At 44.0% G+C, this 129,670-nt stretch overlaps 1 protein-coding gene across 3 annotated transcripts; it reads left to right on the top strand.

Annotated features, from left to right (window-relative positions):
- The first annotated feature begins 12,773 nt into the window (after positions 1–12,773).
- On the top strand, positions 12,774–125,053 carry MAOB (monoamine oxidase B). 3 transcript variants are annotated; one of them, XM_047765022.1, is made up of 15 exons: positions 12,774–12,794; positions 55,403–55,497; positions 57,436–57,573; positions 94,459–94,563; positions 95,592–95,683; positions 101,928–102,069; positions 104,117–104,266; positions 106,630–106,789; positions 112,595–112,691; positions 113,915–113,968; positions 114,935–114,992; positions 117,609–117,706; positions 121,782–121,893; positions 122,555–122,617; positions 124,051–125,053. In XM_047765022.1, exons 2-15 carry the CDS (start codon positions 55,405–55,407, stop codon positions 124,201–124,203), a joined length of 1,515 nt encoding a protein of 504 aa, XP_047620978.1. In that variant the 5' UTR covers positions 12,774–12,794; positions 55,403–55,404; the 3' UTR covers positions 124,204–125,053. The 3 variants fall into 3 exon arrangements, with proteins under 3 accessions (XP_047620978.1, XP_047620976.1, XP_047620977.1); XM_047765020.1 differs by lacking the exon at positions 12,774–12,794 and adding an exon at positions 12,925–13,093; XM_047765021.1 differs by lacking the exon at positions 12,774–12,794 and adding an exon at positions 50,625–50,647.
- The last annotated feature ends 4,617 nt before the right edge of the window (positions 125,054–129,670 follow it).

The following is a 129,670-nucleotide window of genomic DNA, read 5'->3' as shown; positions in this document are numbered from 1 at the left end:
TCCCTGTGCTATCAGTAGGTCCTTGTTGGTGATATATTTTATATATAGTAGTGTGTATGCATTAATCCCAAAACTCCTCATTGGACCCTCAGCCTCCAACTGTCTCCTTTGGAACCATAAGTATGTTTTTGAATTTGTGAGTCTGTTTCTGTTCATAGTAAGTTCATTTGTATCTTTTTAGAATCAGATTCCACATATAAATGATATCATATGATAATTGTCTTTCTCTGTCTGACTTACCTCAGTAGGAACGCTCCTGCAATGGCATTATTTCCTTCTTCTTATGGCCAAGTGTATACTCCATTGCATATATGTGCCACATCTTCTTTTACCTTTCTTGTCATGGACACATAAGGGATCCAATTTGGAAAAGAAGTATAAGTGTTACTGTTTGCAGAAGACAGGATATATACACAGAAAAACCCTAAAGATGCTACCAGAAAACCACCAGAGCGTCATCAATGATTTGGTACAGGTGCAGGATACGAAATTATACACAGAAATCTCTCACATTTTGTACAGTTTACAATGAAAGATAGAAAGAAAATTAAGGAAAGAATTGCATTTACAGAAAAAGAATAACTAGAAATGAAACTGACTAAGGAGGAAACTAAGGTGAATAAGATTGAATGTAAAATAGGTGGATGGAAGGGAGAGGTGGAACATGGGGGCAGCTCGTAACGAAGGCTTAGAAGGAGTCCTGACTGTGATTTTATTCTTCTTTTCTTTCTTTCTTTCCTTCTTTTCTTCTTTTCTTTCTTTTCTTTCTTTCTTCTTTCTTTTTTCTTTTTTCTTTTTTCTTTCTTTTTTTCTTTTTTCTTTCTTTCTTCCTTCTTCCTTCTTCTTTTCTTCCTTCCTTTCTCTTTTCTTTCTTCTTTCTTTCTTTTTTCTTTTTCTTTCTTTTCTCTTTTTTTTCCTTTCTTTCTTTCTTTCTTCTTTTTCTTTCTTTCTTTCTTTTTTCTTCTTTTCTTTCTTTTTCTTCTTCCTTTCTTCTTCTTTTCTTCTTCCTTTCTTTCTTTGTTCTTCTTTCTTTTTTTCTTTTTCTTTCTTTCTCTTCCTTTCTTTTCTTTACTTTTTTTTTGTGTTTTTGTCTTTTTAGGGCCACAACCATGGCATATGAAAGTTCCTAGGCTAGGGGTCTAATTGGAGCTAGATTAGCCCTACACCACAGCCACAGCAACGCCAGTTCCGAGCCATGTCTGCGACCTACACTGCAGCTCAATACCAGATCCTTAACCCACTGAGCGTAGCCAGGGATTGAACCCATGTCCTCATGGATACTAATCGGGTTCATTACCCCTGAGCCACAACAGGAACTCCTAATGCGTTTTCTAAGTTACACAGTGATGCTCAGAAACAATGACAGTTTGAGTTAGGACCATGACAGATGGCATATTCTTGAGTCTCAGAGCCTTATCATGTCTTATTTGAATTAAGAGAGATTCTAAGAAATCGTCCAGCTTGCCTGGCTCTCACTTCAAGGCTGGGAAATTGTCTCAGCCTCTCTCAGATTGCTATCTTGTTCCTTTCTCAATGTTCCCCAGTAGAAAATCCCTACCCTTTCCACTACACACCTCCTCCAGTGTTTTCTTCTCTTGAAAGAAAATAATTTCTTTCTAATGAAGATCTAAATATACTGCAGTTTTAATTTAAAACGATTACTGTATTTTTGTCTTCTAAGAGGTAAAGAAAAATGACCCAATTCATCCCCATGAAAATCCTACTATATATTTAAGGAGTAATTATGTCTTTGGTGCTCCTTGACTTCCTCTGCTTTTCTCAATTAGTTTTTTTTTTTTTTGTCTTTTCTAGGGCGGCGCCTGCGGCATAGGGAGGTTCCCAGGCTAGGAGTCAAATCGGAGCTGTAGCCGTCGGCCTACGCCAGAGTCATAGCAATGTGGGATGCGAGCTGCGTCTGCGACCCACACCACAGCTCACGGCAACGCCAGATCCTTAACCCACTGAGCAAGGCCAGGGACAGAACCCACAACCTCATGGTTCCTAGTCGCATTCGTTAACCACTGCGCCACGACGGGAACTCCCCCTCAAGTAGTTTTTGGCATCCTTCAGAAATCTTCCTCCTGATCATAATCATATATCTCTTTATCTTTAGAGACTCCTAATTTGCGAGGACCAAATTGACAGCCATAATTTCACCTCTTAAGAGATGAGTCTTGGAGTTCCCGTCGTGGCTCAGCAGAAACGAATCTTTTTTGTCTTTTTAGGGCCACACTGGTGGCATATGGAGGTTCCAAGGCAAGGGGTCTAATCAGGACTACAGCTGCCGGCCTATACCACAGCCACAGCAATGCCAGATCCGAGCTGCATCTGTGACCTACACCACAGCTCACGGCAATGCTGGATCCTTAACCCACTGAGCGAGGCCAGGGATGGAACCCACAACCTCATGGTTCCTAGTCAGATTCATTTCCGCTGCGTCATGATGGGAACTCCAGTATGGTAATGTTTTAACAAAACTTTATTTACAAAAACGGGCAGTGGGTGGGATTTGGCCTTAGGGCCATAGTTTGCTAAACCCTTATCTAGAATATTAGTAAATTGGTAAATCGAGAGAGTTCCTACCTATTACAATTTGATCCGCCAAATGTTTATTGAATGCCAACTGTGTGCCCAGACTTTCAAGTCTGGGATAAACAAGATAAGAATGTGGCTTATTTTTCCAAACTGTAATCTGATCCATGCCTCTGTACTCATATGTGGGCTAGATGACTTGTCTTGCCTTTCTTCAGCTGGCAACTTTCTGCCTATCTTTCAAACGACATCTCAAAAATCACTTCCTTAGGGGAGCCTGCCAACTAGGGACTATGCTTATAGCCCAGGCCTGCCAAAATTATTCAAACTATCCCATCCTAAGCCTGATAAAGTTGCTGAACAACTAGATTCAGCAAATGGACTTAGCAAGCGGCTGAAAACTAGGTTGAAAGCTCTCTAAGCATGGGGTCTAGGTCTCTCCATCATTACCGTCTTTAGCACTTAACAGAGCAGCTACCCTGTGAGGGGTACTCCATCCACACATGAATAAGTGAACTACTTTGTCCTCATGGCATTCAAGTGACATGTGCAATGGTTACTATACACCTGCCAGCTTGGCTATATCGGGAGGTATGAGGATGTGATGACCTGTTTCCTGCCCTCAAGCTAGACATGTACATCAACAACTAGAGTTTAAATGGAGTGATAGCATTGGTGTTTTCAGGATTCAGGGGAGGTAGAGGTGAAGCGAGCCCCCAGGGAGGTGAATGGGAGCAGAGAGACTGATCTAGACACTGCAGGAGAGGCAAGGGGCTTGGGGAAGCAGAGGGAAGACAGGGGAGTCTGGCGATGGGGTGGCAAAGACAGAGAATGGGGGGAAAGCTGAGGCTGGAATGAGCTTGGGTGATGGTGAGGAGGCTTGCTCGAAAGGATTTGCATGTGGAATTGTGGGAGGGCTGCTAAAGGCAGGGGGCCTAAGGTTAGCTCCAGGGAGGCCACGAAACCAGGTGAAGGGTCCTAGACATCACGTGACCACCACCAGGGCAAGATCCATCGCAATTTCTCATCTTTTCTCTTATATTTCTGCATTCAAGTCACTGTTGGGAACGTTTCCCCTACTCCTAGTTTACAAAGGATTGCTTTCAGGGCTTGTAGCGTTTAAATCTTTTACTTGTACATTCCTGACCTTTTTGAATATATCTTGGTATTTCCGGTGAGACATGGATTCAATTTTATCTTCTGCTTTGGGGCTATCTAATTGTTTCAGTACCATTTATTAATAACTCCATCTGAGGGGGGATGGGTCAGAGAGATAAAGAAGTCAACTTAGAGGGGTACCCACTGGCCAAGTCACAGACAATTTTAGCATGGGAAAAAAATAAGGATAGTAATGGATTATAACCCATTGAATAAAATAAAGATCCAGGAGTTCATCTTGCTATAAATAATAAGTGAATACATTGAAGGTTTGATGAGGAAGGAGATATTTACATAGTCAGAGTACCTCTCCACAAAACAGTTATTAAGCACAAAAGAAAAGAAATAACTTTGTAGAAGATGCCTGGAAGGTACCACCTTCACCAAGATAGCAACCTTCCCATCGCTAGTGTTACTAGCGATTTTAACAGGACCAGTTAAAATTGTCCCGGATAGGATGCAATTACGAGAACAGAGATAGACTTCTGTGGTATTTCTGCCAATGATGCATAAAATGAATCTAATCACAAGGAAACATCAGACAAACCCCAACTGAGGGACCTTCTGCGACCTTCCTTGACGAGGGTCTTCTAAAGTGTCAAGATCATGAAGTCAAGGAGAGCTTGAAAATGGTTCCAGATCCAAAGAGTCTGAAGAGCCAGCACAACGAAATGCTGCATATGATTCAGGACTGAATCTTTTTGCCAGAAAGGACATCACTGGGACAACTGGCAAAGCTTGAATGGGGTCTGAGGATTAGATCGTAATTATTGACAGTATTACTCTTCTCATGTTAAGGGCTGTATTTCGGTTTTGTAGGAGAGGTACTTTGTTCCTGGCAGATACACACTAAACTATTTGGGGATGGGGGTCATGCGACATCATGGCAACAACTTATTTTCAAATGCTTCAAGGAATAAAATCTTTTATACGGTACTTGCCATTTTTCTGTAAGTTTGAGATTGTGTAAAACAACATGGTTACAGACAGAAACCAACTTCCATCTTTTCCTGACTTGAGATTCGCCTTTTATCACATGGTAAATTTCCACGGGTAATTGAATGAACATATGCCCTTGGGCTGTCTGCTCATGAATTAATGCCTTCTTAAGGCTGTCTACTCCTGAATTAATGCTGCTCTGTTTTAGTCACAAAAGCTGTTATGACTATTAAAAAACTTAATTCAATGAGTAAATTTAAAGATCTAATTGGCTTTATTCAATGATTCATGAATCAGGCGGGGTTCCATCCCAGCGAGCTGAAAGGAGCTCTGAGGAACTCTACAAAATAGAAGGAGGCAGGGGGTGAGGCAAGTGAGTCATAAACAACAACAAAAAAAATGAATTATTTCGGGCAAGGCAGGGTCTATTAGGCAGACTTCCTCACTGGTGCTGACCAGGAAATCAGGCCATTCAGTTGAGGTTACATTCCTGGAGAAGGTAGAAATTGCAGTTAGAACATTGTAAATCCACTATAATGGAGAAAATAAAAATCATTATTAAAAAAAAGAAATTTCAGTTAGGTTAGGTATTAAGTCTTGATTTGGTGATGTTGGCTAACACAAGTGACTCCATTTTGGGAGTGTTGTTTCTTTTCTTTTCTTTTTTTAAAACAGTACCTAGTAAGTTCAGCTCTCTGCTTCCCCTTATTTTCTTCTTTTTCAGGACTCTCCTAGCTATTCTGAGGTAACTCTCTCTATTTGCACATCCTTTGTGTAAAACTCAAATCAATAGAAAATTCTGCAAGTGACAAGAGATTTTAATAAAATAATAGGTTATTAAATATACAAACATGAAAGTCCTCCATTAAAAAAACAGTATTATATTCAAAGATGTAATGAAACAAAAGGCCTCATTCACAACAGGAAAAAAAAACACACAAAGCATAAAATTAACAAAGTATATCCAAAACATATATGAGGAAAAATTATAAAACAGTTTGGAAATACACAGGAGTATCTTTGATCAAGTGGGAAAATATTTCACGTTCTTGGATAAAAAGGCAATACCATAAAATATATTGGTTTTTTCCAAGTTGATTTTATAAATTTAACAGATTCCAGTAAAATCTGTCAGCCCCCTTCAGGGCTTGCCTCAGCTGTTTGTTTGTTTGTTTGTTTGTTCGTTTGTTTGTTTGTTTGTTTTTAGGGCCACACCTGCAGCATATGGAAATCAGAGCTGCAGCTGAGGCCTAAGACACAGCCACAGCTATGCCAGATCGGAACCTGATCTGCAACCTACACCAAAGCTTGGGACAACGCCAGATTCTTAACCCACTGAGTGAGGCCAGGGATGGAACCCACATCCTCATGGATGCCAGTCAGGTTCTTCACCCACTGAGCCCCAGTGGGAACTCCAGATTGCCTCAGCTTTAGAAAGTCAGGTCACTGTCCTCAGGTAGCCCACAGCCAATGAGGGGTTGAGGCAAGGGTCCAAAGGCCTGGTTCCTGTTGCAAGGAGGAATAAGTCTGCAGGGCCATTCCGGTCTCAGAACTCCCTGCACAGTTGGTTGCGCTTCCCATTAGGACTGAATTACAGGTCAACTTCTTCAACTTCCCACTTCCTTCCTTTCCCTTCCGGATCCTGTGAGCCCTCACTAATAAATCTCCTGTTCACCAATCACCCTTAAAGTCATTAAACACTCTGAGGCCTCGCTAGCCTACGTGAGCAAACCGAAACCTCGCCCAGTCCGTGCACTTGTACCTGAGAAATAGAAATTTAAGAACAACCAATCACAAACAGCCAGCTAAGCTTCCCCAGGTTAAGTTCTAGCCAATCAAATAATTCCCTTGCTTTGCTTCCCTCTCCTCTCTGTCAAAGCCTTGCCCCTAGCTCCTGTCATCAGAGAGCCTCCAACCACTCTGCAGCTGCTTCATTCAAATGGATGTTTGCTCAATTACATTCCTGAAAATGTTCATGAACCTCAGTTTATCAGACTCTGTTTCAGAGTCTGTTTGGTGAGTACTCTAGACCTGGGCTCTTGGATTTGGCTTGATCCGCGAGCACAGAATCCTCGATCCTATGGGATTAGAGGCAGTACTCTCAGCTCCGGGCTTTAGGCATAAGGCTGCTCTCTACCCCTGAAGAAAATGACCTCAATGTCATTATGATACCGCTACTGTCCTTGAGGAATGGTAATTCCCACAGGGTCTCTAGTTTGGGCTCTCTTGTGGAATATTTCTCTTCCCTGACTTAAAAACTGCTATAAATCATCTGAAGAGGCCCCTTGCCATACTCGGCTGCTGGTCACAATCCTGGCTTTACCACCTCAGGCAAATGCGTCTCAGTGGGAGCTGCCAAAACCTGTAATTATATCATATGTTGCACATACTGAATATATTATTATATATTTTGCATGTTAAAATTATGTAATTGATATGGCATGTGTTAACATATGCATGTGTAATGTAGTTCTATCATATTCATGTCTTATATTTCAGAGGTATGCTTAGGATTTCTATTGTTTGTAATACATTTCAGGTTTTTGCAGTCTATTGCTCAAGTCCTACTTCACTTATTTTTACCGTTGTTCATAATTTAAAGCCCTAAGAGTCACACCATCTACAGTGAAGAGTAATTTTTTTCCTCCAACACCTTCATTTCCATCACCTGGTAGAAAGTCAATTTCTATTACTTAGAAGAGTTCAAGTCAGCTCGAACCTCAGCGATCAGCATCGGTTTGTAATGTGTAAGCCTTCCCACCAGGAATATGTCTGGCCGTGGTAGCCGTCTATACACAAAGCTCCGCATCTTATAACTATGGTCGCCAGACACAACTGCAACTGCCATCTGGCGTCTACATGACACAAATGTCTACTTATAAAGAAAACACGGAGGAGTTCCTCTTGTGGCGCAGTGAAAATGAATCCGATTAGTATCCATGAGGATTCAGGTTCGATCCCCTGGCCCCGCTCCGTGGGTCTGGGATCCGGCATGGCCATGAGCTGTGGGGTAGGTCGCAGACACGGCTCGGATCCCGCATTGCTGTGGCTGTGGCGTAGGCTGGCAGCTGCAGCTCTAATTTGATGCCGAGACGCCTAGCCTGGGAACTTCCATATGCTGCGGGTGTGGTCTTTAAAAAAAAAAAGAGAGAGAGAGAGAGAGACCATGGAGAGCTTAGCTCAAGACTACATAAAGTAACCCAAGGACTGATTCTGCATCCGTGACTTCACACCATGAAACAAGAATCATATAAATAAGAATAATTAGTTGAAAAGAACATTATTCCACAACCAATAATTAGTATACAGTGGAGCTCTAATATTAATTTCTAATTTCTTCTTCCCCAAAGAACTGGTAAAAACCCTTAACACAGTGCTCTGGGGAAATGGTCTGAGCTTTTCTTTTTTCTAAGCTGAATATTTTGCAGTTTGCCTTTCCTCTGTGTGTCCCATTGAGTCCTTGTCATGTCACCTGATACATCAGCCTTTGTTTAGGAAAACTTATTATGATTTGTAGAAATGTTCTTAGTTTCATAGGGAACAGACTTGGGGTTGCCAAGGAGGAGGGGGAGGGAGTAGGATGGAGTTTGAAGTTAGTAGATGCAAACTATTACATTTAGAATGGATAAGTGGAGTTCCCATCGTGGCGCAGTGGTTAACGAATCTGACTAGGAACTATGAGGTTACGGGTTTGATCCCTGGCCTCGCTCAGTGGGTTCAGGATCCGGCGTGGCTGTGAGCTGTGGTATAGATTGTAGACACAGCTCCTATCCCGCGTCGCTGTGGCTGTGGTGTAGGCTGGCGGCTACAGCTCCCTAGCCTGGGAACCTCCATGTGCCACAGGTGCAGCCCTAAAAGGACAAAAAAAAAAAAAAAGACTAAATAAATAAATAAAAATAGAATGGATAAGCAATGAGGTCCTGCTGTATAGCACAGGGAATTATACCCAACCTCCTGTGATTAGACCGTGATATAAAAGAATATAAAAAAAGAATGCATATGTATGACGGAGTCACTCTGCTGTACAGCAGAAACTGGCACAACATTCTAAATCAATTATACTTTAATTAAAAGATTAAAGAAAATAAAACCTTATTCTTAATGGTGTTTAAAAAATATTCTTCATCTCAACATGAGTCATTGTAAAAAAAAAATTACTTTGGGTCCAGTTGGTTTAGCACTTATGTTGCAAAAAAGATTTGTTTTGTTTCACCATGTTCTGGAACGTGCCTAGGTATGACCTCTCTCCTTTTTTTTGATTTTGCTTGTTAGGACTGCACCTAAAAAGTTCCAGGCCAGGGACCAAGTCGGAATTACAGCCACTGGCCTACACCACAGCCACAGCAAGGTGGGATCTGAGCCGAGATTGCGACCTACACTACAGCTCACGGCAACGCCAGATCCTTAACCCACTGAGCAAGGCCAGGGATTGACCCTACATCCTTGTCGATACTAGTTAGGCTCATTTCTGCTGGGAAATCTGACTTTTTTTTGGCTGTGCCTGTGTCATTCAGAAGTTCTCAGGCCAGGGATTGAACCCGTGTCACTGAAGTAATCAGAGCTACAGCAGTGATACCTGCTGAGCCACCAGGGAACTCCTAACCTCTATCTCCTGACCTCTGTCTTTCTGAAGTGTTGTGGCTTGGTGTTTTTGCTTGGAGTCACATGTTCTGGGGCCCTCCCTTCTGTGTTGTGTCCCTTGGTCCCCTTCCTGTCCTAGTTGTGGCAATTAGGTTGTAAAGAGCCATCGTCTAGTTCTTTGGGAAGGAAGGATCACTTCTCTTCCATCTCCACCTTGTATCTATAAGCCAGCTCAGCACATCCACCTAGTTCTTGGCCTGTTAAGGCAAGTCACCAAGGAAGTCTGCCTTGTCCCTATCAGCTCTTCCTTAATTCAGTTCCTGACCAGGCCCCTGGCCTTGGGGCGGGTCTTTCCTTTAGCATCCTAAAGCAGTCTATGGACTTCTGAGTCAGATCTCACGCTTCTAGCCCAATGTCCCATGAAGGGCTTTGACCTGGATTGAAGCTGGGTGCCCCCAACTCTTGAGGGCTGCTTGAGGATGTTATTTCCCTCTAAGCAAGTCCTTGAGGTGAAAAGTGTGGACTTGGCCCTTTGAAAGGTCCCCTACTGGGATTCAAGCTGATGATGGATACTTCACCAGCCAGAACCCAAGGCTCTATAACATTGAGCACTTGTTAAGTTGTTAAAATTCCGATTTCACATTGTTAATGAGCTGTGATGGCTGAGATCCTTTCATTCTTTGATTCTTCAATGTATGTTTCAAAAAAAAAAAAAAGATTCGCAGAGGAGGTAGGCAAAAAGAAACTGGTAAATTAAGAATCTCATTTTAAAACCAATTTTCTATCCCCTGTCTTCCAGCGTTCAAAAGAGAAAAAGCAAAAGCAAATGTACAACTTAGATAATATCTGGTGAACTCTGTTCTGCACAGCCTGCCTCTTTATTGAAACCTAAGAGACTCACCGAGATATCTGTTAATGAAAAGCTGGATGGCAAGAAAGAAGTAATAAGGCTATTTTATCTCTTTGGCAGTCTTCTAATAAAAAAAAAATGAAAGGAAAGTAAGTTCATTTTAATTGATGAAAGAAACAGGGATTTCATCATGTCTGAAAGGCAAACAAACACTGCTTGGGGCAAACAGCCTTCTTCTGTGCTTCTCAGTTGGAGATGTCGTCTATTGGAACATGAATTAGGTTCATGGGAATTGTTTTCGTATTTGGCTTTCCTAGGATGCGCATCATCTGTTACTGATAAGGGCATATTCCCAGCGATGAGCGCCCTGTCTGACACAGAACGAGTGCGCAATAAATCACTCCGGAGTGGATGAATAAACGCTAATGCATGGTCTCATCCTGCAAGAATGTATTATCTACTTGGGGAGAGAAGCCCCCCCCCCACACACACACACGATGTTCCCTATCATGTTATTCATTGTTACTATTTCACAATTATTATCTTATTATTCACGATTAGTCCTAAAGGTGGTCAAAATACGTTCTTTGTACCCTGGACCATGTCTGGTTTTTCCGATGTTCCAGCCTCAAGCCTGCCTCCCACCTTTCTGCCTGGCCTGGGCTCATCCACCTCAACAGTTGATTAAGTTCTATCCTTCAAGGCTCAGCCTAGCTGATGGTCCCTGAACACCTGCATAACGAGCAAACATCATTCGGCTCACCTTGAGCCAGGTAAGGGGCTCTGGACCGTGGAGCCGGTTCTGAAACTGATGGGGAACAGAGGCCTGGCGTAGAGGGGACTGTGTCCAAGGTGTGCGGGCCATAGATGGCTGCAGTGGCATCACCCGGAGCTTGTTGGAAATGCAGCTTCTCAGGCCCCACCCCAGACCTGGGTGGTTGGTACACACAGGCAAGTTTGCGAAGCACCGCTTTTAAGAGGCTTCATCTGGCTTCATGAGGCCAAGGGAGGGGAAGACAGACTTTGGGACTTAGCCCATCTCAGAGACGGAGGACCCCAAAACAGGCCTGGAACACGGCCTGGATGTGTCTCTAAAGACTCCTGTTTCCCCTACAAACTAAGGCTCGAGTTCGAATTCAGCCCATTTTTGACCTCATAGAGCACAAGATAACGGCTTCCTTTTGTCTGGGGGGAAAAAATAAACACTGTGTGCCAGTGAGATTTCTCCGTAAACATCACGGAACTGTGGTTCTTCTCCTGCCTTTGTTGCCAGCTGGACATCAAGAAGGGACAGTCAGCCCGTGTTGGACTCAAAGCTTTACATGCCCAGGCCTCTGGATGATTTTGCATGGCTGGAACCAAGCAAAGGGCCTCCTGAGCAGATCTTACAAGTATCGGCTTCGCCCATCCCAGCCCACCCTCCTGGACATGTGATTCACTTGCAGGCTAGCTGAGGAGACAGAGTGTCACAGCTAAGGAGCCCGCAGCTTCAGGGACCTGTGGAGGTGAATGACTAGGACTTGAGGAGGCCAGCGGAGGCAGCCTGCTGGCTGAGGCAGTGGGGACGTGGGCTCGACATTCAAGTACCGGGGCTGTTTTATGCCAAAGCAGGAGAGATGCAAGCTCCTAGAACTCACCTGAGAATTGGACCCAGACCTTCCCCTGTGACTTTTCAGTCATAGACACACCCAAACCCGCTTCTAATCTGAGGGCAGCAGAGGCTCAGAATTCTCTGGCAGCATGGGCTGGGGGGATGAGACGCAGGTTTACTTCAGGCTGTCATCAAGTCACCACACCCGGAGCCAGCCCCCGACCAGGCCCACTGCTTCCCTGGTCTGAACAGAAGCCCTTCACCCTATTACTTCTTGAAAAGCCATTGCTTCTTCCACTTGATTCTCAGAGCTGGCTTTCCTAGTGGTCTGAGGAAATACACCTCTGTTTTACTTGGAGCTGCCTCAGCTTAAACACCTGTTACGGTCTTGAATCACCCCTACGTTTGGCAAAGCCAAGGCCCTCTTCCCAGGGCCATAACTAGCTCCCCTTCCTGCTTGGGGGAGGCTCTGAATTCTGCCCTGCCCCTCCAAGGCCTCGGCCTGACAACACCCGTTCCCTGGATTCCTGCTTTGGCGGCTCGCAAGGCAGACCCACTGACTGAGCTGTTTTGACTCCTTGCAAACAGGAGGCTTTGTAAAATACTCTTTAGGTGTTGCGTGGGCAATACCAGGCAGGAGCCTTCTTGAGCTCCCTGTGGGCATAGGGCAGGGAGCATGGGGAAAGAAGTGGGTAATCGGAAGGCAGATGAGAGGGGGTAGGAAATGCCACTCAAGTATATGCCAAGATATTGGCAATACTGGGGAGGGTAGATCAAGGTGGGTCCTGGACTCTTACTGGGTTTTTTTCTTTTGGCAATTATTATTTCTGGCTTTTTATCTTGCCTTTGTCCCTTTACCTCACTTTCCTCATCTGTAGAGTGGGTTGCCATAAGGTTGAATTGGAATCACGCATGTCAAATGCCCGGTACCGTGTGCCCGCTACCAGAAAAGCCCTCATTTACCACTTGCTATTCTACTGCACCTTTCCAGGGAGGCACTGGGGTGCTGGAGGAAGACACCCCAATCTGCCACCCTCCCAGCCCCCAAGCTGAACAGCGCCTTAGGAAGCTGATGGGAAAATACCCTGCAGCGCAGAAGGCCAGAGGGTGGTGGCCCCGGGGACGGCGACTTGGAGGCCCCAGGTGATCTCTCTGTCCCTCGCGTCGCCTTCCCCAGGTTTTTGAGCTGCTGCGCTTCGGGCGGGGGCGGGGGCCATGCGCTCCATCCGGCCAGCGCGTAGGCGGGCAGGCGGGGCTCCGCGACCTGACGCCCTGGGCGGGCAATATAGCCGCTTGGCGGAGGCGCGAGCGCGCGGGGGCAGCGCAGCGGGCAGGGGCCGAGATCCAGACACCCGAGCAGCTGGCCACCGGGGCGGCCCGGAGAAGGGCGAGCACCATGAGCAGCAAGTGCGACGTGGTCGTGGTGGGGGGCGGCATCTCAGGTCAGTGGCGGCCGCGCGCCCTCCCTCCTCCTCCCGGGCTCCGACAAGTGGCCGCCCCCGCGAGGTGCGCGGGGCGGCCGTGGGGGAGGGGAGCCCCTGGACTCTCGGTGCGCGGGCCGGGATCGAGCGGGTCTCCAGCGCCGCACACGGAATCCTCCCTCCGGGCAAGGATTTGGTGCGCACCCCGGTAGAAGCCGGCGGTTGCAAGTCTGCGGAAGGTCTGGGGCTAGACTTTGAACTTCTCCCCAGCACTGCGGCCAAGCCTGCCCTTGTTGGAATTTCTGAAGCGAGGAGGGGAGAAAGTGGGCAGGCGAGGGACTTTTGCCAGGGGGTGGCAGAAAGGGCAGTCATTTTGCCCCAACCTGACCTGAACACTACCGCCTCAGCTGGAACAGGTGTGCCTCGGTCCGTGTTGTTATTCTGGAGCCAGGAAAATGACCTTGAACAGCTCCCGGTTGAGAAAGAAGGAATTGGACCCGGGGGCAGTTGGTTACCGATGACCCTCCTGACCCCAGTTCTGACCCCAGTTCTTTGTGGTTCCCTGATTGCCCTGGGTCCCCTTGGGGCTGCAGGGCCATCTTGTCAAATGCCCCTTCTCCTCTCATTCCCCTCCCCCCCCCTCCACTCAGTGGAGGGTGACCCAGAAGCCCAGTAGGAATGGGGACAGAAACTGCCCTCTTAGACACGGGGAAGGTGGGGGAGGGGGGCTGGGCACATAGCAGGGCCCCCGAAACAGGAGCCAGAAGACAGATGGGGTCTGTGGGGGAACCCACCCGTTGGGGGAGGGGCCAGCGGAAATAAGCATTGCTTCCAGAACAGCCTGTTGAACAGACCCGTGGGGATGCCTTACTTAGCCCAACACCCCCCCCCCGACCGCCCCCCCCCCGACCTCCTGGTGCTTGAGCCGTGATTAGGACACTTCCAAAACCCATGAAGGTGTTGGCTAAAGATGTGCCCTAACCACATCTCAGGAGCAGGGCTGCACCTTGCTGCCTGTGAGGTGGGCAGGGCAGAGGTGCTCTGACTGGCTTGAGCCAGGTGAAGAAACCAAGATATTGAATGTTGGATGCTGCCCTGGTTCTGGGATGCTCCCTCAATCTGGCCTTCCTCACCTTTGAGTCAGGCTGCCACTTCTGCCTACCCGGTCCTCCTGAGCTCACCAGTGCCAGGCTGTGTGCCCGGAGCTGTGGGCATGCGGATGCATAAGCACGACATTGCACGGTGGCGGGCCAAGGCCATAGAGCTTCCATTTTTCTTTCAGTATTTTTGGCATCTTCATTCCTCGAGGAACTTGGATTTAAAAGCACATCTACCTCGCTGTTTTAGAAAATATTACGATGCTTCTCCATGCCCCCTTGCACCGCACGCCTTCTTATTGGAAGCTGAATTTTCTCTTTCCAGGCCTCAAATGTCCTTTTCTTGCCCAAAATATGTCTAATGGCTTCAGATTCTTCTATTTCCCCCTTCATTTTGGTCTTTCTGATTCGTACTCCAAACCTTCAAGCTCACTCAAATTATTCATGTTAGACTCGTCTGGGAGGAAGGATAAGGGTTTAGCTATTTTCACAACAGTTGTGAATCTTGACTTTGCCCCCCCAAACTCTCCAAACAAGGAACTGATAAGTAGATCTGCCTTTTCTCCAGACTGTGATAGACATTGTTCTCAAAACCAAGAAAGCAGGGGTTCCAAGGCCTTACTCAGTTGCTTTATCTGGTACATGGGGATAGCACCAATTAGTCCCAGCTAGATGCAAGGTCCTTGCGGAAGGTAAGTGAAGCAATGTGTGTGAAAATGGCCTTGCAGAGTCTAACATAACATAAGTATGACACAAGATCTTGACCAGAGTTTTGCTCATTTATTCAAACCATAGGCATGAGGGCAGGCTGCGGTAGAGGATGCAAAAATAGACCCCATTGTCCTTGTCATGGAAGATTTGTCCATCTGGGAAGGGAGATTGGGTATCCAAAGATAGTACTGGGTAGAAAGTGGTAGGTACCATAAGAGAGGTCTAGTCCTTAATTCATTATCCACTCATTCAATGAACCTGCGCTTCCGGTCCCACATCTTAGCCCAAAGGGAAGGAAAGATGAATTACACAGAGCCATAGCCCCAAGCCGATGTGGGAGGCAGTTAGGAGCAATGAACAGTCCTGTTTGGGCAGGACGTGCAGAAAGTTCGAGGAAAGGTGAATGTCGAACTCTGCCTGAGAAAATCCGGGCAGGCTTCCCAGAGGAGGTGACATCTGAAGTAGGTCTTAAGGAATGGATATGAATTCACCAGGAGACTGGATGAAGAAAGTATCTGAAGCTGAGGAACAGCTTATATAGAATCACAACGAGTGTGTAGAAACGTGGTAGCATGCTTAGGAAACATAAAAGAACTTCGGGGAGTTCCCGTCGTGGCTCAGTGGTTAAGGAATCCGACTAGGAACCATGAGGTTGCGGGTTCGGTCCCTGCCCTTGCTCAGTGGGTTAAGGATCCACTGTTGCCGTGAGCTGGAGTGTAGGTTGCAGACGCAGCTCAGATCCTGCGTTGCTGTGGCTCTGGCGTAGGCCGGTGGCTACAGCTCCGATTCGACCCCTAGCCTGGGAACCTCCATATGCCGAGGGAGTGGCCCTATAAACAGCAAAAAGACAAAAAAAAAAAAAAAAGAAGAAGAACTTAGGTGTGGGGAGTTGGCTGGGGGGCTTGTCAGAAACCAAGCTACAAAGGTAGGTTGGGTTGAATTGCGGGGAGCCTTGTATGTCATCCCCCAAAGATCTAGTTGCTTCTGTGGTCCAGGCACAGCCCCTGAGGGTTTTTCATTCACAGAGTAACGTGGGTCAAACGATGAGAATATGGGGATGCAAAGGAGGGGGCACGCAGCAGAAGAAGAGTAGGTTTGGGGGGACGATGGAAGATGCCGAGAGGATGCCCAGGGAGAGGAGACTAGCAGCTGTTGATGCGAGGAAGAGGTTGGGCTTCCAGATTTGTGTGACAGAGACGTTTTCGTGGAAGTCACTGAAGTCCATGCAATGACCCAAACCAAGAAGAGAGGGTGCCGAGGACTGAACTGAATGGGGAAGGGGGCGTGCTTACTTCCTCCACAGGGAGGAAGCTATTTCAGTCATTCTTTATGGTTTGATGAGAGCGATGAGGACACCGAGAAACTGAAAAACACGTCGTTAACCTCAGACCTTCGCTCAGATATCCTTCCCGGGGACAGCCCTCCTCGGTCCCTCCAGACGGGCTTAGACGCCTTTGTTTAATTCTCTTCTATCGTCTTGTCCTCTTCCATGAGTTTGTAATTGTTCACCTATTAGTGTCATTTCTCATTCAATTATCTTTCTCCTCCACTAGGCTGTAAACCTCTGGAGCCCGGGGAGGTGTCTCTTTTTCTCCCTGAGAATCCCCACCACCACCACCCCCGGCTCCAAAGTTCTGCCTGGCCCAGTTAGCACTCAATAAATGAGTTGCATTAATGAACTTAAACTTTACCCCAGCAAAGTAGCGATTGATTGCATCGGCAATGCACATCCCTTCACCACCAGTCTTCTTGCATTTCCTGCCAAAACCATATGGAGAATGGGAAAAGCGGTAAAATCAGAATTTTAACATTAGGAGGTGACTGGTGCAGTGGCTTAAAAAAGGTCTGAATTAGACTCTGGATTTTGTTTTTTTAACTTTGTTAATTATTAAACTGGGGGCATTCTAGTAATTCTCTGATAGTTTTTGAGGCTGTCAGCAAATTTTAATCGCTCCCTTCAGCATAAACAGAGATGTACTAGGGTATCAGCTGGTTAATATATAACTTTCTTTTTTAATATTTGAAAAATTCCAAGGCAGCCGTAGAACAGCTTTTTTGGGGAAACGTGTGTGGTATATAAACGCACACCTATGGAAACCTCTTCACCCAAGGGGCAGGTCATCCCTGGCGACTTGGCAGCGTCATGGCATTTCCCACACGGAGCTTCTGTCCTGAGTCTCAGTTTTAATGTTTGGTTTGGTCGAACCATGGAGACTATCTTTTGCAATTCTGGAATGGCTCTTGCCCAAGCCTCAGAATAAAAGCTAAAAAAGGGAGACTTGAAGCAGAAAGGAGAATATTTTTTTCCAAGCTTAACAGAGGGGATCTGGCCATCTCAGAGTGGCAGGCGCTTGGCTAAGAGCCTGGAAGAGTGGGAACCGAACAGTCGCTGACACCTGGGAGGTGATCTGGGCAGCCAGGAGGCAAGCCTGCTGCAGGCTGGATCCGGAGTTAAGGGCCGCCGTAGGCAGATGTGGCCTCTCCCTCCTCGCCTTTGATGAAGAAAGATGGAGAACCTCCCTGGGCTCCTGTAACCCACCTGCAGGTGCTAAAAAGGAGTGATTGTCTGGAAACCCTTGGAAGTTTGTGTATCCCAGTCAGGGACAGGCTCTAGAGAGGCACTGTGATGGTGTGAAAACAGCACACATCCCACATCAAACACACATGTTACGAATCCCACTTCCCACACTTAACCTATTGTGTCACCTTAAAATTTCCCTCCCCTTCCTGTCCTTCAGCTGCTTTATCTTTATTTCTTTTTCTTTTTCTTTTTCTTTTTTTGTCTTTTCAGGGCCGCACTCCCAGCATAGGGAGGTTCCCAGGCTAGGGGTCTAATCGGAGCTACAGGTGCCGGCCTACACCACAGCCACCAGCCTATGCCACAGCCACAGCAACGCGGGATCCTAGCTGCATCTGTGACCTACATCCCGGCTCACGGCCACGCCGGATCCTGAACCCACTGAGCAAGGCCAGGGATTGAACGTGCAACCTCAGGGTTCCTAGGCAGATTCGTTTCTGCTGCACCACGATAGGAACTCCCAGCTGCTTTATCTTTAAATTGAGACTCTTGGAGTTCCCTGGTGGCCTAGCCGTTAAGGATCCGGTGACTGCCCCACCTGTGACACGGGTTCGATCCCTGGCCCCCCCGGAACTTGTGCATGCTGTGGGCATGGCCAAAACTAATGAGACTCCCAATGCCTCTGTGGGCAGAGAGATCGTTGCGAGCATTAGAAAGAATGCACAGGAAAGGCTGTACACGGTGGTCATGGTGTCTTCAGCGTGTACCCTTTGGGACATAACAGCCATTTTTAGCTTGTAGGGTTTTTCCATCTGGGGGAGCAGAGGCAGGCAGCTCTATGTAATCACTTCTATCTCTGTCCTAACCAGTGATTTTTCTCGCTGTGCAGCATTTAGAAGGCAGCAGCAGGAGGCAAGGTATATGTGCGGGCATGGTTCTGGCCTCATCGTGCCCCATGCCATCCCTTTATTTACCCCCCGACCCCCACCCCCCCAGGGAGGAGTCAGGGGAGCACAGGCTCTGTATTTCCTTATGACCCCAGCCTGGCTGCCATTCTCATTCTGACCTGGTCCTCGTTTTAGCCACCTGCCTCCTGTCTTAATTATAAGAAATAATACATGGGACTATTATTGATTTCATTAATAATACTATTTCCTACTACTAATAAAAGAGCTAGCATTTTGAGTGTGGTGTCCATGCTAAATTGAGTGACAGCGAGGCGAGGCGACCCTGATATTAACATCTGCCAGGCACCAAATGCATTAGAAACCTTCACATAGAAATGGGTTCTGGGTTTCGAATTTCTGATATGTTTCTCCCTTAAACATACACTCCCAAGAACTGGAGTTTAAGTCTTTCAGTTTAGCTGCTGACCTTCTTACATCATCTGTGTTAGTGAATCATATACAAGCTGAGAAAGTAGGGCTGTGAAGCAGCGTCTGTGTTATGAGATAATATTCCATGAGTGTGTGTGTGTGTGTGTGTGTGTGTGTACAGCCATTAGACACCTCCTCGATCCAAAGTTGGACCGTGGAGTCGGCCGGCACACTGATACTTCAGATCCGTTTGTGGTTTGTGGCCATTTTGTCAACCTACTTAACAATAATGGTGAAAGTCCACTGTGTGCCTGCCAGATGCCAAACCCCATTTCAAGCCCTTTACATGCATCTTCTCTTTTAATCCTCTAACCCACTTTTGGAATTAGATACCTTTATGATCCCTGTTTTCCAGATGAGAAAATTAAGGCTTGGAAAGATTACCAATTTAACTTAAGGTGGTACAGCTAGTGGTGGAGCCAAGGTTAAACGCCATGCTCTTAATCTCCATGCTCTACCACCACTGGTTTCTTCTGTTCCCGGTGAAAATGGCACTGCAGGAGCAGTTGGTTCCAGTCTCTTGGCTTTTGCCCGTTATCAGAGCAGCCATTTCCTCTGTAACAAGGACTTCGAATTGCTTTTGCTGTCATTTGCTCACACTGGAACAATGGGAAAAACATACACGTTGAGTAATGGCCACTGATGTGTATGTCATCGAAGTTTGAAAATAAGCTGTTTTGTACCTCATTCAGCTTACTATCAAAAAAACACAAACAACCCAATCAAAAAAAGGAGAGAAGACCTAAGTAGACATTCCTCCAAAGAATACATACAGGTGGCCAACAGGCACATGAAAAGATGCTCAAGATCGCTAATTATTAGAGACATACAAATCAAAACTACAAGGAAGTATCGCTTCACCCCAGTCAGAAGGTCATCATTAAAAAATCTACAAGTAATAAATGCTGGAGAGGATGTGGAGAAAAGGGAAGCCTCTTACACTGTTGATGGGAATGTAAATTTGTGCAGCCGCTGTGGAACACACTATGGAGGTGGCTTAAAAAGCTAAAACTAGGAGTTCCCTTCGTGGCGCAGTGGTTGACGAATCCGACTAGGAACCATGAGGTTGCGGGTTCGGTCCCTGCCCTTGCTCAGTGGGTTAACGATCCGGCGTTGCCGTGAGCCGTGGTGTAGGTTGCAGACGAGGCTCGGATCCCGTGTTGCTGTGGCTCTGGCGTAGGCCGGTGGCTACAGCTCCGATTCAACCCCTAGCCTGGGAACCTCCATATGCCGTGGGATCGGCCCAAGAAATAGCAACAACAACAACAACAACAAAAAAGCTAAAACTAGAGTTATCATAGGATCCTGCAGTCCCACTCCTGGGCCTATATCCAGAAAAAAAAAAAAATCTAATTCAAAAAGATACACCTCAGTGTTCACAGGGGTGCTATTTACAATAGCCAAGACATGGAAACAACCTAAATGTCCATCGACAGAGGAATGGATCGAGACGATGTGGTACATATACACACTGGAATACTACTCAGCCATAAAAAAGATGAAATAATGCCCATTTTGCAGCTACATGGATGGACCCAGATATTGTCATACTAAGTGAAGTAAGTCAGAAAAAAACAAACACCATATGATATCACTTATGTGTGAAGTCTGAAAAAATGATACAAATGAACTTATTTACGGAAGAGAAATGGATTCACAAACAAAACCCCCCTGAAATTATGGTTACCAGAGGGGATAGTTATTGCGGGGGTGGGGGGGAGATAAACTAGGAGTTTGGGATTAACACATACACACTACTATATACAAAATAGAAAAAAAACGAAAAACAAAACCCAAAAAATAGATAACAAACAGGGACCTACTGTATAGCACAGGGAACTATATTCAATATCTTATAATGGAAAATAATCTTAAGAAGAAAATATTTATACATATATACATACATATGTATACATATAAAACTGAATCACTTTGCTCTACACATGAAACTAACACGACATTGTAAATTAACTATATTTCAATTACGAAAATGGTTATGAGAAAAAAAGAAAGAAGAAAGAATACACACAGATACACAGATTATCCCTGGGGAAAAAAAAATCTGCTTTTAAATGAAACAGGGCAAGAAAAAAAAAATCAGCTGTTTTAATGATTCCTGCATTAAATAAATACAACAAATACACAGGTGGCCTCTGGCTCAAATTTATCTTAAGAACTTTAAGAGATAATTTAGTTTCTAACTTATTTCTCTAATATTTTGAGTCTCAGGAGCATTTTTATGTTCTATGGACATGGTCAAATCCATGTAATATTCCAGTGTCAAGTATTTCTCCAGAGAGCAGTAATCACAACTAGTATTGCTATCACCAAATTCTAATGTTCCTACATATCTTAATTCCCGTCAAGATTCAAACTCCATATGCATATGCACTTGACTGAAGTGCATTGAATTACAATGTCTGCCATTTAACTACCATTTAAAATTAGTGAGTAGAAGTTCCTGCTATGGTGCAATGGGTTAAGAATCTGACTGCATAGCTCGGGCCACTGTGGAGGTGCTGGTTTGATCCCCTGCGTGGTGCAGTGGCTTAAGGATCTGGCATTGCCGGAACTGCGGTGTAGGTCGAAGCTGCAGCTCAGATGCACTCCCTGGCTTGGGAACTTCCATATGCCATGGGTGCAGCCATAAAAAAATAAATTATTACAGGCGACAAGGTCATAATAGAATGGCAAACGTCAAGTCAGTACCTGAGACAAATGAAACCTGACTTTGTATCAGAACTACCACTCACTTTAGTTTCATCTTTGGATTTTATGGCCATTACACTTAGAGTCTTGGTAATGTTCCCTGTGTGTGTGTGTCTCTCTCTCTATCCCTAGACCTTATTTACCATATTTAATTTAAATTGCCTGTTTAAGCATCTGCGAGGCCTCACTTGATCATAGGCTCTCAAAATCAGGGACTTCGTATAATATATCTCCCTTGCTCTGCAAAAAACCCAACTCACCCCAGCCCCCGGAAACTGAATTAAATTGATAGAATCCCTTGATCAAGATCATGGGTCCTCTCAGGCTTTGGACTGAGAGAAGATAAGCCTTAACAACCAGAAATCTATTCAAACAGTGGGACTAACCTTTCACTTCCTGGAGGAAGCAGAATAACACAGAAGTTAATTAAACACAAGGACTCTGAGAGCCTAAGACTTGGGTTCAAATCGTACCTGTGTCCCTAGCTGTATAGCTTGGGCTAGTTCTTCAGATCTTCACTTATAAAGTGGAGTGGTGGTCCTGGGGCTAACTTCTGGAATGCTCGGTAAATGTTAACTCTGCTATTTTTACAAGTCAGCAGGCAATACTTAACTGAGGGATCCTGCAAATGTACAAAAATGAATACACTTCTAAGTCCAAAAAAATGGGCCAAACTGAGGGGCTATGTTCAGAATGCGTGTTTTTGTCCGCCTAACAGAGTACTTTGGAAGTTTGCTCAGGTTAAAAGTGCAGCGTTAAGGAGTTCCTGCTGTGGTGCAACAGGATCTGTGGCATCTCTGGAAAGCTGGGATGCTGGTTTGATCCCCAGCCTAACACTGTTGCCTCAGCTGTGGCGTAAGTCACAACTGCGGCTTGGATCTGATCACCGCCCCCCCCCGCCCCTCCCCGCCCCCCCCCCCCCGCCCCCACGCTGCCCGGGAACTCCATATGCGTCAAGGTGGCCCAACAAGTAGGAAAAAAACGTGCAGCATTACCATTTTGCAGGGGCCCCGAGTTTGTTAGGCTTAGCTTTTCAGGAATGTCTCTGAATAAAAGGCATTATTTCCCTTGATAATGGTATAACATTCTTTCCTGACTTTGAACCTCCAAATCCCATACATTTCTTCTGAGCTAAAAAAAAAAAAAAAAAAAGTATGCTCTAATATTGGTGACTGAAGATAGAAACATTTTTTTTTTTTTTGAAGATAGAAACCTTTAGTTTTACCTGCTAGCAAGAATACCAGGTTTTCCAGCCAAGGAAAGCAGACCAAGAGAGGCCAAAGGGCTGGCTCTAGGCCTATAGCCACTTCTTTTGAATAAAATCACTGACCTGGAGGATGAGCCATCAGCTTTAGGAAGAAGGGCAATTGGAAGAAGAACATGACCAAAGGATACTGAGTGGGAGATAAGCACTAATGTTTCAGATGCACTGTTTCTGCTTTCAGGTTCACAAAGTGGATCCATCTTCAACCTCTTCCATTAACGCAGTAAAGTAACTACAGGAAACCAAGTCCCAGTAAGCAATGATCTCAAGTCAGCAAGTGTTGGTTTTCCATTTTATTTTATGTTCCTTTTTTCTTTTATTCCTTATGGAAGCTGCCAAGCTAGGGGTCCAATCAGAACTGCAGCTACAGCCTACGGCACAGCCACGGCAACACTGGATCCTTAACCCACCAAGTGAGGCCAGGGATCAAACCCATATCCTCAAGGAGACACTCTCGGGTCCTTAACTTGCTGAGCCACAGCAGGAACTCCTTTTCTTTGTTTAAATTGTATGCTATTAAGGTATAGTTGACTTACAGCATGTTTTTGCAATCAGAGACACAAGACCAGCACATACAAGCCATAAGAAATGACTAGAAATAATGAATAATTGAGTTCTGTACCATGGGACCCAAGGACTCAGGCGGAAGAAATCACTCAAGACCCTAGGAGTTGGAGAAATTCTCATTAAGGGAGTGGAATTCAAACAGGTCCTGAAGAACAGTCACAAAAAATAATATTTTCCCATTGAAGCTTTATATTTGAATTGAAGGACTTGAGTGTCTTTAAAATTTTCCTTAAAAAATAAAAGATCAAAGCGATGTTCTTTCTAAGGGTTGTGACCCAGCTTATGAAATGACAAACACACGCCTTAGGCAATCTCACTCACTAGTGGTTCATCCTATTTTGTAACATCGAAGTTGTCATTGAAACGTGTCGCTTTGGCAGAGGGCAGACTCAGAGGGCAGCTCAGGTAGATTCAGCCTTCCTGAGGTGAGTCATGTCGCCATAGTCTCCAGGTAATGGCATCTTAAATGTCGTATTCTAGTTAATTTCCACTTCAGGTCGGAAGGTTAAGCTCTTGACCTTATGTTAGTCACCCCTTATCTGGGCCGTTGTTCACGCTGGACCCGTTGTCATCCTCGTCATCACTTAGCAGAATTGCACAATGTCGAAGGGGCCCTTCTAGATCCTTAGTTTTGTTTGCACTCGTTCCTGTCTAAATAATACCCCCTTTCTGTTTACCTTGCACACATCTCCCATGATTCTTTTAGAGTGAATTTTGAGTCCTGACTTCCTTCATCTTTCGGAGCTGGAGCTACTTTTTAGTCCTGTGATCCCAGTTGTGTTTCTGTCTTAAATTGTGTCTTTATAATCATGTTTCATTCTATCTCATGTCTTTGGGTTGGTTTCCAGTTTTTCACATGATAGCAACAAGCTCTTTGGAAGAGTTTTGTTATCCAGCCGGGCCTCTTTTTCAGATAACTTAGGGTACAGTGAGGAATTCATAAGCAAATTAATGAACAACCAAAGTGTCCTGGAAATTTTTAAGGAAAAAGGCCACTGCTGTAAATGAAAGATGAAATCACATTCTTTCTTGGTTATTTACAGGTTTTTTTTCTGGAGAGGTGGGAACTTTTTTTTAAAATGCGAATTGCAGAAATAATACATATTTATTGTGAAAAAATCTGTAAATTATTAAAAAAAGCAGAAAGAAAATTAAAATCATCTATAATGATCCCCACAAAAAACCAGTCGCTATTCCTATATTACTATTGTCACACATGCATATATATATGTATATATATATATTTTTTTTTTTTTTTTGCAAACCATCTACTGTATTTATCATACTCACTGGTAGTCTAACAGATTATGCATGTTTAACCGTGTCTTAAATGCTCTTCTTCTATATGGTCTTGATAACTTTATATTATTTCATACAATTTATTTACCAATCCTGAAGATTTCTGTTGTTTCCAAATTTCTGCTATTTTAAACAAAACTATTATAAATATCCTTATACCTAAATCTTTGCACATAGTTCTGATTTTTTCTTTAGGAAATTCCTAGAATTAAGTGTTGGGAACCCTTTGAAGGCATTTAGTAATGATTGGAAAATTGTCACTCCAAGAAAGTTTTATTAATTTAAGGTGGAATTTTCGTAATGGGCTTCTTCGGTACTTCAATAGGAAACCAGTATTTTTGCATCTCTGACACAATACAGAGAAAATCATGATTCTTCACTAGTTTGGAGCTGTAATTCAATGAAGTTGTAGGTACTAGTGGGTTTTTTTGTTTTTTGTTTTTTGGGGGTTTTTTTTGGTCTTTTTGTCTTTTTAGGGCTGCACCTGAGGCATATGGAGGTTCCCAGGGGTCTAATTGAGCTACAACCACCAGCCTACACCATAGCCTACGCCACAGCCACGCCAGATCAGAGCTGAGTCTGCAACCTACACCACAGCTCACTGGAACGCCGGATCCTTAACCCACTGAACATGGCCAGGGATTGAACCTGCAACCTCATGGTTCCCAGTCGGATACGTTTCCGCTACGCCACGATGGGAACTCCAGTAGGTACTCATTTTTATAGACTGTCTTTAATTGTGTAAAATTTCGGTGGTGCTAAGTCATTTTTGCTCTCTACAATATGTAGGCGAACCCCTTTTGCAATTAATACTTTATGCCTACCATCATTTACTAGGAACATATTTTTTAGCGTGCTTTAAAATTTTTTGAACACCATTTATCCTGTGCTTCCAGAAATTTGACTCAGTGCAAAAGAGAAAAAAAGAATAGTCGTGTAGCAAACCATGCTTGAATTATTTTTACCCATCGAGATAAGACATGAATGTAGCCTTTGTCCGCCATCTATTGCAAAAGCTGATCGAACAGCTGTTTCATGTTTTACATTTTAATTTCCTCTCTAGTTTGCATTCAAGTCCTATGACAGATTTGAGTTTCTTTAGGAGTCCTAGAAGATACAGTTGACTGTTTCAGAATAGCCCTTTTATGCTATGCCAGGTGAAGCAAAACAGCCCTTATTAAGTGCTGATAATAAGCACACATCAAGGCATATATTCAAATGGGTTGGCCTCACTTCATCAAATGTGTGCTCTTATTTTTTTGTTTCTGCAGGGGAAAAAAAGCAGTCAAGTTTGCTCATGCGTGGGTGCATTCATTCATTCCATAGACCGTTATCGTTATCGAGTGCCTTGTTTACCAAGCATTGGGCTAGGTGTGGGAATAAACAGATGGCTGCTATGTGTTTCCATCTTTGAAGAGTACACCAAACAGAGGGAGGCACGTACAGCTATATACAGCTGAATGCTCTGAGGGGTGGTGGGTGTTGAGACAGAGATGGTTATTGGGTTCAGATGACCCAGAAGAGAGGAAGATGGCAGCTTCGCCTCAGGGCCTCAGAGGACCTGAAGGAAGACTTGGTGATAGGATTTCTTGGAGAGATAATTAGCCAATGCAAATGTTCTTCCTTAAAATATAGCCTTATGTGGTTGAAACTTCAATCTGTTCTCTAATATACATGGGGCATTGAAATGTCAGTTTTGTTCCTCTTACTGTTGACTCTGAAATGGAAATTACCCTTGACTGGAAGGAGCTGACTTCTCTGTAACAGATAATGAGGGTGTAGAGGCCTTGCCCCCCTGCTTCAATTCAGGTCAACTCTGAAGGGCCATCTCTGCTCTGGAGTGCCCTGTAGGATGTACTGGAGCCTCTGTTGTGACTGCATCTCAGTTCAGCTTCACCCTCTGCCCAATCCTTTTCTCCCTGCTTTTTTTTTAGTTCTGTTGAAGCTCCTAAAGCTTCTGTATGGAAATCAGTCTCAGAAACTTCTTGCCATGCATGGACCCTAAGCCAGACAGACCATGATTGAACAGCATCTTTGTTCTGCACATCACAGGATGTTCTAACCACAAAGCTTCGGTCAGTTGGAGGTGGAAACCATTCAAGGACTTGGCCTTTGCCAGGATATAAGAAGCCAACAGGGCTGGGGAGGGTCCCGAGCCTCCTCAGTTCTGAATACCCTCTCTTAGGTGCCATGAGAGTCCTTGGAACAGGGGCGGAGGGTGGAGGCTGACCACGACACTGGCCCAAACACGCTCTGGGGAATTCAGTTTTTCTCTGACCACTCTGTGGGCCGATTTAGAGCTGGAACTCATAGCCTCTGATCTGGAATTGCTACAAAGACGGATTTCCTCCTTTAGTGGAGAAATGGGTGGCAGTGCAGCCAAGGGATACATTATGAAACAGACACCCCTCATCTGTGAAGACTGGATACAGGTCAGAAGCATCCCTCTAGTGTAGGCTACCATTTTGGATCCAGCTCAGATTCTGGGTTCGTGGCAACAGGGTGCTATTGGTGTCTGCTGCTGTTCCTCCCGTAATCCTACAACCATTCCATGCAGCTTCCTGTGGGGTTTCTCACAGAGAATTGAAGATAACTGAAGGCGATTATAAAAATGGTTGATGGAACGCCAGATGGACCAAGGAGAAAGTGAGGCCGTGAGGAGAACTGTGGGTGGTATTTGAGTGGAGAGGTTAAGAGATTGAGGGTCCTTAGTTAAAGGACATTCATATCAGGTGGGTTTGAGCAAGTGACCTAGAAGAATAAAAGATCAGGATTGCAAGGGAGGCTGCTGTAGAGTTTTGACAGGTAACATTTTTTTTTATTTTAAAAAGTTTGTATGAAGTATAGTTGATTTACAATGTTGTGTTAATTTCTCTGTACAGCAAAGTGTCTCGGTTATACACACATATACATTCTTTTTCATATTCTTTTCCATTATGGTTCATCCCAGGATACAGAATATAATTCCCTGTGCTGTACAGTAGGACCTTATTGTTTATCCATTCTGTATATAATAACTTGCATGTGCTAAACCTAACCTCCCAATCCTTCCCTCCCCCACCGATCTCCCCCTTAGTCACCACAAGTCTCTTCTCTAAGTTTTGTATATAAGTTCATTTGCATCCTTTTTTAAGATTCCACATATAAATGATATCATATGGTATTTGGTTTTCTTTGACTTACTTTGCTTAGTATGGTAATCTCTAGTTGCTGCAAATGGCATGTTTTCATTCCTTTTTATGGCTGAGTAATATTCCATTGCGTGCATACCAGGAAAGCTTTTGATTGTACTTCTTGGAAATGATCATTAATGGCATTTAAATGAGTTGCACCATTTTGAATCAGCATGTCCAGAAATATGATTCTCTATGTGATTTGACAAATGATTTTTTAAAAATTTTTTGGCTTTTTAGGGCCACACCTGTGGCATATGGACATTCCCAGGCTTGGGGTCAAATTGAAGCTACAGCTGCAGCCTACACCAGAGCCACAGCAATGAGGGCTCCTTTAACCCACTGAGCAAGGCCAGGGATCAAACCCACATCCTCATGGATACTAGTTGGGTTCATTACCACTGAGCCACGATGGGAACTCCAACAAATGATTTAAAAGCCAGAAAAATTAATGTCTTTTTTTTTTTAAATAGTAATCTGCTGTTGGTTTTATAGTTGGGTAGAGGAGACAACCATTTAGTCTACGTTTAGGGATGACCAGAAGGCCCCTCTGCTGGAGGGAGAAAGATAGGAATCCTGTGCTTTGAATCCTGAGGGTTCTAAGTAGAGGTCTCTGTTCACATTGCACGCACATCTCTGGAGGGATAACCCCTCAACTGCTGACTCATGTGTGACTGATGTACACAGAATGGGAAGGGGACCCAGAGCAAGGGACTCAGGGTTCATCACTGAAGAGCAGCCAGGAAACACAGAACGACTTTCCCTAGCAGCTCTTTTTTTTTTTTTTTTTTTTAAGATGATTGGAAAAGGGCAGAAAAAGGCAAGGTTAGTATTATATAAAGTCCAGTAGGGACAGCACGTTGTCCCATTCCATAGCAAAATAGAGAAAGGAGAGAGCCTGGCCTTCCCAAACCAAACGTGACAGACGTAGACTATTAATATGGTGATGGCTTTGAGGATTCTGTTCTCAGACTGAAAAAGATGAAGCATTATTACTTATGGAAATGTCTGTAAAAGGAATTGTGGGCTATTTTTTAGTGTGTCTTTTTAGGGCTGCACCCAAGGCTTATGGAGATTCCCAGGCTAGGGGTTGAATCGGAGCTGCAGCTGCTGGCCTACACCACAGCCACAGCCACGCCAGATCTGAGCCTCATCTGTGACCTACACCACAGCTCACGGCAACCCCAGACCCTTAACCCACTGAGCAAGGCCAGGGATCAAACCCGCATCCTCATGAATGCTAGTCGGATTCGTTTCCACTGCACCACGATGGGAACTCCATGGGCTAGTTTTCAGTCCTGTAATCCAGCCTCTTATATTTACTATCTCCCAAAGCATCTTGGCTGGCAGCATGCCAGTCTGTCTCCGTCCATCTGCTGTTAGCCTCTGATTTGGAAAACATGAAGCGAGCGGCTTCTACGTGCCGGGTGCAAGGAATGAACAGTTGAAATCAGGATACGGGTCCAGCTTAACATGGGCACACTCACGCACCAGGAACAATGTTAAATTACATTTCTTGTGCCTATTTATTGTTGACGCAGGCACCAAAAAGTGTCCTTTTGGGGAGATAATTTAAATACTTTAATATTATCACATGTATGATTTTATTTCCCAAATCCAGTATTTTTTTTTTACTTTAATAAAAATACATTTATTTCTTTGGAAACTATATGCCTTGATCTTCATAATGAACTTACTAATCAGAACTGTTCAAATTAGACCAAGCTTAAGAAGGAAAAACACTACATTTTCATATAGCTTTTATCACAACATTTTTCCAATATATTTTTTCTAATTCCTTCAAATACCCATCAGATTTATCAAGTCACTTTCAGACCCTAGTACTCGGTTGCCTCCGTTTTTTGTTTTTTTTTTTTAATTTTTTTATTTTCCCACTGTACAGCAAGGGGGTCAGGTTATCCTTACATGTATACATTACAATTACATTTTTCCAAATCCAGTATTAATCCCATCAATTTCATTCCTTCTGTTGACTGTGTTTCACATCAGAATGTGGGAAAATTATATTCCACACCTGACCTGTGTCCTTTTTCCTCTTTTTCTCCTTATTTATCATTTTTAATTTCTTTTTTTAAGAGTTATTTTATTGGAGTTCAAGTCCTCTGCTAGCTTTTTAAAAGGCTTACTCATAGATGGCGTGACATATCTAGCCTTAGGAGTGGGTAAGGAGGACATCATAAATGCCTTTTCTGTCATCAGAAATTGGGTTGCATGCAGGAACGGTCACAATCTAAACAGAAATCACACAGTTCGCCCTCATTGATAAAGGCAGAACATCCAAAATACGCTGCCTGCAATCTGCTTTTGTCTCCTTGTTCCTTTCTCTCTGATTTCATGAAGCGTATGTCCAGAGGGAAATGAGTTTTCTGTAGATCAATCTGCCTGCCAGTCCACAGTATGGAGCTTCCAGTGGACCGGTCTGAGAAATGGGGAAAAGTACAAAGAGGTTGAGCTGGCTGCGAGGTAGCAGAGGCAAAAACCCTGTGTGTGCAAAAGAAAAATCGTTTGGAGCTTGTGCTTGGTTTATTTCTGGGTTTTAGTTTGTGATCAGAATACTATGAGAAGCCGATGGGAATGAGAGTGCCTTTTTTGTTCTCCTACGGTGTCCTTTTAAAGGTATGTTTCAGTACACAGATAAATCTTTTAAATCTGGCTTCCTTTCCCATAGATGAATTCCTTTGGAAGGAGTTTGTAGATGTAAAGATTGCCTGAGAATACGTTGGAAACCAATTTTTAAAATTCAAAGCATTAGTGAACTTTAAATTTCCGATGAATGTGTTAATATGTACGTGTAAGCTCTTTGAATACTGTTTCTCTGAAAATAGGGACTGAAAAAGTACTAGCATTTAGAATTTAAAGCAGCCTTCAAAGCATGCATTCTATATATAAATTCTTGGCATTTTTTTTGCACTATTTTTGAAAATACAATGGATGAAAACCTCCATGACAGTGAAAAATGACGTCTGCAGTTTTCAAATTACAAGTAATTTGTAAAGTGAGAACTCATTCAATCTTGCTGTTGAAACCCTTGCAGCTATATGTGTGACGAACAAACCAAACGCATGTGCAAGAGATAGTAACAAAAACATCTGCCTGATATTTCTAAAGGACCTTGGTTACATATAATTCTGTATACACAAGAAAGGCAGTATTCGGTTTTTTTTCCTCCGCAAATACATTCTTCCTGTAAGGTGGTGCGCGTAGTGCATTGATTTGTATAGTTTTGCATGAAGTGGAAAGTCGGAGAGAGATACGGAGTGTGGAAACACATTGGAAGCTTTTATTTCTCTCACGCAGTTACTTGTCTAGTTGCATATTGTTTTCTACATTTTCGGCATCTGAGCCTCGTAGTACAGCCCAGCCTGAGGGGGGTTGGGTCCTATAAACTGTTATTTAACTTATGCTGTTTTCCATATTTCCCACTGAGAAAAGGTTTTTCAGCTTGACACAAATGAACCTATCTACAAAACAAGGAGAACAGATTCCTGGTTGCCAAGGGGGAGAGAGTTGGGGGGGATGGAGTGGGAGGTTGGGGTTGGCAGATGTCAGCTATACGTGGAGGGTATGAACAAGGTACTACTGCATAGTACAGAGAACTGTATTCAATATCCTATGATAAACCATAGTGGAAGAGTTCCCTGGTGGCCAAGCAGTTAAGGATCCAGCATTGCAGTGGCTTGGGTCACTGCTGGGGCGCAGGTTCAGTCCCTGGCCTGGGGACTTCTGCATCCCGTGGGGGTGGCCAAAAAAAAAAAAAAGGGAGTTCCTGTCGTGGCTTAGCAGAAACGAATCTGGCTAGCATCCGTGAGGACACAGGTTTGATCCCTGGCCCCACTTGGTGGGTTAAGGATCCAGTGTTGCCTTGAGCTGTGGTATAGCTCACAGACAAGGCTCAGATCCTGTGTTGCTGTGGCTCTGGTGCAGGCCAGCAGCTACAGCTCCGATTCGACCCCTAGCCTGGAACTTCCATATGCTGCAGGTGCAGCCCTGAAAAAAAAAATAATGGAAAGGAATATTTTTAAAAAGAGTGTATGTATATGTATGTATATATATATATATATATATATATATATATAACCGAATCACTTTGTTTTACAGCAAAAATGAACACAACATAGTAAATCAACTATACTTCAATTAAAAAAATTTTTTTTAGCTTCTAGTGCCATGTATTAACCAGGCATTGTGAAGCATCACTTCTTATCAGTTCCACGATCCCACTGTTTCCTGCTTCCTTCCTATTTCTCTAGCTGGTCCTTCAGTCTCCTGTGCCCCCTCTACCTCCAGTGTCCCCTGTTTGGGGAATCAGAATCACTTTCAGACAAATTTTCAAGCCAAGACCCTTGACATTGGGAGCAGTCGTCGGAGGGGTGCCAGCATCTCCCCTCGGCACCATTCCCACGTTCAGGGACCTGTGGCTTCTGGCTGTTGCACGTTTTTGCCTGAGAGCTTTCCTTGGTCGCTGGAACCCATACGGGCTTCCACTCAGGACAGGCCAGCAGTGGGGTGGGGTTGATGCCCCCAGGAGCAGCCGTCTTCCTAAGACTGACAAGATCAATCCGCTCTCATTTGGAATCCCAAGGCGTGTTCCCAGTCTTCCAGAGGTCCCGAGTGGGATCAGTCCTCAGTAGCCCACAGTGACAGCCTGCTGGATCCTGCACCTTCACTACCTACCCTTTCCTGTCGCACCTCCCCAGAGCCCTACCAGGGCTTCTGGAGGTCATCGCCCCTATAAACTAGTGGCATCTGACTCCTCGTTTCAGGGTCTGCTTTGGGATAGTAGCTTCTTTCTCCTTTTCTTTCTTTTTTTTTTTTTTTCATTTTCTGTGTTTTTTACTCTTTATTTTTTCATTTTTTAAAGTTTTATTCAAGTATAGTTGATTTACACCGTAGGGATCATTTCTGCTGTACAACCAAGTGATCCACTTATGCGTGTACACACATCCATCATTCTCTTTCGAGGCGCGGCTCGGATCCTACGTGGCTGTGGCTGTGGTGTAGGCTGGCAGCTACAGCTCTGATTCAGCCCCTAGCCTGGGAGCTTTCATAGGCTACAGGTGCAGCCCTAAAAAAAGAAAAGAAAAAAAAAAAAGCCATTCTCTTTCAGATTCTCCTCCCATATGGGTTATCGCAGAATATTGGCTAGAGGTCCCCGTGCTATACAGCTATTCATTCCACCCACTGTCTCTGCGCCCCTCTTGACCTGGGGTTCTGCTCGTAGACCGCTAGTTCTCAGCATCTGCTCATTTATGTCCCGACGTTTGGTCCAGCCCTTCTCCGGTCCATTCTTTTGTCTTTATTACTGTGATAAAATATATCTAATGTAAAGGTCACCATTTTAACCATTTTAAGTGTCCCATTCAGTAGCATTAGGTACATCGACACTGTTGTGCCACCACCCATTGCCAGAGTGTCGTCATCATCCTAAACTGAAAGTCTGTCCCCATTCAACACTAACCCCCTGTTCCTCTCTCCCGTCAGCCCCTGGTAACCGCCATTCTCCTTCCCGCCTCTACGGATTTGACATTTCTGGAAACATTCTGGAAACCTCAGGGGGTGTGGAAGCCTAGAGGAGGTCTGGGAGTCAAGAAAGGGGGCCTTTTCCAGCCTGTTGCCACGCTGGGTGATGGGACCTCAATCCCACCGGGCACCCCGGGGGAGACAGTGTGGGATGCTCCTCAGTCATCCCCCCTGCCTTGCGAGGCAGCTGGGGTACTTGATGGGCTTTGGTGGCACCTGCAGCCAGAAACAAGCCCTCGGGCAGAGTCAGTCAAGGGCTCAAGTAGATGTGAATGAGGATAGAGTTCCCGTCATGGCACATTGGTTAATGAGCCCGACTAGGATCCATGAGGACATGGGTTCTATCCCTGGCCTTGCTCAGCAGGTTGGGGATCTGGCGTTGCCATGAGCTGTGGTGTAGGTCCCAGAGGCGGCTGGGATCCCGCGTTGCTGTGGCTGTGGTGTAGGCTGGCAGCTACAGCTCCGATTCGACTCCTAGCCTGGGAACCTCCATATGCCAAGGGTGCGGCCCTAAAAAGACAAAAAAAAAAAAAAAAGCGAATGAGGAGGCAATGTGGGTGGAGCATGGATAACGCCTGCTACATCAACTTTCATCAAAACCTCAAAATTGGAATTCCCATTGTGGCTCAACGGGTTTAAGAACCTGACATAGTCTCCATGAGGATGCAGGTTCGATCCCTGGCCTCGATCAGTGGGTTTAGGATCCAGCATTGCCTTTAGCTTCGGTGTAGGTCACAGACTTGGCTTGGATCCAGCATTGCTGTGGCTGTGGCGTAGGCTGGCAGCTACAGCTCGGATTCAACTCCTAGCCTGGGAACTTCCATATGCTGCAGGTGTGGCCATGAAAGGACTAGAAAACACCTCAAGATAACTTTTAAAAGTAATAATAATAATAAACCTTATTGAGTTCTAAAAATTCATCTTCTTAAGGTTTTTAACTAAGAGCTTCATTGATATATCTAATTCACATGCCATACAAGTCACTCTCCTCAAGTGTACAATTTAATGGTTTTTAACACATTCACAGGGTTGTGTAATCGTGACCCCAGTGTAACTTTATTTTTTTGTCTTTTTAGGGCTGCACCTGGCCCTGGGGCATACCGAGGTTCCCAGGCTAGGGGTCCAGTCGGAGCTGCAGCTGCCGGCTTACACTACAGCCACAGCAATGCCAGATCCGAGCCGTGTCTGCGACCTACACCACAGCTCACGGCAACACCATATCCCTAACCCACTGAGTGAGGCCAGGGATCGAACCTGCATCCTCATGGATGCTAGTCAGATTCATTTCCGCTGAGCCACAGCAGGAACTCCACCCAGTTCCTGTTGAATGTTCCCCCCCACCCCCCCCCCCCCCGCAAAGAAATCCCTGCACCCATTTGCAGCCATTCTCCTTTCCCACCACCCTCACCCCACTACTACCCACCTCACCCCAGCCCCTGGCAACCACTCATCTGCTTTCTGTCTCTAGATATTTGCTTGTTCTGGATATTTCATGGAAATGGAATCGTACCATGTATGACCTTTTGTGTTTTTTTTCTTCTTTCACTCAGTCACTCAGTTTTCATGTTCATCCACATTGTATCAGGTATGAGTCCTCCACTCTTTTTTCATGGCTAAATAATGTTCCATTGTATGGATACACCATATCGGTTTATCTCTTCATCAGTTGATGGACATTTGGATTGTTTCCACTTTTTAGCTATTGTAGATAGTGGTAGTGCTGCTGTGAACATTCATGTACAATTTTTGTGGGGACGTATATTTTCAGTCTCTTGGGTAGATACCTAGGGGTAAAATGGCTAGGTCATATGCATCAATAGAACTCTACGCTTTACCTTTTGAGAATGATCTTCCTAAGACTTTAAAATGTCACCTTCAGGGAGTCCCCTGGTGGTCTAGTGGTTAGGATTCCATGGTATCATGACTGCAGCCCTGGTTCAATCCCTTGTCTGGAAGCTGAGATCCCATATCAAACTGATGCCTTCCACTCCCCCCAAAGTCATCTTAAGTGGTTTTCTGCATACCGCATAGTGTGGATGCACCTAGGAAGTTGGTATTTTGTGGTGCCTTCTGGGAAGAGAAGTTGACTGTGTTCATCAAGGCGACTGGAAGGAGATGGGGGGGCCTCTAGTTGTAATAAAGGCACGTGGGTAGAGGGTCCTGACCAGCCGGCCTGCCTGCTTCTCTCATATGCTTTTCCCAGATGGTTGGGGCTGGAAGAGATCCTTGGGGCAAAATGCCCCAACATTCACATGAAAACCTGACCAAAGAAAATACTTACCGGGAGTTCCCATCGTGGCTCAGCAGAAACGAATCTGATGAGGAACCATGAGGTTGAAGGTTCGATCCCTGGCCTTGCTCCGTGGGTTCATGATCTGGCGTTGCCGTGAGCTGTGGTGTAGGTCCCAGACGAGGCTCGGAACTGGTGTTGCTGTGGCAGTGGTGTAGGCCAGCTGCTATAGATCCAATTTGACCCCTAGCCTGGGAACCTCCATATGCCATGTGTGGGGCCCTAAAAAGAAAAAAAAAAGAAAATACTTATCTGTGTAAGTATAAGCTTATATCTAAAATGTGTATATTTACATGAATATATTTATGTGTATGTTTAGGTATTATATTTAACACATAAAAAGTATTTTCCTTAGTTATAGTTTTCCTATAAACATTGGAGCATTTTAGTTGGCCCATGAGCCTGAAATATAGATCGTGGTGCCAAATTCAATCCCTTGATGGGTGAATGATAATTACATTGTATTCTTCAGTTTAGGAGGCACAATATAAACAGTGTTATTAAGTTCCAAACTTTACAGGGTAATCTAATAAAGATGTATTGGTGGTGTTCAAAGAAAAAGCAATTAAGGGAAACAGCTCCTGAGCCTCGAAAAAAACCATGTACATCCTTCACTCCTTTCCCCAGTCTGATCATTAGGTTGTAATTGAAGTAAATTTCATAAAATATCAAGACGTTGAGCTTATATTTATTAGGTTTTATATACAGTTGACCTTTGGGAAAGCAGTTCTATCAATTTACTTGTGGAGATTTTTTTTTTTCTGAAACAGGGAGGGTTTAGTGGCAATATAAAGGCAGATAGACTGTGATTTATAGAGAAGTTTTGCAGTTATGTGACTCTAAGTTCTTAATTTTAGGTGTTTAAAAAGTATAAATTTAAAACAAAAAGTCAGTCGTGTATAATGAATCCTGGAAACAGTCCAATAAATGAAACTACTCATGTGGTATCATGACTAATACTTTTTTTTTTTTTACTAATTTTGGATGACTTATTTTCATAAGTTCATTTTTAAGTCTTATCTGAAGACAGTGGCTTTTGGCATTTAGGTATATTTTCTTTCGGCCTCGTTTCATGCACTTATTTGTTTTCTCTTCGTGTGTGTCAGGGGCACATTTATATTTATAGTTATAGTACAGACACAATTTTATATCTTTTCACCTTATATTAAAACATAAGCATTTTCTACATTACTACAGTCTTTCTGAACCCAGTTTATTTATTTTTATTTATTTATTTTTTAATTTTTTGTCTTTTTGCCATTTCTAGGGCCGCTCCCTCGGCATATGGAGGTTCCCAGGCTGGGGGTCGAATCGGATCTGTACCTGCCGGCCTAAACCACAGCCACAGCAACACCAGATCCGAGCCACGTCTGCGACCTACACCACAGCTCACGGCAACGCTGGATCTTTAACCCACTGAGCAAGGGCAGGGACCGAACCCGCAACCTCATGGTTCCTAGTTAGATTCGTTAACCACTGAGCCACGATGGGAACTCCATGAACACAGTTTAATATCAAATAAGCTTGCCATAGCTCTCTTAACTACTATGGCCATTATATATTATGTTTGTGTTGTTTAAATGACATTGCATTAAAGATCTTTATGAATAATATTTTCCCACATTTGATATTATTTCTTGGAATAGAATCATAAAGTAATAGTTTCCCATTTAAAGATATGGACACTTTAAAGGTTTTGACAGATACTGCCAAATTGCTCTTCGCAAATGTTTCACCAAGGATTATTCCAGCCAGCTTTGTTTCATCACATTGTTGGTAGCACTTAATATCGTCCTTTTTCCCCCACTCTTTCTCAAATTGAGAGGGAAAACGGTGTTTCTCGGTTTCTCACATTGAGAGGTGAAAATGCTTGTTTTTGATTTTTAATTACTAGCGACGTCGAACGTTTTTCTTGTGTCTATTATTCAATTACATTTCCTGGGAGTGCTATTTTATTTCATGTTTTTCTTAACATGTGGTTAGACTATGGGGTGGGAGCTATTCTTTTTGGATAAACCAATATTTATATATAGTTTTTATGTATACTTATGTATCTAGACTGATAAGTATTTTAAACCAATATTTATATATAATATTCATGTAACTTATGTATATAGACTGAAATATTTTAGCCAAGATGTTTCAAGGCTCCTTGAGGTGTTCCCTGGTGGCTCAGTGGGTTAAGGAGCTGGAGTTGTCAGTGGTGTGGCTGTGGTTACAGCTACGGCGTGGGTTGGATCCCTGGCCTGGGAACTTCTTCATGCGGTGTGTGGGGCCCCAAAAAATCAACCTGAAAAAACATGCTCTTTGGGAACCCTTCTAATGCATGTAGCCTTCTCTGAGCCTCTCAGCCACTTCCAGTGTGCAGCTTTCACACTGGGGGTCTGGCCAGTAGCCACAGGATGATCCCGACACTGCAACTACAATGATTTAATCCAATGCCTAGACTTCCTTTGCAGGTTTTCCTGGTGGTACTCTTCTATGCCAAGTTTGCATTGTGATTCAACTTGCTTCCACATACTCTGAGGGAAAACATAGTGGTTTCAGACTTACCTATGCTAAGAGGTCTCTCCAGATTGCTCTGTGTTTTACTCCAAGTCAGCAAGTAGGAAAGTAAATAAATAACTATTGGCTTTGTAGTTGGGTTAGTTATGAGAGACAGAAGGAATTGCACTAAGGGATATGGATGGACATAGTAAGACAGAGCCAAGAATGTACATGGAGACCCCCATGAAGATATGTTTACAGAGAGTAAAGGAACCCCAGAAAGAGACTCATTGGATCAAACAGAAATCCAGAGGGACGAAGGGGCACAGGAACATAAATCACAGCGTGACTTTTGAGACTTGGAATTTGGTTACTAAAGGCTGTTAAATGCATTTTTGCAGCCGTGGGTGTAAGCGTTGACATCGGTGTTTTCTGCTCCATGTGCTCCTTTGTCCGGAGGAATTGGTCAAAGACGGCAGGACCCCCAGGTCTGGGTTATACCTCCTTTCAACAAGAGGCAACTGGCCTCTCCCTTTAGAGGTGGCTTCACCTTTTGACTTGGAATGCAGATGGATAGGACAATTGGGGCTATGCCCAACGCTTGGGAGTCCAGAGAGTTTGTTTAAGGTACTTACACACACACACACACACACACACACACACACACACACACGTGCATGCACAGTTTCAGCTAGAGCATAATATTAAAAGCACGTTGAATGTATAAGGAATTTCTACAAGTAGCTAGTGCAACACAGACCAGGTACCTTTCTCTTCCACAGTCTATCAGTGTGGGTTTAGGATTTAAATGCCCCGGAGGAGTGAAGAACTAAGAAACCTTTAAAATACCTCTTAAAAATAGCAGATGCTCAAGTAACCTTTGCTTCGGCTGAGGAAATAGTTTTCTGATCAATGCCCAGATTGTGGGGTTTTTTTTTTTTTGGCCACACCCACAGCATTTGGAAGTTCTCTGGGTCAGGGTCTGAATCTGAACTGCAGCTGCGACCTATACCACAGCTGTGGCAACACCAGGTCCTTAACCCACTGTACCATAGTAGGAACTCCCAGATTGTGTTATTGATGAAAGGAATCTCTGTAGGCAGGTATTCATTTGGTTGATTTACTGGTTATTTATCATGTGACCTTCTTCACTAGATGACAAGCTCTGTGAGGGCAGGGATCTTATTTGTTTTGTTTCCTGCTCTATCCCCAGGACCTGAGAGGATATCTGACATGTAGACATCCTCAATAAATATTTGCTGCTGGCATGAAACAACTCAGACAAGTCAATTAGTTCAGCTGCAAAGGATGAAGAGGGGCTTATTTTGTAAAGAAATTACTCTGGTGGGTTTATCGGAATGCATTTCTGTTCAGAATCTGATGTATCACAAAACTTTTTTATTTTTTTCTGTGCCCATGGCTTGCAGAAGTTCCTAGACTAGGGAACTTCTGTTGGCACCACAACAGCGGCCCAAGCCACAGCAGTGACAATGCCAGATCCTCAACCTGCTGAACCACCAGAAAACGCCTCACAAAACTTATTTTAATTTCAATGTGACCATTTGATCACAAGTGCCCTTAAAAATACCAACCTCAAATTTTCGGTTCCAAATATCTGATTAATTACAAACTTAATACAAAAAACTTGCAAGGGGAAAAGTACCAGTATAGAAATGGAATGTTCCACTTGGACAAGGATTCAAACAGGTCCCCAGAGATGAACAGTACAATGTCAGCTCCACAACCTGTCTGCCTCACATCTAAAGTCTATAGAGTTTCGTCAATAACACAATCTGGGAGTTCCTACTATGGTACAGTGGGTTAAGGACCTGGTGTTGCCACAGCTGTGGTATAGGTCGCAGCTGCAGTTCAGATTCAGACCCTGACCCAGAGAACTTCCAAATGCTGTGGGTGTGGCCAAAAAAAAAAAAAAAAACCCACAATCTGGGCATTGATCAGAAAACTATTTCCTCAGCCGAAGCAAAGGTTACTTGAGCATCTGCTATTTTTAAGAGGTATTTTAAAGGTTTCTTAGTTCTTCACTCCTCTGGGGCATTTAAATCCTAAACCCACACTGATAGACTGTGGAAGAGAAAGGTACCTGGTCTGTGTTGCACTAGCTACTTGTAGAAATTCCTTATACATTCAACATGCTTTTAATATTATGCTCTAGCTGAAACTGTGCATGCACGTGTGTGTGTGTGTGTGTGTGTGTGTGTGTAAGTACCTTAAACAAACTCTCTGGACTCCCAAGCGTTGGGCATAGCCCCAATTGTCCTATCCATCTGCATTCCAAGTCAAAAGGTGAAGCCACCTCTAAAGGGAGAGGCCAGTTGCCTCTTGTTGAAAGGAGGTATAACCCAGACCTAGGGGTCCTGCCGTCTTTGACCAATTCCTCCGGACAAAGGAGCACATGGAGCAGAAAACACCGATGTCAACGCTTACACCCACGGCTGCAAAAATGCATTTAACAGCCTTTAGTGACCAGGAATTGTCCTTGATTCTTCTTTCCTCTGGCCACTCCAGCCTCTAATCAATGCATCAGTAAGTCACCTCTGCCTGACTACAGCCATTTCTTAGCACTGATACTGCTACTACCTAAGATCTCCTTTGGGCTCTTGCAGTTGTCTTGCGGCTGCTTCCATTCTTGCTTCTCTGAGTTTTCAATATGCACAGGAAAGAATATCTTTTAAAGCAAAATCAAATTCACAACAGTACCCTGTTTCAAATCTTCCCATGACTTACCTGCAAAGAGGAGCTGCTACCTCATTACTTAACTTCCAGGGCCCCATATGAACTCACTCTTGCCTACATATCTTGCCTTACTATCCACGTCATCCCACTCCAGCCGTATTGATTTTCTTTCTGTTTCACGAACACATCAAAGTTGTGTCATGGGCAGCCATAAAAAAAAAAAAAAATAGAGACGCAGAAGGAAGGAGTTGTGGCTGAAAGGAGATACTGAGCCACAGTTAAGTCTTTTGAAGATGGGAGATAACACTGCAGGTTTGTGAGCTGATGACGGTGATCCAGGAGAGAGGGAGAAATTGATGCTGCAGGAGAGAAAGAATGGGATTAAAGGATCAAAGCCCTGGAAGGTGGGGCGGTGGACAGGATCCAAAGAGAACGAGGAGGGTTGGCTTCCTTAAAGAAGCCACTTCATTAAAGTCATAGGCGGTAAAGCAGAACATACAGGCGCAGGCAAAGGGACATAGCTGGATGTATTATGGAAAGATGAGCGAGTTCCTTCATTTTCTCAATAAAAAAATGAAGCAGAGTCATCAGATAAAGAGGGCTGGGGGGCAGGAAGTTTAAGAAGCAAGGGTATGAAACAGCCATTTTGGACAGTGGGCAATTACACACTAACATTCAAAAATGTTATTTATGTAACTGCAGGAAGGTATCAGTCAAATACGGTGGTCTTAATTTTAGAAAAGAAGTAGGAAAAGGTTCTTTCTGAGGATCATTAATGCAAAGATATTGCTTAAAGCAATGAAGTCCTGCGGTACAGCACAGGGAACTATATCCGATCTCTTGGGATAGAACAGGATGGAAGATGATATGAGGAAAAGAATGTATGCATATCATATGACTGGGTCACCATGCTGTACAGCCGATTGACACAACATTCTAAGTCAACTATACCTTAATAAAAAAAAATGAAAACACACACACAAGACATTGCTTAGATGTCTCCACATCTGTGATGAAAATGTTATCAGCAGAGAAAGCATAACTTTAACCACTTGTCCGCTATGGTCGGTGGGCATTCATCCAATCTGTGATCTAACACATCCATGTGTACTCTTATAGGTTAAAAAGAAGGTAGTTTAAGGAGTTCCTGTCGTGGTGCAGTGGAAACGAATCTGACTGGTATCCATGAGGACGTGGGTTCGATCCCTGGCCTCACTCAGTGGGTTAAGCATCTGGCGTTGCCATGAGCTGTGGTATAGGTCGCAGGTGTGGCTGGGATCCCGAGTTTTTGATTTGGGATGACTGAGTAGATGTCCTAGAGTGAATGGGGAAACCAGATCCCACCTACAGACCTCCTTGAAATAATTTGCCCAGACAGCAATAGATGTTTTGTTTCTCTGTAAATTTTATTTTATTTTATCTTATTTTAGAGTGTAGTTGATGTATAGTGTTGTGTCAATTTCTTTCTTTTCTTTCTTTATTTTTTTTTTTGTCTCTTTGCCTTTTTCTAGGGCCGCCTCCTGAGGCATGTGGAGGTTCCCAGGCTAGGGGTCTATTCGGAGCTGTAGCTGCCGGCCTACACCACAGCCACAGCCACAGCCACTTGGGATCCGAGCTGCGTCTACAGCCTACACCACAGCTCACAGCAACGCCAGATCCTTAACCCACTGAGCAAGGCCAGGGGTCGAACCCACAACCTCGTGGTTCCTAGTCAGATTTGTTAACCACTGAGCCACGACAGGAACTCCGTTGTTGTGTCAGTTTTCTGCTGTACAGCATAGTGACCCAGTCGTACATAGATATACATGCTTTTTCTCATGCTATCTTCCACCATGCTTTAATCCCAAGGGACTGGATATAGTTCTCTTTTCTGTACAGCAGGACCTCATTGCTGATCCATCCTAGACGTGTTTCTCTGTAAATTTTTGCCTTAGTGTTCATTTTTTGTGTGGTGGATCCTCTTCTGATGCTAACCTGACGACTGAGTCCAGGGCCTCTCACTGAGATCTAGAGTTACCCTTTTTTATTTTTATTTTTGAGAGTATAATTTTCCCTAAAAGCATTAAACCTAATGAAGAATAGAAGTAATTTGAGGCCTTGTCTTCCCAAACATTGCTGGCTTGTTTTGGCTTTCCGGAAGCCTTTTATCAAACCACAAGCTGGGTTTTGGCCAGACGGTGGAGAGCTTTCAGCCTATCTCCAAACTGTTGGTATGAAATAACAGGAAAAAGCCTCTTTCCAAAAATAATTTGAGTGAGAAGATTAAAATGATAGGGCTCCCAAAATATTCTTGTGGATTTAGATGCGAAGTCTGCCTCTGTCTACCTTCTTCTGGCCCATCGTGGTCGCCTCATTCCTATTGGAGGGGGTCTAATATGAGGTAAGGTATTCATTGCTCTGAAAACCCTGACTCAGAGCTCCTCACACACCCTGGTGGAGGGTTATTAGGGCAAATCGTTTAGAGCCTGAGCTATATTTGAAGGGATGAGATGGGAATTAAGTAAAATCTTCCCAGCAGAACAAAGGCCTGGAAGCACTAAATGGTGTGAATACTGAAAGAACCACAGGCCTATTTGACATTGATGGGGTATAAGGTGCAGGGTGGGGAGCAGAAGGATAAGGCTGTAAAAGGTGGCGGGGCTGAAGTCATGCTGGTTCTTGTAGGGCATTAAGGCCGAGATGGGACAAGGGAGCAGGACAACTCCCTGAATGAATTCCAGGTTTTAGACATGAGCTCCTGGGCAAATGACTGGGTCCACGTTATGAGTCAGAAAGAAACCCTGAGAAAACAGATAGGATTTGATCTGAGAACTAGGGATTTCCTTACTGATTTGGCAAAGAGCCCTGCTTTGAAACAGGAAGAGCTCCCATCTTGGAAGCCATACAAGGAACTGACCTATCACTGAGGATGCAGGAAAATGGTACCCTCTGCTGAAGCCACATCCCTATTAATGAGATGAAACCCAGATATCAGCTTCTAAACTGGTAGCTCGTGAGACTTCCTGCTGTACTATGTGTCTTAAGGGAAGAAGGAAGGAAAACTTCTGGTTTCTTTCTTGGCAGGACACTGTCTTTTTCCTTCTCGTTTCACCATTGTCCACTTTCTCTAACTTGGCTGAACTAAGTACACTTTCAGCCTCCCCAGGATGCTCCCTTTCCAAATACATTATGGTCACCCTCTTCCTACCCCTATGATGCCCCTCCTGTTAGGCTTTGCTCTCTTCTAGAAGCAAGTCAGACTTGAACATCAACTCCTTGATAATGGAGCCTAAGGGCAATGGTGTGGTTGAGAATGTTTGATTTGTGGGGGGAAGAGACGAGGGTTTTTTGTTGAGAGGTGGGGGGGGGGAGGTTAGTGATCAGTCCACCTCCAGTCGTAGCCCCATTGACCAAATGGACCGCTTACTTTAAGGAGTGTTTCTCAAAATATGTAAGGAGACATTTCTGCCCTTGAGGAAATCACCTCCATCCCCTTGTCCCCCAATATAGAAACTAACACATTATGTCAGTAGTATAAATAATATCTTCTGATGGAGGTATACAATGCATTAATTAAAGGCTCTGAAAGTCCAGCTGAATAGAAACCAGTTTAACTTTTTATGTGTGTTTATTTTATCTTAGAGCAGCTTGGTAGCATATTACCAACCACCGTTGTCAATACAGAAAAGGTCAGCAAACATTTGAACATTTATATTTAAACAGTGCTTCATTCATCTTTAAGTTGGGTAAATCTTGAGTACTTTGCAAGTAAAATGTATATATAATCTAAGTAAATCCAACTATTTCAATTCCCAAATGATCATCTTCATAATTTTGATTCTGTAGCAAATTTTTTTAAAAAATTGAGATATAATTGACATATAACATTAGTTCCAGGTATACAACATAAAGATTCAATATTCGTGTATACTGTGACCTGATCACCACAGTATGTCTAGTTAACATCCATCACCACACATGCTCATAAAAATTTTTTTCTTTTGATGAGAACTCTTAAGGCCTAGCAATTTTCCAACATATAATACAGTATTTTTTTTCAACTTGATCTAAATCATACTTATAAAACACTCCACAAGGGACTTCACAATGTACATGGGTTTAAAAGCGCACATGAAACATATGACTGATCATAAAACAAGCCTCAATGAAATTAAAAGAAAAAAAACATATATAATGCAGTATTATTATTATTTTTATTATTATTATTTTATTTTTTTTGCCTTTTCTAGGGCCGCTCCCATGGCATATAGAGGTTCCCAGGCTAGGGGTCTAATCAGAGCTGTAGCCGCAGGCCTACACCACAGCCACAGCAACGCCGGATCCTTAACCCATGGAGCAAGGCCAGGGGTCGAACCTGCAACCTCATGGTTCCTGGTCAGATTCGTTAACCATTGTGCCATGACGGGAACTCCCCAAATGCGGAATTATTAACTGTAGTCACCAGGCTGTACATTACGTCCCCAGGACTTATTTATAACTGGAGGTTTGTACCTTTTGACCACCCGATTTAACTTTTTTCCCAGAATTTTCTTATCAGAATTTTCAAAGAGTTATTCAGTCAACACTCATATACCTACCAACCAGATTCGACAGCTAACATTTTTGCTAGATTTGCTTTATTCCATATTACCCCATGTATCCAGCCCTCTCTTTATCTATCAGTCCCTCTTATTTGGGGGCATGCATTTCAAGGGAAGTCATAGACATTAGGACCTTTTGTCTCTAATTCTCTTAGCACAGCTGTCCTTTTTTTTTCTTGCTTTTGTGTTTTAGGGCCGCACCCTTGGCATATGGAAGTTCCCAGGCTAGGGGTCGAATCAGAACTACAGCTGCTAGCTTACACCACAGCCACAAAAACACCAGATCTGAGCTGCATCTGTGACCTACACCACAGCTCACGGCAATGCCAGATCCTTAATCCACTGAGGGAGGCCAGGAATTGAACCCGAGTCCTCATGGATACTCTTCAGATGCATTTCCACTGAGCCACGACGGGAACTACCAGCACAGCTATCCTTAATCAGCTTTCTCTGCGTCCGCATTTCCTTGTCCTACATGAGCACAAAAATCCCATGTCTTCTATTAAGATCTATAGATGTCACTCAAATTTCATGCTCCACAGGGTGGATTTGGGGCCACTGCTTTGGGGTCCTGAAGACACCACCTATGTGATGACAGCTCAGATTATTTAAAATTGTTGTCCTGTCTCATATAGATTAATCACAGAATGGAAGAGGGTTAATTTAATCTCCTCATCTTATAGATGGGAAAAGTGAGGCCCCAAAGGGTGAGGACTCATGTCCAAGGTCAGACAGCCTATGAGCCCCAGGAAGCACAGAGCTTTCCTACAGAATGACAGTGCTCTGCCTTGACCTTGAATGATGCCGTGTTTTCCTTTCACTCTGGTCCTTGCACACCACCAACTGTCTTGGTCTATGGCTGACAAGGGTATTTCAGGAGCAAAGGAAAGCTCCTGGGCTGGGCTCTAAACGAGGCTCCCAAATGATAGCTTTGTGACTTCAGTTCTTCCAGTTACTTGTTGCCTCACATCCAGATTTCTTTTCCTTGGCAGGGCCCACATTTATTTCTGTTCTTCTAGGGGTCCAAATTCATCACCTCATTTTTGGCGAAAGGGGATGTTTAAATGCACATGTCTTCAAAGCGTTCCACAGCAGGCCTCGGACCCTCTTCCAGATCTTTCAGAGACTAGGATCCAAGGAGTGGGTGGGCCAAAAGGCAAATGGTATTTCTGTAATTTTATTTATTTATTTATTTATTTATTTATTTATTTTGTCTTTTGTCTTTTTGTTGTTGTTGTTGCTATTTCTTGGGCCGCTCCCGCGGCACATGGAGGTTCCCAGGCTAGGGGTTGAATCGGAGCTGTAGCCACCGGCCTACGCCAGAGCCACAGCAACGCGGGATCCGAGCCGCGTCTGCAACCTACACCCCAGCTCACGGCAACGCCAGATCCTTAACCCACTGAGCAAGGGCAGGGACCGAACCCGCAACCTCATGGTTCCTAGTCGGATTCGTTAACCACTGCGCCACGACGGGAACTCCTTTCTGTAATTTTATATTCTACCTTAAAGGTGTTTGTGAATTTCAAAATTGTGTTGGTCATCCATAGGACTACTGGCATGGCCATGAGAGATTTCACCCTTAAATCACAGTCAGGGAAACTATGGTGGCATCACATGATTATTTTCGATACTTAAAAAAACAGTATTCTTGGAGCTCCCATTGTGGCTCAGTGGGTGGAGAACCCGACATAGTGTCTGTGAAGACGCAGCTTTGATCCCTGGCTTCGCTCAGTGGATGAAGGAACCAGTGTTGCCCCACCCTGCAGTCTGGGTCGCAGACACAGCTCAGATCTGGCGTTGCTATGGCTGTGGCGGCTCCGATTCAACCCCTAGCCTGGTAGCTTCCATGGGCTGCAAGTGCGCCCTTAAAGTATATATGTATATATGCATGTGTATATATATTCTCATAAGAGTGTATTTATTTATTTATACATATTCCATTGACTTTCCAAAAGGATTTGCGGCAGGTGAATTAAAAGATTCATTTTACATCACAATTTTTAAAACGAGGATTAGCAACACACACATTTGAGAACAACAAAGCTGTAATTTCTGGGTCTGCCTCCTTTTTTCCCGGGAAGCCCATGTTGAGGTAAAGTGAAAACAAATTTTGGCAACCGCGATTATAATGCACAAAAGACCACCCACTCCCTTCACACAACAGAGAAAGACAAGAGCTTGGATGTGAAACAAGACTCATTATGACTGCTGACATTTTAGGAGAATGCAATTATTGACATACAAAGCCTGATGAAACCATTTTTATGGCCTTAGACATATTCTGAAAGGCCTTGCTTGGAAGGCAAGCTCATTGTTGTAGCTCAGAAGCAGCCGCATCTGGAGAAGGGTTTCTATGGCAACTCATGAAAGCTTGATGGGTTTTTTTTCCCCCCTCCTTTTCAAGAGTGTAAATCATCCCACAGCCTGAGGCATCAGTAAAGGTCTCCTTTATTTTAGAAGCTGTTGCCGTTTGTTTTTGTGTTGTGTGTTCTGACCGTCTAAGAGAAAAACAGAGCAAAGGGCTCCCAGGAAAGCCTGAAGTCTCTCTTTTTCATATTTGGGGGCAAGATGTGAATGAAGCGTAATCCTAGACTTTGCTCCTCGATGATCAAAATGATGGTAAACATTTGGTATGTTTGGTTTATATCATGTGGTGTTTCAGTTTTTTCAAAAGTTGGGATGGGTGTGTTCATTGGAAAGAGGGGTCAGTCTGGACTTAAGGAGGAGGAACTGTTTGGCCAAAGCATCTCCTAATGAGTAGTTCAGTGGCGCTCTCGTGGAGGGCAGTGCCATGCTCCAGATGCCTGCGGATCTTCCTGTAAAGGATGCGGTCCCAGGGTCTGGGGCATTGACAGACTGTAGGTGGTTTTTTATCAGTCTCTTCCTTCCAAGAAAGCAAATAAAGAAATAGTCTAATTTGAAAACTCATCATGCTTTGCATTTTGTTTTTTTGTTTTTTTTTTTTTAAAAAGGCCTTGGCCTTTGTATATTATAGAAAGTGATGTGTCTGATGAAACACACATAGGACACAAAATAGAGCTGGATTTTTTTTTTTTCTTTTCTGGCCACCCCACGGCATACGGAATTCCCAGGCCAGGGATCAGATTCGAGCTGCAGCTGTGACCTATGCCGCAGGTGTGGCAATGCTGCCCGATCCTTTAACCCACTGTGCTGGGCAGGGGCTGGAACCTGCGTCCTGGTGCTGCAGAGATGCCACCGATCCTGTGGCGCCACAGTGGCAACGCCTAGATCTGGATTTTAGGACTCTGCCATCCATAGTTGTATGACACTGAGCAAGCCCTTGGATCTGGAAAATCAAAATAACAATGCGAGCCTCAGAGGCTTGTCGTTAAAGAGTAAATGTGTGTGAATATTGGAAACTCCAGTGCTGCCCAGATAGAAGGTAGTGATTACTGTTGGTTGGCCAGCTTTCTTCCCATTTCCTTTTCTCTGAAAAAGTCAAAGAAATCCTTTACCATTGCCAGTGTGGCCAGGAGAAATTGGTTTCGGCGAGTGTAAATATTTTAGTTTCTTATACCGTCATTAAATATGTTTATAGTAGACCCCATTGCAGCCACTCATTTATTTCTGGACTAAGTAATTAAATGTCATCTTTGTTGAAAGGTATTAAATGAATCCATTCAACAAACATGTAAGTGCCAGCCGCGCACTAGCATATGGAGGACACAAAGAAGGGATAATTAAATTCTTATCGTCCAGGAAATAAGTTTTCAGAGTGTCAAGGCCACGGCATCCGCTGTTCAGGCAGATGCAGTGAAAGAGGAATTGCAATTCAGGGCACACTTTGCCAGCCAAGCAGCCATGTGAGCTGCATTCACCTGAAAGAAGATGCCTTTTTAAAATAAAATTTATTTTTTACTAGGGTACAGTTGATTTATAGTGTCGAGTCAGCTTCTGCTAGTGTGCGCCGCCTTCTAGCCTTCTAAAGGCATGGACCGTGCTAGCAGTGGCCCTGATGTTTGTATGTGGTTCGTGATGCTTTCAGTGCTTCACCGTTTGGTATGAGGAAGGCTGCTGGCCGGGTTTGTCATCTGGGGTCAGATCGCCTGCATTTGAACACTGGCTCTGCCATTTGCTAGCTGTGTGACCTTGGGGACATTGCTTGGCGTCTCTGTGCTTCACTTTCTACATCTGCCCACTTCACAGAGTTTTTGGGTGGATAAATACATTCTTACATGTAAAGAATAGAATAGAAGCTGGCAGAGTCAGTGCTCAAAATGTTAACTGTTTTTAATAACATCTTTCCTGCCCCTCTGCACTGAAGCGTTCAACAATCAACATCCAAATTCGACCTACAAATGCTGCTTTTGAATAGTAATAATAATAACTAAAAATGCTGCTTTCCTTTAATGAATTTAATCTCACCTTGGTGAGATTTTTCTTCTTAGCCCAGACCCCTTATGTGTGTGTGTGTGTGTGTGTGTGTGTGTGTGTGTGTAGGCGTGTGCGAAATAACTAAAAGTCACTCTCTTTAGAGACATCAAAGAATTCCAGTTCTTTGATCAGAAGGTCACTTAGTGGTTTTTAGAATTTTCTCATAAAACTATAAAGTAACGGAGGTGATGAGGGCTATTTCCCTTTTTTCTTTTTTCTTTTTTCTTTTTTTCTTTTTGGCCTCACCACGGCATATAGAAGTTCCTGGGCCAGGGGTTGAACCTGTGCCTCAGCAGCGACCTGAGCCTCAGCAGTGACCTGAGCCACTACAGAGACAATATTAGATCCTTAACCCACTGTGCCACGAGGAAACTCTGAGGGCTATTTTTATATTTTTGGCTTTTATCCTTCCTGGGGGAATGTGTATATGGTTTACCAGGGTTATAAGGTTAGAGATGCTTTGAGGGACAGCGAATTTTTTTTGGTCAGTTTTGGTTAACATGATACTTTTTTTTTTAGTAACTTTGAGAAAAAGTCCTTATGTAGTATTGAAGTACTGCTGTTTCATAATGTTTTCAAAACAATTAACTTGGCATTTTAAAACGCTGAAAAAATTGTGTTAAATATCAAATTTTAATATAAAGTACATGAGACAGATTGACAAAGCAAAGAGGGAGACAGATGGTGATTTCGATTTTTCCCTTCCCTCAAAATTCCAGCCTCTCCACTGTTCCTAAGACACTGAGAAGAGGCCCCTTCGCTACCTGCATGCGTGCTTTCCAACCTCCTACAGCATCTGACTCTCAGACCATTTTCCGTGGCACAGAACTGCAAGCATGGAATGTTAATGATGCTGCAAACCACTGATTTCTAGGTATTTAAAATTGGATATCTCATCCAAATTGAAATATCCAAATAATTGAGATCATCATCACTTCGATGAAATGTTTTCCAAGTGAACTAACTACCTGGGAAGGGAGATGCCGTGTTTTAATCATTTCATGGCATCAGGCTAGAGTCTGCTCTAAGGCGGATGTGCCACGCTAGGCTTATTTCTCCAAGGGAGACTCCTGGGGTCAAAATACTATGGATCCTGCACCATTTAGAAGCAACACATGAGATGATCTTCTGGGGACCTGTCAGGGACCCACAGGGGCTGCTTCTGCAAGTGCCAAGTGATCATTTATTTGTGAAATATGTGTTGGTCCCGTGTGTCAAACTCAAGTTTAATTAGCTTGTTATAAGTACAAAGTGATTGTATGCTTTCTTCTAAATTGGTTGCAAAAATTAAATATCTGTTTAAGAGAGAAACTGATATTTTAAGATTCTTCTATTTAGATGGAGAGCAGAATGTTTTAAGAAACTTTGCATCTATCAGTGTACTGCATTTTTAAATTTTTCCTTTGTGGTCCAAGGGCGGTGGCTAATAGTTCAGGTTTGGGGCTCAACTCTGACCATACCATTCACTAACTGAATAATCTGTGGCAAGTCAGGGAATGTCTCTAAGCCTCCTTTTTTTTTTTCCCTCTGTCCCTTTAAAATGAGGATAATACCATTGCGCACTGTGGGGCAAATCAGATGAGCTTTGTGTGTGCAACACCACTTCTTCACACAGAGCAAAGCAGAGCTCAGTGCTTTATGATGATGGCCGGTATCATTGTGGATATTTTCTTTTTTTTTTTTCAACTGTTACTGCATTGTGTCAGGAAATGATTGCCTAAGCATTTCAACAGCGCCAGTTATGTTGTCAAGCATTTTCAGGGCAAATATAATTCTGCTTCTGTATGATTTTTTTTTTTTTTGACAAGAGTATTGCATTTTAAAATTTCCAGTCTTCTTGGAGTTCCCATTGTGGCTCAGTGAAAACAAATCTGATTAGGATCCATGAGGACACAGGTTCGATCCCTCAAAGAGTTAAGGATCCAGCATTGCCATGAGCTGTGGTGTAGGTTGCAGATGCAGCTCGGATCTAGCGTGGCTGTGGCTGTGGTGTAGGCCAGCAGCTACAGTTCTGATTTGATGCCTAGCCTGGGAACTTCCATATGCCACGGGTGTGGCCCTCCGAAAAAAAAAGGGACAAAAAAATTTTTTTTTAATTAAAATGTCCGTTCTTCCCAGGGAATGCACCATCTCTCAGATTTTTGTTCTCTGGCAAAAATGTGTTAAAAGTTCCAAACGACTTGACGTAAACACAAACTCTTGGGAAACATCCCTGTTGCAAATGGGGTTGGCTCTGTATACTTAGTGGTTTGCTTATTCTTGGATTAATCAAACCGTTGGTCCTTTTGCCAGTCATCAGTGAAGAATCCGTTGAGAGCTGCATCTTCACAATCTTTATCACCTCCGGACCAGACTCCAACCTGTCAGTTTCTTTGGTACCCTATAGTTCCCTCTTCCTAAGCTGCAGGAGACTTCCTTCTGCCATGGATATTTGGGTCAATTATTTTTCAAATCAGTTTTTGTCGATTGAGGGAGTTCCCACTGTGGCTTAGTGGTAATGAACCCAACTAGTATCCATGAGGTTGCAGGTTCAATCCCTGGCTCTGCTCAGTGGGTTAAGGATCTGGCGTTGCTGTGAGCTGTGATGTAGGTCGCAGACACAGCTGGGATCCCGGCGTTGCTGTGGCTGTGGTGTAGGCCGGCAGCTGCAGCTCACATTTGACCCCTAGCCTGGGAACTTCCATATGCTGCAGGTGTGGCCATAAAAAGAAAAAAAAAAAAATTTGTCAGCTGATGTCTAGCAGACATTTTCAATACCAAACCCCTACCCCATGAACATTGGTGAAACAAGTTGTGGTATTACGCTATTTAAAGATACTTTGGGGAAGTTTCCATCGTGGCTCAGGGGAAGTGAATTTGACTAGTATCCATGAGGATGCAGGTTTGATCCCTGGCCTCGCTCAGTGGGTTAAGGATCGGGCATTGCTGTGAGCTGTGGTGTAGGTCACTGATGCTGCTCGGATCCTGTGTTGCCCTGGCTGTGGTGTAGGCTGGCAGCTACAGCTCTGATTTGACCCCTAGCCTGGGAACCTCCATGTGCCGTGGGTGCAGCCCCAAAAATAATAATAATAATAATAATTTAAAGATACTTTTGTAATTTCTGTTTATGCCTTTTTAAGGCACATGAGCGTAGAGGACTCTCTTCAGTGGTTTGATAAGACCCTGGCTTATTGTAGTAAATGTTTCTGTTCAGCATCAGATGCTATTGGGTAACTGCATTTTCCCAGTATATCTTTTGTGGAATATAAAATGCTAGTGTCTCTGAGTGATGTTGTGTTTCGTGCTGAGCCCTTTTGTTTAAGCCTCAACATGCTCAGCAAGTCTATCTGAATTCCCTGATAACAGCTGTTACTATGGCTGCATGTTATTTCACAGGTCCTTTGTTCAAGTGATGCTTGATAAGAGAAATGGCCTGAAATTGTCCGCAAGTTTGACTCTAAATAGAAAGGTTTTCTTTTTTTGCTGTTGTTTCCTTAGGGAGGTAAAATTAGGGAACTGGAGTTAAAAATCCAAGGCCTGTATTTCTAAATTAGGGTTGTGCAACGCTTGTGCACACTGCCTGGGGGGCTGTGGACTTTGGGACCATCACCCCACCACCAACTGGAAGTCCCGGCCTTGCCCCCCAGGGCAGGGATCGGAAGATGGATGAACTCAAATAATGAAATGTCGTCACATCAGCCTCTAATGGGTGTCTTTTTTCAGGATGGCCCATCGAGGTCACAGCATAGCCTCAGCTTTTCATTAGCATGTTCACGGTGGGCTTACATCTTATTTTCTGCAGATTCTTATCCAACCACACAATACAAGTGTGTCTTAAAAATACGTTGATTCAAGAGTTCCCGCTGTGGTGCAGTGAGTTAATGATACAGCTTGTCTCTGTGGCATTGCGGGTTCGATCCCTGGGCCCCTGGCCTGGGATCTAGTGTAGGTTTCAGATGCATCTTGGATTCGATCCCTGGCCCGGGAACTTCCATGTGCTGCGGGGGGCGGCCGAAAAGGGGGAAAAATGCTTTTGATCCAAAAAATGCCTTTCGAAATGTAATGTCTCCCTGAAGCCAAATGGAGCCATGCGATCCATGAAAAGGATGGGGCTCCATAGAAAGCAGTACTTGTAGTGGTTACGCTGGAGTGAAACTGTCCGGCTTTACTGCTGGCTGGTTAGATGACCTGGGACACCTCTCTGTGCTTCAGTTTCCTCAGCCATAAAATGAAATATCAATAGTCCCTTTTTTTTATATTGGATTGCTGTGAGAATTCATGGAATTCATCGAAACGCTTAGTACAGCATCTCCTGTATACGGAGGGCTGTATGAATATTAGCTATTTTTTCAGTATTAACTATTTTTATAGGAATCTTTTTTTTCACACTAGTGGGATATAAAAGCCCCAGAACTATTATTTTTAAAAGATGAGATGTTTTTATTTTTTTTGTCTTTTTGCCTTTTCTAGGGCCACTACCGAGGCATATAGAGGTTCCCAGGCTAGGGATCCAATCAGAGCTACAGCTGCCAGCCTACACCACAGCCACAGCAACGCCAGATCTGAGCCGCGTCTTCGACCTACACCACAGCTCACGGCAAGGCCGGATCCTTAACCCACTGAGCAAGGCCAGGGATTGAACCCGCAACCTTATAGTTCCTAGTCAGATTCGTTAATCACTGAGCCATGACGGGAACTCCTAAAACTTTTTTAAAAGTTAAATTCATGGTGGTGAGAATGTAGAAGGCATTCAGCAAGTATTTTTGACTATATTAATAATTAAATGAATGAATGGAGTCATTTCATTCTTCAGTGATGGATCATGTAGGGAATTAGGACAGTTAAGTGGGTTGAATATTATGTCCTTGGTTTTGAAACTTTACATCAGCTTCCAAAAGTTGGTTGTAACAGTTAACCTTGGAGTTCCCGTTGTGGCGCAGTGGTTAACAAACCCGACTAGTATCCATGAGGATGTGGGTTCAATACTTGGCTTCACTCAGTGGGTTAAGGATCCAGCGTTGCTGTGAGCTATGGTGCAGGTCCAAGCCACGGCTCGGATCCTGCGTGGCTGTGGCTGTGGTGTAGGCCAGCAGCTACAGCTCTGATTCAACCCCTAGCCTGGGAGCTTCCATATGCTGCAGGTACAGCTCTAAAAAGAAAAACAAACAAACAAACAGACAGTTAATCTTAGGTCCTTTGACTTGTTTTGAAGGCCTACCCCCCCACCCCGCCCCGATTTATTGGATTTTCGGATTTGCCTTGAGAAGGCAGTCCATGGCTCCATTTGGTCCTGTGTTTGCTGGGATTCATGCATTTCTCTTTCATGTGACCTTGTGTTTTCTTTTGTGTTGTCACATAATCATGTAATGTAGACATTTTGATAAAGTAACCAAAGATGTGTTTAAGATTTGAGATCTTGATCAAAAATGAAACTGCTTTCCTTCTTTCTGGAAATAGCAGTTGGTTTCTCAGACTTGGAATCTGGGTCTCTTTTGAGAAACCCTAGCACCTGTAAAGTGATTAAGCTGAATGTAATGGTAAGCCACATATATGAGCCAGCATGGATTTCTCATTTGCTGTTAGCTTGAAGAGCTTATCTGGAGTCCCTGGAAAGTGTTTGATGCTGATTTCTTCTCGTATCTTCTCCCAGGTATGGCAGCAGCCAAACTTCTGCATGACTCTGGCCTGAGTGTGATTGTTCTGGAAGCCCGGGACCGCGTGGGAGGCAGGACTTACACCGTCAGGGTAAGAGAATAAGCATGGGCTGGAGAAACAGGGCCTGGACGCTGAGTTTCTTTTTTCTTTCTGAAAGTCATGAACTTCATTTGACTCTTTTTAAGAGTGATAATTACTTTGAACTGCTCTCTCTCAATTTGCTTCCTTTTCAACTCTTTCTTCTGTCCCTTCTCTCTTCCCACCTACGACACTTTGGCACCTGCCCAATAAATAGGTGTTTGGAATACATTCGTGAATCAAACAGAGATCCCTGCCTTGTGAAATGTATGTTCCCCTTTTTTAGTGGGGAAGTATATAATAAACAAACTAACAAAAACAGCAAAGGAGGGCCTGCTCTCATGTCTCTGACTATTAGGTATCCAGTTAGGCTTTGGTCATGTCTAATCATAGGGAATTTTTCTAGTCACTTTTTCAAAGGTTGGTCCTTAATCGTTGCAAGTGAAGCTAATTTGTAACCATATAGAAAACTTTCTCTTGAATGTAAGAGCAATTTCAAAGGTCGAATTAGGACCAGATATTCCCTAATGGTATTGTTCCAATGTCTGGATTAGCAAACCACATAATAAACATAGTAAGTGAAGTAAGTCGCACAGAGAAAGACAAATCTCATCTGATATCACTTGTATTTGGAATCTAAAAAAATGATACAGGAGTTCCCATTGTGGTGCAGTGGAAATGAATCCAACAAGTATCCATGAGGATGAGGGTTCGATCCCTGGCCTCACTCAGTAGGTCAGGGATCTGGTATTGCCGTGAGCTGTGGTGTAGGTCGCAGACGCGGCTCGGATCCCTTGTTCCTTGGCTGTGGTGTAGGCTGGCAGCTCTAGCTCCGATTCCACTGACCCCTAGCCTGGGAACTTCCATATGCCGCAAGTGCGGCCCTAAAAAAGCAAAAATAAATAAATAAATAAGTGATACAAAAGAACTTATTTCCCAAACAGAAACAGATTCATAGACAGAGAAAACAACTTTATGGTTACCAAAGGGGAAAGGGGGTGGAGGGGGAATAAATTAGATTCACACTATGATATATAAAATAGATATAAAATAGATAAATGAAAAGGACCTACTGTATAGCACAGGGAACTCTACTCAGTATCTTATAATAACCTATAGAGGGAAAGAATGTGAAAAGATTAAAAGATTGTATATATATGTATATAATACATAAATATAAAGAACTGCTGTATGCCTGAAATATTGTAAATCAACTATTGAAATATTGTATTGTACAGGTACGATATTGTACTTCAATTTTTAAAAAGTGGTCATTTCCTTTCTTGCTTTTCCTCTAGCATTAGGTGCCTCAAAATTAGCCCAAAAGGCTAAGTCAAGAGAAATTCATCAACAATTCATAGCTTACAAGTTCAAGGCACTAAACCCCAAACCATGTTGTGATGTGTATGGAGAATAATGGAGTTCAGAGGGCTCTTGCCGGTTTCAAGTTCAATCAGTTTTGCTTTATTATTTTCAATTTTTTTTATTTTTTGCTTTTTAGGGCCACACCCAGGGCATGTGGAGGTTCCCAGGCTAGGGGCTGAATCGGAGCTACAGCTGCCAGCCTACACCACAGCCACAGCCACAGCCACGCCAAATCCGAGCCACATCTGCGAGCTTCACCACAGCTCAGGGCAACGCCAGATCCTTAACCCACTGAGCAAGGCCAGGGATCGAACCACACCCTCATGGATACTTGTCGGATTTGTTTCTGCTGTGCCACGATGGGAACTCCCCAGTTTAGCTTTAAATTAAGGAATGATTCAATAACTGCTAAGTTGCTTGAATGAGGTAGAGTGAAGAACAGAATCCAGTTTTCCATGGACTCACCCCCAGGTGTGTCTATAACCTGTGAAATGCCAATTTGCTTATTTCCGGGCTGTCTTTTTTATCTTAGGGAAAGCATTTTCACAAATATGTGTTTTTCTTTTTTTTCCCATGGAAAAACAGAACCAACAAGTTAAATATGTGGACCTTGGAGGAGCTTATGTTGGGCCAACTCAGAATCGCATCTTAAGATTGTCCAAGGAGCTAGGATTGGAGACCTACAAAGTGAATGAAGTGGAGCGTCTGATTCACTATGTAAAGGCAAGTAAGGCTGGACCAGCCTTTGAAGGTTTCTCTATGGGTATTTCGATCTGTGAAGTCCAGATCTTTTCCTCAGACAGTCCCTTCATTTTTAAATGGTGCTTATCTATTTTATAAGTATATTTCAACTATTCTGAGATTTTTTTTCTTTGTTTACTGTTATCAAAGGAGAATTCCAAACCTGTTTGGGAAAGGTATTGATGACACGGTAGTGCTCATTTGGTAAAAAGTTTAACAAAACCAATACAGAAAAAAAAAATTGTGATTGGTTTATTAAATACTTCTGTTAAAATAACCGGGTAAAGCAAAGTGCAATCAAGCAAAAAAAAAACAAAAAACAAAAAAAAAAAAACAACCTGGGGCTTTTTCATGTGATACAAAAACCTGTGTAGAGTTATACAAGTGCCACCCTAGACTTTACATTGTAAGAGTATTTACAATATCTCTAATGTAATATTTTGAAATTTGGTCATATTGTCCTATATATCTGCTAAACTCATTCTTTTTTGGAGATGTACATAAAATTAGCTCAAGTCTCGAATTCCATCTTCTGTGGGGAAGCTCCATCGATCTCCCCCAAATTTCTGTGGGCTTACTGGGTCTTCCATTCCCATGATTTTTGTGGCTCATGGTTCTGCTTCCATGACAGCTATGCTCATTCACACGTCATGGCCTGTGACTCTCTTTCCTTTGTTTTCTGTCAATCTGGATTCAAATTCACTTCCTTGTCTTGATTTTCTTCAGACCACCCCAAGCATTGTTTTTCTGTGCATTGGTTTTGCTTTGCTGTTTTTTTGTTTTTGTTTTCTTTTTTGGCCGCCCCAAGGCATATGGAAGTTCCCAGGCCAGGGATTGAATCTGAGCCACAGCTGTGATCCACGCCACAGCTGGGGCAATGCCAGATCCTTTGACCCACTGTGCCGGGCTGGGGATTGAACCTGCATCCTGGCATTGCAGAGATGCTGCCTATCCCACTGCGCAACAGTGGGAACTCCCAGACCACCCCAAACATTTGTGTGCCGCAGACTTGATGGAAGTTTTGAACAGTGGGGCGGAATGGGGAGGGGGTGAGAGGTTTAATTGCAGAAACATAAACTTCACATTGAATATTGGACAGTGATTCTAATAAGCTCTTCAATGTGCTCTGGGCATTTCGAACTGGGCTCATTTCTCTGCGGATTCCAGTCTCCTGTGTTTCTGTCTTCAGACTCCTCTCACATTGCCCTGATCCTTATTTTCCCAGCATTGTCATCTGGGTCCAAAATGTCCCTGATGTTCTCTGACAAGCAAAGAGTCACCTACCCTGGTCCCCCCTCTGAAGTCCCAGAGAACCGACAGAGGTTTTGCACGGCAGTCTTTGCTCTCTCTTCCTCGCTTGCCTCTGTAAGTGGAGGCCACCAGCATAGAGACACATTTCTCACTGGAAGAAATCATCCCCTTAGGAGACAGAAGAAACCAGCCACAGTCCGTTTTGATTTGCGTAACAGTCTCGATGCTTGTACATTATTTGTGAGTGATAATATCAAGAAGGACAAATAATAGACTGTGCATTACGAAGCATTTAACAAAACAGGAAATAAGCATCAATCTAATTTGGTATAACGCGAGTAACATTTAGACGTCAGTTTGGTTGACCTTCAGATTTTGTTTCGTGAGCCTTTTCATCTTGCTTCCGAATGTGTCTAGCAGAAAAAGAGACACATGAATTAGAAAGGAAAACGTAGCATGGCGATAGAGCGTGGTTTGTTGAACATTAATCAGCAACACTTAGTAAACGAGTTGCATTGCGTTCCTTGCTTTTAAATGTAGGTCATCTTGACTGATGTCTTCTGTCTTCCTTTTACTAACATTTAAGACTTAAGAGAACAGACTTGCCAAGGGGGAGGGGGAGGAAGTGGGGGTGGACTGGGAGTTTGGGGTTGGTAGACGCAAACTACACTTAGGATGGATAAGCAGTGCGGTCCTGCTGTGCAGCTCAGGGAACTCTATCCAGTCTCTTGGGCTAAGGCATGATGGAAGATAATTTGAGAAAAAGAATGTATATCTATGTATGACTGGGTCACTATGCTGTGCAGCAGACATTGATACAACACTATAAAGCGACGGTACTCTAATAAAAATTTTTGAAAAACTAGGAGTTGCAGAGACTGGCTTTCCCAGAACACCACGACCTCCAGACAAAGGAGATGACTAGTGATGATCTTCACTTTCATGTCTTTGTGTGAGTGGGGTTTCTTGGCAGTCAGAGGCGATGTTCAGGACGTTTTGTTTTTCCGGAATTCTTATGGTGTCATGAAGTTCCTTGTTTGAAAGCGATTGCTCACAGTCATTAATTATGGAAACGAAGTTGTCCTTAAATCTTTCATAGTGGTGATCAAATATACTGCTTTCTTAGGGAGTTCCCGTTGTGGCTCAGCGGCCACGAATCCGACTGGTATCCATGAGGCTGTGGGTTTGATCCCTGGCCTTGATCAGTGGATTAAGGATCCACTGTTGCCATGAGCTGTGGTGTAGGTCGCAGACGCCGCTCGGATCTGGCATCGGATCTGGCGTTGCTGTGGCTGTGGCGTGGGCCAGCAGCTACAGCTCCGATTTGACCCCTAGCCTGGGAACTTCCATATGCTGCGGGGGAGGCCCTAAGAAGAAAAAAAAAATAATGTTGTCTTAGACTATTTCACATAATAGATGTGCAGCTAAGAAAATATAAGTAATTAAGCAGTATCTCTGGCTTGATACAGGATAAACACTTATGCCCACATGCCTGTGGCATGTAGAAGTTTCCAGGCCAGGGATCGAACTCGTGCCACACTTCGACGCGAGCCACTGCAGTGACAGATCCACTGTGAATCCACTGTGCCACAAGGGAACGCCTCTTCTTGGTCTTTATGAAATTCAAAATAACTGTTACTGCTTTTTCATTATTATAAAAGTAAAGCATGGTTATTGTAAAAATGTAATAAGAAAATGTGAGTAGAGAAAACCAATTAAAAAACTCCTCCCATAATCCTATCTGGAGAAAATCCCTCTAAAATATTCTTTTAGTAAACAGATTTTCATATTCCTGGATTGCTATTTTCTGACCTCTGCTGGAGGAAATGAGAAATATCAGTACAACTGAAAAATACTGTGCACGTATGAATATGCATCTGTGTGTATGTTCATTATACTTACTCTCTGATTCTCGTACTGAGACAATTAAAACACCACTGAAGCTAAGATACAAAGTTTTTTTTTCAGTCTTGATAGACATGCTGATTTGATCCCTTTGTGCTCATATCCAGTGAAGAGTTACATGAAAATAAATAACAATAAAGACCTTACAAAATCACCATAACAAATGCAATCATAATGAAAACGTTTGAAACAAAACCAAAAAAAAAAAAAAGACCTTATAGCTAAGAAGTCCTCCCCAAACTGAATATTTGCTCTCCACCATCATCACCACCACGTCGTTGCTCCACTGTCACTTTTCTTATTTTGAACCTGTAAAAAGCATCTTAGAGGGCCTCATCCATTGCTGGAACTATTCACTAGAATTCTGACATTCGATCTCCTACTACATTCCAAAGAATGTAGTTCAGAAATTCGTCTCCTCTGTCATGGTAGGCAGTACTTTGGCCATTTGGACATTTCTCTCTATTCCCCATTTTAAGAAGTACTTTTCCCAAGTGCAAACGATGGTTCATGCACATATCTAGTATATTTGTGCCTTATTTCTTCGGCGGACTTGCCCCTATTTCTGTACCCAAAGCCCTCGTGGCTCAGTGGTTAATGAACCCAACTAGGATCCATGAGGACATGGGTTCGATCCCTGGCCTTGCTCAGTGGGTTAAGGATCCAGTGTTGCCATGAGCTGTGGTGTAGGTGGCAGATGCAGCTCGGATCTGGTGTTGCTGTGGCTGTGGTGTAGGCTGGTGGCCACAGCTCTGATTCAGCCCCTAGCCTGGGCACCTCCATATGCCAAGGGTGCGGCCCTAAAAAGACAAAAAAAAAAAAAAATAGAAGAGTATCAAGTGTGCTACTTACCACATTGTCAGCTCCTATTATTCAAATCAGCCTGCTCAGGAATTCTCTTTTTTCCATTTCTTACACGGTCGTTAAAAGGAGACAGTTTTATGTGCAGCCTTAATAACAATAAGCTAAGGAATTTGGATGTGATGGTTGGAATAAACTGCTGAAATGGAGCTGCCCACAAAAGGGGGCCAAGGGTGGGGCCACAGCAGCCCATGATAGGCTAGCTCTCCAAAGGAAGGGTGTCTTTCCCAAGAAACGAGGACTCTGGGTATCGACACTTCTCTCATACTTCTAGAAGAAATGGCTGGCCCCATAACAAGCATCCGTAAACCCTTAGTGGGCTGTGATGTGCCGGGCCTTTTGCTGTCTGCCTCTGATCTGCTAGAAATTTTTCTATCTACTGAGCGGCATTCATCCTCTTTTTTTTTTTTTTTTTTGTCTTTTTAGGGCCACACCCATGGCATATGGAAGTTCCTAGGCTAGGGGTCGAATCTGAGCTACAGTTGCTGGCCTATGCCACAGCCACAGCAATGCCAGATCTGAGCCTTGTCTGCAACCTGCACCACAGCTCAGGGCAACGCTGTATCCTTAACCCATTGATCGAGGCCAGGGATCAAACCCGCGTCCTCATGAATACTAGTCAGATTCGTTACTGCCGAGCCATGGTGGGAACGCCCATTCATTCTTAGTACTACAGTAGGTCTGTCTCATGTTGCTAAAATGTGGTTTTCCAAAACCTTCTTGTGAGTCAAAGATGCAATACTAAGGAGTTCCCGTCGTGGTGCATTGGAAACGAATCTGACTAGGAACCAGGAGGTTTCGGGTTCGATCCTTGGCCTTGCTCGGTGGGTTAAGGATCTGGCGTTGCTGTGGTTGTGGTGTAGGCCAGCGGCTACAGCTCTGATTGGACCCCTAGCCTGGGAACATGCATATGCCAAGGGTGCAGCCCCAGAAAGACAAAAAGACAAAAAAAAAAAAGATGCGATACCGATCTGTATTGGGATTTAATTATTGGTAGAAAAAAGTAATCACTTCAGCTCAAATCTGTGTAATTTAGAAGGTGTTTTCCACACTTCTCAAATCAGTGATGCAGTCCTTGGTGCTTCGCAATTATGGTTAAGCATCTGCTGAAGTTTTTAATCCGTTTCACCAATAGTCATGCTAATTTCTGCTACGATAGTTTAGCAAGCAGCTGTTTAGGAGTCTTGGAAGTAACTTGTAAAATTGCTCCCTTTTAGAGACTATCTCATAATAAAAAAGAAAAAGATAAAAAATTAAAACTCCTTAAAGAACCTTCTGATATTTTGACTTGTGCCTCTTCCTCTTTCATCGTGTGCATGGGAGTATCTGTGTGTGTGCATATGTTCACATGTGTGATTGTTTTGTTGTTGTTTGTTTTATTCTTTGGCATTTTTACTTTGAAGAGTTGGAGAAAATCCTGAAGTTTGGGACAATTTAGGCTTGGCAAATGAAGTTCCTCTGTCTCAGAAGCTTTTATAAATCTGAAATTTGGAACCAATGTCTAGTCAAAGTATATGCATTGACTAACATAAAACTAACTCTGTGTTATCCACAGTTCTAGTCATTGTTAAGTTTATCCAGATGTGTGTGCTTGTGTGTTTGTGCATAGAGAATCTTTTTAATCATTTTAAACAGATAGGCTTTAGGCCTAAAGGCTGAACTGTTAAGAGTTTGGTGGATGTGGAGTTCCCGTCGTGGCTCGGTGGTTAACGAATCCGACTAGGAACCATGAGGTTGCGGGTTCGGTCCCTGGCCTCGCTCAGTGGGTGAAGGATCCCACGTTGCTGTGAGCTGTGGTGTAGGTTGCAGACGCGGCTCGGATCCCGCGTGGCTGTGGCTGTGGTGTAGGCCGGCGGCTACAGCTCCAATTCGACCCCTAGCCTGGGAACCTCCATATGCCTCGAGTGTGGCCCTAGAAAAGCCAAAAAAAAAAAGTTTGGTGGATGTTAAGACGTAGCATGACTTCAACTGAAGAGCCCAGCTTCATATGATCATTATTTCCAAATGTCAGCAGCTCTCTGGAGAAACAGGAAAAAAACCATGATGCTCTAGTCTTAGTCTGCTTCCCAGTGGGCTGAAGCCAAGTTCACTGTCAAAGTCTCTTTTGTGTTGTCCATGGTCAACCTCAGTACTTATTAAAGAGGCATATGAGTGAGGAGTCATCTTGCAAATATATTGCCTACTTGTTGCTACCCCAATTGCTATTGCTCCAGTAACCTCATGGCGGTCGTACCATTTGACACAGCCCCTCGGTTTGCTGAGAACTCTAAGAGCCAGTGGAAAATAGAGCACACCCAAAGCACATAAAGCCACAGAGCAGCAACTAGATGTCTAGTGACAAGACCAGTCGAGTGAAATTCTTGGAAAGGATCACAAGGTGAAACTCACTCTCAGTATTGGGGAACAGCAACAGAACCAAAGGCAAAATGTTGGGAAGGAAACTGTTCAAATTTCGATTGCATTTGGCCAAAGGAAACCGTCCTGCCGTGCTGGACGTCAGCATCTCCCAGAAATCAGCAGCACCAGGAGCGTCCAGTCTTCTTTCAGCTCTTAAGATCCCCTTCTCCTGGCCTCTCCCTCCTCTCGTGTTCATCCAGAGAAGCCTAGATCAAAGTCCATGATGCTCTTGCTTCTCCCACGATGATAGACGTCTCCAGGAACAGGTTAGACAAACTCTTGTTTTTCCCCCAGGGATGGCTGCCCCCTTTCCCGTGAACGCCTCGCATGCTGCCCAGAGCTCACTGGGTCTGAGCGTCCGCCCTGGCTGAGATGGGCTTCTCGAATCTCTTCTTCCATCCTCACCCCCACTCCATGTCATTTCTTATTCATGGGAAACAAATGTCTTCTCATCATGGCAGATTTCCCCCCCCCCCCGCCCCCGTCAAATATGTAGAATAAGTAATTTCCTCTTCAGCAAGTGAAAGCCATTTGGCTAGTACTCATTCTGAAGCTGATGTTAAGTTATTCTGGAAATCAAAGGGCTCAATTCTGTTCTTTGTGGAGCAATATTTGGGTATGGGAGATGACTTATTCTAGGCCTTCCAGATTTCCTTTTAGAATTTAAAATATGATAAAAATCAGAGCTCCCATTGTGGCGCAGTGGTTAACGAATCCGACTAGGAACCATGAGGTTGTGGGTTCGATCCCTGGCCTTGCTCAGTGGGTTAAGGATCTGGCGTTACCGTGAGCTGTGGTGTAGGTCACAGATGCGGCTCGGATTCCGAGTTGCTGTGGCTGTGGTGTAGGCTGGCGGCTACAGCTCCGACTCGACCCCTAGCCTGGGAATCTCCATAAGCCGCAGGAGAGGCCCTAGAAAAAGGCAAAAAGACACACACACACAAAAAGATAAAATTATTAAAGAGATTCTCTATGCACAAATGCATAGGCACACACATCTGGATAAACTTAACAATGACCAGAGTTGTGGGTAACACAGAATTAGTTTTAAATTATACTGGGAGTGGAGGGTAAAGAATGTATAGAATTCAGTTATGATGGTGAAATTCATGAAGGGCAACAAGCCTGCAGCTTCAATCCTACATGAAATTGTATAGCATCTATATCACGTCATTATGGGTATGTGGCCAAATACGACCGAAGGAGATGGAATGACAGGGGCCCAGCTCATCAAAGGATGGTGACTGATAAGGGTGATCATAGACCAGGTCAAAGCTTCAGCAGCCTGTATGGATTGGCAGGAAGTACAAAGATGACCTAAATTGTGTTCGCCTACCTTGCCACGCTCAGAGCCCATGCCTTTCTGTTGGCCTCTGCTTCAACCAGTAAATAATAACAGTGGTACCATTACTCTGGTATGGACATCTAGAACCTTCCGAGTGCTTTCCACACATATCCTGTTTGGACCTCACAAGTGTGAGTCCCAAATAACTAGACATGATTTGGTTGTAAACTAGAAGTTTTGTCCCCATTTAACAGATGCGGATGGAAAGGCTAAAGAGATTGATTGCATATGGCAGGAAGCGTTGCAGACAGAGCATGAACCGAGGTGCCAAGAACACATATTAAAGAACCCACTGTCCTCTGGATGGGAGGCTTTCTGTCACTTCCTTCTGAGCCCTAGCACCTGCCTTATCCCCCTGCCTTCCTGCCTTCCTGCCAAACGTATGCTCTCACATCGTGGAAAAATCCAGTTTAAGAACCTCCTTTCCTTAAAATTTTCTGCAATTGACTATGCTTATTCCACTGACTCCTTCCCAAGTCCTGCATCCTCCTCACTTTTTTTTTTTTTGTCTTTTTAGGCCCACACCCTCAGCATATGGAGGTTCCCAGGCCAGAGGTCGAATCAGAGCCGCAGCCGCAGCTGCAGCCACAGCACCACCAGCTCTGAGCCGCGTCTGCGACCTACACCACAGCTCACGGCAACACCGGATCTTTAACCCACTGAGCGAGGCCAGGGATCCAACCTTCATCCTCATGGATGCTAGTCAGATTCGTTTCTGCTGAGCCACGATGGGAACTCCTCTCCTCACTTTCTTGATTACATTTTGTAAAAACTTGTTTGGAAGGAGGAAGAAGTCTGTTATTTGTACTTTAAGATTATACACACACACACCACAGAGAACATATTTTGTTTATATTTGACATTTTGGGATCCTTATTTTTATACTTTCACATAACGAAAGTTTTTAGGTTTGATTTTTCACTTAGAAATAGTTCACAAATATTTTCTGATGTCATAAAATTTCTTCGTAGATATTTAAATAGAGATGTAATATTCTGTCATAAGAATATCTCTAATATGGTGGATATTTTGCCAACTGGCTACTATTAATTAAGCTTCTATACTCTATTCAAATCATTTAACGTTTATTGCACACCTAATATAAGTTACTACTATGCAAGGCACAGGGCTCAATAATTGAATTTGAGACAATTTGGAGTAAAGTGAGTGTGGGATTTGTGGAATCAAAGATTCTCCTTATCTTTTATTTAGAGTATGGTTGATTTACAGTGTTGTATCAATTTCTGCTGTACAGCGTAGTGACCCAGTTATACATGTATATACTTCTTTTTTTTTTCTTTTCTTGGATATATATATATACACATTCTTTTTCTCACACCATCCACCGTCATGTTCTACCCAAGAGACTGGACCCAGTTCCCTGTGCTGAGAAGTAGGACCCCACTGCATATCCTTACCAAACGTAATAGTTTGCAAGAAATAAACCACAAAATGAAAAATGACTAAATAAAGAAAAAAAGATTCCCATGCCACAGTTAAACCAGGAAAAGTCAGCAGCCTTAGATCATAACATTTGAGAATCGATGGCAGGGAAAGGTCTCCAATCTTGGCGATTCAATCCCAAAGCTACTCCATTGCTGAAAGCAAATGTGTTATAAGGAAAAGCCAACAATCGCTAACACTCCAAGAGTTTCTCTTAGAGCTTCAAGGTTGATAAGTGCCTGGTCTACCTTTCTAAATCATCCAGGTGACAGCTTTGCCAATGCTTTCCCACTTCTCTACCTTTCAATCCTGGGACATCTCTTTTCTGGCGATTTTTGCATCCTGTCCACCAAGGTAATGGCATGCAATTTAAAATTTCGTCATGACACCACTTCAGTTCAAGGTATCATCAAAGGATGGCTCAAAATAAAGAACTCGGGAATGAATCAGCTTTGATGAAATTGGTGCCGAACATTATATAAATTGAAGCAAAGATTAAAAACATAAAGAATTGGAAGAAGAGTTCCCACTGTGGCACCGTGGGTTAAGGATCTGGCATTGCCACAGCTGTGGTTTAGGTTGCAGCTGCAGCTCAGATTTGATCCCTGACCCAGGGAACTTCCATATGCTGTGGGTGTGGCCAAAAAGGAAAGAAAAAAGAATTGGAAGAATTATGATTGTAGTACAGGCTGTACTGTAGATCATTCTTTAAAAAATGCTTTAAGTGGTAAAAAAAAATTATATAATCTATAAAATCAGAATGTAGGCAAGGTGAGAAGGGAAGAAGTATCAGAAAGGTGAGTGCTACTGAAATCTTCCTTCATAGCATGGAAATAAGTATACACTAAAATTATACTTATATACCAAAGACTCAAATCTCAATGATTTTTATGATCTTTTGACTATGCTACAGGGCTCTTTCAGAAACTATCTCTTGGGTTATGCAACATTTATTTAAAGTTTCATCCTTCCTTCAGTTCCCTTCAGTTTATGTTTCTTCTGATAAATTCAAGTACATTTATGTCATTAAAAAGAGCAAATATAATTTGATTCTCAGATATTTGTATTTCTTTTTTGCCCTTTCTTTCCTCCTTCCTTTCTTACTTTTTGGTTTCCAGCTTCTTTCTCTCAATCATCTATTTATTCATTTGTCCATCCATCCATCCGTACCATCCATCCATCCATCCCATCCATCCATCCATCCATACCATCCATCCATCCATCCATCCATCCCATCCATCCATCCATCCATCCGTACCATCCATCCATCCCATCCATCCATCCATCCATCCATCCATCCATCCCATCTATTTATGTTGTAGATGCTTACAAAGACATCTGGAATGTCATGCACCAAATGTTATTTTTCTAAACCCGAACTGACACAGTTGGAGGAATTTGTTGCCTTCCTCATTGTATTTGTTTTAGTACTGCTCAAACTTTTTATGAAGAGCTCTTCCCATTAAAAAAAAAATTAAAGATTCCATTTTTTTCATATTCTCTTTCATTTTAGCTTATTACAAGATACTGAATATAGTTCTCTGCGCTATAAGTAGATCCTTGTTGTGTATCTATTTTCTGTACAGTAGTGTGTATCTGCTAGTCCCAAACTCCTACTTTATCTCTCTTCTCCTTACCTTTAGGTAACCATAAGTTTCTTTTCGATGCACAGACTCTCCTTTTTTTTTTAATTACTCAATGAATTTTATTACATTTATAGTTGTACAGTGATCATCACAACCCAATTTTAGAGCATTTCCATCCCAAACCCCCAGCCCATCCCCCACCCTCCAACCTGTCTCATTTGGAAACCGGAAGTTTTTCAAAGTGCAGACTCTACTTTCGAGAGCTCATGGTCTATGAGAGGCCTTAGGCCCAGTGTCTCTAGCAGATCTCTGTGACTCTCACCTGCCTGGGCAGCAGTCTCCTGGGTGACACATTTATTAACAATAACCAAACTGCTTCCAGCCAGGCTTAGTGACTGAGCTTCAGCCCTTTGAGTTTAGACAGTCTGGATCCCAAAGCAGCTGTTCGAATGTAGAACCTCAAAGGCTCTTATCCTGGGTATTACTGGGCTGCAGAATTTTCCCAGTGTCTGCCTCAGATACACACACACACACACACACACACACAGTTCATCATTGACTTTTTGCGTGCCCCGGCCATGCTACTTAGGCTTTTGCGCCTTCATTTCTCCATTTGCAAAAGATGGATATTTGCACCTGTCCTGCTTAGTGCTTTGAGATCTTAAAGGGAAAAGACAGAAGACAGTGATTCACATTTTTTTCTCCCAGAAGGCCGCTCTGATACGCTGAAGATACTAAGGATGTTTTGATAGAATCCGTTTCCTTTCCTTTCGAAAACAAACTTTTCTAAAAGGCTCTGAGGGTTCTTACTACCAAGTGAGAATTTAAATGGTGAGACATCAGATAGGATAAAGCTTTACAAATTCTTTTCAAAAGAGAATCAGGCCCATAAACTCATGATGAAAATATTTTCATGGGCTCCTTACACACTGAAATATAATTTCTCCCTCTTTTAAATCCAGTCTTCTTATTTATTTATTTCCCATATTACGAATAGGCCAGGACATCAGCGTTTGGCTGCATCTAGACTCATATTCAGACAGAGTAAATAGATAATAGAAAGGAGAAATTAAAATTTCTTTTTTTTTTTTTGTCTTTTGTCTTTTTAGGGCTGCACCCGCGGCATATGAAGGTTCCGAGGCTAGGGGTCCAATTGGAGCTGCAGCTGCCGGCCTACACCACAGTTCATGGCAATGTCGGATCCTTAGCCCACCGAGTGAGGCCAGGGATCAAACCCATGTCCTCATGAATGCTAGTCGGGTTCGTTAACCGCTGAGCCACGACAGGAACTCCTAAAATTCCTTTTCAAGTTGTGTTATCTTCTGAGTGTCCTTCAGCTCTACTCTTATGTTTTCAGATCCTGGCATAGAGGACAGTGGTTATTACTATTTGGCTCAGTTGAGACCCTTCCCTTTGTGTTACCAAATGGCAGTGCTGATGCTCTTATAAAGCTGTCAGGAGACAGTGGGCATGTCAAAGTTTACTAATGTCTAAATAACCTAAGTTCAGGGACTCAAAATACATTAATTTCCCCCTTTTTGACATATACATGACATCTGGGAATATTCATTAAAATAGATGAAAGAAGCACGGTCCAATAGAAATATAAGATGTGCCCCATATGCCATTTAAGAATTTTCTAGTAACCATATCGAAAAGCAAAAAGAGGAGTTCCCTGGTGGCTCACTGGGTTAAGGTTCCAGTGTTGTCACTGCTGTGGTTCTGGTTACCGCTGTGACACAGGTCCGATCCCTGGCCCAAGAACTTCCACATGCCACAGGTGTGGCCAAAAAAAAAAAAAGAAACAGATGAAATTAATTTTAATAACATATTTTATTTAATCCAGTATATCCAAAATATTATTATTTGAACATGTATTCAACATAAAACATTGTGGATATTTTACATTATTCTTTTATACTAAACTTTGGAAATTGGATGTGTGTTTTATGCTTATAGCACATCTCAATTTAGACCAACCACATACTAAGTGCTTTGTAGCCACATATGGCTAGTGGTTGCCGTATTGGACAGCAGAGGCCTAAGAGATTAGCAGAGTCTATACATTTTTGCAAACATTTCTAACCCATCTTCAGTTTTTTAAAACCCTGTATAAAATACATGTCTAAAATCTTACAACATAAACCCTACACTATGGCACAGATTAATTTCACTTCCTCTGGCAACTCCAAATAGCTGGCATCACATGGAACTTGGAAGCAAACAGAGTGAAATTCCTTCTGTGCCTGTGGCTTCCTAAGGGCAAACCACCTTTGAATCCGTTTTGAAAAACCCTCCTAGGTGCTCAGGAAGTCGCCATGTCCCTGAGATGGACGCATAAGGCAGTGAACACGTTGGCACTAAATGAGGTCCAGGTGGTCAGAGATGCTGCCGTAGAGAGCGCGCTGGACCCTTCTCAAAACCTCGAAGGATATCGCTCAATAAATTGAAGGGACTAACTTTGCGGAGAGTATAACTGCTTTTCGTGGGCTGTCATTATTTTTAATGAAGTTGTTAAATTGTCTCTGACTGTGACCGACTCAGGAGGAACTGGTCCAGAGCGTTATACGTGATTACTGGCTGTGCATGTAGCTAACAGGGATTGCTGTAAGGAATGCGTTATAGAGAAGCTAAGGCTATATAGTTCAGGGGAAGATGTTGATTCATTTCCCCTTTTAGCACGCATGTTCCATGCAAAACTGGGAGCGAAAGGGCTGCAAAGTGACCTGGAGCCTTTCACTGCTGACATTTACTGTTTTCTTTTTTTTAAGTTGGCAAATGTTAAGGGCAGCTGCTCCAGACAGCACGTAGTCACGTGCAAACCAGGAAAAGAAAACCACAATTCGTAATCGCCTAGAGTTGCGGCTCTCACACTGAACCAAACACACATGTGCGTTGTGGTTGCCAGAGACTCAGTTCAAAGTTGAATGGAATAACAATAGCCCACATCTTTTGAGGGTTCAGTATATGCAAAGCAGCATTCTAAGCATTGGATATGCATTATCTCAATGCTTAGAAATGCCGAATGCTTGTAATTATCTCTTGTTTACAAATGAGGGCATTGAAGCACAAAGCATCAAGAGCCCCCAGTTAGTAAGTGATGGAGTGGAGACTTGAACCCCGATCCACCTCATTCCAGAGTTCTTATATGTGGCTCCTCAGATGAGGTGCTGACCGACACAGAAATCCTACTTAAGAGCTGGGAAGGTCTTGGAGTTGCCGTCGTGGCTCAGTGGTTAACAAATCCGACTAGAAGCCATGAGGTTGTGGGTTCGATCCCTGGCCTCGTTCAGTGGGTTAAGGATCCAGCGTTGCCGTGAGCTGGGGTGTATGTCACAGATGCGGCTCAGATCCCGGTGGCTGCGGCTCTGGTGTAGACTGGCGGCCACAGCTCCGATTAGACCCCTAGCCTGGGAACAGCCAAGGGAGCAGCCCTAGAAAAGGCAAAAAGACAAAAAAAAAAAAAAAAAGAGGGGAAACTCTCAAGAAAGGCAAGGAAAGGGGTGAGGGTATTGAAGACTGAACTGTGGGGTAGGACCTCAACTCTCCTCTTCGTTTTGTTCAGCTTCTTGTCCCCTCTGCTACCTGTTTTGTGCCTTCTGCCTCATTGCTGATTTTTTTTTATCCCCACTTGACCTCCTGAGATCCCCCTGATCTCCTGGTGGTATTAAGGCGCCCACGGAGGCAACTGACATGAACTTTCCATTTGGTTAAATCACGGGCTTTGGAGAGACACTGAGCCATCTCAGTTCATTCTTAATCCAGGAATTTAAAAAAGTATTAAAGCTGCTCATTCTGGTAAGACCGCTGGAACTCTGTTACACCGGATAAATGAGAGCGCAGACGGCCATCCAGTACCTCACATTCGTTTCATTTTTCCATTGCGGGTTGTAAACGTAATACAGTGAGAAGAAGCATTGCTTTAGGTACAACCTCACGCTTAAACAGAAGAGAGAAGACGAAACTATATCTTTAAGGGTGGCTTATGCAGAGTAGATGCTTTGGCCCTTGAAGGAGGACATTCTGATACCTAATGACATTGATCCTTTGGATTAGAAAGGATGAGTGTCCATCGAAAAACAACAGGTTGTTTTAAGCTGCTACCTCTCTTTCTAAGGCCAGGATTGTTGTACTGCTGCTATTTTAGGGACCTCATATTCCTCCAGGATTACTTCCAGGCATTTCTCCCAGATCATTGTTGATGTCTTATCTATGTATGAAGGCTAGAGCTAAGGTTTCTTGATTGGAGAACCCCAGAAGGAAAAAAAGAAAGCAATAAAAAATAAATTAGAAGAATGAATGAAACTAAAATTTGATGATGCCTACAAGTGTTTACCTGACCTCTTCCAACCTCCAGACCCAGCTCACTGTAGTCCAGGCACACTGGCTGCTCACGTGCCAAGTTGAATTTCTACCCCAGGACTTTTGCACGTGGAAGCAGATTAAAGATGGCCAAACACGGAATCTAAAAAAGCATGCAAATGAATTTATTTACAAGACAGAAAGAGACTAATGGTCATAGAAAACAAATTTATGGTTACCAAAGAGGAAAGGCAGGGGAGGGATAAATTAGGAGTTTGGGATTAAAAGGTACACACTACGATATATAAAAGAGATAATCAACAAGGACCTGCTGTATAGCACAGGGAACTATGTTCAATATCCTGTAATAACCTATAATGGAAAAGAACCTGAAAGAATATATATATATATATTACAAATATGAGATGAAAAATAAAAAGGGTATAAAATATGGATGTTCTTAAAATGAATTTAATTCAGATGTACCAAAAATTCATATTTTCCTTTGTCTAAAACTTTAAAAAATGTTCATTTTTAATTTCATACTCTCAACTCTAATGGGTTATGTGAGTTGATTTTCACATACATTTTAGTGTTTAAAATTGGTTAACTGCCAAGTTGTGGAATTAGGCAAAAAGCTTTGGCTTTTAAAAATCCGTTACTTTTCCCATCTCAGGATTTAATAATTTCTACAAAGGGTTTGAACTTTTTAACCAGGTCTTCTAAATCTCCAGTATACATTAAAGCAATGTGTAATCAAATATCAGCTCAGCTATATTTTTTAAAAATATAGTGTGCATATGTATATATACTATATATATATATATAATCGAAAAGTCTTGGAGTTCCCACTGTGGTGCAGTGGGTTAAAGATCCAGCCTTGCCTTTGTGGCAGCACAGGTTCGATCCAACCCAATGCAGTGGGTTAAGGATTTGGCATTGCCGCAACTGCAGCTGGGATTCGATCCCTGGCCCAGGAACATCCATATGCCATGGGTTCAGCCAAAAAAAAAAGAAAGTCCCAAGTGCTACAAAGAGTGGGAGACATGGGAGCATATGAGAAAGTGGGAGCGAAGAGAATAATCAGGTAGGGTCTCATCGAGGAGGTGACATTTCAACAAAAACCTAATTCTCATCTGTAGGGTTTGCATGGTGCAGATTTTTCACCGTGGCTCAGGTCATTCTGCCAACATATGGTTGATTACACAGTGTTGGGAAGAGATGAGCACAGTCGGTTCTCCTGAGCCGGTAAGCACGAACCCCAGCACCACTGGAAGGAAGGTCAGAGAGGTTCCACTAGATAGGCAGTTATAAGAACATTGGCTTTTAGTCTGGATGATACGGGAATCCATCAGGAGAGTTTTAAGTAGAGAAGTAGCATGATCTGACTTTTGTTTTAAAAGTTGTACTCTACAGAAGTTCGCTTGTGAGCAAATAGATACTGTTTGGGGGGGGCACGCATGCACATATACATGATGAGCCATGGTTATGTGTATATTTCTTCTTTTTGGCTATCAATTCACCCAGCGACCACTCTCCTCTTTCCTTTGGGTAGATACAAAAGAAGAATACACATCCTTTTCTGTGAAGGGCTGATCCTCTTTCTTCATTGAGGCATTTAACCAAGAGCCTGCTGAAGTCAAAATGCCATATATTATCATGGCTTTTGAGAATATGTGGCTGGGGAGTTCCCGTGGAAGCACAGTGGAAACAAATCCAACTAGTGTCCATGAGGATGCGGGTTCAATCCCTGGCCTTGCTCAGTGAATTAAGGATCTGGCATTGCTGTGGCTGTGGGGTAGGCTGGCAGTGTCAGCTCTGATTCGACCCCTAGCCTGGGAACTTCCATATGCCATGGGTGTGGCTCTAAAAAAAAAAAATAGCAAGAAAAAAAGAATATGTTGCTCATCCAACCCTAGAGCTTCTCATAAAAATGAAATTCAGCAGAGGTTGTGAAGCTTTAAGTTATCACAATTAGCCATATTACATCATCTCATTAACTGGTGATGAAAATATTTTTAGGATCCTGCTCTGCCCTCCAGCCCTCATGGCATTTTATTCAAGCTGATTTATGTACATTGAGGAAACAAGGGTGGTCAGCAGACATTCAATAATTTTGAAGGGGAGCATTTTGAAACTATTGTGCTGCATTTCTCATTACCCCCATCATCGTTTAAACCTACTGTGCACTGCTTTGGAATTTAAAGCAATTGTATGAGATGATACCCCTGAATGGAATTTTACAATTGAAGCTCTGTGTAAGACTGGTGCTAGAGGTATTTTAGGAGCCTTTTAAGTTAATAGATTAATTTCAAGTGAGTCTGAAGGATACGGATCAAAGAAAGAGAAAATATTTGTGTGGTGATAGACTTCCTGGGCATAAATGCATAGACTTGAAGATGAAAAAAGTGAAATGGTTGAAAATAATGTTCAGGAGTTCCTGTCATGGCTCAGCAGAAAGGAATCTGACTAGGATCCATGAGGATGTGGGTTCGATCCCTGGCCTCGCTCGATGGGCTCAGGATCTGGCATTGCCGTGAGTGGTGGTGGAGGTTGCAGATGCGGCTCAGATCTGGCATTGCTGTAGCTGTGGTGTAGGCCGGCGGCTACAGCTCCGATTTGACTCCTAGCCTGGGAACCTCCATACGCCACGGATGTGGCCCTAAAAAGACAAAACGAAAAAGAAAGAAAGAAAATAATTTCCAGAAGAAGAAAGAGGTAAATGCTTATAAACTTAACCATGAATACATCTGAAATATAGTGCGTCTTAAAGAGCTTCTCTCCTGGCTGTGAAAGACACAAACAGCCTTTGTCTCAGCGGTCTTTTGCTAATGTCTTCCACCAGCCTGAAGATGTGTCGGCAATATCATACTAAAGTTCCTCATAGCCTTGAAAATATATGTTCTCAGTTGTATTTGGGGGGAAAGTCAAAAGATCAACCAACTAGCCCATCTGTAATAACATAAAGATTGGGGATCACAGGCTTCAAACCCAGAGGGCCTGGATTTGAATTTCCGACTCGCTGCTTCTTAGCTGTGTGATTCAAGGCAAGTTTCTTAACCTCTCTGTGCCTCTATTTCTTAATGTAAAAAATGAAGATAACGGTAACACCTTCCTCAGAGGGTTGTTGAGGGAGATAGATGAATTGGATCTGTAAGATCCTTGCAAGAATTCCTGGTACACAGCAAACGTACAGAACGTTCTAGCCATGCTGAAGATAATATGATAATAATGATAATGATGGCGGTGGTGGTGGCGATGGTGTTGGTGGTAGTGGCGATGGTGGTGGTGGTGGCGATGATGGTAATTGTGATGTTTGCCTATCACAATCCTTATTTCTCTGACCCACCTTCTTCTTGCTCATCATGTCTTTGCAGTGGTGGTTTTTGTGGTTTTTTTTAAAGCATGGGGTGTTGATCAAAAAGTACCCATTCAGTGAATTGCTTTGAAAGCTCTTTCCTGCCTGAAAAGAATTCTTTCAAATAAGCACATGCCTCTGGGATATTCCTTTCATCTCCGTCCAGTTGGTAAAGTTTGAATTCTCTAAAGTATCTTCAGGGTGTCTTGCATGTAAAATTCACAAGTTGCCTCTCAGCCAGACTTGCCTCTTCTTCATCTGAATCTCACTCCAGGTTTCTCTCACCATGTCCCTTCTCTACTAGACCCCAGAATATTCCTCTAATTGGGATCTGCTCAGCATCCTTCTTTCTGCCTCAGCAAGTGAGCCCCTTAAATCAACACTCTTCCACCACCAGGGAATAGCTCACCAGCAGCAGGGCTCATTGTGTGATGGGGTGGGGGAGGAAGAACCTTAAAGTCTCTTTTGATTTATTCCAAAGTGGAGTTCTTATTTCAAAATGTTGAATTTCTTTGGGGGTGGAGGGAGTCTTCTGACTCATCTAAGTGAATCATCATTTTGGTCTGTCCCATTAAAGAAAGTAAACACTTTGCCCCATGCAGTTTATGGAGTGAAAAAGTTGACATCTCTACTGGCATTAATCAAAGTGGTCAACTTTGGAACTGGGTCAATTATTCAGTGGAAAGTAGAATGCAAGTCGTGTTGGATACATTCAAGGCTATGAATTTCCATGTTGTGAGGACATCTCTGTAGAGCAAGGCCAACAAACTCTGAAGTCACTGCCCTTTGTTAAACTCCTGGGCTTTTGGTAAATTCGCTCTGGCCCCGGGGGCATGTAATGAATGGACTGCTAATTAGAGGCTGCAGTTCCCAGTTTGTAAAGTGGGACTATTAGTTTTCACCTCCCAGTCTTGTCAGGAAAAGTAAGTACGATGATATATTTTGAAACTTTATCAGGGAGTTCCCATCGTGGCTCAGTGGTTAACGAATCCGACTAGGAACCTTGAGGTTGCGGGTTCAATCCCTGCCCTCACTCCTTGGGTTAAGGATCCGGCATTGCCATGAACTGTAGTTCTGATTCGACCCCTAGCCTGGGAACCTCCATATGCCGCCGGAGCGGCCCTAAAAAGGACAAAAAGACAAAAAAAAAAAAAACCACTTTCTGAATATTAGGTACTTTCACTATTTCAGAAACATGTGGTGGAGAAACCCTTCAGAAGGGAACATTTTTTGGTCATTTGCTCTTTAGACACAGTTCTTCCAGACCTAGATCATCATGTATCTCCAGATTTCAAAATGACAGTCTGGTAACCCCAAGAGCCTGGTAATTGTCATCTGAGGAAAAAATCATTTATTTTATTTTTTTAATTTAATTTTTCTTTTATATTGGAGTATACTTGATTTACACTGTCGTGTCAGTTTCAGGTGTACAGCAAAGGGATTCAGTTATACACGCGCACACATCCATTCTTTTCCCGATTCTTTTCCCATGTAGGTTAGTAAGAAAAATCACTTCTTTTAGTCTCAATCTTTCCCTCGTTCTCCCTGTCCTTCCTCTTTTATATTGTTTGTGCCCAGTTACAAAGAGTGTTTTCATCTTCTCGTCACTCTTTATAGTTTGGGGACATCAAAAGCATTGGGATAATATCTCTGGAAGACTAGGGACACACCTGTCATCTGGCACCTGTGACCGCAGTGAGGCTGCAGTTGGACTGGGAAAGGGGTGCAGTTGTTGGGGATTAACTGAGCTGCTCTCTGAGGCTAGAGTTCAGGGTCCAGGTCTGGAGGTTCAGAGAGTACTTGACAGAGAAGGTGGCTGGATGAGCACCTTCCCTGACAAGGATGTACTGGGATCAACAGTTAGAGACTGATTTTTTTTTTTTTTTTTTTTGCCAGTAAATCCCAGCATGCTGAGTGATACGGTAAGGGCAGGCAGCTTGGCACCCTCTGCTGCAAAGACATCCCTGGGCTGACACAGTGGAATCCCCTTAGATGCGTTTGTAGAGGGACATTGTGGTATTTATTAAGATAATAATAGGAGATAATCAACAAGCACCTACTGCATAGCATAGTAGGTGTAATTACCTTTATGGGAAAAGAATCTGAAAAAGAATGCATGTGTGTGTATGTTGCCCCTTCCAGGGCCCAAGATTGGGCTCTCGTCTGACACTTGCACATGAACTGTCCAAGGAAACACACGCATGTGCTGACAAAGCAAGAGTTTATTGGGCAGGGGCGCCCGGGAGGAGAGCAGGGTGAGGGAACCCAGGAGAACTGCTCTGCCCCGTGGCTCGCAGTCTCCAGGTTTAAGGGAATGGGGCGAGTTCCCAGGTTGTCTCTGGCCAGTCGTCTTGCTCGGCCTGTACTTGGTCTGGCTCCGGGTCCTTCCTGGTGGCGCCTGAGGCTCTCAGCCCTGATGGATTCCAGAGCCAAGGATCCCGGGAAGTTGGTCATCTCCTCCTTACGATTGGCCCCTCCCCAGTCCTCCCGGTTAGGGTTCAGGGCAGCACGGAGTTCCTTATCAGAGCCTCCTGCTGTGAGACCACTCACGCAAGCGGCTGCTGTCACACACGTGGCCAAGGAGGGCCGGTTCAGTCCGTGGTCCCCTAACATATATGTTTAACTGAATAACTTTGTTGTACACCTGAAACTAACACAAAATCGACTACACTCCAAAAAAAAAAATGAAAAAAATAATAACATCCTTCTGTGAACTCCACATACATGATCTCATTTAATCCTTGCTTCAGCTCTTGGAGGTAGTACTGTCCACATGTACAGCGCATCCCCTTCCACGACCTGGATGCATTCTAGTTCACCAATCCTGATGTTCTCTGAACTCTCCTTCTTAGGGGGTTTTATGGAGGTTTCATTCTGTAAGCACAATTGATGAAATCACCAGCGCTATCCCTTCCTAGAGGTCGGGAGGTGGGGCTGAAAGTTCACCCCCCTAACCACGTGGTTGGTTCCCTTGGCAACCGGCCCCCATCCCGAAGCTCCAGAGGGGCCCAAGAAGAGTCCCTTCATTAGCATTAACTCAGGTTTCCTTGAAAGGGGCTTGTGAGGAACAACAAAAGACACTCTTCTCACCCCCTCACTCAGGAATTTCCAAAGGATTCAGAAGCTCTTGTGTCAGGAACTTGGGATAAAGACCAAAGAGATATTATCACAGCATCACACCATTGAAGTAAAATTTTCCAAACCGTAACGTAGCTGTAAGAGCATGCAATTTTACAGCTCTTGAAGTGTGGTTCTTTTAGTGAGCATTTTGTCCATTTTTTTTTCTATGAAAAACCACAGTGTATGTATTCATTAAATGCTTAGAGCTCGGAAAACTATCTTTCATATAGATTATTTATGGACGATTTTATGAAGTATTTAGACTAAAATGATCCGTTCTCTAATTTAAGATTCCATAGAGGTTAAGGCAGCGGGCAGAGCATGTTAAACATGCGTACAAGGGAAGAGCTCAATATTTAGACTTGTTTAAAATGTATTGGAACTTGAAGATCATGTGGATTTAACTCCAAGGTCCTTTCCTAAATAACTAAAACATATTGTAGGAATTATTTCTTTAAGGTCCTTGGAGGCTTTTTTTTTTTTTTTTTTCGCTTTTTAGGGCCATACCCATAGCATATGGAGGTTCCCAGCCTAGAGGTCTAATCGGAGCTACAGCTGCTGGCTTATGCCACAGCCACAGCTACGCCAGATCCGAACTACATCTTTGACCTACACCACAGCTCACTGCAACGCTGGATCCTTAACCCACTGAGTAGGGCCAGGGATGGAACCTGCAACCTCATGGTTCCCAGTAGGATTCGTTTCCTCTGTGCCACGATGGAAACTCCTCTTGGAGACATTTTTAAGATGGCAAATTCACTCTTGCTCCTGGCACAAACCTTTGTATGACCATTAATGGGATTTTGACATTATGACCTAAGATGTAAAAGTGAGATGTGCTTTGTAGGCCCTAGATTTGATTATAAACTTTCTGTTCTCAATAGCCCCCATCAGTCTGTTCACCTATCAGAGTATGTCTGTAGCAGCTAAGGCCATATTCCTCACTGCCTTTAGCAAGTCTTGTTGCCAGAACTCGGCCTCTGTCCACCAGTGCTGAATAGAAATGCAGAGACTGAGTTTTGGATAAAGGAGAAAAGAACAGCTCTTATTGCTTCGCCAGGCAAAGGAGGCCACAGCAGGCTAATGCCTTAAAGACTGTGCCCTCCCTTGGGAAGAAGTTCCCTCATAGTAAAAAGGAGGAAAACAAGGTTCCGGCTAAGAATCAGGCTTGAGGGCAAATATGTATTCTTTTTCTTTGGGGGAATCTTTAGTCGTTGAAGTTGGTGTCCTGAGACCTTAGCATGATCCTCATGGTCTTCTGGGTTCTTGTATCTCAGTTTTTCCTAAAATAAAAATACTCATGAAAAGGGCATGTTGATCAGAGATTAGGGCAATCTAGGGAAGTCCCCGAAAAAAAGGCGTCATCAGAGTTCCCGTCGTGGCTCAGTGGTTAATGAATCCGACTAGGAACCTTGAGGTTGCGGGTTCAATCCCTGCCCTCACTCCTTGGGTTAAGGATCCGGCGTTGCCATGAACTGTAGTGTAGGTCGCAGACGCAGCTTGGATCCCGTGTGGCTGTGGCTGTGGCTGTGGCATAGGCCAGCGGCTACAGCTCCGATTCAACCCCTAGCCTGGGAACCTCCGTATGCCACGGGTGCGGCCCTAAAAGGACAAAAAAGAAAAAAAAAAAAAGCATCATGTGCTTATAATCTTTGACCCACAGGCAATTGTGCTCCAGGTGCGTGATCTGTAGCTCTCGGGTGATTGTGTTTAAGCCAGGGAGAAGCACAAGGAAGCGCTCTAAGCTACTCATTTTTACACTAGTTGTTTCCGAAAGGAGCATAAGGAATGTAACTTTTCTCCTAGGTATATGAGGTGCCTGTATCACCAGGAACACTCCTAGCAGGTGAAGAAATACTCCCCTTACTTCTGAATGGGGAGCTGGGCAAGCTCATTGTAGTGTCCACCATGCTGACCACTTGGGTAGACGCCTCTTCCCTTTAGCAGCTCTAGACTAAGCTTTACTTACTGGGGCTTTTGTAGACCTTGCCACCTGGCTAATGGAGAAGGATAGGGGTGTCTGGGGTAAGAGAGATACCGTCATGAGTCCTGCTAACTGCACACACTCCATGAAATAGCTCCCTTTGCCCAAAGACCGGGGGTTCCATCCAGGGCCTTTGCAATACACAGCCATGTAGCCAGGTGATTCCGTGAAGCCAGCCACCCACCAGGTTATAGCAGTGGTGCTGTATTTCTATTTCCGTGGACCTGCCTCTCCAGCTAGACTTTGGAGCATCTTGAATGTGGCACTGTGCCTAATTTCATTTCTGTGTCTTTAGAGCATCCCATGATGCCTGTCTCATATCTGTGGTTAGCATGTTTTTACTGAATGAAAGAACTTGTCCAAGTGCTCGTAGCACTTAAAAGTATGATGCCTGGAGACTTTTCCCATCCAAGCCTGTCAGTAAAACAACCTTAATTCTCTTCATCATTTAGCTAAATACAGCGTCAGTTCTAATTTGATAGTTACCTTTTGCTTAGGGCTCTTATTTATTTGGGGAGGGGGGCGCACCCACAGCACATGTAAGTTCCCGGGCCAGGGATCAAATCTGAGCTGCAGCTGTGGCAGCACCGGCTTCTTAACCCACATGCCACAGCGGGAACTCCTTGCTCAGGGCCTTTAGTCAGAAGTATATTTAAGCGGAGAGAGTGTCATGGTGATGAGGTGGGCCATGTTGGTGCCAGCTATCAATGTGCACCAGTGACCATCCATATCTTGGCTCTCCTGCTGCACGAGGGGTGGCAGGAACTGGGGAAACAGCTTGACATTATGCACGGCTGAATTTGAACCCCTCTCATTAGTCAGGTGATCCTGGGAAAGTTATTTATCCTAAGACTCAGTCTCCTCATCTGTAAAGTGGATTAATACACAAATACTCGTGCAGCATTTTCCTAATAGCCAAAAAGTGAAAACAACTCAAATGTCCACCAACGGATGAACGAACAAATAAAATGTAGTCTATCCATACAATGGAATATTATTCACCCTTCAAAAGGAATGAAATTTGGAGACATGTTAACAGCATGGATAAGTCTGGGAAATATGCTAAGTGAAATAATTAAGATGCAAACTCCACTTGTATGAGGTCCCTAGAATAGGCAAATTCATAGAGACAGAAGGCAGAATGAGATGACCAGAGGCTAGTGGGAGGGAGAGATGAGGTGTTAGTATTTAACAGATAGGAAGTTTCTATTCAGGATGATGAAAAAGTTCTGAGCAGGGATAGTAGCGATGGCTGTACAACATCGTGGATGTGCTTCATGGCACCAAGTTGTACATTTAAAGATGGTTAAAATGGTAATTTTATGTTGTGTATATTTTACCGTAGTAAAAAAGAATATTATGACCTATGAATTATATCTCAATAATGCCATTATTAAATAATAAGGTTAGGAGTCCTTGCCATGGCGCAGTGGGTTAAGAACCTGACTGCAGCGACTCCGGTTGCTGTGGAGGCAAGGGTTCAATCCCTGGCCTGGCTGGGTGGGTTAAAGGATCCAGCATTGCCTCAGCTGTGGCTCACATTCAACCCCTGGCCTGGGAGCATCCATATGCTGCAGGTGCAAACATTAAAAAAAAAAAGAAGAAGGTGGAGTTCCCATCGTGGCGCAGCAGAAACGAATCCGACTAGGAACCATGAGGTTGTGGGTTCAATCCCTAGCCTCACTCGGCGGGTCCAGGATCCGGCGTTGCCGTGAGCTATGGTGTAGGTTGCAGACGAGGCTCGGATCCCGCGTTGCTGTGGCTGTGGTGTAGGCCGGCAGCTACAGCTCCAATTCGACCCCTAGCCTGGGAAGCTCCATATGCCTGGGGGTGCAGCCCTCAAAGGACAAAAAAAAAAAAAAAAAAAAAAAAGAGGAAGAATAAGGTTAGTAAGAGTACCTATTCCACAAAATATTTGTAAGGATTAAGAATTATATATGAAGAGTTCTCTGGCGGCACAGCAGGTTAAGTGTCTGGTGTTGTCACTGCTGTGGCTTGGGTTCGGTCCCTGCCCTGGGAACTTCCACATACTATGGGCACAGCCCCCAAAATAAATGATACATGAGAAGTACCATGCACACGGCATGGGCTTACCAAAACATATGTTACTAAGCATGACCTAGAATTTAGGCATTTGTTTTATGCAAAGGACCTCATCATTCTAAAAGTCACCAATGCTTAAGGACTGGGGTGTGCAGCTCTTTTTCTGGCCTCACAATGCATGCAGGAGTCTTCTCCAATCATAATCCATATATGTGTATGCAGTTGGGTGAGATCTGTCCTTTCCCGGAGCAGTTACGATTCCCCTCTGCACCTTGCCCCCCTCTAACAGAGAGCATGTTTGACACTGGTCCCTGTGGTCGATGAAAACTTAATCAGTCCATCTAAGAAAGAATTGGAGGGAGTTCCCGTTGTGGTACAGCAGAAACAAGTCCTACTAGTATCCATGAGGATGTGGGTTTGATCTCTGGCCTCACTCAGTGGCTTAAGGAGCTGCCGTGAGCTGTGATATAGGTTGCAGACGTGGCTCAGATCCCACATTGCTGTGGCTGTGGTTGTAGCCGGCAGCTGTAGCTCCTCAACCCCTAAAAAAGCATTGGAAAATTTTTTTCGAGCCCAATTTGAGGATAATCACCCAGGAAGAGCATCTCAGAAAGCGCTGAGAACTGTTCTGCCAGTTAGAAATCAAAGCACGGTTATGTACGTTTTTTGAGACAGAGGGCTGTACGTCAAATGACTTCTTCTTGACCATTTCCATAATCCAGATCTAACATCATCCTGGTGGGACATGTGACCCTTTACAAGAACAAGAAGGAATGCCGTCTTTTTTCTTTTCTTTTTATGACCCCACCTGTGGCTTATGGAAGTTCCCAGGCTAGAGGTTGAATCAGAGCTGCAGCTGCTGGCCTACACCACAGCCACAGCAACACTGGATCTGAGCGGTGTCTGTGATCCACACCACAGCTCACAGCAATGCAGGATCCTTAGCCCACTGGACAAGGCCAGGGATCAAACCTGCCTCCTCATGGACACTATGTCAGGTTCTTAACCCACTGAGCTACAATGGGAACTCCAGGAATGTTATCTTTTAAGGGGTTGTCTCATGGATGCTGGGAGTATGTTACTCTTTGGGGTTGGAGAGGTATTCCTGCCGACAGGGAAGGTCTGGTCCATGTATAATGCAGATACACAGTGCACGGTGCAGGGACAGGGGTGACCAAAGGGCAGGGAAGAATCTTCATGTTCCAGTTTTTCTTGTCTTGCCATAAAACATGATTTTATTTCGCATGGCTCTTCCACTAGCCTGAGCCTCCCTATGGTCCATGGTAAATGTGGTCAAGACAGACTCAGTGGTATTTCAGTTCATCACTGTGGGACAGTGAGCTGACCTCACAAATGAAGCATGCATCATGAACACCTTCCAAATACGTGATTAAAGCAGAACTACCCTCTTGGCATTGTTACTGTTTGTTATGAATCTTCTCTGGCTTCTAAACATGGTAAACACAGCATTAGATTTGTATTTGCGGGTAGCTGTAGATCATTCGTTATCATGGCTGTATAGTATTCCATTGTGGGGAGAGACCTTGATTTGTTTGTCCCTACTGCTGTTAATGGATGTTTAACATTCTTGTGCATGGGTTTGTGGAACATTTTCTTGAGCCTCTCCCTAGAAGTGGGTTGTAAGCTGTGTGCATATGCGTCTTTAGTAGATACTGCCAAAGAGTTTTCCAAAGAGGTGATACTGTGTCACACTCCCAGTAGCAAGATATGTCAGTTTGGGTTGCTTTTTTTTTTTTTTAATTTTATTGGCATATAGTTGACTTACAATGTTGTGTTAGTTTCAGGTGCACAGCAAAGTTAATCATGTATCCATTCTTTACATATATATATATATATATATCCATTCTTTTTCAAATTCTTTTCTCATATTGATTATTACAAAATACTGAGGCGATTTCCCTGTGCTATATAGTAGGTCTTTGTTGTTTATCTATTTTTATATATAGTAATGTGTATATGTGAATCCCAACCTCCTAATTGATCTCTCCCTGTCCACATTTCCCCTTCAGTAGCCATTATTTTGGTTTCTAAATCTTTGAGTCTGTTTTTGTTTTGTAAGTGCTTGTGTATCATTTTTTCTTGAATTCCACATACTAGTGAACTCATATGATATTTGTCTTTGTCTGACTTCCTTCACTTAATATGATAATTTCTAGGCATGCACCCCAGTGTTCATTGCAGCACTATTTACAGTAGCCAAGACTTGCAAACAACCTAAATGTCCATCGACAGAGGACTAAGTAAATAAGATGTGGTACATATATACAATGGAATATTACTTAGCCATAAAAAAGAAAGACATAATGCTCTTTGCACCAACATGGTTGCTTCTTAATCCCACCAACACTTGGTACTGCCGTCAGACTTTCTCAACCTGAAATTCATGACTCTTGGGAAAGGACCCAAGATAAGTCTGAGTTATACTCCCTGGTTTTATGTATAGAATTTACTGGAGAGATTACATGGTTGTCTATAGGACTCCAGAGGGCCCTTATCCTAGAGAAGGGCAAGGGCCACTGGTTCAAGTTTTTAACTTTCTTATAATCCCTAACATCATGATGGTACAGCCTTTTATTGGAGCCAAGATTTCTCTTGGGAAAGTTACCACTGCCGGGGAGCTGTCTCTATTTTTGAAAAGCACATCATTGAAGGCCAGGGCCCTCTGAAATTTTGCTGGTGCTGGTGCTGGTGCATGTTGGGTAATATGTTGGGAATGTTCAAAATTACATGCCCTAAAAAAAGGGATGATATTTATTGGGCTATTTTAGATGCCTATGCTAATTCAATCAAATAAACATGTGTCTACAAATTGAATGAGTGAAAAAAATGGCACAGGAAAATAGATTTTTAGCTGTGGGCATTATTCTGCTTTGGAAATAACCTTTTTTATTTTTTTATTTTTAAATTTTTTTTTAAATTTTTTATTACTCAAATGAATTTATCACATCTGTAGAACAACCTCTTTTTTAAAGAAATTTTATTGGTACAAGTATAGTTGACTTAGTTACAGGTGTACAGCAGAGTGAGTCAGTTATACATCTATATCCATCCATCCCTTTTCAGATTCGTTTCCCCTGTAGATCACTACAGAGTATTGAGTAGATTCCCCTGCGCTGTCTAGTAGGTCCTTGTTATTAATCCCTTCCATATGTGGTAGTATGTATACGTCAATCCCAACCTCCCGTTTTATCCGTTCCCCCAATGTGGAAACAGCCCCTGACGTCAGTGATGTGTCCTGATGGTTTGCAGTGTGCCACAGATGGAAATGGCTGCCACAAGCATCAGAGGATTAGGCAGCACAAAGTCCAGGTCCTACATCCTTCTCGACACTCTTTTTTTTTTTTTTGTCTTTTCTTCTATTTCTTTGGGCCACTCCCGTGGCATATGGAGATTTCCAGGCTAGGGGTCGAATTGGAGCTGTAGCCACTGGCCTACGCCAGAGCCACAGCAACGCAGGATCCGAGCCGCGTCTGCAACCTACACCACAGCTCACGGCAACGCCGGATCGTTAACCCACTGAGCAAGGGCAGGGACCGAACCCGCAACCTCATGGTTCCTAGTCGGATTCGTTAACCACTGCGCCATGACGGGAACTCCTCGACACTCTTATTCTTTGAGGTAAACATATGGGCTAATTTTGGAAACTCTCCCCTATGGCGGCCCCCTGCCTCCAATTCCAGGTGTATTTCCAGCAGGTGATGACGGTGACGGTGACGAGGGCCAAGATATTGACTTAGTCTTTGGGGGGAAGGATGATGAATTTCAGCTTCCTAGTTGAAACACTTAGTTTAATTTGTTTCAAAAGAAATTCATTTTCATTGTGTCTAGAAAACATTCCATCTGACTTCTGTCTCAGACCCTGAAGAATTCCTCTTCTTCTTTTAATACCATTTGCCTTAGTCAGTTTGGGCTGCTGAAAATATCACAGACTGGGTGACTTATAAACTACAGGAATTTATTTTTCACAGTTCTGGAGGCTGGGAAGTCCAAGATCAATGTCATTGGCAGATTTGGCGTTGCTGTCTGCTTGCTGTGTTTTCACTTAGCAGAAGCTCTTTCATAAGGGCACTGATCCCATTCACAAGGGCTCCACCCTCATGACCTAATCACCTGCCCCAGGCCCTTCCCCTCCAAATGCCATCACACTGGGGGTTAGGTTTCAACAAATGAAATTTAAGGGGAGGGGCGTGAACATTCAGACTAGAGCCCTGTTCATCCAGTCAATCATTTATCCGTCCACCCAATCATCAAACCGCTTGTCAAAAGTGATGCCAATTGAATATGTATCACCTTTTTTTTTTTCTGTCTTTTGTCTTTTTTAGGGCTGCACCTGAGGCATATGGAGGTTCCCAGGCTAGGGGTCCAACCGGAGTTGTAGCTGCCGGCCTACACCACAGCCACAGCCACGCTGGATCCGAGCCACGTCTGCAAACCGACACCACAGCTCACAGCAATGCCAGATCCTAACCCACTGAGCGAGGCCAGGGATCAAACCCACAACCTCATGGTTCTAGTCGGCTTCGCTTCCGCTGCACCATGATGGGAACTCCTGAATATGTATCACTCTTAAGCATTATGGGAGGAGGAAAATGATTGACTCTTTTCCTGAAGGAGCTGGAGAAAGAAGAGATACCCACGTGGAACACTTTGAAAATAATGTCAAGATGACCTGGGCTACAGATGTGATAAATTCATTTGAGTAATAAAATAAATAAATAAATAAATAAAACAGGTCCACATCCTTAAAAAAAATAAATAAATAAATAAAAGATGACCTGGGCAAGTGTAAGCTGCTGTCGTAAGGACTCGAAATGGAGTGAACTTTAGGTTTTGGGCACTGATGGGGGATGAAGTGACTTTGGGAAGGCTTGAAGAAAGTGACTCTTGAGCTGGGCATAGAAAGACTGATCCTTGCCTGGGAACAGGAAGGAGAGCCACAGAAAGGTCTCACTGGTCATTGAACCCATCTTGAGCTTCTACCTGGTTTGTAAAAATCTCAGGTGATTACTGGATCTAAAGGTCGTCCAGAGATCTTCTCTTTTTTTTTTCTTTTTTTTCTTTTTTTGGTCTTTTTGTCTTTCTAGGCCCATACCCGTGGGGCATATGGAGGTTCCCAGGCTAGGGGTCAAATCGGAGCTGTAGCTGCTCGCCTATGCCAGAGCCACAGCAACGCCAGATCCTTAACCCACAGAGCGAGGCCAAGGATCAAACCCGAGTCCTCATGGATGCTAGTTGGGTTCGTTAATTGCTAAGCCACGACGAGAACTCCCAGAGATCTTCTTTAAACCAAATAAGAGTGGCTCACAGAGCAGAGATCTAAGTAAGAGCTAGAGCTCTGAATGCACAAACCTGAGGTTAAATTCTGCCTCTAAGCTGTGTGACCTTTGAACAAGTTACTCAACCTCTCTGTGCTTCAGACCTCACCTGTATTGTGAAACGTACAATTAGCAGTTTCCTCACTGGCTTGTTGTAAGAATTAAATAATTGAATTCAAGCCATCAGTCTGGGAGTTCCCGTCGTGGCTCAGTGGTTAACGAATCCAACCAGGAACCATGAGGTTGTGGGTTCGATCCCTGGCCTCGCTCAGTGGGTGAAGGATCCTGCATTGCCGTGAGCTGTGGCGTAGGTCGCAGACGCGGTTCGGACCTGGCGTTGCTGTGGCTGTGGTGTAGGCCGGCAGCTGAAGCTCTGATTCGACCCCTAGCCTGGGAACCTCCATATGCCTCAGGTGCGGCCTAAAAGAGACAAAAAAAAAAAAAAAAAACGCACACACAAATGTTAGTCTGGTGTCTGACACATGAGGTTCAGTAATTATAATGAAGAAACTGGGGCATTTCATGATCTAGGGCCTTTGAATATCTGAATTTCAATCCTGCTGCCCCTTAGTTATTGTGAGGCCTGGAGCAGATGGTAATTATTTCACCTCTGTCCCAGCTTCTCCATCGGAAAGGGTGGCTGTGAAGATGAGTCAACAACACATGCCAAGTGTACAGAACGAGGCCCGAACCGCGTGAACGCTCGCCCTTAGCTGTCGTCGCTACTATGTGTTATTATTACTCTGGCAGGGCTTTGCCTAATTTCTCAGCCACTCCCACCCCCATCCTCCCCATCTTCTCCCTACATGGACCGTCCCCAGGCCCTTCCCGTGCTCTAGTGCTGCGGATAGGTTCCAAAAGCATTGCCATTGTCTGCCCTTCCCCGCAGCTTTGCCCCTGCGATGTTCTGGCAGGCAGAACACAGTGTTGATGCCAGGCTCCGGGATTCTTAGAAATGAGAACACAGAAACTGAGGAAGAAAGCCCTTTGCCTGAGAAGCCCTCCCTCCCCTCATCCCCCCCGCCGCCCCCCCCCCCAAGATTACATTTCTTTTCTTGCAAACTGGAACTAGAGATCAAAAGCTAAGCTCGGTCCCCCTATTTGGTTTGTGGTCCAAGCATAGCCCTTGCCAATAGCTGTAAAAATAATGGATTTCTCGAGGGCCGGGTGGCCTGCTCCAGCTCCCCTCGGCGAGAAAGGCGAAATTCCCATGACCGGCAGAGGAGATGCTGCGAGGGAAAGGTCGCTGCCGAGAGGCTGGATCTGAGAAAGGCCAGGCCACCTGTTCCTACTGCAGAGGTTGGGGAATAAGGTGGCAGAAGGGCTTCCTAGATGGGACAGAAATCAGGCTGTGGGGTCTTTGCCTCCGGAGAACAAGGGTCGGGAAAAGAGCAGGATATCTGGAGCATCAAAGTCGACATTAGTGATGTGCCTGCTGCCAAGCCAACCGGGAGCCCTGGCCCACTCGTCGTGGGCGGGGATTGAGAAGGCAGGTGTCAGATGCTTTTACTGAGCCTGCCGAGGCTCACAGGCTACACAGTAAGGCTCTGTGCGAATCGAGTTGGTTGCTGGTTTTCAGCAAGTCCACTTTAAAAAGTCCAACATAAATCTTCATGCCCAGAATTCTGATTCCAGGAATTTACCCAGAGGAGATTAATCAAAAATGTGGACATGGATTGATGAGTTAGAGGTGGTTGTATAAACGATGGGAGATTCATCATGATCCCAGAGCGGGCAGCAACATCCATTTAGTGAGTTCATCTGGTTCGCTGTGTATGATTTTGGTTAATTTTTCCACCACCCCTGTGAGGTGGGTGCCATTATTCCAAGTCTAAAGATAAGAGAACACAAATGGTGAGCAGCTTGCCTGGAGTCACACAGCTGTCAAGTTTCAGAGCTCCTTTGAATCCGCTCTTTGACCTTTTGAAAGCCATCCTGAAGTTCCCTGGTGGCCTAGCAGTTAAGGATCCAGTGTTGTCCCTGCTGTGGCTCAGGTCCCTGCTGTGACGTGGGTTCTTTCCCTGGCCAGGAAACTTTTGCATGCCGAGGGCACAGCCAAAAAAAATAAATTTTTTTTAAAAAGCCATCTTTCATCCCTTCTCCTGTGGTTCTGTTCTAGCCCTTCTCAGATTTTTACAGTCTTGAAAATTATTGGGAACCTCAAGTAGCTTTGACCCAAGAGACTGTCTCCATTTGTATTTACTATATTAGGATGAAAGTGGAGACTCTTTAACAATATCTAGTAATTCACCTAAAGTAACAATAATAACCCATTAGAAGTTAACCTATTTTTATGAAAAAATAGTTTCTAAAACAAACCCATGGATGAATGGCATTGATTTACATTTTTGCATTTCTCTTTCCCATCCAGCTTGAGGGCAGACAGCTGGATTTCATACCTGCGATGACATTCAGTCTGCTGCCATATTTTTTTTTTTTGGTTGAAATATATAAAGAAAATCTGCCTTCCCCCATGATTGGAAAAAGGAGACCCTCTGACTTTCCAAATGTATTTTTAGGAATTCACTGGGGGTCCTCAGATCACAGTTTGAGAATTGCTGGTCTATCCATGGAATATTATGCAGTAATCAAGAAGTATGCCAGAGGTCCCATAGTGGCTCAGCAGGTTAAGAACCCAACATAGTGGGTTTGATACTACTGACAGGTGGTAGCCTACCACTGGCTCAGTGCCAGTGGCATCAGCCTCAAAATGTAGAAAGTCACTCCAAATTGCAGTCAGGGAGTAGATAAAGAATGACTACAGAAAAAGAAAAAGGAATTTGGAGTTCCCGTTGTGGCTCACTGGAAACAAATCAGACTAGTATCCATGAGGTTGCGAGTTCAATCCCTGGCCTTGCTCAGTGGGTTAAGGATCCGGTGTTGCCTTGAGCTGTGGCGTAGGTCGTAAACATGGCTCGGATCCCACATTGCTGTGGCTATGGTGTAGGCCAGCAGGTGCAGCTCTGATTTGACCCCTGGCCTGGGAACCTCCACATGTGACAGTGTGGCCCTAAAAAGGCCAAAAAAAAAGTTATATGTAATTAGACTTTGTAACTTGGGAGCACCCTGAGGTGGGTGCTGATGTCTCCTTGTGATTTCTTCAGAGGATTCTACAATAGCCAAATCTGAGGCACAAAACTCACAGTACCTTTGGTCCTGTCAAATAAATAAATAAATAAATAAATTTATTTATTTATACCTTTTTAGGGCCACACCCGTGGCATATGGAGGTTCCCAGGCTAGAGGTCAAATCAGAGCTGTAGCTCCTGGCCTGCACCATAGCCACAGCAATGCAGGATCCCAGCTGTGTCTGCAGCCTACACCATAGCTCACGGCAACGCCGGATCCTTAACCCATGGAGTGAGGCCAGGGATCCAACCTTCATCCTCATGGATGCTAGTCAGATTCATTTCCACTGAACTGCAATGGGAACTCCATTGTCAAATAAATGTAGACATTCCCTCCCTCTGCTACTTATTCCCCAAACTTGAAGACTTGAGATTTTTATGGATCTAAGGATAGTTCTTTCCTGAGTGTATCAGAAGCTTTCCCTAATCTTATAAATTCACTTTCTTTTTTAAAATTTTTTCTATTAGAGTTGATTTACAGTGTTGAGTCATTTCTGCTATACAGCAAGGTGACCCAGTCATATATACATATACATTCTTTTTTAAAGATTATTTTCCACCATGGTCTGTCCCAGGGGATTGGATATAGCACTATACAGTAGGACCGTTTTGTTTATTCTTTCTAAATGTAATAGTTTGCATCTACTAACCCCAAACTCCCCATCCATCCCACTGTCTCCCCCTCCCCTTGGCAACCACAAGTTTGTTCTCTATGTCTGTGGGTCTGTTTCTGTTTTGTAGGTAGGTTCATTTGTGCCATATTTTAGATTCCACATGGAAGTGATATAATATGACATTTGTCCTTCTCTATCATACTTCACTTAGTATGAGGATCTCTAGTTATATCCATGTTGCTGCAACTGGCAACATTTCCTTATTTTTTATGGCTGAGTATTATTCCATAGGTATATGTACCACATCTTCTTCATCCACTCATCTGTTGATAGACGTTTAGGTTGTTTCCATGTCTTGGCTATTGCAAATAGTGGTAGAAGTGTATTAGTTAATTTTATGTGTCAGCTTGGCCAGATATTTGATCAAACACTATTCTAGATGCTTCTGTGAAGGTATTTTTTTAGATGAGATTGACATTCAAATTAGTAGACTTTTTTGTCTTTTTTTTGGCTGTGCCCATGGCATGTGTAATTTCCCAGGCCAGGAATCAGACCCACACCACAGCAGTAGCAATGCCATATCCCTAACCCTCTGAGCCACCAGGGAACTCCTAAATGAGCAGACTTTGAATAAAGCAGATTACCCTCCATAATGTGAGTGGGCCTCACTCAATCAGTTGAAGGCCTTTAATAGAAAAACACCAAGGTAGACAGAATTCTGTTAGCAGATGGCCTTTGGACTTGAACTGCAACTCTTCCCTGGGTCTCCAGCCAGCCAACCTACCCTGTAGATTTTGGACTTACAACTGTCTGAGCTAATTCCCTAAGATTAATCTCCCTCTCACTAACCCACCCCTATCTATCTATCTATCTATCTATCTATCTATCTATCTATCTATCTATCTATCTATCTATCTATCTATCTATCCAAGCACAAATAGACGTGCATACACACACATACACATGTATACACACCCTATTAGGTCTGTTTCTCTGGAGAACCTTGACTAATACAAAAAGAAAAAAATAAGCCTGTGTTATAACTCTTCCCTGAGAAACTTAGGGCTTTGTTGCAGAGAGAAGAGCTGTGTGATCACAGAATTAATAGAAGAACAAACATGAAATCTGGTTTCATTTTACAGTTCCAGTTTCTGTACCTGCAGAATCAGTGTGAGACAAATCTTTGCTGAATGACTGAGAGGGATGGTGAGATTGTAGTTGACTGTGAACCTGGAGTTAATCCAATTGGCTGGCAAGACGATGTCAGAATGCACATCCTGACCTTGGACTCAGATTGTCTGATGGATCTAGAGTGGTTTTTGTGCATGTCCTGAACTGCCATCAACAAGTTAAGCCTCCCAGAGATGACTTAGAGGCGGCCGTATTAGTAATCTTTGGAAAAGTATGTGCCCTTATCTCTGTGTCAAGGTGTCCCTGCCCTTCTGAGAGAAGCACATAGTACAGACGTGTCTCCAGAGGAGCCTTGAGCTTGTCTCGTCTTTCTCCTTTGTCCTTGTTGATTCCTGGGAACTCCTGTATGGACCTAGCACATCTGATGCCTTCGGAAAGCTGGCTGGCTCCTGTTCTGTGGCCCTTCCTGCAGATGCTTGCATTCCTGTCATTGGTTTGTCCTCCCCTTCTATCTCGTATAGTATTTCAAGTTGTAATTTTCTGATCTTCTAGGCCGACAGGGTCTCCTCGCTGTGAGATATTTGCAAGTATCCTAGGCAAATGAGATGACGTGAAGTAACCCCACTTCTGTACTGGCATGTAAATGCAACATGGTAAGGGTTCCAATTTCAGAGAGAAATTTTTCTCTTGTGCTTGGTGTGGCACCAAATTTATTTAGGTAACAGAATTTTGCTGGAACTCTTCATGCTAACACGTTAAGTTGGGTTCTGAGGACACCAGGAACCAAAACACTTGAGTATGCATCACACACCCTTAACATGATTTCGCTTGCAGGTGTTTTATTTTTTTCCCTTTTCGGCCACACCTGCGGCATATGGAAGTTCCTGGGCCAGGGATGCCATCCAGGCCACAGCCGCGACCCACGTCACAGCTGCAGCAATGCCTGATCTAAGGATTGGCCACTGCAGGAACTCTTGCCTGCAGATATTGAATAACGTGGCATATTTAACTACTTTTCCATTGTTGTAAATGTTTCCTTTTAAAAATGTCTTGTATCTCACAGGGCAAATCCTACCCCTTCAGGGGCCCATTACCACCTGTGAGGAATCCGATTACCTTCCTAGATCTTAACAACCTTTGGAGGACGGTGGATGACATGGGACGAGAGGTAAAGCTTCCTAAAGCTTATTTGACTACGTCTGTATTCTGCATAAGAACTTTAGTCCTGGAATTCCCCTCGTGGCTCAGTAGTTAACGAATCCGACTAGGAAGCATGAGGTTGCGGGTTCGATCCCTGGCCTTGCTCAGTGGGTGAAGGATCCGGTGTTGCCGTGAGCTGTGGTGTAGGTCACAGACGTGGCTCAGATCTGGCATGGCTGTGGCTGTGGTGTAGGCCGGCAGCTACAGCTCTGATTTGACCCCTAGCCTGGGAGCCCCCATATGCCGCGGGTGCTGCCCTAGAAAAGACAAAAAGGCCAAAAAAAAAAAAGTTGTTTAGTCCTTCAAAGAAAGAAGGTGACACGTCATGCACGCCTAGCATGCTGTGTAGCATATAGTGCCTCTCAGCAAAGATTTGTGAGATGAATGAATGAACTTATTTTTATTTTATTTTATAATGATGAACTTATTTCTAACATCTAAAAGAACAAGATGTCCAACAGGCTTCTATTTGCATATTGCTCATGAGAGCGGGGAAGAGCTTACCTCATTCGGCCTTCCTGGGATGATGTTTCTAGTTTAGAAAATCCTCAGGACATAGCAAATAAGACCTCTGGGTCTTGGAGTCACCATCATGCTCAAACCTGCAGCTCCCAAGTAAAGCTCACTTAGCTTGACCTGCAAGTCCAACTTGGACATGGTTTGGTGAAGCTGCCTGACCCTCATTAAGGAGCTGAATGTCTGAATTGTTCTCTCTAAATGAGCAACTTAGTAGTTGGTATTTGGAAACACACCCAGTTACAACATAGCCTCCGTTTATGGTACAGGGATCAGCAGCATAAATTACATATGGATTGTGTGAATAGGAAAGCTACGCAGATAACATTGACTGTGCAGTAAAATCCACTATTGGTTGGGAGGGGTTGGAAACCTTGAATTGTCCTTCTTTGAGTTGGAGTTGTTAATACTTTTGAAATTGTTACTTAACATGGGAAATTCCATTTGTTTTTTCTCCTCGGAATTGTCATCTGGATGTAGATTCCCAGTGATGCCCCATGGAAGGCGCCCCTTGCAGAACAGTGGGACCAGATGACAATGAAGGAGCTGTTGGACAAGCTCTGCTGGACTGAGTAAGACTCGCCATTAGGATCAGGCATTGACCGTGACCTTTTCCAGTTGTATTTAGCAGTACCATTCAGCAGCTGCGAGACAGGTAGCTGCTTTGTGTCTAAAAACCACACCATTTGGCCAAGTGGAATGCTGAAAGATATTAGAACCGTGCCCTGCCCTAAAGATATCTGTACATCATACCTACTTCTTTGGAATGGTTTGGCATCACAGAGGTGGTATTACCCTATAAAGTCCTCGGGACAGACCAGAATGTGCCACCTCCTTTACTTAGAACAGCTTACAGGCCATCGGCTTAAAAATCTCATTTATCAGGTTGTTGATATAGGGATGCTTGGGTCCTCGTTAGTGGTCAAGTCTGGAGATAGTACATCAGCACATGCATTTGAAACGCCTATGGGATGGAGTGCAACTCTTCAAGGCTTTGAAGAGGAACTTTTAGAGGCGTTCTCTGCATAATTCACAACTGTCCAGGCAACAAGTATAACTGGACTGCTTCCCATTAGGGAGAAACACATAGCATTGAAAGAAAGCATTCAAAAAAAAAAAAAAAAAAGGGAGTTCCCGTCGTGGCGCAGTGGTTAACGAATCCGACTAGGAACCATGAGGTTGCGGGTTCGGTCCCTGCCCTTGCTCAGTGGGTTAACGATCCGGCGTTGCCGTGAGCTGTGGTGTAGGTTGCAGACATGGCTCGGATCCCGCGTTGCTGTGGCTCTGGCGTAGGCCAGTGGCTACAGCTCCGATTCAACCCCTAGCCTGGGAACCTCCATATGCCGCGGGAGCAGCCCAAGAAATAGCAACAACAACGACAAAAAAAAAAAGAAAGAAAGAAAGCATTCAAGAGTCACGTATTACATTACAGTTGACAGAGTTGGGAACTTAGAAATTGTGGATGCTATAGAGTCAGACAACATGGAGAGACCTCACAGCCCTTGGACAGCAGGGGAAAAGGAGAGGATTAGAAGAGTTCCATCTCAAGCACACGGTGAATTCGTGGTACGCAAAGGAAGAAAGTGGAATTGCAACGAGACTGTTCACCCATGCTCAACAGCATTGGTTGGAAATATGATTGGCCTTGGGGTTGGAGTCTCCATTCTCTAGACATTGAGGAGGGAAATTGGAGCACTGGCAACTAATAGTAAAAAGTGTTTAGGGATAGCTGAATCTAAGATAGGGAAATATCCAAACGACATAAACATACATATGCTTCTTAATATAGAAATTTAACTTCTTAGAATTTCCCTTAAAGGAGGAGAGAGACAAAAAAAGAGAGGGAGAAAATTATACAGGGAGGGAGAAAGGGAGAGAGAGAGAGGGAGAGTCAAACATGATTTTTATTTCTTTTTAGAGTTTCTTTTCTATCATAGTTGATTTACAGTGTTTGTTGTGTTGGTTTCAGGTGTACTGCAAAGTGATTCAGTTATACATACATCCATTCTTTTTCAGATTCTTTTCCTTTATAGGTTATTACAGAATATGAAAGCATTATCTTTAAAAGGACAATCTAAATGTCCCATAATAGAAGATAGGTTAAATGAATTACGGTGCATCTGAAAACTGGAATATTCTAAAATCTTTTAAAACCGTGCTGTAGAAGAATACATAATGGCTTGCAAAAATCATATTATTAAACACATAGAAAAGCAGGCCGTCATCAAGTATGTATGGTGTGAACTATGATCTCATTTCTATGAAGGAAATTGTGTATGCACTGCAGGCAACGGACATCCATCAGAATGTTTTTTTAACATTTAATATTACCATGCAAACATTTATCCACAGCATTAAAATTCTTTATCAAACCTATTTGATGGTTGCGGAATATTCCATGGAAAGTGAATACCAAAATGTGTTTAGCTATTATCCTTGCACATTTTGGTTACCTCCAGTTTTTCATCGTTATTGTTATTATTATAAAATACTCTACGATAAACACGTGCTTCTCCTATGGCTTCAGCCTCTGAAAGCAAGCACGTTTGGAAGAGTGAAACCCTTTTATTGTCACGAAATCAAGGCCTACTATTAATCACATCCTCTTCAACACTTGCCTGATGCTTTTCATCACTTATTTCGAGAATGTAGTTAGTAATACACAACTTAGATGTTTGTAAAACATTGCAATATTTACTTTTAAATTTTATACATGAGATTTTCAAAATACAGTGGGTTTTTTCATTATATGCATTCATTTTATAACATCTGTTATAAAAACCTTTTAATAAATGCACTTAGATCTTCTCTCCCCAGAGAGCTTTGAAGCTCATTGAAGACAGGACTAATTATATGTCTTTGGTCTCATGGAGATCTGACTTCTTCTGCTATAGTCCTTGGCCTAGTCCTCCCCTGAGTGAATAGTCTAGATTGTTGGCTGACAAAATAAAGTATTCTGAGATGTTAGGAGTATATAAGCACGAGGTAATTTTTTAACTTTTCCTAAGCAAGATAAACATGCTATCATTTCCTGGTTTGAAAGGTCCGAAATATCCAACCTGTCATGATTCAAACTAAAGCACAATCGTATATTCAAAAACTAACGTTGATGACTTTGTTATTATCATGTATAAAGTGCTCTTCAGAAACACATTAAATTTGCAATGTGTTGGAGTTCCAATCGTGGCACAGTGGAAATGAATCCGACTAGGAACTATGAGGTTGCAGGTTCGACCCCTGACCTTGCTCAGTAGGTTGAGGATCCAGTGTTGCCCTGAACTGTGGTGGAGGTCGCAGACTCGGCTCGGATCTGGCATTGCTGTGGCTGTGGTGTAGACCGGCACCTGCAGCTCCGGTTGGACCCCTAGCCTGGGAACCTCCATGTGCCGCGAGTGTGGCCCTAAAAAAGACAAAAAGTAAATAAGTAAATACATACATACATACATACATAAATTTGCGATGTGGTCACACCTTTGTAAATACACTTTTTACAACCTATAACTAGAGAAAATGCACAAAATGAGTCTAGTGATTATCTTTGGCAGGAGGGGGTACAGAAATATGGAAGACACTCATTCTCTCACCCCTTTTATTTGATGAATTTTCCACACTTTATAGAATATGTATATATTTTTCAAGTAGCACGTATAATAACATTTATCTTTTTAAAAGTCTGCAGGGCAAAGAACACAAAAATATTGTTGCATTAGCTTCCTTGACCTTCCATCCCTCTGATAGTGTTCTTCTCATTTCTTTTCTCACTGAAGCTCCCAGAGTAAATGAAATAAAGAATTAGGAGTGGCCTGGCCCTCCAGAGAGAATTACTTTTAGATCTCCCATGATTTCAAACCAGGGTTATTCCACTCTCACCAAATTGACAACAGTAACAGCTGGAATCACTGCCCTATTTTTATGTTTACTATTGGCTGTCTACCTGGGGCCACATTAGGTTTAGTTATTTATTATGCCCTTTACCTCACGCCATCCACATTCACCTAAAAAATAAAGAACATAGGAAACAGGACATCAGGAAATAGCAAAGGATGTTTTCACTTTGAAGTGGTATTTTAAACCAATGCTTGGATATTTGCTTGAGATACATGCCAAAAATGCCTCTGCAAAGAATGCATGAGTCAGCAATTTCTATCCCTTCAGTTATCAGGAGGAATCTTACAGAACTGACATGTCTGTGACACTATGTGCAGGCTTAATGGGGATTGTCCCAAAAGTGCTACCCGGGGGTGGGGGGAGGGGGGGGATGGTTGCAGCCATTGTCACAAGTAACTGGTATGTGTGTTAGTGTGATTCTACAACTTCCACTGGAGTACACCAGAGAGGTGTCCTTGGTAAGTAGCTGTACCTTCAAGGTTGTCAGCTGGTTAATTGTAACCTATGGTGACCAAAGTGGACAGATGGAGGGGGCAGAGGGATGGACTGGGGGTTTGGGACTGGCATGTGCAGTGATGTATCTTGCATATACATATTGCATATATTAAGATAGGGAATGACTGGCCAACGGGGACCTGCTGTAGAGCACAAGGAACTCTGCCCAATGTTCTGTGATCATCTATATGGGAAAAGAATTTGAAACTGAATGGATGTGGGTGCATATGTCGTGGAATCACTTTGGTGTCCAGCAGAAATGATCACAACCTCGTAAATCAACTCTGCTTCAATAAAACTTTAGAAAATGGAAAAAAAAAAAACAAAACAAAAAAACTAAAGCACTTTGAAGTATGAAAAGCATGAGAGTTGGAGTTCCCGTCATGGTGCAGCAGAAACGAACCTGACTAGGAACCATGAGGTTGCGGGTTCGATCCCTGGCCTCACTCAGTGGGTGAAGGATCCTGCGTTGCCATGAACTGTGGTGTAGGTCACAGACAAGGTTCGGATCCCAAGTTGCTGTGACTGTGATGTAGGCCGGCGGCTACAGCTTCGATTTGGCCCCTAGCCTGGGAACCTCCATATGCCATGGGTGTGGCCCTAAAAGGACAAAAGACCAAAACAAATTTTTATTTTTTTAAAAAAAAATAAAAGCATGGGAGTTGAATCAAGTATGATCTGGTTTGAAGTTGTACCATTTAGTGAGCTGTATGCTACATATTATTAATCTCCCTGAGACTCAGTTTTTGGGCTTGTGAACTGGGGAAAAATAATAACTTATTTTTATGACAAATTACTAAGACAATGGGTTTAAAAAAACATGAAATATGAAAGAGCTCAATAAATGGAAGACACTATTATTTATGCCACCCATTGTCAGCCTTACCAGGTGGCAAATTCTGCCTCATATCTAACCAGATTAAATTTTATGTCAAAGTCAAAAGGAGGGATTGATCCTAATTAAAGATACCCCAGAATCCACTTTACTACTCATGAATTTTAGGATCTGTTAGATTTCACTGAGTTGTTGGAATTGCATGAGGTAGGTCTTCCATTAGGTAGTGAATTAACTGAATAGCTAACTGTGACTAGTTCTGTGCTTGGTACAGTACCCAGCATATTCTTTGTGCATTACGGATCATTTAAAAATAATGTTTAGGAGTTCCCTGGTGGCCCGGTGGTTAATGATCTGGTGACGCCATTGCTGTGACTCGGGTCACTGCTGTGGCACAGGTTCAATCCCTGGCCTGGGAACTTTCATATGTCACGGGCAGGGCCAAATAAATAAACATAAGTTGATATTTCTTGATGTTAAGAAATTAATATTGAAATTAATTAATTTATCAAATTTAGTTGCTATTGCTCATCAACCACTTATTCATTCAGTCATCTAACAAGTAATTTATTAAGCGCTAACTATGTGCCAGACACTATTTTATTAACGAGGACACTATGGTGAACAAGCAAGTTAATCTAAGCTCCCTATCTCATTGGTTGTTATTCTGGGGAGGGGGGGAGACCGCCATAAAACATCATAAACCAATAATTAGGATAATTTAAGACAGAGTAAAGAGTTTTAAAGATATTACACTATGGTAAAAAATAGAGACTGCCAGGGTGCCAGGAATGTGGGAGCTGGTGCTCATTTTCATAGCCATATAAAAGTTCATGTTTCTGAGCAGGTATCAGACTAAGTAGAGAAGGTACAGGATGAGATGGAGAATCTGGGCCAGGGCTCGATCACTTAGGGCTTTGGAGGCCATGGTAAAAGAGCTGACTCTTATTCTGGTTTTGATAGGATGCCCCTGGAGAGTTTCAAGTGAGGGAATGACATGACTTGGTTTGTTCTTTAGAAAGAACATCACGGAGGGGAGGCCAATAAAAAGCCTTTGGCTTCAAGTGCAATACGTAGCTACCAGGTGAGGACAAGTAGAACCAAAGCGACTAGTCTAGAGGAAATCATTGCAATGATCCTGGCAAGAGCTGATGCCAAATTGGCAGTGATGAAGGTGGGGTGATGTGGTGAGAGACAGCAGGACTTCCTGATGGATTGGGTGGAGGGAGCGTTAGGAAAGGGAGAAATTAAGGTTGATTTCTAGAGTGTTGACCTCAGCAAGTAGGTGCATGGTGATGCCTTTTACTGAGATGGGGATGACGAGAAGAGTAGCAGGTGTCTGGGGACCAATCACGATAGCACGGATATTCAATACAAGCTGATTCTGAGTCAGGTATTTGGATTAAGGGGAAGATAAATCTCATATTCTCCAAATCTCTGATGCCGTGTTTCATCTTAGATTCTAGTGACAATTTTTGGCAACTTGCGCACTTGTGCTCCACTTAGCCAAGTAAGTTTATTGCTTGAATAAATTCCCAGAGAATGAAGAAGGTGTTCACCTGTATTTGCCAATTTTGCTCTTGTTTCTTCCTGAGCAGATCTTCGAAGCAGCTGGCCACCCTTTTTGTGAACCTGTGTGTCACCGCGGAGACCCATGAGGTCTCTGCTCTCTGGTTCCTGTGGTATGTGAAGCAGTGTGGAGGCACCACCAGGATCATCTCAACAACCAACGGAGGGCAGGTACCCATTCATACCCCTGCTGTTCCAGAAGAAAAGCACCAACTGCCTAAATGAAAGATGGGCATCGTCCTTCAATCATGAAGGGAGAAAGTGGGAGGCAGGCTGTGGGTTCGATCCCTGGCCTTGCTCAGTGGGTCAAGGATCCTGCGTTGCTGTGAGCTGTGGTGTAGGTCACAGACGTGGCTCAGATCCTGCTGTGGTATAGGCCGGCAGCTGAAGCTCTGATTCGATCCCTAGCCTGGGAACCTCAAAAAAAAAAAAAAAAAAAAAAAAAAAAGGAACCCAATGTGACAGCCCAGTGGTCAAGGTAATTTTAAGATTAGGCTTGTCTCAGAGTTCCTATCGTGGCTCAGTGGTTAATGAGTCCGACTAGGAACCATGAGGTTGAGGGTTTGATCCCTGGCCTTGCTCAATGGGTTAAGGATCTGGCGTTGCCATGAGCTGTGGTGTAGGTTGCAGACGCGGCTTGGATCCCGCCTTGCTGTGGCTCTGGTGTGGGCTGGTGGCTACAGCTCTGATTAAACCCCTGGCCTGGAAATTCCATGTGCCTCAGGAACGGCCCTAGAAAAAGCAAAAAAAAAGATTAGGCTTGTCTCTTTCTATGCATTTTTGCACCTTTCCCTTTGGATAGACATCCAATTATTATTTGGTGAGTTTGTAAGAGACCATCTGATGAACATAACTTCTCAGAAAGCTCAACAGAGAAAGTCAGAAATGCATTTTCAGGGAGTTCCCACTATGGCACAGCGGGTTAATGATCCGGCTTGTCTCTGTGGAAGCGCCGGTTTGATTCCTGGCCTGGCACAGTGGGTTAAGGATCCAGTGTTGCTGCAGCTGTGGCATAGGTCGCAGCTCTGGCTTGGATTCAGTCCCTGGCCCGGGAACTTCCATGTGCTGTGGGAGTGGCTGAAAAAGGAAAAAAAAAAAATGTATTTTCCATTTAAAACCCACACCACATGGAATTCATTCATTCGTTATCTATTTCCTGAGCCCTAGCCTTGTATAAGGCACTGTCCTAGGCACAGTAGGAAATGGGTTAGAATTCTTAGATAACCCGCTTGATAGTCATTCTCCTTTCCTCTCCCTCCTCTTCCTCCCCCTCCTCCTCCTCATCCCCCTCCTTCTGCCCCTCCCTTCTCTCTCACCTTCTCCATGACCTTCCTCTTCCTAGAACTGTTTGAAATAGTCTTTTTAAAAATGGCTCAGCAGTAATGAACCCAACTAGTATCCATGAAGACGTAGGTTCGATCCCTGGCCTCGCTCAGTGGGTTAAGGATCTGGTGTAGATTGCAGACACAGCTCGGATCCTGATTTTCTGTGGTGTAGGTCAGCAGCTATAGCTCTGGGTTGACCCCTAGCCTGGGAATCCCCATACGTCGCAGGTGCAGCCCTAAAGAAAAAGAATAATTAATTTAAAAAAGTAAAAATCAACTGAACTGAAAAGTGAGAAGGAGGCCGTCGGCTCCGCTGTATGCACAATCATGCAGAACATTTGGAAGCTTTAGCAGGGCTCTGGATAGGTGGGTGGAGTGAGGTGAAATGACCTTGGTGGCCACAGAAACAGCAGATACCTGGCCCTGGCGTGAGACAGACAGCCTGTAACAGGGACTAGGCTGGCCCCGGGGTTGAGGGGTGAGTGGATCAGCCAGGTTCTGAGCCTAGGTAGCGACAAAAGGGGGAAACAAGCCTAGGTGTACCCAGGCAAGTGGTGGCCCAGCAACTCAATCAAAGGATGCAGGGAGGTCAGAGAGCCAGGGTAGTGGCCAGGCATGTGGGACATGGGCGTCAGGCTGAAGATGTCCGGCTGACTTTGGGGCCTGGGAGTCCACGGGATTGTAGCCTGGAAGGTGACTGTTAGAAAACCTGTCATTTCATTGAAAGCCAGCAAGCATTAGTTAGCCAACAACAGTGCCGCCTACTGTTCACAAGAGCAAAATGACACTGCCTACCTCTCCCAGTAAAGATAGATGAGGAAAACCAGCAACGGAGCAATTTCTATCCATTCTTTTATTTCCTACCCACCTCTTGAGTCCTTTTTTCTTTGCAGGAGAGGAAATTTGTGGGCGGATCTGGTCAAGTGACTGAGCGGATAAAGGACCTCCTTGGAGACCGAGTGAAGCTGGAGAGGCCTGTGGTCCACATTGACCAGACAGGAGAAAATGTCCTCGTGGAGACCCTAAACCACGAGGTGTACGAGGTAACCAAGAGCTTTAAGCCAGGGGGAAGAGGCCAGCGTCCCAAAGATGAAGCAGACCTTAAATACAGCCAAGACTATTCCAGACTTCATAGATGATGCCTTTGCCAAACGTGAAAAAGCCGGGGAACTAGATCCAATCTCTCGAGGTAGACCATGATGGAAGACAATACGAGAAAAAGAGGAGTTCCTGTCGTGGCTCAGCGGAAACGAATCTGACTAGAAACCATGAGGTTGCGGGTTCAATCCCCGGCCTCGCTCAGTGGGTTCAGGATCCAATATTGCCATGAGCTATGGTGTAGGTCAAAGATGCTGCTCAGATCCCGAGTTGCTGTGGCTGTGGCGCAGGCCAGCAACTGTAGCTCTGATTGGATTCCTAGCCTGGGAACCTCCATATGCCACGGGTGCAGCCCTTAAAAAAAAAATTAAAAAAATATGAGAAAAAGAGTGTATATATACGTATGACTGGGTCACTATTCTGCACAACAGAAATTGACACGACACTGTAAATCAACTATACTCTAATACAGAAAAAAGTGAAAAAGCTACCTCTATCCTTTCGGAAAGAACCAAAATATTTCTGCGTGTAAAGGAGGGTGGGGAAGATTTATAAAAAACATCTTATCACCGTCTGTACTGGGTTCCTACATAATTAGAAAACGAAAGAATGTATTTATTTGATAAATATCAAGTATCTCCTATGTGCCTGGCATTATTCTGGGAGTTGGGAACATAGCAGTGAACAAAACAGATTAAATTCTCTCTGCCTCCATGTGGCTTAGATTCTAGTGAAGGAGAAAAGTTGTAATCAAGTAGAGAGTCGAAAAACAGACTTAGGCCAGTTAGTGATAAATATTGTGGAAAAAGCCAAGCAGGGAAGTGGAGGGGGTGTACCACCAGGTGGGGTAGGATGATTAGTTGTGCAATTTTAATTTTTTTCCTGTATTTGAAAGGTTTTCTTTTTGAAAATCTTCCTTCCATTCTTTTTTTTTTTTGGCTTTTTAGGGGTGCACCCACAGCATGTGGAGGTTCCCAGGCTAGGGGTCGAATCGGAGCTGTAGCCACCGGCCTACGCCAGAGCCACAGCAACGCTGGATCCTGAACCCACTGAGTGAGGCCAGGGATCGAACCCGCAACCTCATGGTTCCTAGTTGGATTCGTTTCCTCTGCAACATGACGGGAACTCCTCGGTTTTGTTTTTTAAAATTCAATTTTATTGGAGTATAGTTGTCTTAACAATGTTGTATTAGTTTTGAGTGTACAGCAAAGTCAATCAGTCATACATATAAATATACCCATTTTTCCCCCATGTAGGTTATTACAAACTATTGAGTAGATTTCCCTGTGTTATCCAGTGGGTTCTCATTAATCCTCCTCCTCTATTTTATACAGTAGTGTGCATATGTTGTTCCCACCCTCCCAAATTGTTCCCTCCCCCAACGGATAGTAACCATAATATTAGTTTTGAAATCTGTGAGTTTGTTTTATTAAATAGGTTCTTCTGTATTATTTTTATTAGATTCCACATATAAATGGTATCATATGATATTTGTCTTTCTCTATCTGACTTACTTCACTCAGTATGATAACCTCTACGTCCATCCTTGCTGCTGCAAATGGCATTTCATTCTTTTTATGGCTGAGTAATATTCCGTTGTGTATATGTGTCACATCCTCTTTATCCACTCATCTGTCAGTGGACATTTAGGTTGCTTCCATGTCTTGGCTATTGTGTATGGTACTGCTGTGAACATTGGGGTGCATGTATCTTTTTGAAGTATAATTTTCTCCAGATAGATGCCCAGGAGTGGGATTGCTGGATCATGTGGCAGCTCTATATTTAGTTTTTTAAGGAACCTCCACACTGTCCTCCATAGTGGTTGTACAAATTTACATTCCTACTAACAGTGTAGGAGGGTTCCCTTTTCTCCACACCCTCTCCAGCCTTTATTGTTTGTCAACTTTTTGATCGTGGCTGTTCTGACTGGTGGGAGGTGATACTTCATTGTGGTTTTGACTCATGGAATTTTAAATAAGGTCATCTAACAGCAAAGTAGTCAAAATGGCAGAACTAGGAGGACGAGGGGAAGAGTAACAGAAGATGGAGTCAGAGATGTGACAGGGGTCCCTTTCATGTATGACCTTGAAAGTGTCTGTGAGGAGATTGGCTTTGACTCCAGATGTGATCAGAAGTCATTGGAGGTTTTGAACGAGAGATCAGTAAGAGCTCATTTTGATTGTGATGAGACCCTTCTAGTCTCTAGGAAGAGACTGAGTGGGGGACGAGGGTAAAGTGAGGGAGAAACATTAGAAAAAGAGGAAAAACAACCCAGCACCAATGTTTAACCATGCTCTTTTGCTTCCAGGCTAAGTATGTGATTAGCGCCATTCCTCCTGTCCTGGGCATGAAGATTCATTTCAGTCCCCCTCTGCCAATGATGAGAAACCAGCTCATCACTCGTGTACCTCTGGGCTCTGTCATCAAGTGTATAGTTTATTACAAAGAGCCCTTCTGGAGGCATAAGGGTGAGTACTTTTCTTTTTAGAAGGGCCAAGACATTTAGTGCAAAGTCACCCATTTGCATGGAACTGTTTTTCTTAGAATGCCAGGCATACAACATTCATCCAGGCTCTAAGTACAATTCCATGGTACATCAGCACAAACTCATGGAATTAACTTCCTTTAGAATATGATCAACTCTTGGAGTTCCTGCTGTGGTTCAACAGGATCAATGGCGTTTCCACAGCACCAGGACACGGGTTCGATCCCTGACCTGGCACAGAGGGTTAAGGATCCGACATTGTCACAACTATGGCATAGGTCGAAACTGCAGCTCAGATCTGATCCCTGGCCCAGGAACTTCATATCCTGTGAGGTGACCAAAAAAGAAAAAGGAATATGATCAACTCTTTTTATCATTCAACATAGTTTGCTTAACCCTTTCATAAGATCTTATGAAAACAGGTTATTAATATTTTCTAATACAACTTAACATGAGTTTATACGGCCATTCGCAAAGGTGGGGATTCTGAAAATTTCCAGGCAACGTCTCGCTCTTATCAAGACTCTATGAAATTGGAGTTCCCATTGTGGTGCAGCAGAAACGAATCCGACTGGTATCCATGAGGATGCGGGTTTGATCCCTGGCCTCACTCAGTGGGTTAAGGATCCCGTGTTGTCCTGAGCTGTGGTGTAGGTCGCAGACATGGCTCAGATCCCGCATGGCTGTGGCTGTGATGTAGGCCAGCAGCTGCAGCTCCTATTCAACACCTAGCCAGGGACCCTCCATATCCTGTGGGTGCAGCCCTAAAAAGAAAAAAAGAAAAAAGAAATTTAAAAAGAGAGAGAGAGAGAGACTCTATGAAATTCCATTTGTTTGTTCATTCATATATATTCAGTAAGTGTACTGCTGTCCTGGGTAGGGCATTACCAGGATGCCCACTAACGTGCTGGGTTCTGCAGCGATGGAAATGTCCCAGCATGGCTCTGTCCAGTACGGCAGCCGCTAGCCACGTGTGTGGGCATTGAACACTTGAAATGTAGCTAGTGAGAATGAAGACCTGGATTGTTCCATTTTACTTTATTTTAATTGCTTTACTTTCAAATGTAAAAAAAAAAAAAAAATCACACATGGCTCGCGGCTACCTGATTGGATAGCACAACACCAGAGTCTTAGCGCATTTACTTTCATCGCATCTATTTTCTTCCAAGAGGAGGACATAGGAGAACAGTATGCTTGGGACTGAGGGCAAAGGGAAGCATGGACTGAAGCGAGGAGCTAGATTGCAGAAGGGAGAGGAAGGTTTCGTTTTATTCCTACCTTAGGGCAGTTTTTCCTGTATCTATTCTTTCCCAACACATTGCAGCCTCCGAATTCTCCACCTTTGCAGGAAATTCTATTTAGGGCTGTTATTGGGTTGGCACATCCGTTGAGCAAGTAGTCTACCTTTTGCAAAGAACAGTGCAGTGACCCGCCATGACGAGGTTGCTGGCGCTAAGCTGCTTCCTCTCGTGAACCTGGCTAGTGTCCATGAGGATGCAGGTTCCATCCCTGGCCTTGCTCAGTGGGTGAAGGATCCGCCGTGTGGCCATGAGCTGTGGTGTAGCTTGCAGATGCGGCTTGGATCTCACATTGCTGTGGCTGTGGTGTAGGCCAGCAGCTACAGCTCCAGTTCAACCCCTAGCCTGGGAACTTCCATATGCTGTGGGTACAGCTTAAAAAGACATACATACATACATACATAAATACATACGTAAATAATATTTATATGCAAATATAATTTAAATAAATGTTATATATTTTCCCCAAAGCATTATTTTTTCAAAAACACATGTTGTACTGAGATTTGCTCTTTCCCATTAATGGTATGTCATAGACATTTCTCCACATCAGTGCACCTCACTTCAACAACGATGAAACCGCATTTCACTGGATGGCTCTATCAAAAGGTACCCAGTAGGTATGCTGATGATAGGCATTTCGATTGTTTCCAAGTTTTTGCTATTACTCACTCGGCTGCAATAAACAGCTTCCTTTGAATGGCTCTGAAGATTTGAATAGGAGCGTTTCTTTTTGATAAATTTATAAAAGTAGAATTATGAAGTCAATGGACTTGGGTAGACCAGCTAATAATATTTTTAACCTTCTGCCAATCAGTAGGGGAAAATATCCCACATCTATGATTTGTAAGTTTTATCATTAATAAGGCTTCAGGGCTATGTTAAGTCGTTTTGTAAATTGTCTGTTTATCCTGTGCTCTTTAATTTTTTTCTGGATGTGTTTCAAATTTTTAAAAATTTGTACTCGTTTTTAAAAATTTGTTTATGATGGTTTCATCATACTATGAAATATATGCACATGGGGCTTCTCTGGACCAATATTTCTTTTCCACTGATCTTTGTTGCTGGGCTCCAAATATTTTTTTATAGCCCTGCATATTAAAAAAATGAAACATCATGGAGTTCCTGTTGTGACTCAGTGGATTAAGGACCCAACGTTGTCTCTGTGAGAATGCGGGTTCCATCCCTGGCTTCACTCAGTGGGTTAAGGATCCAGTTTTGCCGCAAGCTCAGATCCGGTGTTGCTGTGGCTGCTGTGTAGGCCGGCAGCTGCAGCTCCAATTCAACCCGTAGCTTGGGAATTTCCATATGCCGCAGGTGCAGTCGTAAAAAGAAAAAAAAAATGAAACATGGACTACCACTGAATATATCTATTCCTAAGTTATGCACATAGAGTGCTGGAAAAAGGAAGTATTTTTATTATAAAATATACAGAGATAGAAAAAAGCTGAAATTGAAATAAGAATTTCTGATATCTTTCTTCACTATCTAGGTGTGCACACTCCACTTGGGAGAACACAGATTTATGTGATCTAATCTCGTGGCGGTACTGTACTTTTTTTTTTTTTTTTTTTTTGCTTTTTAGGGCCGCACCCATGGCATATGGAGGTTCCCAGGATAGGGGCTGAATAAGAGCTGCAGCTGTTGGCCTACACCACAGCCACAGCCATGTGGGATCTGAGCCTCATCTGTGACCACAGCTCATGGCAATGCCAGATCCTTAACCCCCTCAGCGAGGCCAGGGATCGAACCCGCAACCTCATGGTTCCTAGTCGGATTCGTTACCCACTGAGCCACGACGGGAACTCCTCCTCTCTTCTTACAACAAGGTAAGTTCTTAGCTAGTTCTCCTGTATACTTATGTCTTCTTGAGTTCTGGGAGAGACTTTAAACATTTCTCCTTCCCATATTTCAGTTTTTCTCAATGTTTTTCCTAGCCCCAGGACATTTGAGGGGCGTGCAGGTGCACCGCAATCCCATGGCTGGCCAGGACATTGATTCTCAGGGATGCAAGGTGGGGAGAGGTCGGGGGGAGAGAGAGAGAAGCACGTGCAGGTGGAAAGGCTTACAGGTGTGTCACTCACACACAGATGGGGGCAGTGCATACCCTCGAAGTTCTTGTTCCGTTCTTTCCCATTTTGAAACCCTTTCATTGGATTTTTCTATACAACATTTGTTACAGGGCCTTTCATCTTGTTCAAACAACCTCAATTTGCAAGTAAATGCTGGAGCAGGAGGAGTGATGCTCTGTAGCAGGCTCCTTATTATAACATTTCAAATTCTGCCCTGACATTTCCAACATTGCTCTATCCTATGCTTTGGTAGAAATGACATATATTTAGTTCAAGAGGGGAATGAGAAAAGCACTTTTGTCCAGAATGAGGTGAAATTGTTTCCCAAGTTGTTCTGGAAGTCCTCTTTGAAATGAGGGTTTAAGGAGTTCCCGTCGTGGCGCAGCAGAAACAAATCCGACTAGGAACCATGAGGTTGTGGGTTCGATTCCTGGCCTCACTCAGTGGGTTAAGGATCTGGCGTTGCCATGAGCTGTGGTGTAGGTCGCAGATGCGGTTCGGATCCTGTGTGGCTGTGGCTGTGGTGTAGGCTGGCGGCTACAGCTCCGATTGGACCCCTAGCCTGGGAACCTCCATATGCCGTGGGTGCGGCCGTAAAAAGACAAAAAGACAAAGACAAAGAAAAAGAAATGAGGATTTAAGACTCAGTGCATTTAAAAAAAATTTTTTTATTTTTATTTTTTCTTTGGCCACTCCTGCGGCATATGGACGTTCCCAGGTCAGGGATCAAATCCAGGCTGCAGCTATGACCTAAGCCACGGCTGTGGCAATGCCAGACCCTTAACCCACTGCTCAGGGCAGAGCATTGAACCCGCGCCTCCACAGTGACTCAAGCTGCTGCAGTCAGATCCTTAACCCACTGGGCCACAGTGGCAACTCTGTTCTCTGTACATTTTAGTTATCCACATACTCTCTGCTCTGTCTCCAGATTATCAGGAACTAGTTAGCATCAAACAAGTGGCTTTTCATAAAATGTGAAATATTCAGGACCTTCTGTTTTACAGTAATGGACTAGCATTTCTTTTTTTTTTCTTTCTTTTTTTTTTTTTTTTTTGCTTTTTAGGGCCACACCCACAGCATATGGAGGTTCCCAGGCTAGGGGTCCAATTGGAGCTACAGCTGCCGGCCTACACCACATCCACAGCAACAGAGGATCTGCAACCTACACCACAGCTCATGGCAGTGCCGGATCTCCGACCCACTGAGCGAGGCCAAGGCTCAAACCCACATCCTCATGGATACTAGTTGGATTCATTTCCACTGCGCCATGACAGGAGGACCCTGTGGTGATTTTTCTTTTAAGTTTGATTTTATTGGAGTATAGTTGACTTATACTGTTGTATTCATTTCAGGTGTACAACAAAGTGAATTAGACATATAAACATATCCATTCTTTTTTCCATATAGGTTATTACAAACTATTGAGTAGATTTCCCTGTGCTCTATGTAGGTTCTTGTTAATCATGTATTTTAGGAGTTCCCATCATGGCGCAGAGGAAATGAATCCGACTAGAAACCGTGAGGTTTCAGGTTCGATCCCTGGCCTTGCTCAGTGGGTTGGGGAATCCAGCATCATCATGAGCAGTGGTGTAGGTCACAGACAGGGCTCAGATCTGGTGTTGCTGTGGCTGTGGCGTAGGCCAGTGGCTACAGCTCTGATTAGAGTCCCAGCCTGGGAACCTCCATATGCCGAAGGTGCAGCCCTAAAAAGACAAAAAGACAAAAAAAAAAATTATCTATTTTATACAATAATGTGTATGTGGTATTCCCACCTTCCCAATTCCTCCCTCCCCCCAATGGTTTCACCTATGATAACCATAGATTGGTTCTGAAATCTGTGAATTTGTTTCTGTTTTTATTTTTGTCTTTTTGCCTTTTCTAGGGCCACTTCCCATGGCATATGGAGGTTCCCAGGCTAGGGGTCTAATCGGAGCTGTAGCCGCCGACCTACACCACAGCTCACGGCAACGCCGGATCCTTAACCTACTCAGCGAGGCCAGGGATCGAACCTGCAACCTCGTGGTTCCTAGTCAGATTCGTTAACCACTGCGCCCTGACGGGAACTCCAAGGACTAGCATTTCTTTAACACATCCTTGGCTTTATCTGATTTCTTGTGAAAGAGGAAATAGGGGACACACGTGTTAACGGCAAGAAAAACAAGATTTCGTTAAATGATGGTCTGGATTAATTCATAATATCACGTTGCTTCTATGCAGAGAGGGGCTTGCCGTTTGAATTGTCCACAAAATATTGGCTACCAGCCTTTGTATTGATATGGTTTGCCTTCATAGATTTAGAATATATCTTATTTTCAGCCTTTGGGCTTCTCAAGCTGCAGAAGGTATGCTTCGTTGTAATTGTGACGGATAGCTTGCTAGGGTAATGAATATCTTTTTTCCATTTTGCTCTACCCCAAGATTACTGTGGAAGCATGATTATTGAAGGAGAGGAAGCTCCAATCGCCTACACGTTGGATGATTCCAAGCCTGATGGCAGCTGTGCCGCCATCATAGGGTAAGGCGACCTGTGGCTGTGCGAGGACCTTCTGTGTTGACAGTGTGTTCCCATATTATTCATACATGTGCCCCAAACAGTGTTCAATAAAGTTTTACCCATTGTCACTCTTCTCCCCATTCAGCAGTAGAAAACATCTTATTGCTTTTTTTCAAAATGTCTTTGCATAAATAAATATTGAGAAAGGAATTAGAATATCAATTTTTTTTTGTCTTTTTGCCTTTTCTAGGGCCGCGCCGGCAGCATATGGAGGTTCCCAGGCTAGGGGTCCAATCAGAGCTGTAGCTGCCAAGCCTACACCACAGCCACAGCAACGCGGGATCTGAGCCACGTCTTCGACCTACACCCCCGCTCAAAGCAATGCCGGATCCTTAACCCACTGAGCGAGACCAGGGATTGAACCCGCAACCTCATGGTTCCTAGTCGGATTCGTGAACCACTTCGCCACAATGGGAACTCCAGAATATCAATATTTTAAATTTTGTTCTACTCGTTTACTGCTTCTATTTAGTGATGGTTGATATATTTAGGGTTGATCTATTCCGGTAAGCTATCTTTTGTGAACGCATGATATGAAGATTTGACTTGGGGTGTTTCACTAAGAGAGCTTCTTGTGGAAGCTGTGTGGGCATCAGTGGTGTTCATGCCGGTTGCTAAGATTTTCCAAGAGCCACTAGGGAGGAGCCAAGACCAGCAAAAATGGGGATGTCATGGGGGCCAGGACCTGGCCCGAAGGGATGGTTGCCTAGAAGAGCCAAAATTGAGATGGGCCTCAGGGTCAGAACAAGGAGATCAAAGCCAGTCGTTAAGTTGAAAACAATCATAGGGCTAGACGTGGAGGCAGATTCTAGAAGGCTCAGCACTAGGGAGACACCATCTCGAAAACAGAACCAAAGAGCGAGGGCTTGGAGACCCAAGAAGTATTCCTGTTGACCACCAGCCATGTCGGAGGAGAAGGGTCAGTCATGGTATGACCCTAGGCAGAAATGATGGCCCGTCATCTGGTTTCAGTCCCTTTGAAACCCCAGAACGAGAAGGTGCCTTTTAGTGTCAGGAATGTACCATGTAACTAGGAAAACATCCAACATAAAATAAGGTAACGTAGAGTTGATTTCTTCTGGTTCACTTTGAACTTGTACACTAAGTGCATGGGGAGCTATGGAAATGAGGCCAGGATGGAAGCAGCCATTCATTTGTCCCCTTTTTTTCTTTGTATGTTTTAGATTTATCCTTGCCCACAAAGCCAGAAAACTGGCCCGTCTTACCAAAGAAGAAAGGTAAGCGAACATGTGCCTCTTCTTCCTTCCGTCCCTTCTTTCCCATGACCCCGTCTCCCTTTCTTTCCACCTTCTTCTTTCTACCTGTCATTTAACTCTTTATTTTTTTGGCCACGCCCATGGCATGTGACAATTCCCAGGGTCAGGGATCAAACCCATACCACAGCAGTGACAACACCAGATCCTTAACCACGAGGCCACCAGGGAACTCCCGAGACCAAAGTTCTTAAGAGCTACCATTTATTGAGCATTTGTTATGTACCAGTCATTGATCTGGGAACTTCATGTGCTTTATATCAGTGCTTCTCAAACTTAATCACCTGGAAGGTTTGTGAAAACACAGTTGCTGCCAGTACCGTTTCTGCATGATAGCAGGTCTGGGATGGGGTCTGAGAATTTGCCCTTCTAACAAGTTCCTGGGTGATGCTGCTGCTGTGGCTGCTGGTCCTGGGACCACGCTGTTTTACCATCGCTGGTGAAAAAAATCAGGCGCATTTGCTGATCAGACTAAAAAAGTCCCAGAACTTAAGTACCCTCAAGACCTCATAGGATGTAAGAGGCAGAAGCAGAATTCGAAACTTTTCCCATTCCCCTCTGCCCATTTCCTCTTAGTGGGATGGAGAAAAAGAGGAGGGTGAGCAAAAGTCATGTGTCGTTCCTCCCAGACTCTCCAGGGCTTTAGATATTGACAAGAGGTACACGATGTGTTCTTGAATGAATGAACAAATCGTCCTGTGTCCCCCGTGATGCTGGTCAATGCCTTGCTTCCTTTTCTTTAATACACAGTGACCTCGTAGATTCAAGATTTCCGAACTGGAGCCAAGTGCCTTGTCTTGAAAAATGAAAACCAAATGTCAAGTGGGAGCAATAGCTCAGAATCTTTTTGAATGACGGGAATAATAGGTACCTCTTTCCTGTTTTCTTCCTTCTTCGTTTTCATTTTTGTCTTTTTCCCCCTCCTCCTAGGCTGAAGAAACTTTGCGACCTCTATGCAAAAGTTCTGGGTTCAAAAGAAGCTTTGAACGTAAGACTTCCCAACCCTTGCCTAAGGGAGAGAGAGCTTTCTTTGTTGGGGTGGGATTAGCGGGGATAGGCTCCTGCAGGTAGGGCTCTGGAGCTCATGTTTCTCCCCTGAGCCTCTTGGAGGCATCTGCACTACAGAGTTGGTCACCTTATGAGTTGACCCAGAAGATGATGGGCCCTGGCTCTGCTGGTGGCAGCTTAGCAACCCTGCAGCCTTAATGTGTGCGCCCCTTGTCCCTGAGTTCAGAGCTCTCCATACAGTTCCCGTCGTGGCGCAGTAGTTAACGAATCCGACTAGGAACCATGAGGTTTCGAGTTCAATCCCTGGCCTCGCTCAGTGGGTGAAGGATCCAGCATTGCCGTGAGCTGGGGTGTGGGTCGCAGACGCGGCTCGGATCCTGTGTTGCTGTGGCTGTGGTGTAGGCCGGTGACTACAGCTCCGATTCGGCCCCCTAGCCTGGGAACTTCCATATGCCACAGGTGCGGCTCAAGGAAAGGCAAAAAGACAAAAAAAAAAAAAAAGAAAGAAAGAAAGAAAGAAAAAGAGCTCTTCCTGGAGCAGGGAAGACGCTGATTGGCTCGATGTGAGCCCTGTGAGCTGGTTTTCCTAGACACCTTTGCAGGTAGCCCAAAGAAGCACAGATCTTCAAGTTCCACAGGTAGTTCCCACCAGGGGGCTTAAAGGCAGGATGAGACGGGGTAGCGAGGCAGGGCGGCAGGGGCATTTGATGATAGTCCAAGGGCCCAAGGGGCCCGTAACCAGTAGCCATAACCACCTCCCTCATCGATATTTAAAGCCATGAGTCGACATTCTCGTTACATCCACCAGAGTGCTGGGTTTTTAATGTTTTGACATGGATTGAATCACCTTTTGAAAGCCATTATCAAATCCAGTTATCCATGAAGCATTTGAAGACAGTGGAAAACAAGGTACAAATGAGCAGTTAAAGCATGAGAAAAATCTGATGAAAGGGCTAAGAATGTTTAACTTGTTAAGCCTCTTAAATCCAAATCTTGGCAGAGCTTGTCATGACCTAGTTGAGCAGCTACATGGCTTCATCTAATCCCTGGAACATTTATCTTGCTCGGCTTTGCAGCGGCTTGCCTCCTCCCAGTCAAAATGTGGCTTTTGAATTTGTCATTTTGGGGAGGGGGGCGCGCCGCACCCGAGGCGTGAGGAAGTGGCCAGGCCAGTGATTGAACCCAAGCTACAGCAGTGACTGGAGCCGCTGCAGTGACAATGCTGAATCCTTAACCTGCTGAGCCACCAGAAACCTCCAGAAAAAATTTTTTTTTAAAATCTACAGTTTGAGAAGTTCCCGTCTGGCGCAGTGGTTAACGAATCCGACTAGGAACCATGAGGTCGCGATCCCTGGCCTTGCTCCGTGGGTTAAAGATGCAGTGTTGCCGTGATCTGTGGTGTAGGTCGCAGATGTGGCTCGGATCCTGCGTTGCTGTGGCTCTGGCATAGGCCGGCGGCTACAGCACCGATTAGACCCCTAGCCTGGGAACCTCCATATGCCACGCGAGCGGCCCAAGAAATGGCAAAAAAGACAAAAAACAGAAACAAACAAAAAACAAATGGCTATCCCAAGTCCCATCGATGACCGCAGATTTTTGAAACAAAGCATCTTTTCCAAATCTATTTTTACACTACCAGTTTTCCCTTGACTTGCCATGTGGATTTTCTCTTTTCAAAATAACGCTTAATGATAACACTTATGTTTAGTTATTTTAATAAAGAGCTTGAACTTTGCAGAATCTCAGCTAATGTTTTGCCTGTTCATGGCAAAAACATATTTTTCAGACCCAGAGTTGCTTACAAGTCCTGCCATCCACCGACGCGCCTACTTTCCACAAAAACATTAATTTTTCTGTCTAGCTTCGCTTAACAAAGCTCACTTGCACCCAGAACATAAACCTGGTCATTCATTTTTCTCAACAGGCATGGTTTTCTACTTTTTTCCTCCTCCAGCCATCCCAAGTAGGAATAAACCCTTTTGTAAACTTGTCTTAAAACCGCAAGACACTAAAGACTTCTTTAAATTGGTAAGGCCAGTTTAAACATGGAGCTAGACAGTTGTGTTTATGAACAATATCTGAGACGTGAATGAGGCAAGTCAGAAAACTTTGATTATTTTTTATTTTATTTTATTTTATTTGGCTTTTTTAGGGCCACACCCGAGGCATATGCAAGTTCCCAGGCTAGGGATCGAATCGGAGCTGTAGCTGCCATCCTATGCCACAGCCACAGCAATGCCAGATCCAAGCCACGTCTGCGACCTATTTCACAGCTCTCGGCAACACTGGTCCTTAACCCACTGAGCGAGACCAGGGATCCAACCTGCATCCTCATGGATACTAGTTGGGTTCGTTACCACTGAGCCATGATGGGAACTCCCCAGAAAACTTTCTACGTTGGGACTTTTAAGACATTTATTATCAAAAACATTCCCCTGCCCAAAGTCTTATCTCTGCAGACCTCAGGATAAGATGACTCGATTTCAAGGCAAATATTGATTCGCCCCTGTGAAGCCTCCTGGACTGTGTTTGATTTGTTCTAGACTGGATAGCTTCCTCTGAGTCTCCTTTGAGTTTTCGTCATTCTGTCTTGCAGCCCGTGCACTATGAAGAGAAGAACTGGTGTGAGGAGCAGTACTCGGGGGGCTGTTACACGACCTACTTCCCCCCTGGGATCATGACTCAGTATGGAAGGTAGAGTAACAGTGTGCTCAGTTCTAATGGAAATTCGCTGAACCTGAGCCCAGAACTCTAAGCAGGTTCCTGTAGTTCTTCTCCCTTGTTTCTTGTAAATGCTGGGGAAGAAATCCCCACGTCTCCAGTTTCCCTTGTATCTTGTGAATCTCACTCAGGCAGTCATTGCAATTCTGCATCGGGGTGGTGCTTGTTACTCTTAATTCCTCTGAAGGAGCAATTCCCATCCATACCACCAAAGAAGGTTGCAGCATGAGAATAGGAATTGAGAGAGAGGGTTCGCTTAGCAGGTCAGAAGTGTCTTTGTGCTTGGCTTAGAGCTCAATGCAATGTCCGCAAATGGCACAGTGTAAGTGCCAACAGGTATGGCATGATAAACATTATACACGATGAATGGCTGAATTGGATGGCATGTGACCAAGTCGGTTATTGCTTGAACTCCTGGACACTTCTCCTGGTTCTCTGAACCACACTTGGTCTTTTTTTTAATTTATTATAGTTGATTTACTATATTCTGTCAATTTCTGCTGTACAGCACAGTGACCCAGGCACACATACATTCTTTTTCTCACCTTATCCTCCATCATGTTCCATCACAAGTGATTAGATAGAGTTCCCTGTGCTCGACAGCAGGATCTCATAGCTTATCCACTCCAAAGGCAATAGTTTGCATCCATTAACCCCAAACTCCCAGTCCGCCCCACTCTCCCTTTTCCTCCTGCAGAACCACACCTTTAGCAGGTGTATGAGAAAGTACAAGATGGCACACAGTAGGCAGTAATCAGTATGTTAATGAGCGCATAAGTTATTTTCAACATTTTTATTGAGCTATAATTATCTCATACCCTACAATTCACCCATGCAGTGTGTATGATTCAGTGGCTTTTAGTATTTACAGTGTTGTGCATCCAAGTGTGACTCATTGGTGTTTAGTTTATTGTACTTGATGACAACAAGGTATAAATTAGTACTATAGCAGTAATTATTATGATCATTATAGTAATACTAAACCAAGCAATCATTTAATGCCAAGAGCTTGATCTAAACAAAATAGGAGAAATATAATAAGCCAAAAAAAAAAAAAAAGGCTGTTGAGAGTATGCAGCCAAAAAAAAAAAAAGGTGGCAAATGTCAACAGCTAATCAATCTGTCCTTGAAAACTAGTCAAAGGAGGATTAAAACCTGCTTGTGAGAAGATATCTGATGGTTTTGGTCAGCATTTTCCTGACCCCGAACACATGAAAGAAGCCAGATAAACCTCAGCCTAGCAGCCATTGGTGGTGACACCGATCGCACGTCCTTGAGTCTTTCCCAAGGGCATGTTTCAGGCTTCATATGACTAGCTTCGATTTACAGGGAAGGAACCAAGGCAGAGTGTGATTTAGTGACACAACGCTCAACCTGGGCAAGGACAACTGGCCCGCAGGCCTTCCTTTGACCCTTCAGGTCCATGACCTTTGGGATATACTACGAGGAGTCTTACCTTCATGGCCCAGGAAGTACACGGCACATATTCTGCTTCCGGGTGGAAGACAGAGGGCAGTGTTGACAGTACAACTTTAGTAAAAAGAACAAAACACACATTTCTTAAGGATTTTTTACTTTGAGAAATGTGTATTTATTTCGTAGGCTGCAAAACTGTCAAGATGAAGTAGTAAAACCCACAAGGAACTATTTTATTCCTCCAGGCCGCAAGCAGTGTACATGGGAATATCCCATAGTGTCTGTTTATTCTCATGACCGAGAAGGAGCAGGAACTTTTCTTCCCTAGCTTGTTGGGATTTTTTTTTTTTCCCTCCAAAGGAAGATTATTTCCACGTGACAAGTGGAGGGACAATATCTTTGCCTCTTTGAAATTAATTCTTGTAGTTTACATTTTTACATTTCAACTGTCAACATGATTAGTCTGCTAAGCCTTTATTCTCTCTTCTAATATTTAATTCTAGGATTTGGCCAGGCCCCCCAGGGGTTTCCAGTTTGGGTTCCCTCTGTTTGAAAACAATGAAAAAGTAGTGTGGAAGCAGCACTGTTTAATGAATATGGAGGAAGTAAATAATTTACCTTTTTTTTTTTTTTTTTGGCTGCACCTGCAGCATGCAGAAGTTCCCAGGCCAGGGATGGAACCTGCACCTTAGCAGTGACCTGAGCCACATCAGTGACAATGTCAGGTCCTTAACGGCTAGGCCACCAGGGAACTCCTAAATTTACCTTCTTTTTCCAAAAACCCTTCCTTAATACCTTAGGCTCTCTAGCCCGTGCTGGCTGTGGATAATTCCAGATTATGCCATGTATTATTATCAGCATTCTAGTATTCTTTAATTTCTTCTATTTTGTTCCCCTTTTTCTCCTTTCTTAAAAATTTTTCTTTTCTTTTTTTCTCTTTATGGACACACCTGCGGCATATGGAAGTTCCCCTGGGCTAGGGGTAGAATCGGAGCTGCTGCTGCTGGCCTCGCCACAGCCATAGGCAATGCCAGATCCAAGCTGCATCTGCGACCTGCACCACAGCTTGCAACAATGCTGGATCCTTAACTCGCTGAGCGTGGCCAGGGATTGAACCTGCATCCTCAAGGAGACTATGTCGGGTTCTTAACCCGCTGAGCCACGACGGGAACTCCCCCTTTTATTTCTCGATGGCGCCAATAAGAGTAAGTGAAGGAAAAGCCGCCAATTCAAGCCAGCTCGTTTGGTTTTCTGATAAAAGGCCCAGTGGGGTACAGTGTTGGCTAAGATAGAGCCTGGGTGTTAGCTGTGGACACCACATCTATTATCTGATATAATGGAAACCTGAAATAGGATTAATAATGACATGTTGATGGTACTTCCCTTACGGTATTTTTGTCATGGTAACAACAGACTGCCCCCGTAGAAGCCAAATGCTGTGGCACTTTTGTCCTTTTGTGTAGCTAAGTGCTCAGTGAATGGTAGTTTTGGAGTCATGGGTATATGCAGAGGTTTGTTACATGTTACTGAGAGAAAAGGTTTTAAAAATCATTGGGTAATCTGCAGATACTGTAAATACCCATACCATTTTAATAAGCATGTACTCTAAACCAAAAAAAAAAAAATCATTGGGTAATGGGAGTTCCCATCATGCCTCAGTGGTAGCAAACCGGACTAGCATTCATGAGGACACAGGTTCAATCCCTGGCCTCGCTTGGGGAGTTAAGGATCTGGCGTTGCCGTGAGCTGCAGTGTAGGTTGCAGATGTGGCTTGTATCCCGTGTTGCTGTGGCTGTGGCTGCTGTAGGCTGGTGGCTACAGCTCCGATTGGACCCTGAGCCTGGGAACCTCCATGTGCCACGGGTGCGGCCCTAAGAAGCAAAAAGAAAAAAAGAAGAAGAAGAAAATCATTGGATCATGCCCCTTAAGAGATGGGGAAGCCAGAGCTCAAGTGAGAGGAAGTGATCTGCCAAGTTCATTGCTGCAATGCCTGGGTGGGAAATTGGGCACACATGTCTCCTTGCTCAAAGCTGCTGAACCCTAAAAGGAGCTATCCATGCCTGGGCACATATGGTCCTTGACTTGATGTACGCAAAGCAGGTACTTATTTTATCCCCACCGATGTGAGTCTCTTTACCCATAAGCACTTGGTGCAGGAGTGAACTTGGTCTTTTATTCCATTCTGCCTGTGACAAAGATTATGCGAGGAGTGGTTAACGAACCAGACTAGGAACCATGAGGATGTGGGTTCGATCCCTGGCCTGGATCAGTGGGTTAAGGATCCGGCATTGCCATGAGCTATGGGGTAGGTCGCAGATGCGGCTCAGATTCTGCGTGGCTGTGGCTGTGGCTGTGGTGTCGGCCGGCAGCCGTAGGACCGATTGGACCCCTAGTCTGGGAACCTCCATATGTCACGGGTGTGGCCCTAAAAGGCAAAAAAAAAAAAAAAAAAAAAAAAAAAGAAGAAGAAGATTATGCACGAACTGGAGGAACTGATGGACATTGTTCCAGAATTGCAGGTGTACTTCCAGACGTTTAGAGTCTGAGGACCCGCCCAGCCTTGGCCTTCACCGCAAGGCTCTCCTCTGGCTCTGAGAACTGACCGTTTCTCCCGCTTCGCTTGCGTTTCCAGGGTTCTACGCCAGCCAGTCGGCAGGATTTATTTCGCCGGCACGGAGACTGCCACGCACTGGAGTGGCTACATGGAGGGGGCCGTGGAGGCCGGAGAGAGAGCGGCCCGAGAGGTAGGACCTGGGGTCATGGGCTATGGGGGAGAAAGCAACGCTTGGGCCTGACCAGCAGGTCTGCGATGTCTCCGATCCTGGAGGCCGATTCCCCGTTAACCTCCATGCGAAGGACCATGAAACCCTGTTTTAACAGTGGCCTCAGATGAAGCGAGGACCATAATCCAAAAGTAACAGTGAACAGAGAGTTCTGCTCTAGTCCGTGATAATCTAGATGGGGAACGGATCTGAAAAAGAATGGATCTATGTACGTATAGAACTGAATCACCTTGTTGTATGGCAGAAATTATCACAGCATTCTAAACCAACTATACATCAGTAAAACTTAAAAAAAAAAAAATTAGGAGTTCCTGTCATGGTGCAGTGGAATCAAATCCGGCTAGGAACCATGAGGTTGCGGGTTCGATCCCTGTCCTCACTCAGTGGGTTAAGGATCCAGCGTTGCCGTGAGCTGTGGTGTAGGTCACAGATGTGGCTCAGAACCGGCGTTGCTGTGGCTGTGGTGTAGGCTGGCGGCTGCAGCTCCGATTGGACCCCTAGCCTGGGAACCTCCATATGCCGCGGGAGTGGCCGTAGAAAAGGCAAAAAGACAAAAAAAAAGCAGATGAGGAGCAAGATGGCGTCATTTTTGTTAACTCACCAAGCTGCTCTTGCTTTGCAGATCCTGCATGCCATGGGAAAGATCCCAGAAGATGAAATCTGGCAGTCTGAACCAGAGTCCGTGGTGGGTTATGTTTTCTTTCGTGAATTTAAATCTCTTTCCTCTGAAAACAACTATTTGCAAATAGCACGTGCTTGTCGATAGTCACATACCTTTCCCGAAGTGGTTCAACCCATGAAGGTTTAAAGAGATGCCACGGGTTAGGGCAGAGGTGAGAGCTTTAGAAGAACTTTGATCAATTTGTAGCTGCCACATCCACGGCAGATTATTAGGGAAAAAATTCTCTTTTTGGTCAGACGAGGCATTAGTCAGAGAGTTCTAGACATTTGAAGGACTCAGTACATGCCTGTTGAGTAATCTCTAAGCCAGTGATGGGTGGGGGGAAATGAAAGGAAGATATGCCAGCATCCCCTGTCTGGCGGGCAGAGGAGCGGAATGAAACAGAACAGATTTAGATGTAAAATGCACTTGCAGTCTACCTATCATTTTGTAATAAAACCTCGGGAAATTTCCCTCAGAGGAAGGAAGGACACATGGAGGACAGAATGAAATGCATGATAGAGGACGAGGGTCCTGAAGGTCCAAGTTGTTCGTCTGGGTCAAGTGCGAAGTCAAAAAGCACAGCCCTGCCGCTGCGAAGTCATTCTCTTCGCGCTTCTGTCAGAGATGGGGCTGCACACTGAGTGGCCCAGAGATTCATTCACTCAGCAAACACTTGCTGTGCACCTGCTCGGCATTATTCGCTGGGATAATGGTACAGCGGTGCTTTCACAGAGCTCAGCATGTGCTGATGACCAAAAAGCACAAGTGTGATGATGATGACAGACTGAGAGTGTAAAAAGAAGGCGTCATGTGTTCCCGCTGTGGACAGTGGGTTAAGAATCTGACTGCAGGAGTTCCCGTTGTGGCTCAGTAGGTTAAGAACCTAACACAGTGTCCGTGAGGATGCAGGTTGGATCCCGAGCCTCGCTCAGTAGGGTAAGGATCCGGCGTTGCCTTGAGCTACAGCGTAGGTCGCAGACATGGCTCAGATCTGGCGTTGCTGTGGCTGTGATGGAGGCTGGCAGTGTCTTGGGTCACTACAGAAGTGCCAATTTGATATCCAGCCTGGCACTCAGTGGGTTAAAGGATCTGGCATAGGGGCAGCTTTGATGTAGTCGCAGCTGCAGCTTGGATGCTTTCCCTGGCCCAGGAGCTTTCACATGCCTCGGGTGCAAAAAAAAAAAAGAGGGGTTCCTCTTAGCTTGGGGATCCCTCCCGGAAAGGCTCACGCAGGAAGTGAGGTGTAAACTGAGACTCAAAGTTAGCGGTCAGAATTAGTTAAGTAAGGGTCCCAGTGGGGAATGGGGGTGAATGTCCTGAGCAAAGGGAATAGGATGGTTCATGGCCTAGAGGTTGGCAGGAGCGGGTCATGTTCCAAGACCTGGAGGAAATACAGACTTTGGGGAGCAAAGGGCACAAACCCTGTAATGACACCAAGTGTTCTCTGAACCCAGGATGTGCCTGCGAAGCCCATTACCACGACCTTCTTGGAGAGACACTTGCCCTCGGTGCCCGGCCTGCTGAGGCTGATTGGATTGACCGCCATCTTTTCAGCCACTGCTCTCGGCTACCTGGCCCACAAAAGGGGGCTACTCGTGCGGGTCTGAAGGGAGGGCCTCTGTAACCACACCCTCTCACCCTCCTCTTATTCTGTGTGGTGTGTGGGGAAGGAGTTGTAATAACGTTGCATGAAGACCCAAAGAATGTAGACTAAGGTGGGAGCGTGAGATGAGGCCGACTTCCGGTCGCAGGAAACCCCGTCTCTCATTCTCCATTTTGATTCCCGCGTAGTATCTCTTCCGTCGCTTAGCGCTCTGTCTCTCTCCTTCCCAGGTTTACTGGCCCGCGAATCTTTATAGTCGTTAAACAGGCTTGTTAAAGGTCCTTGCTCTCCTACAATATACCTTGCCCATGCACAAAAATCTCCTTTTTTCCCACCCCTGTGGCTTTATGCTTACCCTTCCGCTTGGCTGTCGTGTCCACATCTTCCAAGTTCTGTGCATTGGTCCTTAGACTTCTGTGTTGTTACAGTTGCAAGACCTTAGAGACCACCTCGTCCTTTTTTCTATTTTAGAGTTGAGCCAACTGAAGCTGAGGGAGATGGAATGTAATTGCCCAGTGTCCACAATAAGCCACTGGTACTTGGGGCCCTAGATCATGGGTCCCTTGCTTTTCCCACCTCCCAGGATGAATTTCCCAATCACTTTCCTCCACTCCCTGCTGTGGTTGTTGGTGGTGTCCCCTTGCGTGGTTTGCTCTGTGCTAAATTGTTTCGGTTTATTCAGATGCGACTCTTTCCCTTACTATCTCGTGTACTGTGTCTTCAGCTCATTTTAATTTGGGGGGTAGGAGGTTGGGTAAGAATCTTGTCTTTTCTTCCATTTGTGTCCTCCATTGTATCTGGATACAAAGGTTGGTATACATTTGGGTAATTAAAAATAAAGTTGATTGACCGGATGTCTGTTGTCTTTTCTCTTGGGGTAATAACTTGAAGGTTTGGACAGATCAAATCAAGAGCCAGTATTAGGTATATAATTGTGCCTTAAAAGCGTTTAGTCAAAATGTCCTTAAAGCTCAAATGGTGCGTGCCTTTTGATTGTGTGATTCATCATGGGTGTGAGCTCTTGCTAAATGGTTTATAATGATATGATAAGGACGCTAAAAGACGGAGCTCCTTGCTTCCCCCCTCCCCAAAGGCTGTCAAAATAATTGACATAGTAATAAGCAAGAGGCTTTAACCATTAAGATAATTATAATATTTTAGTCGACCTTTCATATTCCTTATCAGCGTAAAGCTTTTTACTAGGTACACTCAATTTTAAAACTATAGTTCCACAGTCCATTAAATCCCATTTGAACTACTTTTTAAATCAGATCATCATTTCAAAGCACTCTTACCTCTCAACTCCCAAGGACAGTTTTTATCAGGATGTATTTTATATCCGTAAATGACCATTCTCACACGCTCCTTTAGAAAATGAAGGTTATTCTTCTTAGCTCAAGTGAAATTTAAGAAATCTCCCAAGATTAATCAGTAATAGTGTAGTTCCCCAGTTTTACCGTGACATTTACATTCATGAATTTATAAGAACTTTAGAAACTAAATGAGGACCTTAAAGAACCAAGACTCCTGTAACCATTTTGGTTTGGGGATCTGTCTAGAAATATAATGCATGCTCCCCTCCAAGACATCCCCCCCAATCCCTGGAGTCATGATACTACTACTGCCAACACATCCATTAAGACAGGGTCAAAGAGATGAATGGATAAAAGGATGTGATACACACACACAATGAAATATCAGTCAGCCATGAAAAAGAATGAAATAATGCCATTTGCAGCAACATGGATGTAACTAGAGATTCTCATACTAAGTCAGACAGAGAAGGAAAAATATCATATGAGAAAACTTATATGTGGGATCTAAAATATGGCACAAATAAACCTATCCACGGAACAGAAACAGACTCGCAGACATAGAAAACAAACTTACGGTTACCAGAGGGGAGGGGGGAGAGAGATAAATGGGGAGATTTAGACCAGCAGATTCCTCGGGAGTTCCCATTGTGGTGCAGTGGAAATGAATCTGACCAGCATCCATGAAGGCGCAGGTTCCATCCCTGGTCTCGCTCAGTGGGTTAAGGATCCGGTGTTGCCATGAGCTGTGGTATAGGCCACAGACACGGCTCAGATCCCCCTTTGCTGTGACTGTGGTGTAGGCTTGCAGCTGTAGCTCCGATTTCAACCCCTAGCCTGGGAGTTTCCATATGCCACAGGCGCCGTCCTAAAAAAAGAAGAAATAGAGAATGGAGAGTGTATCTGTGGCCTCTTTTGCAGAGAGCTCATTTTCATTTCTCCTCATACTCATTTTGAAAACATCAACTGCCTGCTTGACCATATCTTCGTTGAGGCAGCACTAATAACTGGTTGAATCTGGTTTTCTTCTTGGGTAGGCAGTGAGTTTCAAACAGTGGTTTTCCACAGAGGGTACAGACCGGAATTACTGGGGAGCTTTGGAAAGACCCACATGTCTAAGCTTTACATGGAGAGTTGAATTTAGCTTGGGAAGAAAGCTAGTGTCTTCCCCGACCTTCTCTGTGAAGGTCTTAGCCAAGGGCTAAGAATCCCTAGTTCAAAAGTACAACAGGGTTTGTTTTCATTTGTTGGGTTTTTTGGTTTGTTTTGTTTTTTTTGTCTTTTTAGGGCCTTGTCCGTGGCATATGGAGGTTCCCAGGCCAGGGGTCGAATCAGAGCTGTAGCCACCAGCCTACACCATGGCCACAGCAACGCCAGATCGGAGCCGTGTCTGCGACCTACACCACAGCTCACGGCAACACAGGCTCCTCAACCCACTGAGGGAGGCCAGGGATCGAACCCGCAACCTCATGGTTCCTAGTTGGATTTGTTTCCACTGCGCCACGACAGGAACTCCTACAACAGGGTTTGGACATGCAAAGTAGAGCCTTTCTCAGAGGCCTGCTGTTCTGCCTCCATTCTCTTTTAACTATCCAGCTATATGGGTGTGAAAAGAAGATGCTTATAAAATACTTGGAATAGGAGTTCCTGGTGGCCTAGTGGTTAAGAATCTGGCATTGTCACTGCTGTGGCTTGGTCACTACTGTAACTCGGGTTTGATCCCTGGCCTGGAACTTCTGCATGCCACGAGTGAAGCCAATAATAATGATAACAACAATAATAATAATACAATAATTGGAATGAAGGGAAAGTGTTCTCTTAAAGTTAATCATTAATTCAACAAATTAAAGAGTGAGCCATGTTTCTTGGATCATTAAGAACTGTTTGACTAAAGAAAGCCTGTGTCTTGGAGTTCCCATTGTGACTCAGTGGTAACAATCTGACTGGGATCCATGAGGATGCAGGTTCGATCCCTGGCCTCACACAGTGGGTTAAGGATCCAATGTTGCTGTGAGCTGTGGTGTAGGTTGAAGATGCAACTCAGATCCCGAATTGTTCTGGCTGTGTCATTGGCCAGCAGCTGTAGCTCTGATTCAACCCCTACCCTGGGAACTTCCATATGCCGAAAGTGTGACCCTTAAAATTATAAATAAATAAATAGAAGTTAAGCACAATATGGCTTTTTGGGGGGGGGGGGTCCAAGGGAGAGATTCTCAATCTTGGGGGAAAATATCTATGTACACCTTTTAGTTATTGAAAAAAAAAAGTACATCCCAGAGTTCCTGCTGTGGCTCAGTGGGTTAATGATCTGGCTGGTGCCCAGGGAGCTACTGGTTCTGTCCCCGGCCCAGCACAGTGAGTTAAGTATCTGCTGCAGCTGTGGTATAGGTCACAGAAAAAGTTTAAAAAAAAAATCCCAATTTGAGGTCTTTAAGGTTGCATGACTGGGTCGATTCTATCTATTGATGAGAGTTCATGCAAGAAAGATGTCTATGAAACACTGGGTGCTTTGCCTGCCATGCCTATGGTCTCCTTTTAGATAGAGTCAGATAGAGTTCCCTGGTGGCTTGGATGGTTGAGGACCCGGCATTGTCACTGGTGTGGCTTGGGTTACTGCTGTGGCTCAAATTTGATCCCTAGCCCGGGAAATCCCATGTGCCTTGAGTGGGCCCCCAAAAAAGAAAGAAAACTGTAACCAGAGGTGAATCCTTGCAGATCAGTCACCTGCTCTTGTAATCCTACTATCTTGGCCACAACTTACTGGACTAGGATTTAGTTCTGAGTCAAAGACAGAACTCTGGGAGTGGCCAGTGGCCCATGAGTTGGCCCGGCCCAGGGCCTTTCTGTGGCAGTGGTCAAAATCAAATGGAGCAGTTCCCGTCGTGGCTCAGCAGTTAACAAACCCGACTAGGATCCATGGCTTTGCTCAGTGGGTTAAGGATCCGGCGTTGCCGTGAGCTGTGGGGTAGGTCACAGACGTGGCTCAGATCCCGAGTTGCTGTGGCTGTGGTGTAGCCTGGCAGCTGTAGCTCCGATTCGACCCCTAGCGTGGGAATGTCCAGTAGAGTGGCTGCTGCGTCACTTGATGTATTGAGGGATCACCATGGCCATGACCAACGTTCTGGGACGTCATAAGGCTCGACTGAACCCCTGTGGTCTGATCTCCCCTACTTCTTCCCTTCCCCAAGGTTTTCCATGGAAACTGATTGTACTAACTGAGAGGTCTTTCATCTGCCAACACTCACCTCCCTCCTATCTGCCTCCATTCAAACATCAACTCTGCTTGTCCCCAGTGACCTAGTCCTCTGTCACTGTACACCCTACAGGGATCTTGTCTCCTGGACCATCAGGTAGGATCCCTTAACTTCCATTTTAGCCTAACCTCCAAACTGAGAAGGACAAGTTCTCATTTCCACAGGAAATGAAATCTTTTTCTTTTTCCCTGTCGTTTTAGAGCCACACCCAGAGCATATGGAGGTTCCCAGGCTAGGGGTCGAATTGGAGCTGTAGCCACCGCCCTACACCACAGCCACATCAATGCAGGATCTGAGCCACGTCTGCAACCTACATCATAGCTCAGGGCAACGCCGGATCCTGAACCCATTGAGCGAGGCCAGGGATCGAACCCGCAACCTCATGGTTCCTAGTTGGATTCGTTTCTGCTGCGCCACAACGGGAACTCCGAGGAAATGAAGTCTTGTAAGCAAATAGAATAGTCTAGAATGCTCTGTACTCCAGGCTAATGTGTAGATAACTTGGTGTAGTGTGGTGGTGGGTTTGTTGTTTGTTTCCCATCAGTTGGTCTTTTCAGCGCTGAGGGAGCCTCATCTGAGTTGAAAAATCTTCCCGAAGAGGGATGGTAATGACATTTCAGCCTGGGGACACGAGAAGCCAAATTCCCATATTGGCAAGAGCTGATCTAATTAGACGCTGCACTTACCCTGCAGCTGCCACTTTCTGATGTGATTGTCCTTGTCATTTCTGCTGAGCTCACGTGGTGAGTCGCGGCCAAGTCATATCCCAGCTCCAGCAAAGAGACATGTCAGCCTCTGGCCTCCATCCAGGATCCCTTCAACCTCTTCTTTCACCTTTCTTTACCTCTCTCATCCTCAAGCATGTCTTCCCCAACCATTTTGGTTCCGTTTCTTCTCCTCGAAA

This window comes from Phacochoerus africanus, chromosome X, assembly GCF_016906955.1.
Source record: "Phacochoerus africanus isolate WHEZ1 chromosome X, ROS_Pafr_v1, whole genome shotgun sequence".
Lineage (NCBI taxonomy): Eukaryota > Metazoa > Chordata > Mammalia > Artiodactyla > Suidae > Phacochoerus > Phacochoerus africanus.
This window is presented reverse-complemented; position numbering and strand designations above follow the sequence as displayed.

Bases quoted from the DNA above. Each gene is read 5' to 3' on its own strand.
- MAOB (XM_047765020.1), top strand. From the start codon at position 13,048: ATGAGCAGCAAGTGCGACGTGGTCGTGGTGGGGGGCGGCATCTCAG. The intron at 13,094-55,402 runs GTCAGTGGCGGC...ATCTTCTCCCAG, and splicing joins GGTGGGGGGCGGCATCTCAG to GTATGGCAGCAGCCAAACTT. The intron at 113,969-114,934 runs GTAAGCGAACAT...CCCTCCTCCTAG, and splicing joins CGTCTTACCAAAGAAGAAAG to GCTGAAGAAACTTTGCGACC.